Source organism: Ostrea edulis, chromosome 9 (genome assembly GCF_947568905.1).
Source record: "Ostrea edulis chromosome 9, xbOstEdul1.1, whole genome shotgun sequence".
Classification (NCBI taxonomy): domain Eukaryota; kingdom Metazoa; phylum Mollusca; class Bivalvia; order Ostreida; family Ostreidae; genus Ostrea; species Ostrea edulis.
In genome coordinates this window covers 5,965,196-6,087,091 of record NC_079172.1, presented here as the reverse complement: position 1 = coordinate 6,087,091, position 121,896 = coordinate 5,965,196, and the positions used below count along the sequence as shown (strand labels likewise).

General features: G+C 35.1%; 5 protein-coding genes across 23 annotated transcripts in view; 1 reads left to right on the top strand and 4 right to left on the bottom strand.

Moving 5' to 3' along the window:
• Positions 1 to 2,834: 2,834 nt before the first annotated feature.
• Positions 2,835 to 11,362, bottom strand: LOC125660165 (WD repeat-containing protein 53-like). Of its 3 annotated transcripts, XM_056148355.1 has the most exons (3): positions 11,111 to 11,148; positions 10,693 to 10,819; positions 2,835 to 4,036 (listed from the first exon to the last, which is right to left on the bottom strand). In XM_056148355.1, the coding sequence occupies exon 3, from the start codon at positions 4,034 to 4,036 to the stop codon at positions 2,984 to 2,986; it is 1,053 nt and encodes a 350-aa protein (XP_056004330.1). In that variant the 5' UTR covers positions 10,693 to 10,819; positions 11,111 to 11,148; the 3' UTR covers positions 2,835 to 2,983. The 3 variants fall into 3 exon arrangements, with proteins under 3 accessions (XP_056004330.1, XP_056004332.1, XP_056004331.1); XM_056148357.1 differs by lacking the exon at positions 10,693 to 10,819 and having other exon boundaries at positions 11,111 to 11,362; XM_056148356.1 differs by lacking the exons at positions 10,693 to 10,819; positions 11,111 to 11,148 and adding an exon at positions 5,891 to 7,825.
• Positions 11,352 to 50,789, top strand: LOC125657798 (leucine-rich repeat and calponin homology domain-containing protein 2-like). 13 transcript variants are annotated; one of them, XM_048888572.2, is made up of 20 exons: positions 11,361 to 11,599; positions 16,198 to 16,342; positions 18,143 to 18,272; positions 18,539 to 18,644; positions 19,057 to 19,193; positions 19,347 to 19,477; positions 19,952 to 20,081; positions 21,454 to 21,753; positions 26,665 to 26,825; positions 27,278 to 27,406; positions 29,128 to 29,592; positions 32,620 to 32,799; positions 33,512 to 33,556; positions 34,941 to 35,208; positions 37,016 to 37,108; positions 37,817 to 37,889; positions 38,070 to 38,188; positions 38,344 to 38,481; positions 39,838 to 39,915; positions 45,616 to 47,765. In XM_048888572.2, exons 1-20 carry the CDS (start codon positions 11,434 to 11,436, stop codon positions 45,790 to 45,792), a joined length of 3,171 nt encoding a protein of 1,056 aa, XP_048744529.2. In that variant the 5' UTR covers positions 11,361 to 11,433; the 3' UTR covers positions 45,793 to 47,765. The 13 variants fall into 13 exon arrangements, with proteins under 13 accessions (XP_056004322.1, XP_056004328.1, XP_048744529.2 ...); XM_056148344.1 differs by lacking the exon at positions 45,616 to 47,765 and adding an exon at positions 48,152 to 50,789 and having other exon boundaries at positions 11,367 to 11,599; XM_056148345.1 differs by lacking the exon at positions 45,616 to 47,765 and adding an exon at positions 40,186 to 40,517 and having other exon boundaries at positions 11,367 to 11,599.
• A 2,716-nt stretch (positions 50,790 to 53,505) lies between these two features.
• LOC125658829 (protein FAM53A-like) lies at positions 53,506 to 79,661 on the bottom strand. 2 transcript variants are annotated; one of them, XM_048890251.2, is made up of 5 exons: positions 79,569 to 79,661; positions 63,869 to 64,141; positions 61,486 to 61,546; positions 56,659 to 57,374; positions 53,506 to 56,251 (listed from the first exon to the last, which is right to left on the bottom strand). In XM_048890251.2, exons 2-5 carry the CDS (start codon positions 64,010 to 64,012, stop codon positions 55,973 to 55,975), a joined length of 1,200 nt encoding a protein of 399 aa, XP_048746208.2. In that variant the 5' UTR covers positions 64,013 to 64,141; positions 79,569 to 79,661; the 3' UTR covers positions 53,506 to 55,972. The 2 variants fall into 2 exon arrangements, with proteins under 2 accessions (XP_048746208.2, XP_048746210.2); XM_048890253.2 differs by lacking the exon at positions 79,569 to 79,661 and adding an exon at positions 69,332 to 69,488.
• A 17,077-nt stretch (positions 79,662 to 96,738) lies between these two features.
• LOC125658665 (nuclear protein AMMECR1-like) lies at positions 96,739 to 112,598 on the bottom strand. 2 transcript variants are annotated; one of them, XR_008798379.1, is made up of 6 exons: positions 112,357 to 112,598; positions 105,631 to 105,741; positions 103,764 to 103,878; positions 101,515 to 101,605; positions 99,487 to 100,722; positions 96,739 to 99,408 (listed from the first exon to the last, which is right to left on the bottom strand). XR_008798379.1 is itself a non-coding variant. In XM_048890001.2 (5 exons), the coding sequence occupies exons 1-5, from the start codon at positions 112,569 to 112,571 to the stop codon at positions 100,556 to 100,558; spliced, it is 699 nt and encodes a 232-aa protein (XP_048745958.1). In that variant the 5' UTR covers positions 112,572 to 112,598; the 3' UTR covers positions 96,739 to 100,555. The 2 variants fall into 2 exon arrangements, 1 of the variants encoding a protein (XP_048745958.1); XM_048890001.2 differs by having other exon boundaries at positions 96,739 to 100,722.
• Positions 112,599 to 116,658: 4,060 nt separating this feature from the next.
• The window catches only part of LOC125658897 (synaptobrevin homolog YKT6-like), a 15,734-nt gene continuing 10,496 nt past the window's right edge, over positions 116,659 to 121,896 (bottom strand). For all 3 annotated transcript variants that reach the window (XM_048890339.2, XM_056148340.1, XM_056148341.1), the window contains exons 3-8: positions 121,855 to 121,896; positions 120,917 to 121,017; positions 120,353 to 120,411; positions 119,960 to 120,071; positions 118,790 to 118,891; positions 116,659 to 118,506 (exon numbers count right to left, since the gene is read on the bottom strand). The exon at positions 121,855 to 121,896 is cut by the window's right edge and continues 41 nt beyond it. In XM_048890339.2, the coding sequence (XP_048746296.1) occupies positions 118,471 to 118,506; positions 118,790 to 118,891; positions 119,960 to 120,071; positions 120,353 to 120,411; positions 120,917 to 121,017; positions 121,855 to 121,896 (452 nt within the window). In that variant the 3' untranslated portion in view covers positions 116,659 to 118,470. The remainder of the gene's footprint in view (positions 118,507 to 118,789; positions 118,892 to 119,959; positions 120,072 to 120,352; positions 120,412 to 120,916; positions 121,018 to 121,854) is intronic.

Genomic DNA, 121,896 nt, shown 5'->3' with positions numbered 1-121,896 from the left:
AGTTTTGATAGCATTGACCTGTCCACAACTGCTATTTTCTCGTAATTCAATTGTTTTTAAAAAGACCCCTGGGCTACGTTCATGATTTAAAAAATATATATATCATATATTTGATAAGACAAGTAAAAAGCCCTACCTAACTCCCATATTATTTTTAGCAATGTTTTTTATTTTAATTTCGCCATGTTTACTTCGTTCGATAGACGCGTGGATTATAGGCCTAAGTAAAATATTCACATCAAGGCATAATTTTTTAAAAATATATAAATGAAGAACATGAGTAATCAATTGAATGACTGTAAATTATAAATAATGCAAATAAACAAAATGTTAACGTAATGCAGATACGTGTACATGCATGTCAGTATGCACGGTATGCAGTAGGCTATATCAATAAATTTCATTTGTCGTTTTCTTGTTGAACAGTTTTAATGTAAAGGAATACTATCTAATAAAACAAATTCGTCATTGATGTAAAAAAAAAAAATATCTACCCGTACCACACTGGTATCAAACGAAGTTAAATAATAACAGGTTTCTTCACAATAAGCTGATCGGCGAGAGATGCGATTGTCGCATATGACGTCACGGCATCACGTGACCCGCTATCTCATTAGCAGAGATTTCGAAATCAGGAAGTCGATTTGAGTCGATTGAAATGTTAAATTAAACTTGAAATTTTGCTTTAAAAACTGGGAGATCATTTTTAATATGTATTGTGATAAAAGTCACTTCAGTTTCTAAATAATTCACGAACGTGGGACATGTCCTTTAAAACTTCAATATGTAGGATAATTTTCTGCTAATATTCCTAAATATGCATCAAGATTTTAATTGGTTTCAGCAAACATAAAGACTACGCCTTTAAATCACAATAATTTTGGCACCACTCTGAAACCAAACCCCTAGAATCATGAAACTTACAATTTTGGTAAAGGTCACTACCTACTTCTAAATATCCGTTTTGTTTCAATCTAGTATCAATATAGCATTAATTAAGCAGATATCATTTACATACCGGTAAATATGTTTTGCATATATACACTTATTCTATCGATACCAATCGATGTATATATAACATGTATAAAATGTATTTGACGTGATGTGCATTTCATTTCATTTTGATATGCGGCTTTCTGTTTGTTACAGGGCATTTCAATTTATACTATTTATGGTGCAGTTAACTGTACAAGTTAATGGACTGACATGGATGAAATATAAACATGAACTTTTAAGAAGGATTTACGCTGTTGTTGTATTTCATCAATGCATCGCGAGTTACAGTAATTAAGGTGCGAAACAACATGTTTACATGCGGGAGAGGGACAAATATTCAACACTGTACATGTGAATATGCTCAGTAAGTTTCTCATATGCAGCTTTATCACTAGAATTCAACTGATCTGATACACAAATGATAATTAAGTTAAATGATAAGTATTCAACCTTGAAAGTACCCGGGCAGCAAACTGATGAAAGAAGAACTCAGCATCTTGAACGATATCGCAAATATCATGGATATGTCGAAGTGCAAAGTGATTCGGAAATCCCCACCACTTATTCTTAAAGTATTTAACCCTAAATATCCCGAATCCTCTGATATCTTGAAGTTTTTTCTCAGTCCTATCTCGAGATAATGAGGTTTGACTGTGTATGTTGTATAACACTATTTGTCTATTTTTAACTCTCCCTAGTGTCAGACCTCTGGGGTTGCAAAATGTACCATTTTGGTACATCCTTTTCTGCTTTAAACTGAAAAATCTACTTCAGTTAATGTAAATTTTCTATGATTTACATTGCATGGTAAAAAGAATTGCAGTAGAGCCTTGTCCCAGACTTCAAATCTTGTCCCCTTAGTGAAATGTCCCTACTTGGACTTGACGTTATAATGAATGATTCTTAAATGACCCTCACAGTATACATACAAAACATAAAATTTCTATCTCCTACACAGATAAATCAAACAATGGACTCACTGAGAAAGATGGACAGAGATGGACATACATACATGTTCTGAGACAGACGGATGTACTAAGATATACAGACTGAGACAGACAGATATACTGAGATATACTGACTGAGACAGACGGATGTTCTGAGATATACAGACTGAGACAGACAGATATACTGAGATATACTGACTGAGACAGACGGATGTTCTGAGATATACTGACTGAGACAGACGGATGTTCTGAGATATACTGACTGAGACAGACGGATGTACTGAGATATACTGACTGAGACAGATGGATGTTCTGAGATATACTGAGACAGACGGATGTACTGAGATATACTGACTGAGACAGACGGATGTACTGAGATATACTGAGAAAGATGGATGTACCGAAATATACTGAGACAGACGGATGTACTGAGATATACCGACTGAGACAGACGGATGTTCTGAGATATACTGACTGAGACAGACGGATGTACTGAGATATACTGAGAAAGATGGATGTACCGAGATATACTGACTGAGACAGACGGATGTACTGAGACAAACAGATGTACTGAGACAGATGGATGTACTAAGATATACTGACTGAGACAGACAGATGTACTGAAATATACTGAGGTAGACGGATGTTCTGAGATATACTGAGTGTCATGGACAGATGGTCTGAGATATAAACTGACAGACTGACAGATGTACTGAGATATACTGTGACAGACGGACAGAGACAAATGGACAAACACACATGTACTGAGACAGATGGACAGATGAAACAGAGGACGGACTGAGACAGACAAAGAGACAACAATGTAATCACACAAAGTAATCCTCAAGTATCGCTATTCCTCATAAGCAACACAAAAAAGAAGTAAATACATGTCGGTGAAAAATGTGACACATCATTTATTATTCTTACCACAATTAGAAAGGCATCTGCAAATCCATAGATCTACAGGTTTCAAACCAGGACATACATGCATTTTCCAAACTACAACACAAAAGTTCCCCAGTATATCTATAGATAAATTAATTCATATCTAAAACCTTCAATGTTAATTGGTTAGATTCATCGGCAACAATTATCTTCCATTGTTCTCTATAAAAAGGTTTCATCCAGTTGATTTTTCCAGTGTGCTGAATCTTATTAGTAAGACATGTGTCAGTCATTGTTTGGGTTTTTGTTTCCAGTGGATCTGGCATGCTATCGTCATCATTGGAAGTTCCATTGGTAACATGAGAATTTGTGGGTAAAGCCAGTTCTGGGTGATCATGTGATTTGGATAAGTCCCATAATGCAATGCAACAGTCATTTCCTCCTGAAACAAACTTATCTTCTGTCAAAAAATAAACTTGGGAAACACCCTGTGTATGAGTGTGAAGATTGAAGAGCTCTCTAAGGTGTTTCCTAGCACTGTCAAACACTGCTATCAGCCCATTCTCAAGTGCTGCCACCAAATACTTCCCATCGGGACTGGAAGCCACGTGGTGGACAAAGGGGGGACTGACCATGTATGAATCTGCTGTTTCGAATGGATTATTCATTTCATCCATGTCGAACATATTTAGGCACTTGTGGCGAGAAAAGTCCCAGTGAATCAACTTGGAATCTAAACCACCTGTAAAGAGTTCCCATGGTTTCTGAGGTCTAAAACAAACAGATGCACAGATATTTGTGTGCTTGTTTTTGAGTGTTTTGTATAGTTTCTTCTCGCTCAAATCAATAACTTTAATTTCTCCCATGTCATCACTGGCAGCCAAATATTTCTCTTTTTCATCCACCGCAATTTGATTGATTTCATCCGAATTGTAGGAGAAAGTATCCAGTGGAGCTGTAAAATCTACTCTGATGAATACCTTCACTTTATCATCGAACGAGGTGTAAATGACATCTTTCTTCACCTTTGAGATAAGCACTGAGGTGCAGGCGGATTCACTCTCTGTGTACTTGCTAATTAATTTTCCCTCTATGTTCCACTGGCACAATTCTCCATTTTCTCCACCCGAGACAACTACATCTTCCAAGACATCCACACATAATACTGAGCCAGAATGCTCTCCTTGAAACCCCCTACTCTCCATCTGCAAAACACAGTTAAAATAATATTACTACACATTTCGGGTAAATGCAAAATTGAGCATCTTTACTTTAAAGTATATGTAATAGTAATCAAGATAATCCTTCAACAGAATAGATCTATAATTTGTTTGATAGAGAGCTACTTAGGACAGGAAAAACAAAATGAAAAAGAACTCTGCAAGGCAGGACATTATCCTCTCGCAATGAGTGTCGATTTACAAGCTTTTTCTATGAAGTTCTGTAGTGACCTTGAACTTTGACCTTTTGATACCAAAATCAATAGGCCTCTTCTTCTCTTGATATAAGAAGTATAAATTCAATCAAGCAAAAAATGTGACCGGCAGAGTGTCTACCAGCTTCATGTTACATACACACTCACACACACACTCACTTACACACAAACTGTCTCGTTACTATATATTCTCTCACAGTGAATTACGAGTGTCTACCAGCTCTATGTTACATACACACCAACACACTCACACTCACTTACACACAAACTGTCTCGTTACTATATACTTTCTCACAGTGAATTACGAGTGTCTACCAGCTCTATGTTACATACACACCAACACACTCACACACACACTCACTTACACACAAACTGTCTCGTTACTATATATTCTCTCACAGTGAATTACGAGTGTCTACCAGCTCTATGTTACATACACACTCACACACTCACACACACACTCACTTACACACAAACTGTCTCGTTACTATATATTCTCTCACAGTGAATTACGAGTGTCTACCAGCTCTATGTTACATACACACTCACACACACACACTCACTTACACACAAACTGTCTCGTTACTATATATTCTCTCACAGTGAATTACGAGTGTCTACCAGCTCTATGTTACATACACACTCACACACACACACTCACTTACACACAAACTGTCTCGTTACTATATACTCTCTCGCAGTGAATTACGAGACTGAGGATTAATGGGTTACTATATACTCTCTCACAGTGAATTACGAGACTGAGGATTAATGGGTTACTATATACTCTCTCACAGTGAATTACAAGACTGAGGATTAATACGCGATTTTGAGTAACATATGATAATGTATATAAATATTCTTTTCCAAATGTGAATTAGATACAGTTTAAATTTGATGTTACACATGTATGTATTACAAAATAATTCAAGTTTTATATTCTTTTCCTTTCAATTTCTCGTATTGAATATTGAAACATGCCAAGCAGATACAATGAGCTCAGTTCCAGCAAACTGTGCTTATAACAGGATAAAATTTGAATTTTGTCTATCTAAGCTATATCATAAAATAATGATAATGAAATAGGTAATTTGCACATTTTCATCTACTGTTTGCACATTTGACCATAGATTGTGGTCCCAAACCCCTACCCTCGGGGGCCATGATTTGAATACACTGGAATCTACACTATGTCAGACAGGAAGTTTTAAAACTTTCTAGCCCATTGGTTCTTGAGAATTAAATAAAAATTGTTAAAAGTTTACGGACGAACGGACTGACGCCAAACAAAATGTGATCAGAAAAGCTCACTTAAAGCTTTCAACTCATGTGAGCTAAAAAGTTAAAAATGTTCAATTGTTAATGCATGATGACAAACACAGACCAATAGCAATAGGTTATCTGAGTGACTTAAGTGACCTAAAAATCTCCAAAAAAAATTCTAAAGTTGTTTCAAAATTACTTCATATAAAACTGACCTCTCACTCCAATCATCACACCAAACTTCATAAGTCATATCAACAAAATTCATGCAATAAATTGAAATCTTTACAAAATTGTTCCATGTTAGTACGGTGCAAATAAACAGATTTTCCAAAAACATAAATGACTGCAAAACACTCACTTGTGGTCCACTTCAATTCAGCAGTATTCATGTTTGTAATTAGACAAAAAAGTGGGATTCAAGATACATGTACTTAGACGATTTTTCATTTAAGTCCTCTAAAGACACAACTATACCTTTTGAATATCCAATTCTGGTAAGGAACAATTTATTTTGGATAATAGGCAACATCAAAATATACTAACATGCAAATATATTGAAATTGCAGTTAAAATTGGAGAAATGGCTCAGTATCAAGATTTATTTTCAATATGCAGAAATATTATAAATAACAGGCCATCTAAGGTGATCTCTAGTCAGCATCATATCTCTGTCCTAACATTTAAACATCAGCTTCTTGCATAGCTCATATAACTCGCACAACTGAGCATGTGGATATATCTGAGGATTGCCAATTGAAACAATATGGCTGTTAAATTGATTTTTTTTAAATTACAACATATAAATGTTGCACATATTCATAGAAAACAATACGATGAAGAACAAGAGTACTGCCAATGGTGCATAATACATCCGTGAAAAGCTAATATTAGGGTGTTTTTCTTACACCATGATTTGTAGAATTTGGCTTCAAGTAGTGTCAGCTAGCAATCATCAGGGTGTGACATACTTTCTTTGCATTGTAAAAACAGACAAATCATGTACTCTCTATGTAATATTTTCACTTGGCATAAGATGTACGTGTATCAAGTTTGATGGTGTTTGCCCCAAAGAACCAGTCTGCATCCTGCTACTACAACCTTATGACCATTGACCTTAAATATGTGTACAATATTTGACAGTACTAGCCCCAACAGTTCAGTTAGTATACTGCCTACAAGGTTTTCCTACTAAGAGATACTGTGACATTGACCTTTGACCTTGAAAAATAATAGACATCTTCCTCTCATTATGGTGATCAAATGTACAACTTGCAATATTTTGGAGCTTATGGTTCAGTTTGTATCCTGCCTACAAGATCTTCCTACTGTGATACTGCAACCTTGACCTTTGACCCCTAACCTTGAAAAACATTAAGCAGCTTCCTCTCATTATGGTGTTCAAATGTACCAAGTTGCAATATACTGGAGCTTACAGCTTGGTTTATATCCTACCTACAAGGTTTCCTACTAAATGATACTGTGACCTTGATCTTTGACCTCCAACCTTGAAAAACATTAGGCATCTTCCTCTTATCATGGTGATCAAATGCAACAAGAAGTACTGTGAGCAATGCTCACTAAGAATACCCCCCACTTACCCCAATCTCCCAAAGGGTGTTGTTAATAGGTATAAATTACCTCTTTCCTGAGTGTAAAAATATGGTATGCCTTTGTAGAAGGAAATGGAAGACATAGTCCGAACACAAATCCATGGTATAGACCTATAATTTTGACCTTGAGATCAAAGGTCAATGTCATTAAGAGGTCATGAATGTACATGACACATGGTCTCATGGTGATACACCCATGTCTTATGGTATGACTATGTAAAAACCCTACAATCAATTTTGACCTTGAGGTCAAAGTTCAAGGTCATATAGAGGTAATGAAGGTATCTGACACATCGTCTCATGGTGATACACTCACGTGTCAAATATGGTATGCCTATGTCAAAGAACAAAGAAGTTATGGCCCGACCACGAATCCATTGTACAAAACCTTTAATTTTGACCTTGAGGTCAAGGTCATATAGAGGTCATGGCACATCGTCTCATGATGATACACTCATGTGTCAAATATGGTATGCCTATGTCAAAGAACAAAGAAGCTATGGCCCGGACATGAATCCATTTGAAAAAAAAAAAACCTTTAATTTTGACCTTGAGGTCAAGGTCATGAAGGTACTCGACACATCATCTCATGGTGATCCACCTGTGTGCCAAATATGGTATGCCTATGTCAAAGAGCAAAGAAGTTATGGCCCGGACACGATTCTGCACAGACAGACCGACGGACAGACAGAGTGATTCCTATATTCTCCCCCCCCCCCCCCCCCCCCCCGACAAGGTTTTCCTACTAAGTAATACTACAACCTTGAATTTTCACTTCTGACCTTGAAAAATAATGGGCATCTGCCTCTCATCATGGTTATCAAATGTACCAAGTTGCAATATTTTGTAGCTTATGGTTTGGTTTGTACCCTGCCTACAAGATTTTCCTACTAAGTAATACTATGACCTTGAATTTGACTTCTGACCTTGAAAAACAATAGGCATCTTCCTCTCATCATGGTAATCAAATATACTGAGTTGTAATATCCTGGAGCTTATGGTTCCGTTTGTATCCTGCCCACAAGGGTTTCCTACTAGGTTTTTTTATTGATACTACGAACTTGACCTTTGATCTTGAAAAACAATAGGCATCTTCCTCTCATCATGGTGATCATATGTACCAAGTTGTAAAATCCTGGCACTTATGGTTCGGTCTGTATCCTGCCCACAAGGTCCAGACAGACAGATGGACGACACCATACCATAATGTCACGTCTTCAATAGGCGTATAAGAAATGCATAATTTCACAATTGTCATAGATCATTTCTGAATTCTGTTGGTTTCTTTTGCACCTCTTTCCCGACTTGTTTCTCCCCTCTAAAATGCTGTTTTACAGCAAACAACTTTGCAAGATGTTTTCTTTTCACTTACAAATGTATAAGTTCAACTTTCATTGTCACAATCCAAAACCAAACTTTTTAATTGACTCTGTGAATTTCTATCTCAGGTTTATCCACTGATCACTGTTAAAAAGTGCTTGAGAAAGAGAAAGTCAATCTCTGAATCTTGTTTGCCAGTATCCAAATTCTGAAAACTTCAACAAGAGAAGACTTTGCTTTGAAGTCTTCAGAAATGCTCAATGGACCTTCTGGAAAATCTTACTAGTTGTTTAATATTACTAATACATGTACATTATAATGTTACTAATACATTATTATAATAGTAATTTGTGGGGGGGGGGGGGGGGGGGGGGGGGGGGGGGGGGTCGGAATGATAAAAAGGTGTTTTGTTTGCAAATAAGAGATTTTAGAGTCCAAATTTTGCTCAGATTTGATGATACATGATATGGATATCTAATAATAAATGCCTAAAAGACTCAGATAGACATTCTGAATTTATGAAAATTAAAAAAAGGGTTTCTACGGCTAAAATCTTCAATAAACATGTGAATTAGAAAAAAGATATATCAGGCAAATATATCTTAAAAAGACATGGAATCTACAATGAAGATCTATCTTCAGTTTTGAAACCTAAAAATATAGGCTTCTTGTTTTTACTATGATCCTTTTACCTGACTTTAGGTTGACATATTTAAAGTTTTATGCAACATTTTTTTGTCACACTGACAGATCTACAGAAAACTGCTTCCGAGCTTAACGAGATATAGCTATGAACAAATACCCAAAGACTTCCCCTGGGATCCTGGTTAGAATAGGTCCTTAGTATCCCTTGCTTGTCATGGGAGGCGACTAAATGTCCTTCAGATGAGCCCAACAAAAGTCAAGGTCCAGTGACACACCAGGTGATCCCTACCTACCCAAAGGCCATAGACGCCAAAAATAGGCCTAAATTTTGCAGCCTTTTGTCGGCAATGGTGACGTCTCCATATGAGCAAAATATTTTCGAGAGGGACGTTAAACACTAAATAACCAACCAAACCATGTGATGAATTCTTAACTTTTGATCTTTTTATCATCCTTTGGGAATATTTAGGTCTCATCTTGGGAAAAACACTTGCTTTTCAGCATTGATCCTAAAATAATCCCTGATGTAGTTTGCTATACTTTACAGATCAATAAGAATCTAACAATCAGTACAAAACATATACAAATTGCAAACAATCAACATAAAGTAAATACATTACACAATGTTAATATTAGTCTATGGTAATTGCAGTGAGGGGACTCTAACACAGTTAAATCATACATTTTAAGTCCCCCACCCATTTATAGGAGGTTCCTACTAACCAGCTTAACCTCCTGCTATCAAAATCTGTTACCAAATTCCTCTCTTTGTTAATTTATCCAATTCAATTGAATTGTTTTTCTTTAGAGGGCACAGCACTCAGAGTTATAAGAAGGCACTGTTTTGTAAATGGAGACTATTGAGTCTCACAAAGATTATTTAGTAATTGTACCCTTGTTTACAAATCCAAATCATAGTGTTGGAAAATATCTTCTGAAGTTGAGTACTCAGTGATTTTTCCAACATTTTTCTAAAGGATCCTGTGGCTTTCAAATTGGGAAAACTTGTCAACATTTTGATCAAATTGGGAAAACTTAGACATTATTGTAAACATGCTAAATATATCATATCAAACAAGAAATCAAATGCAGATTGATGGCATTCTTCTTTAATTCTACATATTTAACTTTCTTTTCTTTAAGCTCTTAAAATTTTTGACTAAATTCTTTCTATATCATCTAAAACTGATGCGTCTTAGTCATGCCATAGATAAACTATTCACATTGAACTTATTTCTAAACAAATACGGCTTTCACCATTTTTTATTAATTATTGGGAAAAGTGCAAGTTAAATTGGGAAAAAATTGGTAATTTTTGGGAGGGGAAAGGGCCAATATTCGGACCTAAACTGGGTCTTAAAAAATCATTGGTACTTGATATAAATTCATATTTATAAAGTAATGACCGAAGTTTCACATATGCTTGTGTTTGTAGTCCAAATGTTTTTATTGAAACCATAACCCATATTGAATATTCAAAGTAAAATGATTAAACTCTGATCCAAGTATTCAAACTATACAGTCTTCTGCAAATTATGTGCCAACTTTGGAAAGACATACATGTATGAGTTAGACTTTTTCTTACCTAAATAGAAACTTAGATATCATCCAACCTGGCTGGGGAAAAAAAAGGGCGACGCTGTGGATTTTCCCCCACCTGGGCGAGAGCAAGCAAGTTTACATCTAGGATGACAAACCATATACGGAAATGCCTGAATGATGAACAAATAGGCCTACATGAATCCAATAACAAAAATCTAAAATGAAAGTGCTCTTATACCTGGGCAAAGGTTTACTGTCATCTGATCATGTTAGATACTAATGCACGTGCACATGATATCCCTATTGCATGATTATTCATTGTTTTAATAAAACACGGAATATGACACAAACATAAATACAGTACATTTATATTATTGAAAGCACAAAACATAAAATGTTGCGTGTTTGAGGTAAATATTTGCTAAATATATACCATATATTCGAGCTATTTAGATACTTGCCTTACTAGCGGGTAGAAGGAGCTACACAGTTTGTTCGTAAAATGCTCGATTTTGAAATGGGTAAACATTTATGAAATAATGAATGGACCATGGAGACAATAACATAGTTTTAGTCTAATATTATGACAATTTTTCACTTGTTGACCGTTAACTGTTTTGACATTTCCCTCGTAAGTTGAATTTTAATAAACTTTATCATCACGAATAAATAAAAAAACGACTTGGTCGCAGATCAATCGTCACCTCCTCTGCGCATGTGCAGATGATAACAGAAAAAATGGAAGAAAGCTGAGACTCATCATGGTATCAGTGTAGGAAGTATAATGGCAAATACTTTCAGTGGGGGATCAGTAGTAACAGTTTCTAGGCCTCTGGATCGAATATTTGATGATGCTCAACATACCGGCGAAGTTATCCTCTGTGGTCGTAAATTAAAGGAGTACCCGAAAATAGCAGGAAAATATGATCTTGTAGACACCGTCTCCATAGGCAAGTGTCAGTTTGATGCTGAACGTGATTCTGCTAAGTATTTAATGATTTTATGTTTTCCGTATTATAAGGACGTGCACGTTTCAGTATATCTTCTTGTTTGTAAATAGATATATTGAATGAAAATAGATCTCGCAGACTATATGCCAGACATGGATGTACATGTTGACATGGAATTTCAAAAGAGTGTCAAATAACAGTACACTTTTGTATATTCATTTGTTGTAAAGCTGCATTTGTGTTCTTGAAAATGTAGTTTTAACTTGACTACACCTGTATTTTAGTGGGGAGGGGGGGGGGGAGAGAGAGAGACAGGAAAATTCCAAATAAATAGAGCATGGAAAAAATTACGAAAGTTTGTAGCAGTTTAATCTAGTCTATCATTAGTTACTACCATGCATTGTGGATCACGCATTGGCCAAAAATACATAATACATGTATATCCTAATTTGCTGCTTAGAAAATACTGATTAGTTAAGTCAAAAACAATAAACATGTAATTTTCAGTGTAGATATGTTTGTAGCGTCAGCCATCTTATGTAAACATTAGAAGGGAAAGGTCTTTCTGAAAATTTTACAATCTAATTGTTCATGTTTGTATGTATATGATTTTAATTGTGATCTTTTAATTTCTCCATTGATATATAATATACTGTGCTTTCTAGACATTCCGTCCCATAATCAATCCGTCCCTTAGTCGATTCGTCCCATTACCGATCCGTCCCCTAGTTAATAAGTCCCCTAGTCGATCCAGCCCAGAAAAAAATATTTTTTCAAGTGCTATTTACAGTACTGAATTGATTTAATTCATCTGCGTATTTCATCTTCATGGTGTGTGTGCCGCTGATATCTTCTGTCATCAGGTAGTCATCATTTAATATGCTCTATGGTATTTATGGCTTGATTTCAGACTAATTAACCTTGATCACATGTAATGTATATTAATCTTCTTGAGACTGTTTATCATAACAAATATCTCTTCTTTTAAAAGCAAGAAAAACATACTTTACCAAAGCATTTAAGGTATATGTTCCTCCATATTGAAATAAGCTTTCAGTATTTCCCAAAAAGAAGAGATGTTTTGATATTTGACAGCTTTTTCTAAGATCATTATACACATAACAATATTCGATAAAGTGGGCTTAATTTTCAATACAAAGAATACCTTTTGTTTTTAGACAAAATTTACATACTCTGTCATTTCTTGGAATATTTCTATACCTGCCACATTCTATTTCCAAATCATGAGCAATTCTTTGAACTTCTGGAGTTTAAAAAAAAACCAAAAAACTTCTAATAGTTACATGTAGGTTACTGTAAGCTCGTAATGATGAAAGGTTGCACAACAATGCAGTTATAAAAACTTTTCACCACGGGCACTTCAAGTTAATGAAAATATATAGTATGTGCATGTATAAAAAATATACATCCACATACTATATATTTACATTAACTTCCAGTGCCCATGGTTTCCACTAAGGTGTTTTCACAATGATCAGTGGACATGGGACAGGCATTTACATTGATTGCTATACATAGTTCAATAACAATGTTTTTACAATAATTAATGTCAGAGCACACATTTTCATAACCATCTCACTTCAAACAACAATTATAAATCCCAGTTAAGGGTTGTATAAACAATTTTATTTACACGTCTAACTTCGGCAGTTATCTAATTTTGATAACTATTACTGCAATATATATGAAAAAACTTCCCTTTTTCTTAAGTAATAATCATTTATTGTACCTTTGATTAAAAAAAAATTGGAGGTGCCGGATCGACTAAGCAAAATGGGCCGAATAGACCATGGGACGGAACGACCTGCTAACATATACTGTGACTAGTGTCGCAAAATTGGTTCAAAGTTACTATCAATTACTGAATTGAATGGACAGCACAAAATCAATTACACAATCAATAGTTTCAATGAACTTCCCTTTATAGTTGCATTAAATAAAGTACATATGCACTATATAATATCCAGTCTGAGTAAATGATATCCTATTAAGGAATAAATAAAAATAACATGTCTTTATTTTTATATTTCATAAATTTATTGAAGAGTCAATGAACTTTGGAAAATGCAGAATTTTACACAGTAATCCAATTTCTGATGAATGTTTATCAACAGTTGAACATTAATTAATTTATACTCATTCCAACACTGATCCATTTTCATAAATATATATGAGTGAATGAACAAGTGCTTGTTTTATATTAATATTTCCAATTAGACTAAAAACTCTCTCACTGGGGACAGAAGAGAAAGGTATTCCAAAATACCTCCATTCTAAAATTGACAATTTATGGAAAATACTTTGACATTTTGTTCACTACTGCATCAAGCTCTAATTAAAATCTTTGTTAGCTCACCTGAGCTGAAAGCTCAAGTGAGCTTTTCTTATTGCCTGTTGTCCCTCGATCTCTTAGTCTGTAAACTTTTTACATAATTTCTTCTCCAGAACCACTGGGTCAATTTCAACCAAACTTGATAAAAAGCATTCTTGGGTGAAATACTTTCAAGTTTGTTCAAATGAAGGACCATGTCCTTTTCATTTCAAAGGGGAGATAAGCACAAAAATGCAAAAATAGGTTGGGGTCATTATAACATTTTCTCAAGAACCATAGGGTCAGAAGAGCTGAAATTTACATGAAAGCTTCCTTACATAGTGCAGATTCAAGTTTGTGAAAACCATTACCCCTGGGGGTAGGTTGGGGCCACAATTGGGAATAAAAATTTTATATGCGAATATATGATAGGTAAAATCTTCTCAAGAACCATAGGACCAGGAAATTACAATTTACATAAAAGCTTCCTGACATAGTGCAGATTCAAATCATGGCCCCTTGGGGAAGGATGGGGTTGCAATAGGGGATCAAAGTTTTACATACAAATATATTGGGGAATCTTCTTCTCAAGAACCACTTGGCCAGAAAAGTTTACATGAAAGCTGTCTGAGATAGTGCAGAGTCACGTTTGTTAAAATCATGGCCCCCAGGGGTAGGACGGGGCCACAATAGGGGATAAAAAATTTACATACAAAAATATATGAAAATCATTAAAAATCTTCTTGTGAAGAATCAATGGGCCAGGAAGGTTTCTTATTTACATGAAAGCTTCCTGACGTAGTGCAAATTCAAGTTAGTCAAAACCATGGCTGCAGGGTATAGGCTGGGGCCACAGTAGGGATCAAAGTTTTATATCTGAATATACTAGGAAAATCTTTAAATATTGGACAAGGTTCGTGATGTGGCCCATGGACCTCTTGTTTGATTCTCTTAGCCTCGAGATACATTGACATCTATCTCAATCACTATTTTTGGATACATTTTCATCTAATGAACGATATGTACATCATCGAATAATTCTTAAAAATCTTAACTATTATTTTTTTTCTTTCCCTTTGTTGTCCTCGGAAATTCAGTTTCATGAGGGTGATGGTTTTCCTTTTTTTAATATAAAAAATGAAATTGGAAGTTAGTATTTCCTAAATAAAATCAAGTTAAATGTATTGAATAGTGGGGAAGACTTTATTCGGAGATTGATTTCATGACCTCATACTTCCATTCATTCATATAAGACTTTTAAATGATAGTATTGATATGTAGATTACTTTTGCTAGGTGGGCTTTCGCCCATTTTTCTGAATCCCAAAAAGGTCCATACTTTTGACCAGGTTGCCCCAGGAAGTGGTTTAAAAAATCTGCATTCGATGTCTTCCCCGGTCATTATTATGTGAAATGGAGTTATATCCCTTGATGATATTATCTGTGAACTACATCATTTCTTAAATAGTCGGCTACAATCGATATCAAAAATTTATTATCAGTTACATTGTATGCTGCCTTCATCGAGGATTTGTCGATAGTCAGCAACTTTCCTAACAACGCTAACTGTGACATCTGTTAACCCTTATGATTTCTCACTATATCATATACAAAATCGTAGATAAGAATACACCAGATTGCCTGCCCCCCTCTCAGTTAAAAAAATTTAAAAAATCAGATGTTCACTTCCTTATGATTTTCATTTGATACATTAAGTTGCCTTCTCTCACAGTTACAGAGAACCACTTTCCCACTCATAATGGACTATGTGTTTGCCCACCAAAATCGGCATTTTTTGCTTGTTTCAGAATTAAGTGTGTTTTTGCAAGAATCTTGATCATGATGCAACTAAGTTGTTATTTTCAATTTGATCTAAGTGACCTAGAACCTTAGTGTGATATCATGTGCACAATATTTTGCTGTTATATTAAATGTTTGATTTTAAATTGCTATTTTTCACAGTTTTTCTTCTAAGAAACATCCACCAAAAGCTTGAACAACGTTTTATACCATCGATTGTTGTGTTTTTTTAGTACTCATATATGATAGTGAAAATTATTTTGTCTAAAGCTGCAATCTATTTTCTGAGAGAAAATTTTTCACCAAAAAATAGCATTTTAATTAAATTTGAGTAGGATTTAGAAATTGTGTCACTTTTTATGCTATTTATATGCCAGTTATGTTCGTTATCATAACCCTGGCATGCCTCCAATTTACTTTGATAAACAAGGGTACTGAGCATTAAGATGTTGTTTTGTTTGTTACAGATCTTTCCAAAAACAGATTTACTGAAATCCCACCAGAAATCTTTGAGTATCGCTCAGCAGAATTATTAAATTGTTACCACAATGCCATCAAGTTTGTACCCGAGGCATTGTTACAGTTACAGAATCTCACTCATCTTTGTCTCAGGTATGTTAAGATTCAATTAACTAGCATAAGATAATCATTCTCTTGAACCGGAAAAGTCAAACTTGCATGAAAGTGCCCTTAGATAATGAATATTTAGATTTGTTCAAACTACGTCCCCTAAAGTTAGGGCAGGGTAATGTAAGGGATTTTTAAAGTTTTACAGAGGAGTATGCAGGAAAATTCTTTTAAAATCTTTCACAGAACCGCAATGGTAACTAAAGCAATCCCACAGAATTTGTCCAAACCAGGATCTCAAGAGCCATTGTGGGGCCACAAATGGGAATTAAAGATTTGACATGTCGTGTAGATTTAAGTTTGTTAAAACCGTTATTATTGGGTGTAGAGACAGAGGTGCACTAAAGATTTATTATTTTGCAGGAGTGTACAGGAAAAATTCTTCAAATACTTTCCTCTCGAGAACCGCATGGGTACAATTTGTCAAAATGATAAGCTCTTTTATGGTGCTGAAACTAGGGGCTTGTCCATTGTGTTTAAATTATAGTGACAAAAGTTGTATATATTGATACTTTTTCCTATAGTTGTTTTTTAGAGTACTTGGGCTTGTACTAAGCCATAAAGCCCACACTGTACTACACTTCAACTCGATTGTGATTAGGGCTGGGACGATTCAGGGTTAGCTCGGTTCGGTTTCGATTCAGAACAGCACGGTTCGGTTATTTTCGATTCGGTTCATGTTAGGTCCAATTTATCTAATGACACCACAAAAATTAACAATTTTAATGAGTAGCATATTTGATTTGATTTTATTCAAGTTATATAACTATATGTTGTCATTCGTAAACATCATATCTATTCATAATGGCATTTTATAACTTTGATAGAAAAAAGAAAACACTGACAGTCTATCAAAATTTGTTATATTAATGTGCTGCATAAGTTTTGGATTATTAAACAAATCTATAGTAAATCTAAAATGTATATGATATTGTTTTCATTGATATGCAAAAATTCAACAATTCTATCAATTGATAGTCTTTGAAAATCTCTCCTTTATTGATTTACTTCTCTCATGTTAACTGTCAAATCTGTGTCATTACCTACGATGTTGATTTCACTCCACCACTGACAGAAATGCTATATGTCATGTAAAGATAAACTGCAATGACCTTACGGACCATATTCTGTTGGTATCTGAGTGGTGAAAATGCTAACTCTTAACACAGTAGTGATTTAAATCTCTGTTGCATAAAAAACCACGTTTTCAACATCACTCGGACACCATATTTGTTGTTTTGGTGTAAGTAAAATCTAAACCAAACCGAAATCCGAAATTTGTAATCGGTGAATCGAATGGTATGAATCGCGGTGCACTGAAATTTTCGGTGCACCGCACAGTCCTAATTGTGATGTCACATCTGCTTATATAACTTGATGATTGACACCCATATCTCTTTTCAAATGGGTGTAAACATTCTGTCTGCTTCTGAAAATGTAAACAAATGTGTGCTTCTAGAATTAGAAGTGCATAGATTTTGAAAAATATGTAATAAAAAGGTATTGACTAATTATTGCAAGCTTGGTCTACTTTACCATGCAACAATCTTGAGTGAGCATATTTCCCATATTTAGTCATTAACCTTTTAAAAATATTATATAGCTGATGTATCATATTAGAAGTTTTTTCATGCTTTAAAAATGAAGATCAGTAGTAATGGATACGAGATGGCATTGACTTGTCTCAATTTCTTGAATGTGCTTAGTTTAACACACAATTAAGTAAACAGTTAATTATTGCATGATACTTGTAATTTAATGAATTACAATCCCAATGTTTTGCAGTCGGAATCAGCTGACAGTCATACCCCCATTCATTAAATGTTTACAAGCTTTAGAAGTTTTCCTTGCCAGTCACAACAAATTAGTTTCCTTACCAGAGGAAATAGGGGAACTGAAAAGGCTAATGGAAATAGTGAGTATTGGTGAGGGAGGGTTTGTGTGTGTGAATAAGAGCAATTTCTTACAATAGGTAAATTGTTTTAAGTTACTTTAAAGAGTTTTTTAAGCATTGAATATTTCAAATAAGGAATTATATAATTTTACTGATAGCATAACATTTTCATCTTTTTTTTTTATTGCTAAATTGCTGGTTCCCTGTACCAGAATTTGAGTTTATGATTATTTACACGAGGATTAATCTTCTATGTGATATTTACATTAGAACTCTGACTTTTTCAGGATGTTAGCTGTAATGAAATATCTCACTTGCCATCACAGATAGGGGATCTAAAATCCATGCAGTCTCTAAACGTTCGACGGAATTTGATAATAGAGTTACCTGTAGGTGAGTGGGAAAAGGTTATATAATTCCTTCGGACAATGTTCGCACATGGCAGTGTTAGTGAAAAAGTCCAACTGTTTAAAAAAAGTTTGATGTTTGAAATCTCTTGGGGAACATCAAATTCACATGCATGTAGCTGCAATAACCGTTAATGCAGCAAAGATTTAAAAGTCACAGGTCACAGAGGACTTAGCAAAGTAGGATTTACAGAATGTTATGTCAAACTTCCAAACAATAGCTAAAGCCTTGATAGAGGTAATGTTACAGGTCTATGGATTTAATATGTGCCTCACTTAATTCCCATTAGGAAGTTTTTGCTCCCATTATGAGCAATAGTTGCATGTATTTTACTGCTTTATGTATACACAACGTCATTGTCAGACTGTATCTCATTTTATTCTTTTCTGTTCCCCAGAATTAAGTAAATTACATCTACGGAAGTTAGACTTCTCAGGCAACAAGATTTCAACTATACCTACAGCATTTCGTAAGATAGAGACATTAGAAGAGATTGTATTGGACCATAATCCTCTAACCATGCCCCCAGCTCGCGTAAGTATTACATCCTTGTAATTAACTTTGAAAACTTAAACAGGGTGTGATACTTCCTTTAAAAAGAAATTGACATTGGGTACATTTTTTATGAATGACTTTTTTCTATTTTTGAGGTATATGATTAATTAATGTTTCTTATTTTATTTACAGGTTTGTATCAAAGGTAAGCGGCACATGATGAAGTTTCTTCAGATGGAGGCAATCCGAGAAGAACAGAAGAGAGACAATGACGCAGAAATGAAGAAATTGGTTCGCAAATCCATGCCTCCTCAAAACTCAGTGTATGTGTTGATATGTTTGAACTGAATGTTACCTAAATAACAAATGAAGAGTTGATGTGTGAATGTGATGCCTAGTTTTAGTTCTGTAAATTCTTAAATATACACAAGGAATTTATCATCGTGCAATTTCGCGAGAAGCATCACTCGGCAATTAAAATTTCTCACTTTTATTTTTATATAGGTAAAATACACGTAACGACTTGGCCAACAGAGCACTCGCAAATTTATGTTATCGCAGTTTGACGTATACGAGTCATTTCAGATATTAAATACTCGCGTGAAATAAGAAATCTACATTATCTGTGTGAATGCGTAGGGAAGCAGTCATTGACTGTGAGAAATACAAATTTAATCTCCTGGACACAGGAGTATGATAAAGAAAATGGAATATCATAAATCATTGTTTATGATTGCTATAATGTGTGTAAAGCCGTATGATTTATGTGTCCTGGTTTTGTTTTTTTTCTGTGCTAGATCTGCTGAAGAATTTATGACAGATCCATTACAAGACAAATGGAAGAGACACACGGTACTAAGTAACGATTCAGGGTACAGCACAACAGACAGCTTGGAAAAGATTGCCTGGGCATCCAATGTATCAGAGGTGAGTTGTTGGTCAGTCTCTGTCATAACTGCACTGTCTTCGTGGGTTTTTTTTTTAATATTGTTATTGTGAATTAGAAAATCAACCAAACATACAAAGAAATATTGATAAATGGATACATTAATTTATTTCATTATTATTATTTTTTTATGTAACTCTATGTTGTTGATATTCTTTTAACTGACCACAAATGAGACAGTCTCATATGATAGAAATATGTCATGTTACATGATGTTAAACTGTAATTTTGTGGTCAGTAAAAAGTGGATGTATACATTCTAGATCTTTTTTGCTTTTTTCTGTATTGAGATGTAATGCATGGTTTGATATGCAGTTATCGCAAGATCTCTTATTAAAAAAAAATATTCATTCTTTCTGTGTAACCAGAAAAATATCCTTCGGCTAAATACACACTGTATACCCAGAAATACATGTAATCCAATCTCAGAATATAGACTTCTTCGTTTTGTGTTGTGCTGATTTATCCAAATGCTAATGCAATTATTTTATGCAGGAATAAAATCTCTAAAGAAATATTCGTCTTTTTCAGCATGAAATTCCTTGCCTTTTCAAAATGACAAATGTTAAGGGAGAGTTTTGCTTTCACATAGGTGTTCTTTGTACTCGTATTAATTAGTGAAATTATTTTAAAAACTGAATTTTGAAACTAAGTTAACTACTACATACTGTATCACCAGTCTAGACAACACACGTGTACCGTTAATAGTTCTGGTGAAGTTTTTGTTACATTTGAGCTATCAGGTTTACAAGATGGCTTCTCACTAACTGAGATATAACAACACTTCTTCTCTAGAAAATTTTCATGTCAATTAAGATACCTATTTGTTAAATAGTCTTTCAGAAGTTTTGTTCCTGTTTTGAAAAAAATCAGAATACCAAAGCGGTAATTGGTGCTTTAGCTGAACAGTTACGCGAAGATGGGGAGTATTGGAAAATGCATGAAAACTGAGGAATTAACAGTGCTTACAGTAATCGTTTTTACAGCTGATTTCTTTCATTGTGTGCTCTTCATGAAGTGTGCTGGCGTGACGCGTCGCACTTCATATCCTCGTGTATTTTCAAAATTGAAATTTATTTCTTACATTGCACTGTAAACTGTAAACCTATTCATGAGATGAAGCAAATGAATGCTGCTGTGATTTGAGGTATCTAGTGCCGTAGCACAGTAGATCTGGGTTATGGGGGGCTTACTTTAAAAGTGTGGGTTGGTTTGTTAATGAGGTTAGAAGGGAATCCTTATGATAATTTTAAGTGTTTTGAGAAGTAAATAACACTTGTCTTGCGATAGCTGCACACAAATCATTTTGATGTGCCTATTTAGATTTAACTGCATGTTTCTGGCCTTGTTTAGGCGTTAGGCCAACGGCAGCATGGCGATTCATCAGCATTTAAAGTTGTCATGGCTAATGGTCCAGAATTAGATCTGCCACGGCGAGCATTTGAATCTCGTCCTCCTCCAATAAACACAGCTTACAGTGGACCAATCAACAATCAGTTCTCACCTAAGACCCCCACCCCTGTGTATCCACCAACAGAATTCTCCTCGCCCCCAGGAGAAGTATCGCCTCCGTCACCTTTGACCCCAGTTACTCCCAGAATTCCAATTAGCAACAGTGACTCCTCAACATTTTCAGAGAATGAGTTTTCAAGGGTTAGTTTCTCAATTTAAAGTCAAATTTTGAGGGAAATTAAGTCCAGAGATATTAGTACGCAGTGAAGCAGGTGTTAACACCTCATGCACTGGTAAGTTTTACATGTTATTCATATTTTCTAGCATTCAGAGGTCACCTGGTTTAGGCTTTATTCTCCTTCAACTCATATACATGTATTCATCTGTTAGTTTTTCATCACAGTTTGCAAAATATCATTTAATCATGAATAATGATGTTCTTTGCAATTTCCAAACCAATGGCAAGAATTGGATACCTTTTGAATTTAAGTGTCGTTTTATGATAAACTGAGCCGTAGGCTCACGTCAGGAATTCTGATCCAAATTGTCCTCTATCATTTGTTTGTTTGTTTTATGTCCCTTTGAAAAAAATTTCAATCATATTTCGTGAAGTTCCACTATTTTAGAGCTATGCATGGTGCTGAGGGCAGTAGCAGTGAAAGTTCTGTCTGTTGTACCTCAGTTTTTAAGGGCTCGTCCAAAAAACCCATGGCTCTTGCTTTTAAATGCTGAGCATTTGGCAAAGGAGCTATCACTACCTGTTTTAAGTGAGGTTTTGTCTGGCATCTGTCTGTACGTAAACTTTAAATATTTTCAACCTCTTCTCCAGAACCACTTGGCCAATTCAATCGAACTTGTCACAAATTATCCTTAGGTAAAGGGGATTAGAGTTTGTTCAAATATAGGGCCATGCTCTTTTCGAAGTGGAGATAATCAAGAAAAGACAAAAATAGGTTGGGGTCATTTAAAGATCTCAAGAATCAATGGGCCAGAAAAGTTGAAATGTACATGAAAGCTTCTTGAAATAGTGTACATTCAACTTTGTTCAAATAATGGCCCCTTGGGGTAGGGGCACAACAGGAGATCAAAGTTTACATGGAAATCTTTAGGAAAAATCTTTAGAATTCTTCATGTCAACAACAGCAGGTCCATGATTATAGTCATACAAACATCTATAGGTAGTGCCGATTCAAATTTGTTCATATCATGAACCCCTCCCCCTTATATGAGGCCACAAAAGGGGATCAGTTTTATTTGGGAAATACAGGAAAGCATCTTATTCTTACAGCAGGGCCATGATCAGTCTATTGATATGCAAACATCTTCTGGTAGTGCAAATTCAAGTTTGTTCTATTCAGGGTCCTGGGGGTAGGGTGGGGCCACAATAGATCATAGTTTTATTAGGTCACCTGAATTCATTCAGGTGACCTATTGCTATCTGTTTTTGTCCGTCGTCGTGCGTCGTGTGTTAACATTTGAACATTTTCAGCTTCTTCTCTGAAACCCCTGAACCAATTTCAACCAATTTTGGCATATAGCATCTGTGGGTGAAGGGGGAAAAAAATGGTGAAATTCGTGGTCCCTGCCCCCCTGGGGCCTGAGGGGTGGGGCAAAAACCATCAAAATGAGTGTAATTTTAAAAAATCTTCTTCTTTACTCCTGGACATCAAGAAGCCAAACTGTGGGCATAATTATAATGAGCATTGAGCCCTCTACCAAAATTGTGAAATTCATGGCCCCTGGGGTAGGGGTTCTTGTGTTAGGGTGGGGCTCTATTGGTCATATAGTGAAAATGTAGAAATTCTTTGAAAATCTTCTCTGTCTCTGGGTATTAAGTAGACAAACTAATAGCATGGTAATGATGAGCAAGGATGCCTCTTTATACCCCCCGCAACAAGTTGTGGGGGGGGTATACTGGAATCGAGTTGTCCGTCCGTCTGTAGACGCAATGGTTTACGGGCTCTAAAGCATTATCCTTTCCACCTACCGTCACCATATCATATATATGGACTACCCATGGGATGAAGATGTTCCCTATCGATTTTGGGGTCAAAAGGTCAAAGGTCAAGCACACTGGACATCGAAGTAGCAGTATGGTTTCCGGGCTCTAAAGTGTTATCCTTTCCACCTACAGTCACCATATCATACATATGGACTACCCATAGGATGAAGATGTTCCCTATGGATTTTGGGGTCAAAAGGTCAAAGGTCACGCACACTGGACATTGAAGTAGCAATATGGTTTCCAAGCTCTAAAGAGTTATCCTTTCCACCTACAGTCACCATATCATACATATGGACTACCCATGGGATGAAGATGTTCCCTATCGACTTTGGGGTCAAAAGGTCAAAGGTCACGCACACTGGACATTGAAGTAGCAATATGGTTTCCAAGCTCTAAAGAGTTATCCTTTCCACCTACAGTCACCATATCATACATATGGACTACCCATGGGATGAAGATGTTCCCTATCGACTTTGGGGTCAAAAGGTCAAAGGTCATGCGCACTGGACATCGAAGTAGCAACACTCAGAAAAGAGGTAGTTTATACCTATTACCAACACCCTTTGGGAGATTGGGGTAAGCGGGGGGTATTCTTAGTTAGCATTGCTCACAGTACCTCTTGTTAAAAATTGTGAAATTCATGGCCCCTGGATCAGGGGTTCTGGTGCTAGGGTGGGGCTCTATAAGTCATATAGTGAAAATGCATTATTTCTTTGAAAATCTTCTTCTCTGTCCTTGGGTATTAAGTGGACAAACCAATAGCATGATTATGATGAACAAGGATGCCTCTTTCAAAATTGTGAAATTTATGGCCCCTGGGTCAGGGGTTCTGGTATTAGGGTGGGGCCCTATTGATCATATAGTGAAAATGCATTTTATTTCTTTGAAAATCTTCTCCTCTGCTGCTGGGTATTAAGTAGACAAACTAATAGTATGATAATGATGATCAAGGATGCTTCTTTCAAAACTGAAATTTATGGCCCCTGGGTCAGAGGTTCTGGTGCAAAGGCGGGGCTGACCACATAGCTATTCAATGTTTCTTCCATCCAAAAGTAAAATTCTTATATTTAAACACAAACCTAATTCAAACATTGGAAGGTTGTTACATGATACTCAGGTGACCTATAAGGCCCCTGGGCCTCTTGTATGGGGATATACAGAAAATTGAATAAAACATATCATTTTCAAAAGTAGCAGGGCCACATTAAATCATTCAAAAACAAATTTTCCTAAGTTGTGTGGTTGAAATCTTTTATGTCCCTGTAGCTAAAAGCGGCAACAGGGGGGGGAGGGGGGGGTATTGTGTATGTTATCTCTGTCCAAAACTTTTGAAAAGTGAGTGATATATGTTTCATATTTCATGTATGCATTTCTTGTGACAAGACCTTTCTTTTGGTACAAAGTTTTTGACCTTGTAATATTAGGTGGGGCTATCATATTTTTTCATAAAGATGACTTTATATTTCATTATCATATGATTCTTGACCTTGTGACCATGTTATGTCAAGACCCTTTGGGTTAAGTTGGGGCTACGATATGGGATCTAAATTTAAAAATTACAACAGCTGAACATCAGTAGGGTCAAGGTGACTCAGGTGAGCAATGTGGCCCGTGATCCTCTTGTTATGTCTTATGTTTGACTTGGCCAAGGCACAAGTTAGCTCAAACCCACAACCTCCTGATCACAAAGCAAACCCTCTGACCATTTAGCCACTACAACCAGTCCAATGTTCTATCATCAGTGTTGTAAACTACATCTTTCAACTTCATAGCCAATTTCAGCCAAACTTACTTCAATGTATTCTTGGATAAATGGGAATCGTATTGTCGTCGAATGAGGACCATATCCTCATGCAAGGGGAGATGATTTTGAAAAAGTGAAAATAGGATGTAGTGTTAAAAGAATCTTCTCAAGAACTGCTGAGACTTGAAAGCGAAAACATGATGAAAACTTTCATGTACATGTATAAATTTCAAGTTTATTTAACTATATATATACAAGAGGATTCATGAAGGTTTCAAAGTGTTTCATACAAAAGTACTGTCAAATAATCACACTGACAAAAGTTACACACAAAAAAATAAATATTGCTAAAAATAGCTTCAGAAATGCACAAATTTAGATAATTTTTCACTCAAGTATGTTTGCTTTTACATGCATTTAACATTCTGAATTTATTCTCTTGATTATGTGCTTGTGTATCTTACAATAAAGAGCACTACGGGTCAGAGTAATAATGTTTGGCACCTCAAACACATTAACACAATCCTTTGCCTTTTCACTGTCATGTATTAAAGTAGTTAAGTATTCATTTGTTGGAATTGATATGGTACAATGCTTTTAAAAGGAAATTCAAATTCTAATTTCTTCATTCAAGCCTTAAGGAGGAATAACACACCAGAGAAATTTAATGTGGATGAAAAGTGGAGGATATGAACAATAATAATTTGATTTTGAACACTTTCAAATTTACTTTATTTAGTCAAAAAATACAGTGTTACTAGAATGTAATCTGAAAAAATTTGAAACCCCTGCGTGACTCAAACCCGTGATCTACAGATAGCAGTCGATACGTTAACTGACTACCCAGCTAAGCAATCAAATTTATAAGGAATGTACAAATATTGGTGACATTTATATTTTCATTCATGCTTTGATAGAAAGTCAGCCATTATTAACAATGTAGTATACCTCCTTACCATTCAGACACTTCTTACCTTACATCATGTTCAAACTTCTGAATCACATATCTTGTTGTGTTTTTCTTTATGGCAATTTGTTTTATTGTTGCATGAATCTATAAACTACAAAGTCATTGTTTTGAATATGTGGTTGAATATTGGGAGGGGGGGGGGGGGGGGTTACCGCTAGTAAAGGTACTGCTGGAAAATGTTTTAGAAAATGAGCATTCATATTTTCAAACATGTACAAAGTAGAATCATGAGTATTTGGAAGTAACAGATGCATTTATGATTTATCTTCGTGCAATCAGGATAACATTTGTGAAGATACAACTGGTTAATGAAATGGTTTTACATTTGCAGTAATGCTACATATTTGAGATTTTTAGCTTTACTGTCAATTTCAAATCTGAATTGTATGATAGGAACTTAACCGACAGAAGGTGGAATACGAACGCAAGAAGAAAACGGCAGAACAGTTACGGATCCAACAGGAGGAAGAAGAGAAAGAACATAGGCGAAAAGCGGCCCAGAAAATTCAGGAGGAGCAGAAAGCTCTGCTGGAGAGACAATGGCAAGAATCCAGGTAAATGAAATAAAACAGAGATGTGGCAGTAAAAGAAGGTTTTGTACATTGTCTGGTACTCTGTCCTGTACAGGTACCAGTAAATGGAATTTTGGTGGGGGGTTTTATGCCCCCATGTTGACGATTGGAGGGCATATTGTTTTGCCTGTCTGTTTAAAACTTGCCTTGTTCATAACTTTTGAATGTTATAAAGTGTTGTGGCTCTAATATTCTATATGTGCATACCTTTTGGTACAAAGTTTTTGACTGAAGTTTGCCCTACTTTTAAGAAATGTTAACTTGGGCAATATCTCCTAAACTATTGTAGTGCTTTCATATTTCTCGTCGCAAGATCTCTCATTTGTATCTTTGTTGCCACCAGAGGCATAATGTTTCACAAACACATTTTTTTTTTTTTCCTGTTTCTGTTTTGAGAATAAAACAATGATGATAATTTCAATGTCATTATATAGGGCTAATGAAGCAGCAGAGGAAAGCCGAAGGGCAGAGCAAAGAGTGGAAGAACCAAAGGTGGAAGTGCCACGTACAGAACCAGAGCATAAAAAGGGGACAGAGGAAGCTAGACGTTCTGTAGAAAACAAGTATGTCACAGCCATGCATCAGCCTTGTACTCAGAAAATCTCATTTCTTTTGAAAAGTTTTGTTTGTATTTCGCTCTTTGAATTAATAATGAATTACACTTTTTCTTGCAAAAATTAATCATTGCTCATGAACTGTGCACATGCTTTTAATTATTAATTAAAAGATAACAGTCGTACGTACATAATTATGAAGTGCTGTATGATATTGTAAACAAAGAGAATTGTTATGCATGGTTTGTGTATATCGTGTTCTCATTCAGTTTTATTAATGCAATGGATGAATTTCCACTGTAGTACAAATATTAACAAATCTAAACAATTTCCCAAAATGCATCTTTCAAGCATACTGTGGTGTAAACTCTGTTTGAAATAAAAACACTGTAGGTAAACTAGGAAGGGGGGGGGGGGGGGGGGGGAGGGTAGGAACTGAATACATCTGAATAAGTTATCGTTGAAAACCTAGCCTTCTTGACTACTAATAACAACACTTCATCATTTTTACAATACATAGCTTTCCTCAATGCATCTTTAAAATTAAGATGATTTTCTAACAATTTCTTTGTCTTTTAAACCTTTAATTTAAAACTTCTCTTTTTTGCATGGAAATGGGACACTATAAATTCCATTGTGTGGAACCCAACTGAAAGCTTTTTAAAAATCACAGAAACTTCCTTGAAGATGTAAACAGCATGAAAAAAATTTAAGAATATAGGTGGGGTGGGGATCATACTCTATTCTCCGTAAACTACAAAATTTGTAATATGGAGAGGAGGTCAGCCAATTCTTCAAAGCACTTGTAAACATGCAGATATATCTGCTGTGGAGGTTTTCCCAGATAATGCTGAAATATAAATTGGGTTATGAGAACTATATGAGTATATGAAGAAAATTTGCTTAAGCCATATGACTTGATATGGGATGAGAAAATTTGCTTATGATATTTCTGAAATTGAGAAATTCTTGTGTCAGATGTTTGTTGGTTAATTGTGAAAAAAAATTTAAAAAATTTTACTCTTCAACTTTTAACATCTGCCCATTGTGATATATTTTCCAGATGGACTATTCGGAGATTCTTCAAGTCAACACAAAATTAAACCTTTTCATATCTGTTTCATACTTTTATATCAAATCACCTTCGCTGCTCATGTGTTCATTTCTTATCCATTGTATATTTCCATTAATCAAATCATCCTGTTAATGATCTTTGACTTGCATATATGCTTTGGCATGCAGAAAAAATTAATATGAATGAAAGGAAACCTACTACTAAATGCAAAATTTCCAATGCCTCATTAATCAACGAAAAAATCAAAGCCAAAATTATGCAATTTACAAAAGACTTTCCTCAAAAAATGCTTGCCTTCTCAAAAATAAAGCTGACCTTCTCTCTAATGGTTTAATGGGAAATCAGACCCCTTGAAAAAGAAACATTTTTTGTTTCTTAAAGCTGAGTGTACAGCATATAATAGAAACTTGGAGCCGTGGTCAGAGGCTAGTGATCCCAGTACAAGTCCCTATATTCCCTTATGTTAGAAATGGAGGCTATTGGTGATATTCAACACAGTTACTGCACCAATAGTGTGAATGATGTCCATGTAGATACCCTGACTATTGTAGGCCTTCTTACATATTGTAGGTAGAAGTTTGGTTCTGGTTCAGTGTTAATTTGATAGAATGTTAGAAAAATTTGTTATAGAAGAACACTAATGTTTTGTTTACAGTTACAAGGTTTATCCTGGCCGACACCCTGCAGATTTCAACACCCCCACCCCCTATGGTTATAGACCTCAGTATAACCATGGAAATGTGTCCCCTTACTCTCCCGTCTCTCCGGGATCCTCCCCTGGATATTCACATGGACAGATAATTCATTCTCCATGGGGGAATGAACGCCAAAGCCCTCAGGGGAATTCCCCACATGGGATATCCCCACAAGGGGTCTCGCCAAACAGGCCCACAAACATGTATGCCCCTCGTGCATGTGGAAACCCTCCAAGGACTCTGTCACTTGACTCTCAGCATTATTCTGGATATGTACAAGATGCTAGCATGGGAATTGGCAGTTCTTCCGTTCACTCCCCTCCTAATGTTTCCTCGCATTCCGCAAAGACGTCTCTGCCTCACTATGCTGCTCCCTTACAACGGAATAGCAGAAATGCGATGGATACCTATAGCATGAATTATAGGTACTGTATGAGACTATGGCACTTGTGTGATGTAGAAATACTGCACCTTTTAAAAACATTTTGTGCACGTCTGTATATCGATTTTAACTTCAGTATGGCTTCCTTTATGTTCCTTTACTGTGTATGCTGTAGCAAGTCTCTTTCACGTTTTTCTTTTTTTTTTTGCATTCTGTGATGAAACTCCTATCATGCATTTTTGAATGCTTGTTGTACATACACTTTTGAGTTTTTGTTTGAAATCGGTATATTACCACTTTGTGTTCAGCGTGACAAACGATGAGCCTGTTACAAGGACATTTGAAAAGGTATAAATGTTAACTTTTTAATGATGGAATTTTGATAAACCAAACAAATATACAGTTTGGAAAATGTTCTCATCAGATTTGTGGAAAGAAATATCATGGTTTCATCAATTTTCTTAATCATAAAATTTCATGGATTTGTATACCACAAAAACAATTAAAATTAGTGTTCAGCAAAAAATGATGAAAGCAGTTACATGGCATTGACAGATATGTGAAGGATTACCTTTATGATGTATGTGTGGAGATGCTGTGATTGGTGCTTTTGGTCGAGGGCTTAGAAACAATGAGCAGACAAGTGTAGATGTTTATATTTTTATTAGTAAGAGAATAGTAAATTATGTCTTATGATCAGATTGAAAGTGACTTGTCATGGTTATCAATTTTAAGGTCAAGGTCATGTTTAATTTACATTCTCTGTCTTATTGCTTGAGTACAAGTGGGATCTAGACCTGGTTAGTGGACAGACTGTTTTGGAAATGTGTTAAGGTCACAAGATTAAGATTACAAGAACAAGGCAAAAATTATTTCATTTAGTTTTACTAAAAAAAAAAAAAAGATAAATGTTTAAAATGCAGCAAGAAATCTTTTGAAAATTAATCACTTTGCGCTCAAAATCACACGGCCTCTCGCCTCTGGTCAGCGTGGGTTCGAATCCCGCTCGCCCCGGTAAGTGAGAAAGTTTCCCAGTTTACTTTTGGAAGGTCGGTGGTCTTTTCCCAGGTACATTCTATCTGGGTTCTCTCTTCCACCAATAAAAACTGGGTGCCACCAGATAACTGAAAAATTGTTGAGTGTGGCAGAAAACAGCAAAAACAAACAAACAAAAGGAATGAAATACAAGATTGGAAGTTGGAGGTCGACATTTGATATCCCCTAGTATTATTTATCTTACCAGAGAGTGAGATCCAAATTGTCTCTTAAGATTAATTCTATTCCATCATTTGAGAACAGCATATTTACAATTCGTGTATGGTTCATTATTCTTAGGTTATGTACAATTTAATTGAAGGACTAGGTTCACATTATGCATGAACTAGCCATGTTGAAATGGAATATCGGAACTATTATTTCGTTTCCAATTCTGTCGTTTTAATATATAGCATGTCCAACAAAATTTTGTTTTATGTGTTAACTTAGGCAACTTCTCAGTAAATAAGCACACTACATGTTTAAGATATAATGAGTTCAGACGCTTAAAGTCATTTTTGGAAGGGGGGGGGGCAAACACTGGAAAAAAGTTCTGTCATATTTGATTTGTCTGAAAATTCTTAGTTAAGTTACATATAGCAAGTATAGTCATTCTACCTAAAAGTCATGGAAAGGGGGGGGGGGATTCTTTAAAATATATAGTATCCAAGTTCAGTTCAACCTTGCATTTTTGCTACCATTTGCCATTACTATAAAAACTGACCAGCTAATAAATTGATGCTTGCATGTGAAAATGACAAGCTTTTTATGTGATAATAATCGGAAAAGTAAGACATGTGAAGAGAAGTTAGGGGACGGTTCTTTCTCTTCTCCTCCCCCTTCCCCCCCCCCCCCCCCCCCCCCCCCCCCCCCCCCCCCCGGGGCCACCATTTCTATGTGCTTGGAGATTGATGCATAAAACGTGATTATTTTTAAGTTACCTTCTGCTACCAAACATGAGAAATTTGATCTAATAACTTGAGTTTTTTGTACTAGGATATTCGCTTGCAACATTCTAAAAATAATCTTCAAATTGAGCAGGTTTTTTTGTATCAGAAATGCATTGTCTTTAACCATCACTAATTTATATGTATACAGGAGTTGCCCAGGTGAAGCATAATTTTCATGACTTCATTTCCTGAAGAGTTCCAAAAAACCTTTGTTCGAATACCCCATATTTGCAGTTCAAATAGTGCCAAATTTTAAGCATGTTTTTAAAAAAGTTCTTCAAAATAGTTCATTTATGGTAGGGGTGGTTGTGCATATTTGAAAAGTTCTTGACCTTTATGGGAAAATGATATATTTTGTCAGATATTGCAAAGTCTGAATCTGAACAAAGACCAGATTTGAAAAATAAATTATTTGTATTAAGTATGAATAATAGTATCAATAACAGTTTTATCAATGAACATGATTATGGATCAGAGTGCATGTAATTCTCTATACACAATTTTTTTTTTAAAGATAGATAAACTTACATTTTTGGTTATTTTGAATGAAAAAATGGCTACTATGATGAACTTTGTGTCATCATGATGTGTATACTATTGTGAAAATCACATTATAATCATAGATCTTTAATCATGATGCACTTTATTAGAACATGTATTTTGTATGCCAGAAAGTGAAAATCAATAACTTCTTTTTAGGTTACAGAGCCTAAATAAGAAATCCCATCACTTTCTACATTTGTTACATGTATCTTTTTTTTTATTAATTTGATTCTAATTTGAAGGGTTATGTCGCCATGAACTAAGTCACATTGCTTAAGGAATAACAAAACATGTATCCAGTTCTAAAATGAAATGGTGAGGGGGCAGATATAACCAGGTGGCTAGATTTCTCTGTGTGTGTATACAGATAACCTGGGTGATTGTTCATTGCAATAGTTGGACATTCTGTTTAGTAAGATGTATGTTTAGGATTACTTGGTGCTACTGTATTCGCTGTGTCCACTCAGTTGAACACATTCAATGCTGTGGATTCAGTTTGAACGCTACTTGTTAGAAATAACTAGGTGCCAATGTTGTTACAGAAAACCAAATCAAACCAGCAACAGCGTGAACAAAGACCAGCAGAAGCCAACAAATGTTCCGCTGCGACGACAGGGTTCAGAACCAAACCAGAACCCTCCGTCAAATCTTCCTACAGGCAAATCAGCAGGGGCTAAAACAGGGGCCGCTGGTGGCCCCAGCTCCACCTCGCGAATCAAAACGTAAATATTGTCTCTACAGTGCATTTTTTTCCTGCATCTTTTGGTGTATGGGTAGAGAACCCCCCAGCTTGTGTTAGAGGCTTTGCCAGGCCTTCCTCACACTTCTCATTAAAAAATACTGACTGCATGTTACCGAGTAATGAAATTACGAGGTTGTAGAAAATTGCTGTATTGAGCATTGCACGAAGATTAGACAGTCTATTTGGATGTTGCCATTCAATTAGAAAGTAGTTTGGTAGAACAAAAGATCGTTTCAATTGGTTGTTAATTCGTTATGTCAAAGAAAACTGTTGATTTAATGGCAAACACAGAGGAATATATATATGCTAGGAATTTTGCATCTTGATATTAAACAGATGACTAATGCAAAACTCATTAATATAATTAATATAATGTTCAGCTAATCACATTCAGTGCATGAATAAACACACCTTAATGTTCTCTATAGTCGTTGAAAGTTCGTGAAATTTTAGATCAGTTCTTATGTCTCGTGTCTATACTTGTGTTGATCCAAAGATTTTATAATCAAAAGAATTTGCCCTCAGTAATTACTATTTTCCTCTCATTATCTGTTGTTAATGAGAATTCCATGGAATCATATGTATATGTACCATTGAAGTTTTATTCTGCATGTCTGGGAGTGGTGTACTATTGAGGTAGAATGTGTTTGTTGTATTCATACTCTGTTGGTGATTTGATTGACATTTTCCAGACCTGCTACCAGAGGCATTCCCGTGTTGCAGCACAAACCGGGCAGGTAATATTGGACTGTTAGGGCCATATTATCCGACTGTATCATATACTCAGGGCGCTTTTTGTAATCATTACCATGCCAACTATATTCATCTATTTTTCACCTTTTCTAGTGTAGCCCTTGGATTTATTAAACGTTGGAGGAGGGGGGATATTTGGGGGGATTTTTTCTTGTTTTTTGTTTTGTTTAGTGTTCATACTCAAAAAGGAAGGAGGAGGATTATTGATATTGATATATTGGCTGTGTGCATATAATATTGTTAATAAGTGTGATGTAATAAACATGGTATCATAGGCTGCATAAGAGAAAAATACTTCATTTTCACATGCTAATGGACTGAAACCAATTGAAATAAGTGGCATGTGATCATGCAGGCATATATGTGTCATCAATAATTAATGAAGTTCACATGCAGAATATTGCATAATGGGGGTGACCTGGTTGTATTTTCAAATATCCTACATTATAAAGCTCATTTTCTGATTCATTCATTATCATCTGACTTGAAAACATAGGAGGGTCAAAACCAAAAGTGATTACATGTCAGAAAATATTGAAGTTGTTACTAGAAAAAAAAATTGAGATTTGTAATAAAGAACAGCTAGCTTCAATAAAACTTGACAGAGTTGACATTAAAGGTTTTGGAATCTTTTGAAAGCAGGTGGTTACAGCAAGTATTTCCGGTGAACCGTTCAACATAAGTAAGACATACTTACGTAAGCCGTGTGAGTGACCCAGAAAAAATGTCAGTGTACCGTGTAAACATTACACTTAGCTGTCCATTTATCGACATACCACTGAGGAATTTTTATTTACCAGTAATCAGTGTGTTTATTTCAGTGTATTTGTTATGTTGTGGTTTTTACTTTTTTAAATAATTTCAGTTTGGATTAAAATTGCCATTTTTCTCCTATTGATGATAAATGTTTAGTGATCAGAGATATATTGCACATTTCAACTCTTGCTGCATGAATCTATAATCCTCTGTAAAAAGGAACAGCTAGTCTTCTGTACTATATTCAAATGCTCTAAACATGGGAAAAAAATACTCATGTATTCCTAGCAATTAACAAGATAGTTAAACTGTGACACCAATAAACTACTGATGCATAAAACTGTGTTTGTATGTGTACTATGTGATGGTGGAGGAAGTGTTGATTATAGGAAGGGGGGAAAACCAAGTCATTTCTGTTATATCCAAGAACATCAGATTTAATGCTGCATCTTATGATATAATTTGAAATAAATACAGATGGTAAAGGAGACTGTTAAATATAACATTGATAACATCTCTCCACCCATAAAAAACATGTGGAAGTTTTAAAGAATTTTCAGAAGGTTAATGATTTGATATATCATCCTGTGTGACCATATCTCTGTTTTTCAGTGCTGTGAATGGAGGGAACAGCCCTGGGATTTCCCCGAGTCCCAGCCCGAGGTCTTCCCTAGGATCCACAGGTACAAACAGTCCCAATTCTTCAACATCTTCACTACACAAAGTCGGAGAAAAGAGTGGGACTGTCACGCGGAGAACCAAAACCTCAGTCAGTACTCCGTCATCAGGGAGGGCCCCAGCAGGTGGGGAGAGGAGCAATATGCCTCCCCCCACACCTGCCAGATCTACGTCTAACCGACCATCAACAGGTTCTGCACAAGTAAGTTCAAATTATGTTCAGTTCATTTCAGGTTTTGATTTAAATCAAATCAAGAATATTTTTCTGCTCCCTGAAAAATTTCCAGGGAGCATGTAATCACTATTGTGTCCGTCCAAACTCACATCTCTTAAACCTTTCATCAGAAATTGATAGGGTTAATCACAAATGTTCCTTAAAAACTTTTGGACCAAGGTCTATTAGGGTCATTTTGGAAAGGTCAAGGTCACTCAACCTATAGAAATTCAATTTCTTTTTCCTTATTTTAAGGTAGCTCATTACACCAAAATTTTATTTGATGGCTCATTAAAAGACATCTTATGACATATAGTTTCACCATTAAAAGAGTGATACAAGCTCGCAATTATTTTATATGGTGTTTTTTGTGATTTTTCCCGGAATTATAAAAAAGGCGTTTTATTTGCAAATAAGAGATTCTTGAGTCCAAATTTCGCTGTGATTTGGTGCATTTTGACCTTCTGAATGCAAGAATGAAAGCAATATTTTAGCCTTAAATCTGTGTTATAAGGTCACCTGAATCATTCAGGTGACCTATTCCTATCTGTTTTTGTCCGTCGTCGTGCGTTAACATTTGAACATTTTCAGCTTCTTCTCTGAAACCCCTGAACCAATTTCAACCAATTTTGGCATATAGCATCTGTGGGTAGAGGGGAACAAAAATTGTGAAATTCGTGGTCCCTGCCCCCCTGGGGCCTGAGGGGTGGGGCAAAAACCATCAAAATGAGTGTAATTTTAAAAAAATCTTCTTCTTTACTCCTGGACATCAAGAAGCCAAACTGTGGGCATAATTATAATGAGTGTTGAGCCCTCTACCAAAATTGTGAAATTCATGGCCCCTGGGGCAGGGGTTCTTGTGTTAGGGTGAGGCTCTATTGGTCATATAGTGAAAATGTAGAAATTCTTTGAAAATCTTCTTCTCTGTCTCTGGGTATTAAGTAGACAAACTAATAGCATGGTTATGATGAGCAAGGATGCCTCTTTCAAAATTGTGAAATTCATGGCCCCTGGGTCAGGGGTTCTGGTATTAGGGTGGGGCCCTATTGATCATATAGTGAAAATGCATTTTATTTCTTTGAAAATCTTCTCCTCTGCTGCTGGATATTAAGTAGACAAACTAATAGTATGATAATGATGATCAAGGATGCTTCTTTCAAAACTGAAATTTATGGCCCCTGGGTCAGGGGTTCTGGTGCAAAGGCGGGGCTGATTGATTATATAGTGAAAATGCAATATTTCTTTGAAAATCTTCTGTTTTTGTCCGTCGTCGTACGTCGGGCGTTAACATTTGAACATTTTCAGCTTCTTCTCTGAAACCCCTGAACCAATTTTAACCAATTTTGGCATATAGCATCTGTGGGTGGAGGGGAACAAAAATTGTGAAATTCGTGGTCCCTGCCCCTTAATTATGTATAGTCACAAATTTTAACGTTAGATGACACATTTTACCCCCAAAATGCTTGAAATGTGAAAGATATAATAAACTTAGATCGATATTCATTTCTTTTGAAAATTTCGTAAACAACAGCATACCGCAATCTTTGTTTACAAAACAAATAATAAACTCTCCAAAATGAGCTTCTGTGATGATGTATCACCTTAATTTTCATGTGAAATCTTTCAAACACATTAGACAGTAGATTTTGATCATTAAAAGTGAGAAACAAAATTTTGGGTAAAATCGTGAATCAGTCCATTTAAACCACAAAACCCTTTTTATTGTAACATTCTGAGAACATACAATGATATTAAAATGTATAGAAAGTAACTAATGTGACTTTTTGTACACCAGGAGGATAGCAAACAAAGTCGAGGTGGACGATCCACCCCAGGTGATGACAAGAGACAAGTGCAGAAAAACGCTGTCAACAGTTTGATAGCCAAGGTATGTAGTACTAAAGGGGATGGGGAGATTTCAGAAGACAAAGTTTACAGATAGCCAAGGTATGTAGTACTAAAGGGGAAGGGGAGATTTCAGAAGACAAAGTTAACAGATAGCCAAGGGATGTAGTACTAAAGGGGTAGGGGAGATTTCAGAAGACAAAGTTAACAGATAGCCAAGGGATGTAGTACTAAAGGGGAAGGGGAGATTTCAGAAGACAAAGTTTACAGATAGCCAAGGTATGTAGTACTAAAGGGGAAGGGGAGATTTCAGAAGACAAAGTTAACAGATAGCCAAGGGATGTAGTACTAAAGGGGAAGGGGAGATTTCAGAAGTCAAAGTTAACAGATAGCCAAGGGATGTAGTACTAAAGGGGAAGGGGAGATTTCAGAAGACAAAGTTAACAGATAGCCAAGGGATGTAGTACTAAAGGGGTAGGGGAGATTTCAGAAGACAAAGTTAACAGATAGCCAAGGGATGTAGTACTAAAGGGGAAGGGGAGATTTCAGAAGTCAAAGTTAACAGATAGCCAAGGGATGTACATGTAGTTTTAAAGGGGTAGGGGAGAGTTTCATAAGACATGTAGTCTTACAATGGGAGAGAAAGATATTTTTAGTTAACACTGATTACTTTCTAGAAAATAACCAGGATATAAAAACAAAGATGACACTTCTAATCGTCATCATCCTATTTGGTACTTTTTGTTAACAGCGAGAGGATAAGAAAACGCCTCCAAACCCCCCACTGAGAACCAGTTACGGAGCGGCATCTAGAAGATCTGCTGGTTTGTAGACACTTTATGATTCATGTCATAATTTAAACTTTGATCAGTCCCACATTAATAAAAACACTGTGAAAGAAATGTTGCAGCAGTTTGTTCTTCACATTTATATGATTGCTTTGACCTAATGATTTTAACTGACACGTGGTCAGATGATACACACGATTTTTTAAATTTTCTCAGGATCTGGAAGTGCAATGAGAGTAATTGATAGCTATAAGGAAACTGATACAAATTTTACTCTACGCCGACAAGAGGACCGTATGAAGGAGGAGGCTGAACAGTTGAATCGCCTCAGAATAGTGAGTTCTGTACCTTGATACTTTCCTTTAAAACACACACTGCATGTTTATTTAGCCTGTTTAAAAAACCTGGCCCATGGGCCTCTTGTATCCTGAACCATGAATATTTAAATCCACAAACATCTAGTGATTTTGATTTGTTTACTTTTCAATAGACAATAGAGAAGAGATTGAAGGTGACCTTGCCAGATAATTTACCCGAGTCTCTGAAGGACGGTGTGCTGCTATGTCAGTTCGCCAACAATATCCGACCTCGCTCGGTTCTCAGCATCCACGTCCCCTCTCCTGCTGTGGTAAAGATTTCTTTTAAATTTGTGTTTGCAGAGCATGGTAGACACATAAGGATCACATTGTCTGAGGTCTGTCCAGATTCACAATGCCGAGTCATACAGGGGATGCATGTTTCTTGGAATACACAAGTGACATGTGTTCACTGCAACACACCATTGACATGTGTTCATTGGAATACACCAGTGACATGTTCATTAGAACACAACAGATTACACATGTTCATTAGAACACAACAGATTACACATGTTCATTAGAACACAACAGGTTACACATGTTTATTAGAACACAACAGATTACACATGTTCATTAGAACACAACAGGTTACACATGTTCATTAGAACACAACAGGTTACACATGTTCATTAGAACACAACAGGTTACACATATTCATTAGAACACAACAGGTTACACATGTTCATTAGAACACAACAGGTTACACATGTTCATTAGAACACAACAGTGATTTTCATTAGAACACAACATGTTACACATGTTCATTAGAACACAACAGTGATGTTCATTAGAACACAACAGATTACACATGTTCATTAGAACACAACAGATTACACATGTTCATTAGAACACAACAGGTTACACATGTTCATTAGAACACAACAGATTACACATGTTCATTAGAACACAACAGGTTACACATGTTCATTAGAACACAACAGTGATGTTCATTAGAACACAACAGGTTACACATGTTCAGTAGAACACAACAGATTACACATGTTCAGTAGAACACAACAGGTTACACATGTTCATTAGAACACAACAGGTTACACATGTTCATTAGAACACAACAGTGATGTTCATTAGAACACAACAGTGATGTTCATTAGAACACAACAGGTTACACATGTTCATTAGAACACAACAGATTACACATGTTCATTAGAACACAACAGGTTACACATGTTTATTAGAACACAACAGTGATGTTCATTAGAACACAACAGGTTACACATGTTCATTAGAGTTAAAATACATGCTGGGTTATGGTAAAAGTTTTCAAACAGTTAAAATACAAGCTGGGTTATGGTAAAAGTTTTCAAACAGTTAAAATACATGCTGGGTTATGGTAAAAGTTTTCACACAGTTAAAATACATGCTGGAGTATTTGCAAATGCTAAAATTTTGTAAAGATTTACATTCAGAATTCAATTTATATCAATCTTTCATATTATTCTAAACCTACATGAACAATGTATTTGAAAATACTGACTTTTAGAAATATAAAAATGCAGTTTTAATGAAATAGTAATTTTGTACCATCGTTTTGTTTGTATTGGTATTTTAGGTGGTAATGTTAATATATTATGACATAATAATACATATACATATTATAATTTCAGCCAAAACTTACAATGGCGAAATGCCGCAAAAATGTTGAAAATTTCCTAGAAGCTTGTCGGAAGATTGGAGTTGGAAAGGTATGATTGATATGTTGCTGTATGAAGTAATTTATGTATCGGTTCTACTATACAGACTTTAGTTTACCATTTAACAGAGTGTATCAAGAAATCCATATTCATGATATTTTGTTACAAGTTAGCGCCACATTTACTGCATTTGATTCAAGTATTTGTTTTTTGTGCTTTCGGGTTATGTTTGTATTTAAAGTTTATTTATTATATGGAATTTTGATATAATTTAAGAATTTGCTCTGGTTTATTAGCAATGAATTTTTATCGTTGTTGTAGATTCAGCTATACTAGTTGATATGCAGTATTTACCAGTTCACTTGTATGACCATTTATTTGAAGTGTCATGTACTTCAAGACAAAGATGTCTGGTGATGAGATTATGTGCTGAATCTACATGTTTTGTGTAGTTTTCTGCTTCTATGGCAATTTGACTATTATTTAATTTCACTGCAATTTTGTATAAATGCTTGTCCTATAAAGCAATGTTAGTATCGTTGACATGGAAGTGAAGCTACAAAGAAAGGTGACCAGAATAAACTATTTACAACATAAGACTGCCAAATCTGAGAGAGAACTAAAGATCAACAGCAAGGGAGATCACTCTGAGCAATTTTGATTCTCAAGGCAAGGAAGTGGTTGGCTTAGTATGTTAATTCCCATATAGACTGTACTATAACCTTGTCACAGGTAGTTCTTGTATCACATGAAATAATGACATTTGATGCACCGCTTGTGTCAGGGGAACTTCACAGCTGTTGGTGCTTGGGTTTTATAGTTCTGGCTTAGATGTATCCACATTACAGTCTAGACTGTCAGGACTGCTGCCAAAATGTCACAATTAGCAGGGAGTCAAGAGAAATACACCAAAAAAAATTTGAATTATAATTCCCATGTACAAGTTCCTTTCATTCATACTGGATAGCGGGTTTTTTCCGCGGGTGATAAATTTGGCTTATTTTAGCGGTTGGGTAGCTTTCCGCTTAAATTTCACTCGCCAAATATGCACCCAAATACGACTTCAATATTTGCAATAGAGGTAAGTCTTCCTTGTCCGCCAAAATTTATTCCACTAAATTTATTTGCCTTTGAGCAAAAAAGTCGCCAAATTTTAAACCCGTGGGAAAAAAAACACTTTACAGTATTGAGTCATCCGAGTCTCTCGGGTTACTTTTTGCTGTTGGTCTTCGTCTGTCATGCATTAACAATTGAACATTTTTAACTTCTTGATAACTACCATTCCAATTCTTTCCAAATTTGATATGAAGCATCTTCAGGATAAGGGACACAAATTGTAAATTTCAGGACTCCTGCACCCCAGGGCGTCAGGCTGGGCAAAAACTGCTAAAGATTGAACGAGTTTTAAAAAAAAAATTCTTCTCTACAGTTGCAAATCTGTAAGGAAAACTAAATCCAATAATCATCTAGAGCAGGAAAGCTTTTGCTAAATTTGTAAATTTCAAGATCTGACTCCAGAGTGGAGCCAAACTTGGCTTATAATATTTATGTGAAACACTGAAATAACATTTTCTTTAATGATTTTTACGCTATATTGAAGCTTAATGAGTATTTTGAAGGAACAGGTAGCCATTACCATATTTGTAAATTTCATGATCCGGGGGGGTAGGGATTTTAGTTCTAGGGTTCTAGTGATTTAATGTAGGCATTAACAATTGAACATTATTAACTTCTACTTAATATCTACCCTTCCAATTCTTTTCTAATTTGGTATGGAACATCTTTTGGACAAAAGGGACTTAAATCATAGATTTCAGGGCTCCTGCACCCCCAGGGCCTTAGTTTTGGGGCAAAAATTGACTAAGTTTGGAAATCTTCTCCTCAACAACCACACATTTGTGAGAAAAATTATACGCATAGCATAGTCATGAATAGCAAGAAAGTTTCTACCAAAACTGTAAATTTTATGATCTCCACATTTAGGATACTGACTCCTGGGTGGGGCCAAACTTGGCAAATAGTGTTTATGTGTAGATTGTAATTAAAAGATTTATATTGCACCATATCAACATTAATTCTCTAAAGCGCTTTACAAAAATTTGGTGAAGAATTTGATACCAAATTGAAAATAAATAGATATTCAGAAAGAATAGGTATCCCTTTACCAAAATTGTAAATTTGATGATCCCAGGGGTAGGGATTTTGATACTAAGGTGGGGCCAAAATGGTCATAGTAAATGAATGTCTTTATCATTTGAAAGACTTCTTCTATAATTTTGCTGATTCTATCTAAAAACTTTAAAATTTGTATATAGGCAAAGTGGAAAGAGATGTACTAAAGTTGTGAATTTTGCAACCCTAAAGTTCTGACTCTAATGCAGGTCCATAATAGTCATATAGTGTTACTATAGGGCCAATTAAAATTAATTGATAGATTATCATCTCCACCCACCCCTCAAAAAAGGGTCCACTCCGATTTTTTTTCTTTTTGCAAAAATTACGATTTCAAACAAACTTGCTTCCCAGTGACATGAGTGAATGATTAAAGCCACAGAATGTTGGTTTAATATCTTCTACCAAGGATTCTTTGAATGTTGACTTGATTAACACTTTGTGTGATGCCATTTGTCATTAATTTTTTTTTCTTGGGAAATAAGAATTAAAAAATAAAATCCTCCCACCGGCCCCATATATTTTTGTGACTCCATATGATAATCTACTAATTTGAAAAGTTGAAATGGCCTAACATGTATTATGATATAATATGGTCAGTATGGGCATATTCAGGGAATTCCTTTTTAAGAACACAATCTTGTTTTCTACTGCTAATAAGTATTAAAATTCAGCTTAGATATGCAGAACAGGAAAAATATTTCAGAGACCCTAGGGCTAGTGATACACTGCACTTTTTACTATTGGTGAGCGCAGCGAGGTCTAAAGATTACACGTATAAAAGGAAAAAGTCAAAATTGGCAACCAAAAAAAAATCCCTTCATACTGAAAATTCTGTGAGCCAAAAGGGAGCCACCGTTTTATTCAACTATTGGCCGTCTCGGTTTTAATTTGTATGAAGCGACACAAGGAGTTCTGATTGATCAATTCACTGGCTGATTCAACAGTTATTCAAGTTTTATATTTGTTTGCCAAAAAATACAGGACTGTAACGTGTAATAAAACTCAGTTTGTTCAAAATCAATTGTATAAATATTTTAGCAAATCATCATGTAGAAAATAGGTAAGCGAGCTCACAAGTTTTTGTAAATGAAAATATAAGATATATATACACTTACTTTTTTACCTGTTTAAAATTACAACAAAGCTCGCTCCAGTGATTACAAATGTGAGTCACATGATTTACTTTTCATCAGCTGAAAAATGATGAGGATTACCCAAAGTGCTCTGGAAAAATGTCGAAAACCCCATTAAAAAAATTTATAAATTGTTCAGAAAATGCCACAAACATTTTTAATAACCAGACAAGTTTTCTCATACCTTCCTTTGTATTGTTGAGAATGATTACTGCTTGGTTTGAAAGAAGAAAACAAAAGCTAATTATGACATCATAATGCACTGTTTACTGAAAATATATTTTCCGCGTTGTATGTCTAAAGCCCTGTTGCAATATGTTAATATGATGGTATCAGAAGTATAAGGAAAAATGATAAACAGGAGTATAATATGATGACTTGAGAGTGTTTGTACAGTATCTAACTGCCCTGTCAACATATTACCCAGGTGACCAGTAAGGCCTGTGGGCCTCTTGTATATCTTGTACACATCATCATTTCAGGACACATCAAAGAACCGGAATGTCTCTAATAGTATTACTGGGGCAGAATGGAAAGTTCACTCACTAAACTTTATTAATTAAAACATTCCGGGTCAATGTATTTTCCATTTCACTTCATGAAGTAAATTAAATATGAAAAATTTCAAAGGCCTACAAAATTAGATGACTATTAACTAAGTACTTTTTAAATAAATTTTATGTATGTATTATTTAATAATTGCAAAGAACTAAATGTCAGGAATTAAAAGATAACACTTGTTAAATTCGATACAGACAATTTATGCCTCAGGCATTATCATTGATTGTAAGATGTGAGACAGCATGGGGATGTTTGATAGATAAACACATTCTGGCAGAGACATTGTGGGGTTTTTTGATAGATAAACACATTCTGGCAGAGACATTGTGGGGCTGTTTGATAGATAAACACATTCTGTCAGAGACATTGTGGGGCTTTTTGATAGATAAACACATTTTGTCAGAGACATTGTGGGGCTGTTTGATAGATAAACACATTCTGGCAGAGACATTGTTGGGTTGTTTGATAAACGCATTCTGTCAGATTTGTTTTGTTTTAATGGATCACTTTCCTGGTAACTAAGATTCTAAAACAGTCTGAATCAAAGGGCCGGGAGTCATTGTTTGTTGAAAAAGTCAGGGAGTTGCTACTTACAGCCACTTCATACCGCAGTAATGGTGGGTGGAATTATGTACAGTCATGTATGACAGAAATTCGCTGAATTCAGTGGGTCACTAAGGCAGTCTAGACTGTACTTAATGTCATCTGTAATCTGTAATCTGCATAGTCATTGTGAATGATAAATACCAGTCATTTTAAGGAAGTATGTTGAATGATGTTATCTACTAATATCAAATGTATGTACTAGATTTTCAATCTGTGGCTCAGAATGAGTAAATGGAAGTAACCAGTATTAATACTGTTTTTGTCCCCTTCTGACTACCATAAAACACATATTTCATGAGACTTCATTTCTGCAATCTCACCTTGTCAAATTTATCTGCAAGACACATTTTTCACAAAAACGTTTAATTTGTTCTTCACTGCGTAGACAATGATATTCATAACAGCTTTGATTTAGTGTTGAGACAAACGTAGTTCTTGCAAATAAAACGTGATTTACAGTACTAATTTGTATGCTATTGTACCACAAGATGTGATTTGTATGGTAACATTAAATGTACTTGGAGATATCTAAGCTTAATATAATTCAGGACATGAACAACTACAGGTATTTTATATCTAGCTAGCAAGTAATAGAAAAATGAGGATAGGACAAATTGCTAGTAGTAGTAGCACACCATTTGTTTTAAGAGATAATGGTAGGGGCAGGGATTTACTGAAAATGATGTTGGGGTGCAGGCATGTTAAATGAAATCATTCAAATTCTACTCTGAAAGCTTTTCAGTGCTTTCACTTTTGTTTAAGTACTGGACACCTGATAATAAGGATATCATTTTTAACTAATGCTGAATTGTATGCATTAAGAATGTTGTGTTTGTGGTGGGGAGGTTGAATTAACAGGTGGTTTGAAGAACATACCAGACTTATGTTATTTGATGTAAACATTTGATTTGTTTTGCCTGAGAGATAAGACTAAGTGTTGCACAGTATTTATTTTTTCAGAGCATGCATTCATTCATGAGTTTATTTTCAAAGAGCATGATTGATTCTTGTCCAAAGTAGTCATGTATATCTTACAGTATCTAATCATATAACAAAAATATATATACGTATATATGTAGACATTTATTAAATGGAATTGTTAATTATTGTTTAATTAAAGATTTAATATGATTTGTAAATTTTGCTATTTTTTCATTCATTGATTGAATTTTAATGCAAGTGTTTTATGAGAATTTCAAAGTTGCTGATTTTTTAAGTGAAATGACATCCATCCACTTATTCAGAGAAATGACTGCTTGTTCTGTAACTCTTACAGGAATTCCTTTGTGCATGTGATGATATAACAGAAGCACTTAGACCAGCCCGTGTATCGCTCACTGTGCAACACTTAGATCTGTGTCCACGACTAACCCCACAAGACTTTGCTGTGGCAAAACTTTGTATTCTGCTCTTTATGACTACTCTTTTGGCTGTGATTTTGGGATATCTGTGATGTGTAGTATTTAATCATAGTGCCAATAATATTTCACTGATTTCTGTGTATCTAAGTCAAAAAAAATTCTGCCCCAGGTATACAAACAAATTTGCCTCATTTTCAATTTGCTCAAGGTTGATTTTTTTGGGGGTTTTTTGGGGTTGTTTTTTTTTTTTTTGCTGCTGCTTACATTTGGGAGTAAAATTAAATTTGGCCAGTTTTAGATTCACCTGTATTGTTTACTGGTGAAATGGGCAAAAATAAAATAACAAAAATGTCTTTATACACTGTATCTTTTGAAATCCAATTGTAGCTAGGGATAGAATTATTATAAGCAGGGGGTCGGGGGGCAGCACCCACCCCCACCCCCTGAAGCTGAGCACATTTTTCAATCATGGTGGCAAGTATTTTTCCTTCTGGTTATAGTTTTGATACCTCAACAATTTCGTACATATAAGAGCAAGTTCGGAACGCTTCAGGAAATGTTCCGGTACAAACACAAAGCTATTTAATATGAAAAAAATAACTATTCAAAAATTATTGCAAAAATTATTTGTAAGCAGTGCTTAATGTAGCTTCGCCACTGGGATGAAAAATGGGGTGGATCCTAAGGAGTGGGTTCACTACATATGTGTTTTACACATGCATGCCATTGTCTAATGTGATCTACATGTAGTCTTTCTAATTGTGATATCTGTAGCTTTAATGTTCATGACTGTTTGCATGTAAATCTGACGTTCTGTCATTAATCATGTTGATTATTTTACATGGGAGTCTAATTTTCATGGACATAGTCTGAAACAGACAAAACAGTGTGATGACAAAAAAACAAACAAGAATATTCAACTACCAGAATATAACATTTCAAACCGTGGAAGTTTGACTCTGTGAAGACAAGTCATTAAGTGTATGTTATGTGTTTTGTGATCATGGAAGTTTGACTCTGTGAAGACAAGTCATTAAGTGTATGTTATGTGTTTTGTGATCATGGAAGTTTGACTCTGTGAAGACAAGTCATTAAGTGTATGTTATGTGTTTTGTGATCATGGAAGTTTGACTCTGTGAAGACAAGTCATTAAGTGTATGTTATGTGTTTTGTGATCATGGAAGAGGTACAAACCTGGAAGATAGGGTTATGTTCTGTTTTTTATTCATGAGGAGAAAAGGTACAAACCTGAGAGAAACCTCCAAAAAAATTAATTCAAAGTTGTGTAATAAACTATGCCGATAGAGATTTTTTTAGGAGCATGTTTGTTGAAGTGTAATGTTGTTTGCTATGAACATTGAGATGATGCGAGACTTATTACAAGCTTTGGTGAAGCATTTGTACCAGTTGAAATTGCACTACTGCAAGCATGAAATAGGAGTTTACATTTTTGTTATAGCAATATCTTTGACATTCCAAATGCAAGTGAGAGAGTATTCACACCAATTTTAAATATTGCCATGCAAGTTACTGCTGATCTAGAATTACCACATAAGTTGTCAATACCGTTCAAGCAGAATTTTTAGTGGGGATTTAATTTTGGCATTATTGGCGCAAGTGATGAGATAGCAAAAATTGAATATTCTATATCGGAGGTAGTAGTAATCTTTCTGGAAATTTTAAAGTTGCTAAGATTAGCTTTCGCTAAATATATATACCAATTTTAAGGGGAAAATCGCTAAATTTTTGTCTCGCTTAAAATTCTACTTACACGGTAATACACTTGCTAAGAATATATACAGTATGATATACACGAACAGTACAAGAATGTGATGATGTAAATAATACCAATTTAATATATATTTTTTTCATTATTGATTTGTATTGTATGTTAAGTATACTAGCAGGCAAAAGATGACGTGTCTGAAGATATTTGTGTGTACAGGTTGTGTAGTTGTTAAAACAGACTGGAAAACTGATAGCAATATGTATTGTGCAATGTAATGCATTTCAAAGAAGAAAATGTTGTTTTATTTTATGTTGAAATAAATGGAAAATATATTCATTCATTGATTCACTGAGAATGTTTTGCTAACTTGTAACAGAATAGAGAAGAAGTTAGTTATATATTTTTCTAAGACATTTTGATTAACAATACATGATACATTTTTCAATTTAAAATTCTTGTCTGGAATAAAAAAAAATTCCAAGGTATCATATTTTATAAAATTTTCAATAGCCTTGTGTTAACGTTTCTAAAATTGAATGCCCTAGAACGGGTCAAAGAGACCAGAAAAATTAGCTATGAAGAATGCTTAGTTAATACTTTACACTGTGAAAAAGTACATCTTCATAGAGAGCAAAAAAAAAGGGACGGAAAGGGTATACATAGAAATATTTCACCATGGAACATCATTCTGAACTTGACTGTATTCTTTTCTGTTTTGTCAGGAGCAGATCTGTAGTTCACAGGACATTCTGGATGAGAGTGGAATTATACGTGTGTCTATAACAATTGCAGCCTTAGTAGCAGTATCAGCAAATCCCAAATCATCAGCTGTGTAGCAGAAATCCCAAATAATCCCAGGATCCCAAAACTTACTAGTTAATTACGCAAGTCTCGCCATTACCATTCAGTTGTCAGCGCCAGTATTATCGGTGAGATCAAGGATTCCCAAATTTGGGATCTCAAGTCCTAAAGTAGATGTACATTGTACACACAGGATTGGAGAGAGAGAGACAAGTCCTAATCCTGAGTTGGGAGTGCATTTCAATGATAATTCTACACTTATCTTCAGAGGAACATCAAAGTCATATCGAGGATTTCTCGTTGAATCAAGTACCTATATCAATGTATGAAGTCCACACATTACTGGGATATAATCAGTCAGGTGTTTGTGTCTCTCCTTTTATCCAGTACATATATAACCAGGGTCACAGACTGTGATAATACTCAAGTTCACTGTATAAATGTGGTATAAATATTGTACTTAAGAAATAAGTAGTAGCTGTAGGAGGCCTCAGCCTGGGTGTGGAGCTGTGTTAAGGGGTACCACATGTACGCTGTATAGAATTGTTACTGGAGACTTTTCACACCCCTTGTACCCATGTAGTGTCATTGGAAGTAATTTCCAACATGCTATGGTTCGTATGAAATGATTGGTCTCTGTAAAACATGTTACATATAATGTAACAGCAGATCAAAATATGCATGAACCAATACTAAATTGGATGGGTTTTTTGGTTTTTTTTATACATGTCACAAATTTTATCATTCTTTTAATTTTGAAATCGCCATCACAATTTAGAATTAATTTGCTGGGTTTGTTCCAAAGACATCAGATCAAAATCAACCTGCCAAAGAAATTCAACAAGTTGGTTAAAATAGTAGTGGAATAAGGAAAAGTGATGAACAAAGAAACTCTTGGGAGTGTACCTCAATGGTACTGTTTTGAAAATTGTTTTTGCAGATTTTTCCTTGATTGTATTTTCCATATGTAGTATATCTTCAACATATTGTAAAATGTAATGATGAATAGTGCTACTAATTTAGCTTCGGACACATGTGCTAGATGAAATATCTCCGACATGCTTGTTTGCAAAAAATAAAAATTTCAGTTTTTGCAATTACAGAATCCTTGTTCTGATGGTGCCATATTGTAATCAAGAAGTGATGCCTACCCCTAGCTTTTGCCTTACACATCTCTGGTCCCAGTCTGTAGTCACATATCTATGAAATGTTTGCCTTATACGCTGTATCTCGTTACTAGGTTTCAGTTATCAGAAGATGGACATGAAGGAATTCTTATTGAGTACCTCTAATTCTGCTCAATGATTATGTCTCATTAACGTTAAGCAGCAGAATCTCTCCTATAATTTCTGACTGCTTGTTCTGTTTGAAATATACGCCATGGTCTTTACTGGCTAAGGTAAATATGTGTATCAGATTTAAAGATTTTATCATCAGCATTCTGTGTCATTTTTTACTTTTACACATGTACAGTACAAACTGCCAATTCAAAACAATTGTTTTGTTTTATCGTTTTATGTGCAATAATTTTTGTTATGTGATAATGATCATGATAGGCAAATTATTAATTGTTCATGTCTAATGCATGTTAAATTATACAGCAAGGAGCTGGGACTCAACACTGTACACAGCCTTGCATTCATTTGGAGTTATTTTCAGTTTCTGTTCAAAAACCATTTTCATCTCCATTCTATATATATAGTGAGGTGATCACCATGGTTTTAATTTTGCAGTTTGTGTTTAAACTGAAAAAAGTGAAAATTAAATTCCAGTAAAAATAAGGCTGTGTACAGTGAGATGTTTCCGTGTGAAATACTTTATTTTGACACCAAAATCTTTGCATTCTAATGGATTACCACAAAATTTTGTGCTATTACAGGTACAATATACTTGCTAGTCTTCAAAATCTTCACTGTTTGATTTGTCCATTGCCACTAACAACTATGCAGTGTCTTTTGTATACGCTTGTAAATATCCACAATGAGATTATGACTGTTGACCTTCGATTAAGACCATTTTGTCTACACATTTCTACATCATTGTTTTCAATTGTATCGGAGACAGGGATCCAAGATTAGGATTTTTTTTTTTTTGGAAGAAATAATTGCCAATTGAGTGTACAAACCAATTAACGTTGGATACTCAAAAGAAATGCTTTCGTTGAATATATAGACTTTCAGTTATTTTAATATCATTAGGTTTGAATCTTTAAAATGTATTTATAACATAAGTTCTTTTTTTATACATGTATATTTAAAACTGTTCAAAGCAAATTTTAATTCAAATCAAACAGATTGTGTTATATTATTTATTTGTAACTCTTCAGAATACCTGTGTTCTGCTTTGCCGCAAATCATTCACTCAGACTATCCGATATCAGCTTTTGTATATAAATTACATGTAGCAGAATATATAAACAACAGAAGTTTAAATCGTTGTGGTTTTGCAACCATTAATTTGCTTTTCACTGTTATGTATGTATGCAAGGTAATTTAAAGATGCATAGACCTAGGTCAAGAAAAGAAGAGTTTTAAGATAAATAAAATACTAATTAGAATATGCTGTTGTGTGGTTTTGAAATTCTGAGTGATGTTAAAATGTGCAAGTGGTATCAAACCTGTATTATAATAGTGTCATTTGCTGTCCTATCTTGAATGTGGAATTTTATGGACAGGTTTGGCACTCGTAGAAAAGTAAAGGACTTGTTTAATTTAAACTTGTCTATTTTACGATGATTAACAAACAGGTTCTACAATTTAAATGAATGCTGCTTGTCGGCTTGGGATATTTGCATGAAGGGGTCATTGATGTGGGAGGAGAGCAGAGTACTCTGAGGACACCCACACGTGTAAATGGGCAACCTCATTACCGTCTGACATACCAGGACCCAGTTAACATTAATAGTTAACTTCCTGTTAACTCTTACATTTACATAGTATTAACTAGACATTAGCTGTCAGTTAAATTTAACTCGTCTTCATGCAATGGAGCCCTGAGGATTAAACGTCGCTATATCCGTTATATGTAATGAATGGTTAACTTTTGAGATTAGTTTGTGGGATGTGCAAAGCTCCTTGCTGATTATTGCTACAAATGTTTAGTAAATCTAAAGTTGGATGAATTCAACAATTTAGAGACTGTTCCTGTACTAAATGGTCAAATGGCCTGTTTTATGGGGCATTCTTTTAATTAACCATGTGTAAATGTAATTGAAAGTGGAGGACAATAGGTGGGTTGTTTTTAGTTCCATAGCGGCGGGGTGGAAGGGGACTTTAGGTTTGCACTCTGTCAGTCCAGCAAATCGGTTTTCTGAACATTTTAACTCGCAAGCTGAAAGCTAAAGTGAGCTTTTCTGATCACTTTTTGTCCGTATGTCCACAAACTTTTAACATTTTTTACTTCTTCTTCCACAACCATGGGGCTAATTTCAGCGAAACTTGTCACAAAGCATGCTTTGGTAAAGAGGATTCAAGTTTGTTCAAATTAACTGCCACGCCCTTTCTGAAGTGGAGATAGAAATTTTTGACATCTTTTTAAAATCTTCTAAAGAACCACTGTGCCAATTTCAATCAAATTTGGCACAAATCATCCTTGGGTGAAGGGGATTCAAATTTGTTCAAATGAAGGGCCATACTCCTCCAAAGGGGAGATGGTCAAGAAAAGGCAAACATTGGGTAGGGTAATTTAAAAATCTTAGAACCACTCGTATTGATACATGTACACGACAGATGAAAATGCCCTCCAGGGGATAAAGATCCTGGGTTGATGTCTTCAAGTATGAAGACATTCAAGGTGGGAGGAATGTAGCTAGCGAACCTGTCTGACAGCTACATTTGTAAAAATTGGTGCTAATAGTATACAAAATGATAAATTATGACCCTATGAGATTGCACCGACACAAGGATCAGTGGGAAATGTACCAAAGCAACACTAAATCATCTAGATGCTCATACTTGACACAATGGTTTCAGCTGGATTAAATCAACATGGGTGAGGAAAAGACTAAATTTGTGCCAGAGACGCTTATACTCGACTTAAACCGTTCTCGTGACCCTCACCTACAAGGTGCCATGATAAGAACAGGTTCACAGGGAGAAAAAGTTTAAAATGTATAAAGGGATATATTTTACATACTTAAGGTAGTTCCACCCTTATGTGATGTCATTGACTTTTGCAGAATCTTTATTTTACATGATAAAAATAGGGGGTTTTTTTCAGGGGAAATTTATTAAATGGGTATGATAGAAAATTTGGTAAACTTTCAAATATTTTTGTTTTATTTTGGAATTTGTATGCACTTCATAAATTTATCATCAACTGTTTACAAGTAAACATGAAAATGATCTTTTGACCTTTAGAATTATGCCCAAAATATGATGCCTGGTTTACAGGATTTAAATCCTTCTATGAGTGTGCCAATATTTATCCTAATACTTTGGTCAATATCAAGTAAATTGACCTAAAAAGGTCAGTATGACAAAACTAGAGGGTTCCAAGGTGCTCGTTTTGTCTGTTATTGTAAATGTGCAACTCCACTTCGACAGCCAGATGGGAGGATTTTTGCAAAGCCTTAAATTTCGGAGGATATTCCTGACATCCCAGTATACATAATAAAAAGCCAATAACATTAACATAATATACTGCTCCTCCCCCTCCTCAACATGCATGTTTCATTTTTTAAGTATACAGGGCACCAACTGCACCACTTCACACCTGCATACTTCATGAAGTGTGTTAGCACTTCATGAAACGTATGCCTGCATGAAGCATTGCTTTTCATACCCTCATGTACTTTAAAAAGTGAAATTTGTTCTTATCTTTACAGTCTAGTTTTATTTCTGTTGGAAAATTCCCAGCCATTAAAATCCAAATTTATCAAAATTCATATGCACATTGTTCATATTCATGAGGAAATGGCTATCATTACAATTTGTAGAGATATCAAAGGCAAAAACACTGGAAATGTATAAACATTATATATATATAATATCCTTGATGTCATTCTTCAGAGTAAAAAAGTTTTATTTTAGCATATTTAAAATTTAAAGCAATTGGAGCTAATGCACTACTTTGTGCTATTATATTTAATATATCATCTAAATATCATAATGGATCAATAGATTGATTTTGGCACTCTTTCTTCACTGCCAAAGGTGCAAAATCAAAACTCCAGCTTAAACACACCCAGATACATTGGCTTTCACTTCTGGGAGGAACGTACCTGCCAAAGACAACAGTTTATGTCACTGTCTCCAATACAAGACACAAAACCAGATTGAAACAATTTTCATTTATTAACCACAGATTTTTAACAATGCCATGATCTTTCTCTCTCGCATTAATTACAACACAGTTACACACTTTATAAGCATCTGTATAGTCGCCTGGCTAGTGGACTACAGCTCTGTTCTCTGTACATAGTATGTAAATGTATAGTCCCTGGCTAGTGGACTTCAGCTTTGTTCTCTGTACATAGTATGTAAATGTATAGTCCCTGCCTAGTGGACTACAGCTTTCTCTGTACATAGTATGTAAATGTATAGTCCCTGGCTAATGGACTACAGCTTTGTTCTCTGTACATAGTATGTAAATGTATAGTCCCTGGCTAATGGACTACAGCTTTGTTCTCTGTACATAGTATGTAAATGAGCCCTATACAATCTCCAATCTTCATCTCATTTGCAAAATTTGACACAATTATATGAATATTATTTTTTTTATAAATCAATCGCTCGCTCTCGATTTTGTATGCTTTCCATATTGATCCTAACTGGTTCATTAAATTACATCTATTTATTCAAATAAAGTGTTAAGACTCAATCATCGCTCGCAGCGTATTACATAATGTTTGTTTAATATTGATATAATTATTTGCTTTGTCATCGATTAGGCACTTTTCATGGGTTCTATTTCAAACACTCTGACCACTTTCTACAAAGTTAAAGTGGGAATACTTTTGGCAGTAAATCTGCATTGGAGTTTGTTTATTTCAGACAACAGAGATAGGCTCTTTAAATTTGATACCAGTAATAAAACTGTTGATATGAAGTCAATTATCTGCCATTTGTTCATCAGATATTATGATATGCCATTACATAGAGAGAAGTTGAGTTTTTGACAAATACAATGGGTGCATTCACAGTTCTACTGTTGCTATCCGGTGGTATTAGTATCTACCACTGGTACCTAAGTTTTACCATAAGCTTTGGTAATTAGTATCCTCTTGCATACTGGCAACTGAGCAAGGCATGGTGGGACTCTTATTCATAACTGCCACTGATAAAGATCAAAATAAAAACTCCAAAAAAAGATAAGATGTCAAATAAATCTATCTGACCACCAAATTGACCTTCACACTGTATTAACACAGTGCCTAGTTGTTTTCCCTAAAATTTAAAATGGCTTTTTTAATAATTTTATAATTAATAGTTACTAGTTGCCAAAGGTAGCTTTCTTGAGCTTTGGTTAACATTTTCAAAGCTTTGGAACCATTGACAACCCATGGTAAAATCAGCATGTCTAGAATGTGGGATGTTTCTGAATGCACCCAAATGTTCAATGAAGGTGTAAAAAATGATAGTCTGACACTTGATGCATGAATCCTTAGAAATACTTGGTGAAAACTTCCATGAAAATTTTGAACATATTTCACTATTTAAATGCATTTGGGAGATATATCAATTAAATTAGCTTCTTGATTGTGAAGAGAAGATATAGCCTCTAACTATGGAGCCATAACACTAAGACATGCTTATTTCTGATCTAAGACTGAGTCTCACAAAAGGAAAGTAGTAAAACAAGAGACTGGGATCAAAAGTAAGCTCAGTTCTATGCCCCCCCCCCCCCCCCCCATCCCCCCCCCCCTAGGACCTGCTGATTTTCAATAAAGTTAGTAAACTTCAACAAAACTAGAAAATACCACTTCACACAACTATCTTAGCGGTTGTGTTGCTTGTCAAATTGCACAGATTTTCAAAAATCAAAATGGATTTCAACACTTGCATCTTATAGATGGTACTAAAAATGGACATTGAATGCCATGATATAGTAAAAAATAAACAAATATATGTAAATATAAAAGACTGAGACATATCATACAATCATATTTGTGGGGTTTGCTTCTATAAGTCACACATCTATATAATAAAAAAATAAAAAAAATAAAAAAATAAAAAGTTTTGTCCAATGAATTGCATTTCATTGTAGTTTCAAAAATTCAGAATAAATCCACAGACATCAAGACCCCACAAAATACAATTTTGATTAAAATCAGTTATTGGTCAGAGACAACGTTCCATTTGATACCAGAATGTTTGGTCAGAGATGTAATTCTTTGATGAAATATATGGATAATTTGTGACTGGAATGTGGTTGCCATTTATATGAAATTTTTTATACATGCATCTCCTATATGTTGGTGAAAATTATTTGTAAATGCAACATATTTGATGCCATTGAGGTATATATACACATAAAAATCTTTTTACACTAATATCAATCCAAAGCTATTTGAACACTTACTGTATTTTACATTTTTTTTTAAAATGTCAACTATGTGTATAAAGATGCACTTCTAAGTCAATCTATATTTAATCATAACCACCTGGACGGAAATTATTTTGTAATGAAGAAGAAAAAGATATGTAACTTACGTTCTCTTTTTGTTCCATTGAAAAAAAACCAACATATTTCAAGTTTCAGATTAAAGTTCTATAGATAAATTTTGTCAAGACAAACAAAAGTTAATTTGTCTCAATTTGTTCTAAATCTAAGTCCTCCTGGAGAGGAAAGATTTCCTCCACCTCATCACCCAATAGCTTGACAGGTCCATCTTCAAAGTCAGTGGGGTCAAAATCTAAAAACTCTGCACTGCCTCTCCTTCCCTGCTCCATCTCTGTGATTGGACTTGTGCTGGACTCCATGGCTCGACTCAGAGGAACATCTTTATCCAGAGGAGAACTAGCTATTGGCATGAGACTCATCACAGACTCAAATTCTTCATGGAAACGTGATACCCGCTTCTGCAAACACAGAATAATGAATGAAAATCTATCAAATCTAATTTGATGTTACAATGCATCTATTATGCATACTAGTTTAAGAAAACCTTAATCAGGGATGTGACTGAATTCCTCAAAAATCAGAGGAAAACTGGTCAAAACGGAGGAAAACACCTCACCCTACCTGGAAAAATATCATTTTCTGCCACTTTAGATCAAATCCAGAGTGTTTCATTTTTTCAAAAAATGAGCAAATCAGAGGATTTCCTCTGAAAAGAGGAAAAATCACACCCCTGCTTAATCTTAGTAAATCATATGAATAAACCTTAATGCAAGTAGATCATATGAATATTAAGCCATTTTTTTTTATCATTTGAGCATTCCATTCCAAATTCTACAGCATAAGAAACATGTGTTAAACATTGTACCTCCGTCATTTTTAAGAAATTCAGAGCTGGTCTCTGGTCATGATCTCTTCGTCGTTTGATTCCATACTTTCTGTCATGCAGCACAGATGGTTGTGACCGACACCGAGGAATCCTGTGTCGGTGCGGAGATGACTGAGCTGAACCAATAAACATAGGAACACTGGGTGTTGAACCTGCTGAAGAGCTAGATGAGATTTGGTCCTCATATGAAAGACTACGGTTATCAAATGCATGAAGTTTTTGGTAAGATGAAATGTCATGACGACCTGAACAAGTGGAAGCAGATGAAGGGCGGGGCACTGGTGATTCAGGTGGGGTAAAAATATCTGAGGGTATGTGTAATCCTTGACCTCCTGGCTCATAACGGAAATTTGTGGGAGCTATACTACTAAAATTTGAAGTCTGTTGTGTGGGGTCAACAGTCTCTGAAGGATTTAAGTAACACGGGTTTATGGTCCGTTGTCTGTCATTAGATATCACAGCTATAGGCCTCCAAACATGGGTTTCCTGTGGCTGCCATATTTTAGGAGACATCTTGTCCGCCGGCACTGACAATGAACGGCAGTGCCTCTTTGAGGGTGGGTCAACCTGGCAATTGGAGTTCTTGTCACACACTGACTGCTCCCTGAGGTTATCGGGGTAAACTCCCAAAGGAAAGCCACTTACAACATTGTTGCTCTCATCTGGCTTCAGCTGCACTGTAAACACTTTTTTGTCTGAAAGAAAAATTTTCAGATGTGTTTATTTCAAACTATGAAATATCATTATAATTTTTTGTTTCCATATATCAAAAAGAAACAAAATTTGAAACTGCATTTACACTTCAGGTTTAAAGGCAACTTGTCCTTCCATATGTATCAAAACAGTGAATGTAAAGGAATAAACATACATGAGGAATGGTTATGATGCATAGAATTTTCAAACATGTGTCTGAGCATTTTTAGTTCACTTGCCTAACATGCATGTCTGTGTGGCATAAACTTTTTCACATTTTCATCTTCTCAAGAAAAGTAGTATCAATTTAACAAAACTTGCCAAAAAGCATATACTTATAGGTAATGGGGATTAAAATTTGTTACAAGGGTAAATTCAGGGTACTAAAAGAAAAGACCTATAGAGGAGAAAAATTTTCCTGAAAAAAGTCACATTGTTGTACTTAAGGTAACTTTCATTGAGGAATGTAAAAATAGGCAAATTCTTTAAAAAAAAAAAAAAAAAAGTAAGGTACAACATGCCAAATCATGTAAAGACATAGTGTAGATTCAAAAAGAGTTTGTAGGAAATTTCCTTGAAAATAACAAGGGTTCAAGATTTCAAATCAGATGCAAAATACCATACAGTGGTGATTCCAGTGTGTTAACAGCATAACCCATGGGGCCATAATTAATATTTTATCTGCCTAGAGAATACAATAGCTAAGGTTACATGTAACCTCTGGATTTTTCCTGTTATAGGTATAAACAGAGATCAGTGATTCTTTTTACAAAATGTGCATGACTTTGGAGACCTGGCAATGTGCATGACTTTGGATCTGGCATTGTATGCCAGTATTATAATGGTTTCTACTTAAGCCATGATCTCTCACTCACTTACATAAAAGATAATTGTGATCATTAAATGCAGTGGGCTTTTTCTCTCCCATCATTTACAACTTGAGATTAGGTTTGGAACATACGTAATGTACACAAGTATTATTACCATATTTAACGCTTACAAATTCGAGATTCTATTCAAGGACAAGAACAGCCCATTTTACTTCATTTTCTGTCTCTTCCTAGTGTTTACCCTGGTTTTATCTCATTTACTAATTTGATAATCACAGCGGCAATTGTTATACGAAATAAGTGTCAGGAAAAGTCAATTGTGTGTATTCTATCTTGTGTCAATGTATTGTTAAAGGGGCAAGGACACAAGTTTAGTGGAAAAAATTACTTGGATATTAATTGGTAATATGGTAGTATTTGATGTGTGTAAAACATAGCAACAAACCTACACTTCAAAAACTGACACAAAGAAGTATTTAAAACATTTAAACTTTACGTTTTTAAAACAAGCCCTGTTTATGTTTACATGACTCAGCTATCAACAGGCCACCAAATTTGACGACTTTTACAGTTCTTGCTATTTTGTACTAGCTCCTTTAACTGACTTAGCAATAATCTATGTCAAAATGTTACATGGTATTCGCATAAATTTTAAAAATCTTGGGTGTTCTCACCTTTCTACGTGGTTTACAAGCGTTTCTGTACACTCCTGTATTAAATGCACGTGCATTGATCGTCATACTCTAGATACATTAACACCATGTTTACAAACATGATTTAGGGAGTCAGATTGGATGTAAATACATATTGTATCCTGTGTAAAAATATTTTTAATCCATTTATTAACAAAAGATCTTTTATTTCTATAACAAAAAACTGTCCATTTCAATTGATCAGAAACATGTCCATGCCCCTTTAAATGGGACAATTCTGGAGAATGTGCAAATACTTAGAGATAACAGAGTTGGAACTGTATGTATATGCAAAGAAAAAATATCACTAACTGGTCTGTGAAAACTTCTTCAATCAAAATCCAGTGGATTTGAAATTTATTTCCAATACACCAAAATATTTTGATACTGTCACATTTAAATTTTACTTTCAACAGTTCCACCCTAAAATCCTCAGCAAGTGCTAATACATTACATTCCACTATTCCGCTTTTTATAATTAATCTTTTTTTTTTTTGGCATCTGTTAAAATCAGTTTGTTTCATACAAAAAGTCTCAACAAAATAGAAAGCCAATTTACTTAATGTTTACTTTATATGTAACTAGGAAGAATTTTTTTAACACACTAAAACTGATGTCTCCCCTTGCATTTTCCATAGTTTTTAAAAAAACATTTTTAGGGATCATCATTAAAGTGGAAAATTAAGACTTATCGTACATAACATTCACCTATATATATTATGAATATGTGTTTCAAACAAGGAACAGTGTTGTAAACATATGATAATAAATCAAACATATCAAATATCAAAGGCCTACGTCAGGAGACAACAAAGTTATAGTCCGGACCCAAAAAAATGCCAAAAAACTGTATCATTTCACCTTTACACAAAAGTTCAAGGTCAAAGGTCAGCAAAAATGGCACGCAACACACTGTTTTATCATGGTATACCCATATACCAAATATCAAGTCTCTGTCAAAAAGACAAAAGTTATGGTCTGGACAACAAAAATCCCCCCAAAAATTCTATTATTTGACCTTTACATATGAGGTTGTCAAAAATGGCACACAACACTCTGTCTTATCATTGTATACCCAATAACAAATATCAAAGGCCTAGCGCAAAAATTCTATTTGACCTTTACATAAAAGGTCAAGGTCAAAGGTCATCAACAATGGTATGTGACACACTGTCTTATCATGATATACCCACATACCAAATGACTGTCAAAAGTCAAAAATGTTATGACCTAGCTGGACAAACATTGTATGAGAAGAGAAAATAAGAAGAATTCACACTAAAAAATGTGTCCCCCTTCTTGAAAGGGGGACATAATTTTATTATATGTTCAAATAAGGGAATGGACACCTTTTCAAAAAAAATGTCAGCGTCTTTTCAGATTCTGTGGTCGAATCAAAACTATAAATAATACTGGAAACTCCCTTTTTTCAGTATTGTGATACCGCCACATTTATCTAATTTTACAAGAAAATGTGTCAATGATTATTTTTTTTCACAATCAATAAACTATTTTTATGTTCTAAATACTTGAAAATATGAAGTACTCAAGCTTATCTCAATGTTAAACTACAGTGCTTTGTGCTCATGCACTACCATAACTGCTTTTTATCATCATACCTGTATATATATATCTTAACGGTACCATCAATGCTTATCAATACAGTATTTAAAAATTCAAAAGAACTATTGGTGGATAAATTCAAGAATTTTTTTAACATTCCAAAAAATCACGCCTCAGCTATTTCCTCATTCGCTAAGGTTTAAGAACTTAAATCACTGTGACATAACAATGTACATACGGCTAAAACATGACTGCCTGCTACAAGACATCTAACATCATTTAGTATAGGCTTTGATGTCATAGCGATGACAGACACTATTATGACATCAAGAATCACATGATCAATGTCCTGCTTATTCTTAACTTTCACATTTACTACAAGGGAAATGAACTCCACAGCCATACTTTGCCTCCTACGTTTCCCGGTATAACCCACGATGTTTAGCCGGAGAACACATTTGGTTTCATGTTTGATGGCCACACTAACATAACTTAGTACACAAACATCACTTGCAGAATTTTTTCCCGACTGTGTAGACCAGTCGAACTTTGATAAAAATAATGCATGTCTCATGACTTGATGTAGATCATGTATGCTGAACAAAAAAGAATAAAAGCATTGAATTTCGAGACGACATACACATGTGGCCTAAACTACCAAACTGGTGGTGGATGAAGTGAAATTTTCAATGTGACCTATTTGTACTTCAAGCGCCTGTTTATAAATATGTATTATGTAACACCTGAATGTGATAATATTACATCAAATTCAGTTTAAAATTGGGCCTAAAGTGAAAAACTTATCCATTTTAAATCATAATCACAATACTCTGTAATATCACTTTTATGATATAACATCCTTGATAAGAGTATGTAGATTTAAATTGTGTGATATACTATAAGTTACAGTGACATGATACAATCTAGGAAAAGCATGCTGCAGACAAGTATAGATGTACGAGATGGTCCTTGACACGTGAAATGATATATGGCCTTAATTATTAACTGATACAATGATCTTGCATTACCTGCCCCTGCCAATTTAGCTTCGGCATTACGACTTAATTTGAAACCATCTCCTGGACGGATCTGCAAAAAATCAAGCAAAAAGAACTTCAGAAAATGGCATTATATCGGAATTACCTTCTCTCAAATAATTGACAATTTGCCACTAGCACTGTTGGCAATTTTGCCCAATTTATAAAGTCAACATTTGTTATGAGGATCCCTGTATAAAAAAGCCCTTCTTAGAACAACCATTCTATCACCTGACATTCAAATTGAAAGGTATATGACACATATCCTGTCTACTTATTTGGAAATAATTACAAGATTTGAACACAGACAGTGCGCCAAGTTTTTAATATTTTCTTTTACCTACCTAAGTTGATTCAATCACATGGAACACCGATTTTCTTTTTTCAGGTGAAAGATTCAAGGCCAAAATTTATTGACAGAAAGAGCAGTTTATATGAAAACTTTATTGAAAAATCAATATCTTCCACTATTAATGCCATAGGTTTCAGAACATACATATATTTGGAGATGTTAAATAGAGTGAATATAGAATCAGATGGTATTAAGAGGTGCTAGGTAAATTTGTGTCCCTTCAATATTTATGACCAAAATTGTGGGATGCCAGTTTAACCCCTCCCTTCTTCTACTTTATGATTCATAAAACATCTACGTTCATTTAGTCTTTCCACAAGTTTTTAAATCTAGCAGTTTATAATGTAACATATTTATCACTTAATTTCTTTTCCATTCTTTCTTTTTTCATAAGGAAATATTTGCTATAATCAACTTTTATCAATAATAATTTTTCCACACCATCTAAATTTCTGAGTAGAAGTGTGATGACATTTACACAATGTAACACGATAACACTGCTTCCTCTGTAACTTAAAATCTTCTGATTTATACACTGCAGCCAGTGATGATCCAAAACTAAAACGGTAACATGACGCGAACGCGAAAAATGTTTTATAAATGCCTACTGTTCTGTATCCTTAAATCAGTGTTCAAACAGCTGAAAAATAGATATCATGTCTTTGTGTACTTCACTGCCTTGCTGGTTAGCTGTGACAGCCAATCTGTAGTTTGTGGTTGAATCTCACAAGCATTTTGAACACCATACCCCCCCCCCCCCCCACCCCCAAATGATTTCGGTTGAATCTGCAATTTTCACTGAAACATAGTAAAATCTTTAAAAGTTTTGAATTTCAAAATATTACAGAACATATCGTCCACTTTCCATCCTGAACAGATTTGTCTGTTGTGGTGTATCCACTAAAACTTGTTTGTTTCTTGTTTTTACATTCCATTGGGGAAAGTTTCACTCAAGTAGAGGGTGTCATTAGCTGTATGTGAAGTGCCACAAAATTTTGATCTATGCATAACACTCCTGGCAGTAGCAGCGAGGGTTCTTTGTTGTACCAATGCCAGTGACATGGGACCTCCGTTTTTTAAGGTCATATCCGAAAGAGTTGTGGCTTTCACTTGGAAAGCCAGGAGCTTGGCAAATGAACAGTGCTACCTATATTATATATTATACATTTAACGTTTGACAAAAGTCCTGACTGATGGACAACATATTAAATACCCCCAGAAATGCAGCATAAATCACACTTTGAGAGGAATTCATCCCAAAATTACAGGAAAGCTTCACTGACACAGATATTCATAAATACAGTATTTAACACAAAATAAAACATCATTGCAAATCGAGATAGCTAGGGTATTGTGTTCACAGTATTGTTAAACACCTAACCATGGTCTTGTCAGTGTTTGTATTCTTTAAAGACTGTCCTAAAGGTGTTTTTTTTTTTAATTCAATTTAAAGGCTTCTCAATATTACAATAATATGGATAGATCTCTTTATTTAACTAAACATTTGAGATCATAGACCTTCTTTATACGGGTCACAAATAGAGATATAAAGCACCTCTTGGTTCAGTTGGTACATGCAATGCACATACTAAACATACATTTCAAAATGTTCATGAAGGGTGTCATTCAGGCTTGATAAGTAATAAATCTTGAAAAAATGACTCACAATCCAAAACCATGTAAAAATAAAAATCAAATCAAATAGTAACATAATATTTTATACACTACCATGTACTGTGAAATTTTCTTGTGGATTTCATTATCCGCTCCTATTCTTTGCAGAAATTTAAAATGGGTCTCATATTGATTTATTTCATAGCTCTAATATATGAAAGAGTGAAGTTGTTATTTCAATGTGTCAGGACATCAAAAACAAAAGACTGAAATTCCCCTGTATGAAACAAGAGTTTGCATGTAAATACTTAATAGTATAATGACCACTTTATATGACACATCCTCCTACTGATGGATGTTTAAAATAAATTAAATAGGTATCTAAATTTTCAGACTTATGGTACTTACAAACTTAATTTGAGATGCATTCTGACTGGTAGAGGATTCCTCCAGTGATTGGTCATGAAATTTCTTCGCCAAAATATCCATGGCCAGGACAGTGCCGCCCTCCACCGGCTGAGGGAACAATTCTCGTGCCACAAAAGATGACATTGCTCCCAGAAAAATAATCACTCGTTATCACAGAGATGCTTAGGTACAAACCGAGTCATTGTGTCAGGACATGTAACCTTTAAGAGCTACTTTAGTCCTCCATAATTCATAGTTTTTCCACAATCACACCTGAAATAATAAAGCAGTCATATTCAATAATACAGTGGTTCACGCGGATAATTGTTCCATGGGTCTATGTTAGAAACAGCCCCGACTCCAGCACAAAAATATTTTCCGGCCTCAGCAACTAAGAGAAGGATGAGAAAAATCAATGTGCCCTGACTGTTTTATTGCCAAGATCAGATTACACGCTTTTTCTCTGTGCAATCATGAAAGAGTAGATTACACACTCAAAAGTCAAATGAGTTTGTCTAACTGCGACATGGTACCTGAAATACTGTAAAAATGAGTGAGTCCACAAAATTTCTCCCCTAATCTAACATACTTCATTGATTTCCATGTGTTCAATCAACATTTATGGCCTCCAGCCAAGTATGCACAAAAAATCAACGACAAAAATTCCATATAACATTAAATCTAGCTGAAGTGTTCTGTCATTTCGGTATTGACTTCAATTAGACAATTACCAATCAAAAGCTAGGAGCACAGAAACACACCACATATATATCACATCTATTCACTTTACCAAATGGCCTGTACCACACACCTCAGTTCAATGCCTTTCCATGTAAACCAGGTATTCTAAAGTACTACAAACAAACAGTTGTAGAACCTTTTTACTACTCGATAATTTCTCAGCACGAGTAATTCCCGCGGGGCAATGTGCCAAGCTTTAAAAATCATTAGATACAGGTGTGGTGACAAAAAGACGACATTTGTCCTGCTACACACGATGTACACTCGTGGAACTAATTCCGATGTATACTCGTGGAACTAATTCCGTCATTTACTGCAATACACAAGGTCACATGATATGTTTGTACAGACCACGCAAAGCACTTTATATAGATTAAAGAATTACAAACTTCTTACACTACAAAGATTAAATAAATTAAACTATTATCGGAATCATACAATTACAAGTTCTTTACTTACACTACATGATTTATGTGTTAGCGTTTTTACAATGCGGAATTCAAATTTTCTATGCCTTTTAATAATTTTTCTTGGACAAATTAGTATACAAACATTGGATTTGTACATGTTTAAACCATTATCTTACAGTGTAAACAATCAAGACAGCCCCGAGGGTATATTGACATATTTAAGAACACAGAATACTTGTCAAAATAACACTTAATTCTGAGTACCATACAGGTAGGGGCTCTGTTTCTACAGGGTTTTAACTTATTACATCATTAGGTGGCCCACCATCAAAAACAAGAAAGATTTAATAAGTTATTTCATTTGTAAATCAAAACTCTACCAAAGAAAAAGGATCAAATCAGTTTCTACACAACAAACAACATCAATTTCATTGTACTCATGAATAAGACCCAAACTCCTTCATTATCAATTGAAGGGGGTGACTAAAACGGTTGTTAAGATTTAAGCTATATTTACTCATCCTATTTGACAATGACAGGAGGAGGGCAGTTGCAATGCTTTCAAATATGAATATTTTAAGGATTTTGTAAATATGGTTTAAAGATTGGCAAATATACAATGTATTAGCATTTCAAATGATAGCCACAAAGCACTTCACATGATAAGGTACTGGGAAATCATTTTTTCTTCCAAGGACTCTGTACATCCATCATGTCCATGCAGAAAAACAATTCCAGTAATCGGATGCATTGTACAGCGCATGGAAATTGACCGTTCACTGATGAATACGATAATAAATTGCTGATTCAAATTTAAGAAGGTATGTTACACCAGAGAAATTTGATATGGATGAAAAGGGGAGGATATGTACAACAATATTTTGAAATCATAAACTTTCAAATTTACTTTATTTAGTAAAAAAAAATAAATGCAGATTTAGTAGAAAGCAATCAGAAAAAAATTTAAAACCCCTGCTGGACTCGAACCCATGATCTACAGTTCAGTAGTCGATGTGCTAACCTACTGAGCTACTCGGCTAGTTCATGAGTTTTGAAATGAATTTGCAAATATTGCTGATATTTATATTTTCATTCGTGTTTTAAAAGGAAGTTACCTATTATGATGAAGTAGAGTACCTCCTTAACTCCATAACATTTTCCATACATTTTCTTCCTATCAGTGACTATTTGTCACCAAAATTAATGCTAATTAGATACAGGCTAATTAATATTTCATGTCTGTCAGATATTATTTTGTTTATTTTGCCTGCTTTTATCCCTTTTTGCTATAATATTTTCAACAACTTTAATTTTTTAAGTTCATTCACAAGTTCATAAAAAAATTACAAAAATAACTAATATGTTCTTACTTTTGTGTTGTCCAAGTAAACAAATACTTGGAAACTTGCAGTGCAAATCCAGATTCCTTTCTTCTGATAAGCTACTTGATACATATCAATAAAATCAATATTCTTTGCCATTTAATCAATACTGAAATTCTCCTCAATAACTTGAAGACCATTCTGTAATTCATTTTGACAGTGACTCCCCTGAATTCATTTTGACAGTGACTCCCCCGAATTCATTTTGACAGTGCCTCCCCTAATTCATTTTAACAGCACCTCCCCTGAATTCATTTTAACAGCACTTCCCCTGAATTCATGTTGACAGAGACTCCATTGAATTCATTTTGACAGTGCCTCCCCTGAATTCAATTTGACAGCGACTCCCCTGAATTCATTTTGACAGTGACTCCCCATAATTCATTTTGACAGTGACTCCCTATAATTCATTTTGACAGTGACTCCCCTGAATTCATTTTGAAAGTGACTCCCCTGAATTCCTTTAGACAGTGACTCCCCTTGAATTCATTTTGACAGTGACTCCCCTGAATTCATTTTGACAGCGACTCCCCTGAATTCATTTTGACAGCGACTACCTTGAATTCATTTTGACAGTGACTCCCCTGAATTCATTTTGACAGCGACTCCCCTGAATTCATTTTGACAGCAACTTCCCTGAATTCATTTTGACAGTGCCTCCCCTGAATTCAATTTGACAGCGACTCCCCTGAATTCATTTTGACAGTGACTCCCCTGAATTTATTTTGACAGTGCCTCCCCTGAACTCATTTTGACAGCGCTTCCCCTGAATTCATTTTGACAGCGCTTCCCCCGAATTCATTTTGACAGTGACTCCCCTGAATTCATTTTGACAGTGACTCCCCTGAATTCATTTGACAGCACCTCCCCTGAATTCATTTTGACAGTGACTCCCCTGAATTCATTTTGACAGCGCCTCCCCTGAATTCATTTTGACAGCGCCTCCCCTGAATTCATTTTGACAGCACCTCCCCTGAATTCATTTTGACAGTGACTCCCCTGAATTCATTTTGACAGTGACTCCCCTGAATTCATTTTGACAGCGCCTCCCCTGAATTCATTTTGACAGCGACTCCCCTGAATTCATTTTGACAGCGACTCCCCTGAATTCACTAAATTAACACGTTTTACACTGTTCTACTGTATAGTTGTTACATCAAATGGGTCTAACAAGTTTGAGAGCAATTCGAGCCATTAAAAGAAACAAGAGCCCATAGGCCACATCGCTCACCTGAGTTACCTTGACCCATATCTGAAGACTTTCCATATATATCTGCATGTAAAACCTTAGTCTGTATTGTGGCCCCAACCTACTCATGGAGGCCATGATTTTACAAACTTAAATCTGCACTATGTCAGGAAGCTTTCATGTAAATCTCAGCTCTTCTGGCTCATTGGTTCTTGAGAAGATGATTTTTAAAGATTTTCTCTATTTATTCTCATGTAAAACTTTGATCTCCTATTGTGGCCCCAACCTACCCCTGGGGGCCATGATTTGAACAAACTTGAATCTGCACTATGTCTGGAAACTTTCATGAAAATTTCAGCTCCTCTGGCCCAGTGGTTCTTGAGAAGATTTTTAAATGACCCCACCCTATTTTTGTGATTATCTCCCCTTTGAAGGAGGCATGGCCCTTTATTTGAACAAATTTGAAAGCCCTTTACCCAAGGATGCTTTTGGCCAAGTTTGGTTATAATTGGCCCAGTGGTTCTCGAGAAGAAGATGAAAATGTGAAAATTTTACGACGACAGACAAATTTTGATCAGAAAAGCTCACTTGAGCCTTCGGCTCAGGTGAGCTAAAATCATGTGCAGCCCTGGATCCTCCACTGCATACCTGGGATTTGTAGTGGCCTCCAGCACCCATATCAGTAAATGAATTGCATATTTACATTCCAAATGTCCACAATAACTATTTCTTTATGTAGATAAGACAACATTTCAGAATACAGAATGTTATCTGATAGTATAATCCAAATTCAACCCTGCAGTGTGCTTAGCCCAGTTAAAACTCTACAAATTGAGTCAGGCATGTTGAAGTCATGAATACTATTCAGCATCAATGAACATTTCCTAAATTTTTTGGATAAAATTGTCAGTTTTTAGGGCTGCCAAGGAACCAGACCTGTACATCATAACTTGGGCATATTTGAAAAACAAACATGTACCTGTCTATATTTGAAATACATGTACCAGAGCATTTTTGAAATTCATGTACCAGAGCATTTTTGAAATTCATGTACCAGAGCATTTTTTTAAAATATATGTACAAGACCACGTGTCAGCACATATTTTAACCAAAATAAACATTGTTTCAAGGAAGTTTATAAGCATAGAGAAAGATGTGCTCAATCATTCAGTGAATATTTAACTAAAAGCACATGATAACCTGCCAGTAGAACAATAGGAATTTTTCAGTAAATTATTAATCTAAAAGTTTTCTCAAAAACATCTCATTTCTTGTAAACCATCACAAACTTTATATAAAAGGGTCAGAATCTACACATTTCATAGTCATTATACAGTGAAGCTCAATTCATAAATAAACCTCAAGAAAATCGGGTTGTATAGTCCTGTATAAAAACGACGGAATCAGCTGTAAGTGATCATTATATACTACCAGCTCCAATAGCTACTGCCCAGTTTAGTACACTTTTACTGAGAGTATCAGAGATGACACAATACTCTAAAGATCCACAAATCCACTCTGAGTCTATACAGGCAATGATAAAATGTTTATATTTTTATTCATTACTACACCTACTTTTCCTCCCCTCAGGCTCTAGTCTATAGACTGCGAATGACTAAAAGCAATCAAATGACACGTACATTGATACACAAATCATATCTAACATCCCTGCTTTTTTTTGATAACTTCAGTATGTTATTTTGTCTCTACCTTTCCTACATGCGATCACCCACTCACTTACTTGGAACAGCCAGAGAGGGGGGTCACAAATGTCCTACAGAACAGGTCTCACTATTGAGTCATCACCATTATTTCCCAAAAGAGCTGCTTCCAGCACTAATGTAATAATATTTCCAACCTGTACGGGAAATAGACCTCGCCAATATTTGCACTGCAGGAAGACAAGAGCTGGATGGGGTCCAAGTCGTGAACAATGGCAGTCCACATATACACAATTAGAGGCCTAACCTCTTATTAAAGGTCATTTATTTCCAATCTTTCACAATAGCACCAGCTCCAAAGATATTTAAATATGTCAAAACCAAACTGCCTTCGTAATTAAATATGTCAACTGAAGTTTGTACACAAGAAAGCCATATCAAATAAACAATTTGTGAAGAGTGAATGCTTTTTATATATTTCCACTACACGTAGCAGAGCTATCTATACTCTTTTGACATTCACTCCACTCACTTGTACGCATATATAATCGCCTTTTAAAACAGTATGCATTGAATTGTGTCTGCGTAGTAATTAGTTTCCATTCAAAACTAAACTTGCAATTTAATCCGGCTTTGCATGTACACAATAACATATTCTGATTACCTATGGAAAAAAAATCTCTCCATTTCAGACATCAATTTTCTGCTTCTGTTCTACGAGCAAGTTATGACAGTACATTGTATTCAAACATTATACAGGTATCATAGCATGATTATCAGATCGGAAAATTTTACAGAGAAAATTGAAGGGAAATGTAGACGACCATTGATTTTGCACAGTCCAGTACCGGCATTTTAAAGTTGGCAGTGTGACTGACCAATAACTTAAGATACCAGAAATACAGGTACACAGCCTGATATACCTCATAATTACACACACTAAACTGTCAGTACACAGCCTGATATACCTCATAATTACACACACTAAACTGTCAGTACACAGCCTGATATAACTCATAATTACACACACTAAACTGTCAGTACACAGCCTGATATACCTCATAATTACACACACTAAACTGTCAGTACACAGTCTGATATACCTCATAATTACACACTAAACTGTCAGTACACAGCCCGATATACCTCATAATTACACACACTAAACTGTCAGTACAAAGCCTGATATACCTCATAATTACACACACTAAACTGTCAGTACCCAGCCTGATATACCTCATAATTACACACACTAAACTGTCAGTACCCAGCCAGATATACCTCATAATTACACACACTAAACTGTCAGTACCCAGCCAGATATACCTCATAATTACACACACTAAACTGTCAGTACCCAGTCTGATATACCTCATAATTACACACACTAAACTGTCAGTACCCAGCCAGATATACCTCATAATTACACACACTAAACTGTCAGTACACAGCCCGATATACCTCATAATTACACACACTAAACTGTCAGTACACAGTCTGATATACCTCATAATTACACACACTAAACTGTCAGTACACAGCCTGATATACCTTATAATTACACACACTAAACTGTCAGTACCCAGCCAGATATACCTCATAATTACACACACTAAACTGTCAGTACACAGCCAGATATAACTCATAATTACACACACTAAACTGTCAGTACCCAGCCAGATATAACTCATAATTACACACACTAAACTGTCAGTACACAGCCTGATATACCTCATAATTACACACACTAAACTGTCAGTACACAGCCTGATATACCTCATAATTACACACACTAAACTGGTAATACACAGCCCGATATACCTCATAATTACACACACTAAACTGTCAGTACACAGCCAGATATACCTCATAATTACACACACTAAACTGTCAGTACACAGTCTGATATACCTCATAATTACACACACTAAACTGTCAGTACACAGCCCGATATACCTCATAATTACACACACTAAACTGTCAGTACACAGTCTGATATACCTCATAATTACACACACTAAACTGTCAGTACACAGCCTGATATACCTCATAATTACACACACTAAACTGTCAGTACACAGCCAGATATACCTCATAATTACACACACTAAACTGTCAGTACACAGCCAGATATAACTCATAATTACACACACTAAACTGTCAGTACCCAGCCAGATATAACTCATAATTACACACACTAAACTGTCAGTACCCAGCCTGATATACCTCATAATTACACACACTAAACTGTCAGTACACAGCCAGATATACCTCATAATTACACACACTAAACTGTCAGTACACAGTCTGATATACCTCATAATTACACACACTAAACTGTCAGTACACAGTCTGATATACCTCATAATTACACACACTAAACTGTCAGTACACAGTCAGATATACCTCATAATTACACACACTAAACTGTCAGTACACAGCCAGATATACCTCATAATTACACAAACTAAACGGTCTTGTTGGCTTGTAAATTATGTGAAAATCGTCGCATAACATGCATTATTATGCATTCTAATATCATGAGTGCTTTCAGAATGTGTTGTATCACTTACAAAGTACAAGTATTGAGTAATTACACATATTTTTTTATACTTCTGTCCAATGTAAATCGAAATACCATTACATAAAAAAAGATTAATATCTCAAAGATTCAAATACTCTTCTCTAATCAGCCAGAGTTGTGGTCCCATACTTTGTTTAAGTTTTGTAATTTGCCAGCATCATCTGCTCATTTTCTGGTATTGATCGATGAGGTTACAATGATCACTGTATCACTGTAGAAATCTGTTAAAAAACTGGCATACACAATCTGTTCTATCTTATCCTGGTGCTACAACTAAACACAATCTGTTCTATCTTATCCAGGTGTACAACTATACACAATCTGTTCTATCTTATCCTGGTGTACAACTATACACAATCTGTTCTATCTTATCCTGGTTCTACAACTATACATAATCTGTTCTATCTTATCCTGGTGCTACAACTAAACACAATCTGTTCTATCTTATCCAGGTGTACAACTATACACAATCTGTTCTATCTTATCCAGGTGTACAACTATACATAATCTGTGTTATCTTATCCTGGTGCTACAACTATACACAATCTGTTCTATCTTATCCTGGTGTACAGCTATACACAATCTGTTCTATATTATCCTGGTGCTATAACTATACACAATCTGTGTTATCTTATCCTGGTGTACAACTATACACAATCTGTTCTCTCTTATCCTGGTGCTACAACTATACATAATCTGTGTTATCTTATCCTGGTGCTACAACTATACACAATCTGTTCTATTTTATCCTGGTGCTACAACTATACACAATCTGTGTTATCTTATCCTGGTGCTACAACTATACACAATCTGTTCTATCTTATCCTGGTGCTACAACTATACACAATCTGTGCTATATAATCCTGGTGCTACAACTAAATACAATCTGTTCTCTCTTATCCTGGTGCTACAACTATATATAATCTGTTCTATCTTATCCTGGTGCTACAACTATACACAATCTGTTCTATCTTATCCTGGTGTACAACTATACACAATCTGTTCTATCTTATCCTGGTGCTACAACTATACACAATCTGTGCTATATAATCCTGGTGCTACAACTATACACAATCTGTTCTATCTTATCCTGGTGCTACAACTATACATAATCTGTTCTATCTTATCCTGGTGCTACAACTATACACAATCTGTGCTATATAATCCTGGTGCTACAACTAAATACAATCTGTTCTATCTTATCCTGGTGCTACAACTATACACAATCTGTTCTATCTTATCCTGAATGCTACAACTATACATAATCTGTTCTATCTTATCCTGGTGCTACAACTATACAAAATCTGTTCTATCTTATCCTGGTGTACAACTATACACAATCTGTGTTATCTTAATCTGGTGCTACAACTATACACAATCTGTTTTATCTTATCCTGGTGCCACAACTATACACAATCTGTGCTATATTATCCTGGTGCTACAACTATACACAATCTGTTCTATCTTATCCTGGTGCTACAACTATACACAATCTGTTCTATCTTATCCTGAATGCTACAACTATACATAATCTGTTCTATCTTATCCTGGTGCTACAACTATACACAATCTGTTCTATCTTATCCTGGTGCTACAACTATACACAATCTGTGCTATCTTATCCTGGTGCTACAACTATACACAATCTGTTCTATCTTATCCTGAATGCTACAACTATACATAATCTGTTCTATCTTATCCTGGTGCTACAACTATACAAAATCTGTTCTATCTTATCCTGGTGTACAACTATACACAATCTGTGTTATCTTAATCTGGTGCTACAACTATACACAATCTGTGTTATCTTAATCTGGTGCTACAACTATACACAATCTGGTTTATCTAAATTTTATCCTGGTGCTACAGTTCTGCAACTACAGCTAGGAGTCCTTGACATACAGTGTTTCATTTCTGATTGTTATGTAAATGTTTCTATGAGAGAGTGTGACTGTTAAAAGTGTGTATACACCTGTAGCATTTGAAGGTACTAAAAATGTTTTTATATACAATCCTCAACATAAAGGTACTAAAAATGTTTTTATATACAATCCTCAACATAAAGGTACTAAAAATGTTTTTATATACAATCCTCAACATAAAGGTACTAAAAATGTTTTTATATACAATCCTCAACATAAAGGTACTAAAAATGTTTTTATATACAATCCTCAACATAAAGGTACTAAAAATGTTTTTATATACAATCCTCAACATAAAGGTACTAAAAATGTTTTTAGATATAATCCTCAACATAAAGGTACTAAAAATGTTTTTATATACAATCCTCAACATAGAGGTACTAAAAATGTTTTTATATACAATCCTCAACATAAAACGTAGGAAGCAGTAATGCTTAACAATGAAAATTTAACCCCCTGATCAGCAAATATTTTCAATGGCCTTGTATTTAGTTGAACTAATCCCCATGAATCACTAGCAGTGGGAAGGCTCTCCGACAGGTTTTTCCAATGTTTGAACCCTTTCAATTATTCTACCCTGCCAATGCACATGTGTGACAATCAAACACATTATCAACTGCTAAACTGTAACTCTCTCAGGAAAATATGGGGATAAACATTTTTTTTTCTGACACTACAATTCTGCAACTTACACATTATGTACAGATGTATAAATTAAGACGCGTACTGATATGATTATATAATAGTCATCTTCTGATGTAAATCTTAGAAAGAATATTTCAAAAGCATTTAAACAACAAACTGTTGATAAAAATAGTCTCTAGCAAGACTAGCAATGAACAATTACTGTTTAAGCATCAGTTACACATCTATTCAACTTCCTAGCCCTCCAGATAAATATAGACCTACTTGATTTTACTCAGGCATTTGCTTTCAGTTTATTATAAGCTGATTGATCAACCATTATCCATAAACATATGTCCATGACAGTTGGAACAAGAGTAGCATGTAAACCGGATTTAACATTTAAGCAGATCATAAAACAAGATAGTGCAGAAATTATATATATATATATATATATAATTTAAAACAATAAAATCCAAAATGGTCATATAATAATCAACGATCAGTTCCTGCTAGTACTTTCACCTTACGGCTCTTCAGGCAGTATGTCTTGAATGTTCATAGTTACATAGTAATGTGCGTATATATATATATTTATTCATATATAAAATTTGTAAAAAAAAATTTAAAAAAAGAAACCCCAATTCAGTATTGGATACAGTAAATATATTATGACAATGTGTTATGATGCTACCATTGTAATTTATAATGACATCACAAAAGACAATTACGTCAGAATATGTTGACATTACTTAGCAATTTTGTATTTCATTTCATATTTGTCTGAAGAGGCATTAAAGTTGAAAGTATTTGTTGTGAAATGTTATTCTAGTTTTCTATTTCTTGATTTATATTATTGGAGATCGATATGTGTATTAAAATTATGACATTTTTATCATACTACTATTTTGTAGATTTGTTTACATTTATTTCTGGATTACATATACACTGTGTACAACACTCAACATATCAGATTTGAATAGAGGACATTAGAGGTATGAGGTCAAATAATGATATAGAAATATAGAAATATACAAAGCACTAAATTGACAAACAACACAAACAATACGAAATTGTCAAATTTTCAGGACATATTGTCCCCTCTTCAAGATGACAGAATATTTACATAGAGCGCTCTTGATTTGTACACCTTTCCATAATCAAGAGCAAAGGTGTAAACTTTTTAATGTACACCTTCTACACCATGTTCAAGACATGTGTTGATAAATGCACTCAAAAATTCAATATGGCTGACATATGGCGAGACGGAAAATTTGCAGATGTTTTTTCCCGTATTTTGTTAGTTGTAAAATATATAAGAGAATAATTCTAGTGTACTTTATGTAGTCATTTACAAGATTTTAAAATGTATTTTAAAGAATAAATGAAAACGATTGATATTTCATACAATCATCAAAAAACAAGTTCGGTGCCAAAAAACAAATATTTTGGAGTATGACCTGGTATTTCTCTATATGTTTAGGTAGAGCAGTTTTTTTATTAAACTGTTCAAATTAAAATTTTGTCATTTTAACAAGCTTTTATGTATTTTTCTCATGCTATTCAACGAAAATGTGCAATTTTCTGATGATGATATACACTTTTGTTTTTGTATGTCTGAAATCTTTAAAAATTGGGAAACATATATATTTTCTTCGGTTATTGATTAAATTAACCTATATTAAGTAGAAATCAATAAAACTTTTCTACTTTGAACCATTAATTTTGGTACGTCCCGTGAGGGCGTAGCTACCTTAAAATCGTTAATTCTCCAATGTGGATCTCCTCAGCTGCTTAACATCCATTTTGAATAAAACTACACTACACTACACCAAACTGCAATTGATTATAAGGTGTAAACCGACTACACCCGGTGAACAACGGTGTAGGCAAATCAAGCACGCCCATTTAAATGAAAATTATACATACACTAAAATATCTGTATCTTGGATATAAATTATCTTGAACACCCCGCTTATATCAAAGTTGATCACTGGTCCTTGCTGTTTTCCCTATATAAATGATCTATAAAGAACTCCCGATATCTCGAACACAGTAATCTCGAATACCCCATTATGTCGAAATATCTTAAAGGTCCTTGGGGCCCTGATTTCGCCTTGTTTGTCTTGATATGCAGTCAATTTTCCAGTCTGCTAAACATACCTGGTCTCATTAATTCACACATTCTCTTAATATGTTTCTATATGTTTATTTGATGCACAACATTTGCACTATGAATAATAATCAAATTGTTGTCTTCTGTTATCTTTTATCCCAGTAATAAATTAATTAAAACATTTCCATTTCTTTCTTTTTCCGAAAAACATTCCATTGCATATAGTTTGTATCTAAAATAAAATATCTGCACAGATCTCCTGCTTACGATATTGACCCAAGCTTGAATGAGATGTAGCTATTGCATTGTAGTTAAAGAACCTATCACATAAGAAACAAAAAATAAAAAAGTAAAAAGATAAAATCACGGCAAAAATGTGCAATATTCAACGATGTTTTAAGTATTGTTCAATATACTGTGTGTTCTTCTTCCTACATTGGCAATCGCTTAAAACTTTGTTTCACGCCAGAGGTTGAAGTCTTGTCTTTACTGTGTTGAGACATGTTTAATAATGAAAATTTTTGTGCCTCTTTTTTTATGCAACTGTCATCATAATTGTTTAATTTAGTTCACTGTGTTTCTCCATTTGATAAAGCATAAATTATTCAATACATTATCGTTTTAATGATTATCAATTTCAAGGGCACTTAACATCTTTGCATTTATAATTATTCTATCAAACTGTTATTCATTAAAACACTATCCATGATATCGTGTGGGAGTATGAATAATTAGCAGTGAATTAACCCATTTTATGTTCGAAGACTGCACTAAATACCCAAGCTGTCATACCAATTACCATGGCACGGAAACCATGCATATGGTGGGGGTTACTTTATAGCAATTGCCAGTTAGAACTGATGTGAATAGCCAAAGGCAAGAACGTGTGAAGTAATGGGACTAGGTATGTCTAATAGACCGGAAAATTGATTGCATTTCGATACAAACAATGTGAAATTAGAGCTTGGGATCATAAAGGCACTTCAACATCAGTGGGATATTCGAGATTAACATGTTCGAGATATCAGGAGTTTTATAAATCATTTACATAGGGACTACGGCCAGGACCGGTGATTGACTTCGACATAAGCAGGATATTCAAGATAACCCATATTCAAGATTAATATTTAATTTTTACTGTATTTAACCTTAAAGACCATGATGTCCCATGTCACGATAGGTGTTTGCACAATAAAAAAAGCCTTATTGCTATATGACCATAAGTGCCAGATGCTATAGGTCAAATTTTGTGGCACTTACCCAGCGATTCATTTTGATGTGTATCCTGCGTGAATTACGAATTAGATTTGTTTAGTTAATCCTGCGTAAATTACGCATTTCATTTTGGTGTGTATCCTGTGTGAATTACGCATCAGATTTGTTCAGTTACTGAGGATGCGTGATTTCAATAAGTGTCTATCCCAACAGATACATAAAATAAATGTGTAGTATTTTCAATTTCTTTCCAGTAATTAGAATGAAATCCGAGCTCCAAAAAAACTAGACACTCAATATGTTCCGAATGACAAGAATTATAATAGCGAGCGAAACCTCGCTCCAATCATTACACAATTGATTCACGCGATTTGCTCTTCATCAGCTGAAAAATGATGGGGACTACCCATAATGTTTCCGGAAAAATGTCGCCGTCACTGCGGTATACTTCACTGTAGATAAATCAAATAAATAGTTTGGAAAGTATCACAAATGATTTTAAATTCCAGACAAGCTTCGTACATTTTGTTGTGGATTTGAAAGAAAATAATCGCAGCTAATGATGACATCACAATGCAATGTTTACATCAACCACGTTATATTTCCCGCGTTAAATGAATTGCCACAAGTTGTATTGTAATATGTAATGGGTCTTCGTTCGACACAACGGTCACACCGTAAACATATTAAGTTGTAGTCTTATTAGTGAACACGCTTTAAATTAACCAGTGAACACCATAATATATGACAGTACTTACCCTTCACACAATACCACCTAAAAAATAATAAAACTTTTACCTAATCAGGGAAAGCCAACAACTTACTAACATTGACAGTAACGGTACGAACCAAGGGAAAAAAAACAAACATCAAGATCGATCAAAAGGTTAAGAAAATTTGAAAGGTTAGAGAGTTTCAACAGAAATCACTATTGAACAGTTTATTCCTGTCTACGACTGGAAAAGATCGGCAGAAATGGAAAACTATTCATGTACTGCAGAATCTAACATAAACCAAGCTAAGAAGCAGGCGTTTTGTTGACACCCAAAGGAAACTTATGCATGTCAACATGTGCACTTAGGACAAAAGGAATTTTAGTTGAAAAAGCATTAGGGGTGCGGAAATCCGATGTATTCTTTAAAGGGGGATGACAAAATTAAGTTTGTTCCTAAGCTTGTTTCGTTTTTACCAGTGATTTTCAGACTGTTAGTTTGAAAGAATAAAATCTGAACTCATTGATTTTGACTTGGGACTCATTATTACAATCAAAAGGGGTCTAACAGACCCATTATAACCATTTTGATCACTGCTTACCTGAGGTTGGTGATGTTTCTACATGAGTGAAAATTTTAAAATGCTCAGATGAGACGTAAAACAACTACAAATCACAGGTGCTTGGGTCATAATATATGAATATGCATCTAAATTTACATATGTATAAGGTTAGATGTGTATTCATATATTATGACCCAAGCACCTGTGCTTGGGTCTGTGCACAAGCAAAAAACCATTTTGACAAGTGTTGTACAGTTAATGAGTTATCTTGTGAACTCATCTGAAAGTGTCATACTATAAATCATGTAAGCCGGATTACATAGCTTTTTGTCAACACTTCGTACCTGAAGCCAAATAATTTTACCAACAAATACAGAACAGCGTGTCAACCTGTCAATATTTCTTACGGTCACTTCCATCCATGTACACAAAAAATCTAGAAACCTAGCCCGACTCTTTATATTGTAATTAGGCCTAGTACACAAGTATTTTTGGGCTTTGTTATTTTGACATAAGACAATGCCGATAATTGTATATATTATATCACTTGGGCTCTGTAAATGCACCATTCGAACACCTACCCTGGTTCACTCGTCAACCCTTCTTCGCCACCGAGTTCATTTTCTTTTTTTGCTAAAAAGTGACGTAACATCCGGTCACAGCACAGATGGCATGGTAGAAAACGTGGTGTCGACTCTGTAGGCCTATATAATGTAGGCAGGTTTAATTTTTAATATATTCGATCAGTGCATACTATCTATTCAAGATATATTACTGGATTCAGGTACTCTTCACACAATTGCTCTGAAAAAATATAGTTCCATACATGATCAGCAGATACAGGATTACAACAAATGTATAGAATATCGACGTGTGTGTAATACGTGGGAGAAAACAAAATTAAAGTCAAATGTTTTTAAGAAAAATCACTTTTCCCCTAGAAATGTATATAAGAAGTGTTCATATTCCTACGCTAGCTGCCTCCTCAGTCTTTTCACGAAATATAGGTCATTCTTCGATTGAAAATTTTTTCACGATTGATTATACTATTGCATTAATTATATTACTTTGATGAATATTGTTCGTTAATTATCATACAATTTCTTCTGAGAGAGAATGTTAATCATTAATTTATGTGGGGTTTTCCCGTTGTTTAATGACGGAATGCGTATACAACACTCAACACCTGGATTCGGACCACAATTAAAAGGTGAAGATCACCAATCTGAAGATATTTGCAATGTATTCAGTGTGACATAATTATACATGTCTATTTATTTTTTTAAGGGTTTCTTTGCTGTTAAGGTTATACCATGCACAAAATTTGGAGAAAGTGTAGATTACATCAATCCTTCTTGTTTTTGCCATTCTAAAGTTCACATTAATTTGTTACATGGTAAAAAAAAATTTCATGTCTTTACTTTGAATTTCCATACAGATATAAAAGGAAAAATTTGGGAAGAATGATGAAATAAGACTGGTTTGATAGGGATATTTTGTGATAAATATGATCATTTTTAGCAAAAATTAAGCCTGCACAAAGTATGTGCCCCAATAAGTTGTATTAATAGGTATACGCATTCTCATGTAGTATTTTTAAAGCTATACTTTTCTGCTGTATTTTAATAAATTTGCTAATCCCCAACTTCCTTGATTTCCTTCTTTATCATTCGACAAAAAAGCATAAATATCTTTGTACCGTACTTGTGCCATCTATCCATTTTTTCATATGTCTTGCAAGCACCGGTGTGTGCACTGTTTGCTAGTGACAAAAGACTGGTAACGGTATTTGCTACGGACATGAAGGACTATACACCAGTTTCATAACAAGTGCAGTCTTTTCTTAGAGATCAGCTGAGCATAGTGAAAATTCAAGTAAATTAAAAGTCGAATATCTTGGATATGGGGTAACCCATGTCTATTCTTGTTTACTTATAACCCGTGGGTTTTGTTCCAGTAGTGACTAATGACTCTGGTGACTCAAGATAAAATGCAAAGTATTACTTAAGTTTTACTGCGGTATTGCATTTTTTTTAATAATATATTTTGATTAGGCCGATATGTTGTATTTGAGGGGATCCAGAAATTTCCCCCCAGAGACTCATGCTTTTTTTTTTTTAAGGAACCAATTTAAAAAATTAGTATATTTTACAACTGGAAGTTCATGCAAATAGGCAATATTAAATATATTTTTTCTACCTAGCCCATGGGCTGTGGGATTGGACGCCCCACCACCCCACCACCCCTACATGTGTGTCTCAAATAGCCTGCACAAATGGAATTAAGATATTTGGATTAAATGAAAACAGGAAAATCTGTATTGTATTGAAATTTGCACAATAAGATAATAAAACTCTCTATGTCTATTCGATAGCAATGATTACCTTGAAAAATTATCAAATAAATCCTAGCAATAACATATTTTAATTCAACACAATGATTATATATTTCAGCATTCGCATGATAGTAAATAAATTCATACATGTTTGACTCCCCCCCCCCCTTTTTCGCTGTTATAATATTTTGAAATCCATTCACAAGCCTAGAATTAATCACGTTGATTACGATTATTCGACGTTAGTTTTTTTCATTGACACATGTACAATAATTAATTTCTCTATCACAGTATAATCAACAAAGTTGATAGTCCATTACCCAACACAGCCTATCTTTCAGTAAATTGACAAATGCGAGAGTCCAACTGTCTGTACTTCATTTCAGGCCACACAATTCCTCCTTCTAAAATCTGTATTTTGATTTCTGATTTTAGCAGGTGATTTGGGGGGGGGGGGGGGGGGGGGGGGGGGGGGGGGGCTTCATTTGCAGATTGTACTTTGCGGAAACATGTAGACGCTGTGATATAGATGTTGGCACATTCTGTTAAACTTGTGAATCTTGTGGTGCCATCCCTTCACAGTATTTGTAGTTCTTGGTTCAACATTGCTACTTTAGTTTCAATCTCTTAGTAACCTTCCGACCAGGTCGTGTATATCTCTGTTACGTAGTCCTTGAAATGGGAGTAATTTCATTTACGTCCAGAGCCCGAATCCTGTAGTATTCTATTCTAGATGTTCTGGCACAAGTTGGAGTACGGAAGCTCTTCTCACAAGTCGGTGAATGACTTTAATTAATTCCACAACTTTGAACTTTCCTCCATATGCAATGAGTGTAATGAAGGGGGAAAAACTCTTTGATGGAAGTCTGGAAGAAACTTCTTTACTGAATTCCAGACAGCATCCAGTGTTATGGGGGCAAGCACATGCTGTCTCGTTCCGTTAGTGTCTTTAGGAAAGGAGAAGGAGTGGTTGTGGGTTGTTTCTGTTTAGCAAAGTAACAAGGATTACACCAGGGGGAAACATTCCATTTACAGCAACATGGATAATGTATTGTCAAGTGAAAGAGATGTGCAGGGATAGAATATTCCATCACTGAATACCATTTCTGCAGCAGACAGTTTGTCATCGGCAGCAAACACAAGGATACGATTCCCCTGATCCTTGGTGTTATCACAGATCATTCGTAATATATCGTTTATAATCTAACACCAGTGGCGGATTTAGGGTGGGGGACGCAGCCGTCGCACCCCCCCCCCCTCCCTAAAATTTTCAAATTTAAGGTAAATTGTGGTATCTTGTTTAAGAAAATGTACTAAGCGATAAAAGAAGCAATAATTTCTTCCACTCCCGGAGAAATAAATGATAAAATCTTTTGATTTCTTGAATTACTTATTGGGAGAACTTAATATTTTCCAAAATCCCTTAAAATTTGCGTCATTTCATTAATTTCACCTTATCAGAAATGATAGATAATAAGTACAAATGACTAAATATGATACATTTCAAACCCTACAAAATCTGTAAAAATCCAGGAGTTTCGGGGGGGGGGGGGGGGGGGGGGGCTTCGCCGGCCTCATAGAATGCCCCCCCCCCCCCCCCGTAACCGCAACTCCTGGATCCACCCCTGAACACCCCCAACAAAAAAAATAAATCACAAAAAGCAAACTAATTCTTAAAAAAACATAGTAATATGATACATTTTAAAAAGTTGCTACATCGTTATATATATATATAGAGAGAGAGAGAGAGAGAGAGAGAGAGAGAGAGAGAGAGAGAGAGAGAGAGAGAGATACATTCTTTACGACGAACCCTAATTACTTCTTCAGGCCTGTATCTTTAGCAAAGAATTTTAAAATATGGCGCAATTTAAGGCTCCTCTATATATTTTAGACAATTAGAATAATATATCCTTAAAACCTATAAAGCCATTTCTGGTATTTTTATCATAGGGTGTCAGCCTTCACGAAGCTGGCACTGCACAGAGAATAAAACCGGAATAAATCCGCATCCTTTGAAGCTTTGTTTTCAATACAGCCTTCCCTATAGAAATTAAAAGGGCTATATTTTCTTTCATTGGAGGGCTACAAATCACTATCAACAGGTCCGTGGGAAGCACTAGGGAGGGGGGGGGGGCACCACCAAAAAGAATTCATTGAATAGGAAATGAGAAAACGATTTTTAACGAACAGATAATTAATACTGTTTGCAAGGTTTTAAGGTACTTCATAGACGGATCCAGGAATTTGTGAAGGGGGAATGGGGTCTAGCACTTGATCTTTTAGCTACTTTTCACCATCTCCACCCCACCCATTTACACCTTTTGCTTGTGTACATAACATCTTAGGGAGATCTTGGGACAGTTTAGATATGAAAATGCTTTGTCAATGCATTACTTGTTTCCCAAGATTTAGATAGCCATTGTTATTCTGATTTTAAATAATAATTTTTAAAAAAAACCTGCGGTGAATGGTGCAAATTCTGAGCATTTCCTAGCACTTCTCACTTTTAGATTGTCTACTTCTTAAACAAAACTTTTATGTTACATACACTTTTTAAGAATTCTTAAGTGATACTATCGTAAACATATATCAGTGTTTCGTCTTACTTATCGTAGAATTTAATTATATACTGGCCATAGTGTTGATAAATTTGAATGATGTAATTACATGCAAGTATCCACATTTTATATCATTTCGACTCAAAGTCTTGTTAAAATTGAATAGCTTTATAAAAAAGTTGGTCCGCAAAACAGAGGGAAGGTCCGGACCCCCTTTAACCCCCTGGACCCCCCCCCCCCCCTCTAGATCCATCCTTGTACTTGTACGTGAATTTTTAGTTCTTTCCGAAAAATCCTCATCTTTGACACGGGGTTGAGACCAACAAACGATCTTTTTGTTTTGTTTTGGTTTTTGGTTTGGGTTTTTTTTGTTGGTTTTTTGTTTGTTTGTTTGTTTTGTTTTTTGTTTTTTTGTTTTTGTTTTGTTTTGTTTTGTTTTGTTGCTTTTTTTTTGGGGGGGGGTGTATTATTATTATTATTATCTATCGGATTTTCTGGTAATTTTCAGTATTTTGTATTTGTGCGTTTTTGCCTTTTTTATATTCCTAATGCATTTCTGTGGTTGTTGTTGTGTTTTTTGTGCGTGTTTATTTTTTTGGGGGGGGGGGGGGGGGGGGAGTTCCAGTCATTACACATTAGTACTAAGTGAACTTTCCAAAAATCGGTAATCTGTATTCACTTTCACGTACGAATTCTGGATTCAATACATTTGTCTCATTTAAATTATGAACATGTAATAAAATCAAATTGTTGGTAGTGTTTGGTGCATTGTTGATCTAAGTAGTTTTCAAGGCGCTGAATGAGATCTCACTGGTGGCGTTAGTTGCGGGAAGTATCAGAATTAGTTTAAGAATATTGATAATCTCGTCAGACAGACTTGTCTAAGAAAATCAGCCACACTTGAAGATGTGACGATGTGTCTTCTGGCAAAGCAGTCTTCAACATTACAATATTAGGGCAGTGAAGGACCTTTGGCTTCGAATCTGTCCATATCATAGAGGGTCGTGTCGAAATTAAATTCTTCCTTATTTGTCTGACCTTTGCAAGAATTGAGAACAAGATTTTCAAGATTAGCATATGCTTTGAGACCTAATTGGTCAAATCAAGGTTTTATACCAGCTAAAAGCAGATCTAATGCCTCGTGAAAATCTCTCCTATACATATCCACAAACGATGAAAAGTCCCATCATCAAGTTTACGAGGAAATCTGCGTTGTCTAGGAAGAACAAAATCGTCAATGTTCCCTTGTTTGCCTTTTTAACGACTTCCTCGTAAAACTGAGTGAAAACTGTCTCATATCGGAGACTTTGCAAAACACATTTGTCGTTAATGCCATTTTTTGACCATCGTTCGTCGAGACATCTGGAGACTGAAGAGTCCTTGTCAAATTATCACTAAAATGTTTTTAAAAAAATCATTCAGTAAACACCCAATGAAGGAATCGATAACCTGCACAATGTAAGTCGCCAATCCCCTAACTGTGTCTCGTTACTATTCCACGACTATTACATATTGGAGACATCCTTCCCAAAATCTCTTAGAAGTTCACAATTTGACAAAATGCTAAAAAATGTGGCTTTTATTGTCCGTCTTATTCACGCTGACGTTTCCTCTGGACTGTTGTCATTTTTCACTTGAAGATCATCTCTCTTAGTGGGGATTTTTTTAATCATCTTTGTTACATCTTTGGCAATGTCCAGGTATCCCTAAGAGGATGTAAAGGGCTCTCGGTTCCAGTGCGTTTTGAGTTGTAACACCTGTCGTTGAACCAGCTACAGGGGCAGCCATGTCTCAACACTGGTCTCGTGCTTTGCTAGTACATATATGTACATATCAAACCACAAGAGGGCGTCTTTAATTTCTAGGATTGTTGAATTGGTCTCAAGGTCAGTAAGACAACACATCCCTGATAAATGTTCATGAGCAGTCAAATTTTGATCTACCTGTCGAATGCATAAACAAGTTGCTCTTTGCTGGAGACACTCCGTGTTTCATCTGCCATTAATGAAAAGAATTTCAGACGATTTGATGGAGACAACAGTTTGTCACAAAACCTGCAACCCCATCAACTGTATCGGGAGCAACAGATTTTTTTTTCGTTGTAGACTAGAAACTACTAAACATTAAAAATGGAAAAACAAAATTTGAAAATTTTTCATCTCAAATCGTGTCTATGCCCCTTTGATTGTAAACTCCCTTTCCATTGCCAGTTTATGGCAATTACTTTTCTCATGTGCAGCGAGTTTTGTGGTTGCCCTTTTTCAGTTTCTAAACCCACTAGCTATAGAGGATTTTACTTTTTAGGTTACCTGAGTAAGCTAGGTGAGCTATTGCATTTGGTTGTCGTCTATCGTTGTGCGTTAACAATTGAACGTTTTTTAACTTCTTGATAACCACCATTCCAATTCTTTTCAAATTTGGTATGAAACATCTTTGGGACAAGGGGAACATAAATTGTAAAATTCAAAACTCCTGCACCCCTAGGAGCGGGACAAAAACTACTCAGAATTGACCAATTTTCAAAAATCTTCTACTCTACAACCGCACATTTATAAGAAAAGCTAAATGCATAGTGATGTAGAGCAGGAAGGTATCTACCAAAATTGTAAATTTCATAATTCCTGGGGTATGGGTTCTGACCCAAGGGTGGGACCAAACTTAGTATATAGTGTTTATGTGTAAAACATTTAAATACGCAGTGCTGTCGATACTAAATTGAAACTAAATGGATATTTAGAAGGAGTAGGTAGGCCTTTGCCAAAACTGTAAACTCCATGATCCTAGGGGGTAAGGGTGGTGTCAAAATTATAATAATGATTAGAAGGACTTCTTTAAGTTTGCTAATACTGTATAAAATCTAAGTGCATATTTAGGAATAGCAGAAAAGGATGTACAAAAAATGGTGAATTTCACAACCCAGGGTTTTGACTCTAGAATGGGTCCAAATTAGTCATAACTTTTAATGTTAATGCACCTATCATATTGTTTAAAGCCTTTCATTAGTGTATGCACTTTTGAGGGCATGCGTTTTAAGAACATATCTTGTTTTATACTGTTGCTGGATATTAGAATTTAGCTTAGATATTCAGAACACTGATATTTTTTTCTAAATTACATAGCCCTTGGGAATAGTGATACCTTTAATTAGTACTCAGGTGACCGATAAGGCCTGTGGGCCTCTTCTTAAATTGATCATTAATATTGTGGGCCTCTTGGTTGTGACAACTGAGTGTTTTGCTCTGAAATGATTTTAGGCGACGGCAACAGAACACATCTGTTCTCTATATAACGTAACCAAGACCACCAATCCACCCAGAAGGCATTGAAACATCTCATCTTTTCCCAAACCTTTTCGCTGGAAAGGTACCATTCCGTGGCTGATGAGGGGTACTAGCAATCTTGGTGGATGTTGTTTTTCATTGAGCCTTTTGACTTGATATTTCTGAGGTATCGTTTTCTTCTGATGAAGCATCAACAGAGGAGACGAGTTTAACGTGTGTCTGCTTCTTTGTCTGTCCCCCAAATAGATTCAATATATTCCTCACTTGCTTTAGACTCTCGGGATGGAGATGGACTATCTTGTGATTCTTTTGGTTCAGATGACCAGCGAGAGTCCTCACAGGAAGACCTCGATTGCTTTGAAAGAGATCTCAGTGTTGAAAATGGTTTCCAACTATCTAATTTTGTTACATCTGTCCGAGTCCACATGATGTGGATATTTTTTTTATTTTGCCCAGTATCAACACGATTAAAGCTGATTATGTTCTTGTCTGTTTACAGGATTTTGCACCTCCGGAAAAATGAATAGGATTGGTTTCTGGTAAACATTAGAGACAACAAAAATGTGCAAAAGGCTTGAATAACTGCCCTGGACTATTTCTATTGTTTCCTTTTGTAATGAAGCAATCAAATCGCCGGTAATTAAACATTTGTTGACAGGACACTCTGAAATACATATAATGAATAAAAGTTAACTTGTTGACATGGTCATTAAGGTACATTCATTCGTGCGTGGCGGTTAGATGGGTTCCGTCGCCGTTGGCCAGATAGCTCAGCTGGTAGAGCACCTGTCTAGAGATTCAGGGGGTTCGAATCCCTGTCTGGTCCGTTGCATTTTCCCCCTTCCGGTTACATTTTGTGCCTCTCACCACCTCTGAACTTGCAGGTGAAAGTCCTATCAGGGACAAAATAGTATCTGGATTGTGTCTTCGAGGGAGGAATGTAACAGTCAAATGTGTTCGATAGCTGGCGGCCAGATAGCTTAGTTCGCGGGGCACCTGACAAGAGATTCAGGGGGCTCGGGTTCGAATCCCGGTCTGGTCCGCTGCATTTTCTCCCTTCCGGTTACATTTCGTGCCTCTCACCACCTCTGGACTTGCAGGTGAAAGTCCTATCAGGGACAAAATAGTATCTGGATTGTGTCTTCGAGGGAGGAATGTAACAGTCAAATGTGTTCGATAGCTGGCGGCCAGATAGCTTAGTTCGCGGGGCACCTGACAAGAGATTCAGGGGGCTCGGGTTCGAATCCCGGTCTGGTCCGCTGCATTTTCTCCCTTCCGGTTACATTTCGTGCCTCTCACCACCTCTGGACTTGCAGGTGAAAGTCCTATCAGGGACAAAATAGTATCTGGATTGTGTCTTCGAGGGAGGAATGTAACAGTCAAATGTGTTCGATAGCTGGCGGCCAGATAGCTTAGTTCGCGGGGCACCTGACAAGAGATTCAGGGGGCTCGAGTTCGAATCCCGGTCTGGTCCGCTGCATTTTCTCTCTTCCAATTGCACGTGTAACACTTCAGGTTTAAAATAAGCTCATTTCCTGAAAATTCCCTTCATGTTCAAACAAAAAAGGAAAAATCCTGAACAAGCAAATCCCATCACCATACACTGTATTTGAATCGGGACAAGTTTAGAAGGACCATCATTTGGATAGAGCTCTGAGGATACCGGTAGGCCTACATCTGTTCCATAATTCAGTCGAATTTCAGGTATAGTTGTTGTAAGGCGATATTTCTGAAAACTGCCATTTGAGTCTTACAAGAAAATCTAGTGCTCCCCAGTCCTTTCTTCTTGCATTCCTTACTTCTTCGTGCACTTTTTCGAAAAATGATTTTTTTTATCGTCCGTCTCGGCATACCGAACTCGGCGTATGGTAGATCATACGTTCACTGTGGCTTTGGACAGGAATGAAACAGGTCGAGACTGCCTTTGAGTTTACAAGCTTTTAAGCCTTCCGTCAAATAATGCAGTGAATGAATGAAATAGCAGTAGATCCAGTACCATGTAATAAGTTGTTATACTCCACTGGATCTACGTCACGGAGTGTAATATATGACACTGCTAGATCCACTGGATCTACGTCACGGAGTGTAATATGGCACTGCTAGATCCACTGGATCTACGTCACGGAGTGTAATATGGCACTGCTAGATCCTACGATACACAAAGTCGTGTTTTCCTTTACTGCAATAAATACTTTGAAGATAAAAACATCAACAATTATATTGGCGTTGCAAAGTGGGGTTTTTTCGGGTTCGAATTCCGGTCTTGCCCGTTGCATTTTCTCCCTTCCCGTTAAAGTAGCTTTGTTTTGAATGCTGAAATCACGTTCCTATCACGCATAAATCCGAATAAATCTTTGATTTTGCAAATATGAGGGTGGAATTACTTTAAATGTTCAGAGAGCATTACCATTCCCATCTACTAGTATTTACACCTTAATTAAAGGAACCCGAAGTCTGTAGACTTACATGTGCATTGGTACAGGGGTTTCAACAGTCTCGATTGAAGTCAGCATTTCGTAAAAATATGGTCGTTATAACGATCTAGTTTGCCAATACAACCTTTCATTGGGTCAAATGCTGTCTGACGTGTTTCATGCCGTTCTTGGCACGCTGATTTTGACTACAGATAACTCCGTTTACCTGATCAGGATATAGGGATCACGACGGGTGTGACTGGTCGACAGGGGATGCTTACTACCTGATCCCACCTCTAGTGTATCTGCTCAACTCTCTACTTTGTATTGCTTATAGGAGTTATGAGATTGATCACTGTTCATTATCTTCACCTTTCATGCATCTCTTAATTATACAGCTACGAATTTGCATTTAATATAATCAACACTAGAATATTAGATCCCCTCGCATACTCGCTGCAAATACGTGAGCGGATCAAAGACTCTAATCCTAATTAGATCGACGAATTGTTAATTCATTGAATCATAGGACGTGTACAAATTTCGATTTCCTAGATGTTATCATTATGGTTTGGATTATCAAAGAGACAGCTGTCTGGCTGCTTATACAATACCCTCACAATACAGTGATGCAATCTAAGATGGACCATTTCTGCCATCAATTAATTCTGTCGACTTGTCAGATAATCATGTCGATTTTTCAGTTAATTCTGTCGACTTGTCAGATAATGTTGTCAAATAAACAGTTTTTAAAAATTAACCGTAAAAATGTTTTCACGCTCAAAATATGTCATCCACTTAACTTAACAACATAATGATCTAACAAGTCCACATAATGATATGATAAGGTGACATAAAGATCTAACAAGTCGACATAATTATCTGACAAGTCAACATAATTATCTGACAAGTCGACATAATTATCTGACAAGTCGAAATAATGATCTAACAAGCCTAATTGATACAACCCCAACCAAGATCATTATGTCAACTTTTGTCGACTTGTCAGATAATTATGTCGACTTGTCAGATTCTGATGTTGACTTGTCGTATTTCAAAACGGAAAGTACATGCAGATATCAGTAAAGGGGATTAGCAAATCAAAATTAATATCTGGAAATGACAAGTCGACATAGTCATATGACAAGTGAACATAATTAACTGACAAGTCAACATAATCATCTGATAAGTCAACATAACTAACTGACAAGTCTATATAATCATCTGACAAGTCAACATGATTAACTGACAAGTCTATATAATCATCTGACAAGTCAACATAATTAACAGGCGGTCGACATTATCATCTGATAAGTCAACATAATTAACAGGCGGTCGACATTATCATCTGATAAGTCAACATAATTAACTGACAAGTCTATATAATCATCTGACAAGTCAACATAATTAACTGGCGGTCGATATAATCACCTGACAAGTCAATATAATTAACTGACGGTCGACATAATCAAGTGATGGTAGAAATATGCCACCATAACAACCATTATCTAATGGGAGAAAATCTTTCAATTACAGGCTCAGACTAGACTTCGGGGCTTTTATAGAGTCATCTAGCTTTCATTTACATCCACGATAACAAATTCCAGTTAGTTTCTGTTCTTCACGGATGTACATTATGTATTACGAAATTCGTCTGAACTGATCAGTATCAATGAAACGAATATTATAAAGTCTGACAGCACAGTTAGTGTCGCTGTATGTAACGTCTGACAGCACAGTTAGTGCCGTGTAATGTCTGACAGCACAGTTAGTGCCGTGTAATGTCTGACAGCACAGTTAGTGCCGTGTAATGTCTGACAGCACAGTTAGTGCCGTGTAATGTCTGACAGCTCAGTTAGTGTCTCTGTATGTAATGTATGACAGCACAGTTAGTGCCGTGTAACGTCTGACAGCACAGTTAGTGCCGTGTAACGTCTGACAGCACAGTTAGTGCCGTGTAACGTCTGACAGCACAGTTAGTGCCGTGTAATGTCTGACAGCACAGTTAGTGCCGCTGTATGTAACGTCTGACAGCACAGTTAGTGCCGTGTAATGTCTGACAGCACAGTTAGTGCCGTGTAACGTCTGACAGCACAGTTAGTGCCGTGTAATGTCTGACAGCACAGTTAGTGTCGTGTTATGTCTGACAGCTCAGTTAGTGCCGCTGTATGTAATGTCTGACAGCACAGTTAGTGTCGTGTAATGTCTGACAGCACAATTAGTGCCGTGTAATGTCTGACAGCACAGTTAGTGCCGTGTAACGTCTGACAGCACAGTTAGTGCCGTGTAATGTCTGACAGCACAGTTAGTGCCGTGTAATGTCTGACAGCACAGTTAGTGCCGTGTAACGTCTGACAGCACAGTTAGTGCCGTGTAATGTCTGACAGCACAGTTAGTGCCGTGTAATGTCTGACAGCACAGTTAGTGCCGTGTAACGTCTGACAGCACAGTTAGTGCCGTGTAACGTTTGATAGCACAGTTAGTGCCGCTGTATGTAATGTCTGACAGCACAGTTAGTGCCGTGTAACGTCTGACAGCACAGTTAGTGCCGTGTAACGTCTGACAGCACAGTTAGTGCCGCTGTATGTAATGTCTGACAGCACAGTTAGTGCCGTGTAACGTCTGACAGCACAGTTAGTGCCGTGTAATGTCTGACAACACAGTTAGTGCCGTGTAACGTCTGACAGCACAGTTAGTGCCGTGTAATGTCTGACAGCACAGTTAGTGCCGTGTAACGTCCTACAGCACAGTTAATGCCGCTGTATGTAATGACTGACAGCACAGTTAGTGCCGTGTAACGTCCTACAGCACAGTTAATGCCGCTGTATGTAACGTCTGACAGCACAGTTAGTGCCGTGTAACGTCTGACAGCACAGTTAGTGCCGTGTAACGTCCTACAGCACAGTTAGTGCCGTGTAACGTCCTACAGCACAGTTAGTGCCGTCTAACGTCCTACAGCACAGTTAGTGCCGTGTAACGTCTGACAGCACAGTTAGTGCCGTGTAACGTCTGACAGCACAGTTAGTGCCGTGTAATGTCTGACAGCACAGTTAGTGCCGTCTAACGTCCTACAGCACAGTTAGTGCCGTGTAACGTCTGACAGCACAGTTAGTGCCGTGTAACGTCTGACAGCACAGTTAGTGCCGTGTAATGTCTGACAGCACAGTTAGTGCCGTCTAACGTCCTACAGCACAGTTAGTGCCGTGTAACGTCTGACAGCTCAGTTAGTGCCGCTGGATGTACACGAGCCCATCATGGAAATTAACTCCCCACGACATACCCACGAACAAAACACGCAGTCTATCAAGTATCGCCCATATCAATAGTTTCTAACACTTTAACACTAGAACATGTACGCATTGATCCCTTTGAATTTTAGACTTCTGGCCTTTATCAGGGGTTGTTTTATGTGTATTCCTTTATCGTGCCGATCATGGAAGTTAGGACACACACACGCGCGCGCGCATTCACATCAAACATTAATTCATTAGAAGAGAGCAGTGATTCAATTAAAGATAATTATTGTCATCTTCAGATGAATCCTGACATTAACATCCTCTAATTCATAGTTAGGTAATCTCTACTCTCAAGTGAATGATCGAAATCAATGGTTCAAAGTAGAAAAATGTATTGATTTCCACTTCATATCGATTGATTTGATAATAACTAAAGGAAATATATATTTTGCCAACTTTTTGAAGATGTCAGACACACCAAAAACAAAAGTTAACATAAAATCATAAATTAAAAAATCGTATTATAGATAAATACCAGCATAGGAGTTATAGCATTTGGAAACCTTTTTGTAGTGTAGATTATTTATAGAAAATAGAAGTTGCTATCCTTTAAAAAATGGACTGCAATACACGGACCACAGACGCGTGTTTCTAACAGAAACTTATTCTATTTTAAAATAAAAACGTGTTTAAAAACAGATTTTATGAAATCTTGAAACATGCGAATATTTTATTATCAGTCTATTATAAACATATATATATATAGCAGGGGTGGATCCAGGAATTGCGGTTACGGGGGGCGCCACTTTGTGAGGCAGGGGGTCGGCGCCTTGAAGCCCCCAGTGGGTACAGGGCAGGGGCGAAGCCCCAGGAAGCTCCTGGATTTTACAGATTTTATAGGGCTTGAAATATGTCTCCTATTTAAGCCATTTGTACTATTTTCTATCAATTTTGATAAGGTGAAATTAGTAAAATGACGCAAATTTTAAGGGGTTTTGGGAGGGAAAAAGTTCTCCCAATAAAGTAATTCAAGAAATCAAAAGATTTTGTCTTTTATTTCTCCGGGAGTGGCAGAAATTATTGCTTCTTTTATCGTTTAGTACATTTTTCTAAACAAAATACCACGATTTACCTTAAATTTGAAAATGTTAGGGGGGGGGGGGCGACGGCTGCCCCCCCCCCCCCCCTTAAATCCGCCACTGTATAGGCCTTTGGAATGGATATGAAATATTTGTAGTTTTGACCTTTAACCTCAGTATTAAGAGTCGACCATTCAACAGAACACACAATCTGCATATGCATGTTCTAAATAATAACTTTCATACACGTACCAATCTAATTAAAATCAGACCTTCTTTAACCGTTACACTGGAACGGTTAAAGAAGGTCTGATTTTAATTAGATTGATACACGTACTAACCCAGTGATACAAATCAGGCAACAGAATACTTTAATCCAATGGCAGATCTAGAGAGGAGTCTGTTACGGTTGAATATTATTTTAGGTAATTTTTGCCATTTTGTGGTCTTCAACTCTCCTCCTCCTTCTTGAGCAGAAAAGGCACAAACTTGGGCCGCAATTTCTCGTCCGGCTTAGAATTGTTTGAAAAGGTCAGTGCAACTTCACAAATGATGTCCATTTTAAGATATGAACATCAACCTTTGTTGGACGTTGCAGAGGTGAATATATTGTCATGTATCAATGTAAAAATGAATCCAAAACACTTGTCACTTTTTAAGAACACTAAAAACTGTTTTCATAAACCATACAGTGCATAATTTTTTTTTTAATTCTCTTGTTTATGAAATAGTGCTGATTCCGATAAACGTACATGTGCATGCGCAAGCTGACTTTTCTCCCCATCTGTACTAGAAATCAATCTGGTCGTAATCATAGAGATCGCAACATTAAGTCCCATGAGCAGTGGAATCGGAACATTGCTCGGATTTTCTCGACTTGACGGAAAAGGCTGATCAATTGGCCCCGGTAAAGACGTACAATTGTGCATGCGCAAGCTGACCCCCCCCCCCCCCCCATGCCTCCGGTTAAAACTCGCTTGTATATGCAATAAACCTTCTCAGTATCAAATTGTTTACAATTTTTTTATTATACCCAATGAATAAAATTCCTCTAAAAGATATATTTCTATCCTGCACAAATGTTTAATTAAAGATTTTACAAAAACCTATGATATCACAAGATAATGGAGCTACCTTAAGTCATATAATGGCTATAAAGCTAGGTAAATTAAGTGGCGTCCACCAGATAAATTTTAAAAATGGCAAGTCACCAGTTTAAATTAAGTGGGGCACCTACCACATATATATATAGGCAGGCGGAAGATATTAAATAGCAGCCACCAGATAAGTGGCAACCAAGGTGGCCACCAGTTAAATAAGTGGCAGTTGTTGGATATTACATGACGGGTGTCAGATACTTTGTGGCAGCCACCAGTTACATTAATTCTCTTCCATGACACCTGCAGACTTCCGTAGATTCACATTTAATACACTGTACTTGAAACAGGTATTAACCTCAGAATTTTCTTTCTGAAAGGAACAAAGATAAACCGGTTCTCAAAGGAACAAAACACATCTTTAACCTCTGTCTGGGGTGTGATGGGATGTCTCGTTATTTAACCTCTGTCAGGGGTGTGATGGGATGTTGAGTTATTTAACCTCTGTCAGGGGTGGGATGGGATGTCTCGTTATTTAACCTCTGTCAGGGGTGGGATGGGATGTCTCGTTATTTAACCACTGTCAGGGGTGGGATGGGGTGTTGGGTTATCTTTTTAGTTCTGTTTGTATCTTTGTATGCAGGATATTATGCAAAAAGCAATGCCTGAATTCCATAAAATATTCACAAAAGATTATAAGTCTCATGCATGACGAGCAACCAGTAAATAAAATTCCTTTGAAAAAAATTTAACTGGTAGAGATGGGGTAGGTTTTTGTTAGTTTAAGGTAGCTCCATCCTCATGTGACTTATCAATATTAATGGTTAAAAGTGGAAAAACTTTATCAATTTCCACTCAATATTGTTTAATTTAATTAATAACCAAAGAAAATGTATATGTTGCCATCTTTTTAAAGATGTCAGACATACAAAAACAGAAGTATACATCAACATCAGAAAATCACACATTTTCGTTAAACAGAATAATAATAAAAATAGGTAAAAACTTGTTGAAATGACCAAATTTAAAGATCAACAGTTTTAAAAAACTGCTAATTCATAAATATGTATAGATTAATTGTAGATATTAGGGTAACCAATGTATAATAGACACCCAGTAGAGGAAATTCCAGCATAGGAGTTATTGCCCTTGTCAATATTTTTTAAATCATAAACAATTGATTATCTATGGAAAATATTAACTTTTTCAGTATTAATAGTTTACCAGATTTTTTATTATATCCAGTGAATAAAATTGCCCAGAAAGATATATTTCTAACAGGCACAAAGTTTAAATTATTAAGATTTTTGCAAAAACCTATGACATCACATGAGGATCAATCAACCTCATGCAACAATTTGGTCTCTGAATTGAAATTTCATGAAAATTTATTAAGGATTCTAGAAAGTCGGATGATTGTCAGCATTGAATTGCTAGGGCAATATATTTATATTGGGCTGAATAAAATTTGAACATTTTCATTGCTAACCTGGACCAGGTGTACATTATGATACGTATCCAGGTGTCTTAGCATGATAACAAAGAATAGAATTGTATCAACACACTTGTCTAGAATGTCTGAAAGATTAAAGAAGACACTGGTGCCAAACTACTGGACTAGCTAGTTTGTCCTTATGTCCAATGGTTGTGTCTGTGAAAGACACACAGCACCATAAAATGTGTTTCCTTTCAAACTGTAAATTTTTCCTATGGGCGATTTAGTATCTTATATCAAAACCCAACACAACAAATTTGTATTATTGAATTTACTGAATGATGACTACACGGTACAATATACATATAATCGATAATACAATTAAAAAATATAAAATCATGAGCTTCGGATATGCTTACCTTAGACTTGTAATGCATATCACCGCCTTAAATATCATTTATAATAATATATGACGTACCCATATTTTTTAAATATGTGCAACAGGTTGGATGGAATCATTTCATGTTGAAATTCTCTCTTTTCTCTGTTCAGTGTGATGTGTAATTACACACACGTTACTTGCATTTATACAATTTTGTCAAAGGGATCACATGACTAAGCTCATATGAAAGAAGGAATAAAATTACACACATGAACACACCAAGGTTAAAAACTATACAAGCTGACTTAATCATATAATTGATAATGCATAAAAAAAATTGTATTGCTTTGCCAAATACCTGTACTTGTTTATTGGTTTGCTACTATTATAGCTTGAGTCCTTTCTTATTAATTATGACTGAAATACTGAATTGAAAGAAAAAGAGCTCCATGTCAGAAGTTTGGTTTCATTTGTGGAAGGTCTTAAAGTGTTCAATCAAAACCTCAGAGAAGCAGTCAACAACAAAAAAATCACTCACACAAGCCATTACTGCACTAAGTGAGGAGGAGTTTGTGAATGCATATGTTTGAAATCTTGCATGTAGATTAAATTTCCTAAAGATTAAAAAAAAAATGGAGATGCAAGATACTTCAATTAAAAAAAGTTAAAATACTAGTTTCTACCATGGAGAGCTTCATCAAATAAGATGTGTTATTCTAAGAGTTGTTTACACAGGAAAAAACTCATTAAAAAAACACACAGTGATCCCTTTACAGACATATTCTGTGTCCTTACTATCACAACATTAATTCTAGTGTAATAATCAAAATTTGATGAGTTACAATAAAAACATGAAATCTTGACATAAAAAATTTGATCCCTGAGGTGTAATGGTAGGCCACACCCATTTTCATCAAAATAGCTATTCTGGGTCAAGGTTACATAGAGGCACCTCATCAGTGTAAACACTGACGTGCTGATTTAAAATTAAGAATGCAACTCCAATTTCAAGTGCAAGAAGAATAGTCTGTCCAAAACATAGATTATTCAAAGAATGCATTTCATCTATCCAGTGCTTCTAAAAAAAAAAAATTCTGTAACCACTGTTTCAAATTTTCATTGTTTTCTTCAACATATTTTTTCAGTTGTTAATGAACAAATAAAAATGTAACATTTCAGTTGTAAATTAAAGAAGGAACCTGACGCAGATGGCTAATTGAGTAGTTATACTTTTGATCATATGCCTTATGTGATGTCTATGACATTTGACACAACCAACTGATGGTAATGTTTTGTACACGGGGAAGTTTTTCATCCTTTCATTATTTGCCATTTTATATAATGCTTTGAATTTGATTTTAAAATGAAAGGTACAAGTCACAGGCTTGAATGTCACATGACCATCAAAGCAACAGCAGACAGATTTAAAATGGACAGATATTTCCCATTACTAGTAGTTTCATTAATTATCAGTTTCACACTAATTAAAAAATACACCCATATCTAAAACATATTGACATAGTCACATCCAGCAAACATATTCATATTTTAGACACTATTATCATAAAGGTATCTTCAAAAATAATTTTTTAAAATGTCCTAACTAAAACAAAACTGAGATTCAAAACTGTAAAAAAGTAAAATCAGAATAACAAACTGCAATTAATCGTTAATATTTCCGGCAATTAATCGTTAATATTTCAGAATTTTACTTCAACAAAACACTGTACCTAGGAGTACAGATGAAAAAATTCACAACAACTCACTAACAGGTTCTTTATTTTTTTTTTTTTTTAAAGGAATATCTAAAAATCAACACAACAAAATATTATACCTTTCAGAACTGATGATAATTTTCCTGCACAATAAATCAAATCTCCGTAACATTTGGTATTGTCCTATAAATTATTTTGAAACAGAAATTTTGTCACTCATGTTACATGCTAGTAGTATTTCAAATATATTCCTCATCCATTTTTTATCCTATACATAATGAAAAGGAGCAATACCCTACAATTTATAGTTTCTATGGTAATCTATAGTATCCCCACTCCACAATGACGGGATGCAGGTAGGCCTTTGAGCAGAACATAAATTCCCCTTCATTTTCTAAATTTCACTATTAAAAATTGTTACCCTGTTTTAATTTAACCTTGCAAACAATTTATAAGCACAGATTGCAATGCAAAATACAAAATTGGGGCTTCATTATTCAGACATGGTACTGCACATGCTTAATTCGTATTGCTTTTGAGACACACTCTGATTAAAAATTGAAAACTAACCATATACTATGAAATTCTGGTATATAGAGCTGAAAATTATTTGGAATTCAAAATGCATGAATTCATCGGTCACAGATTAGAGACATGAGCTTGATGTCAGGATACATTGGTAATTTCACTTAATTGTGTGATACAAATGAACTTGTACACTGCGTATACTTACATGAAAAAATTCATTCTGGCATATTGAACAACAAACTATTGCCACCACACATAAGTTTCCCCACTGTATATTACATGTGCTTAGTTTTTTTTTTTATTGACTGGTAGCAATCCTGTTACACAGATAGGTTTGTGAACTTAAAGAGGTGTAGCACACCTGCTTAGTTTTTTTTTTATTGACTGGTAGCAATCCTGTTACACAGATAGGTTTGTGAACTTACGAGGTGTAGCACACCTATCAAAATTGCCATGAATGAAATTTACAGGATTATGTGTGATGAAGTTGTGGTGTAAATTCTGCCTCCTCTAGCATAGTTATCAAATATCAGTGTAAACCCAAGAGTACAAAAAAACCCCCAAAAAACCTACACCACTGCACAATTCCAGGATCCCCAAATCCTCATACTAATATCTTTATCCACATAGTGAACCAAACAGGTGATGAATTTCAAAGGAAAAAGGGACATATTTCTGATTTTGTTTTTGCATCTATGTTGTGCTTTTATTTTAAAAAAAAATGTGAAGTGCATTATTCCTCCCTAAATCTCATACACATCAAATCACACTAATCTCTCTAGTTATTTCATCTTTTCAAAGCAAGAGAGTGTACAAGTGGAACACAGATAAATGTATATTGTCCAAACACAATACTAACAAGGATTCAGGACTATTGACTAGAGGGTATCCAAGGAGTTAAAAATATTCAGAGCAACAATCATTCTATTTGTACCTGAAAAGGACTTTGCAAATCATGTTTAAAATACATTTTTCTCAATTCTATATATATAAAAAAAGAGTATAGGATACCCATCTACCCATCAATATTATCAAGCATGCAGTCAAAGGTGAGTGTAATTTTCCTTTCCTGGGATTACAAACAAATGATTTACAAATATGAATCTTACTACAAATTAGATAAAAGTGTTATAGACAATTCTGTACCTTTTAGGCAATCGATGCATAAACTTGCTATTATCTACAATAAAATATTTTCATGTGACAGTCTGAAAAATACAGAGAATGTACTCCAACAACATATTGTGTGAGACTCTAATTCACCTTGGGATTGGTCTTTCTGTACTACGAGATGAAATACACTGCAAACTCTGATAAAATCCAATTCCTAACACGGGAAATACAGATAGTACTCATAAAATTCTATTCATTTGACTTAAAACTCTCGTACCAGAAACTTTGAACTTTTGTTCTAGACATGCTGACATGTATGCTTCTGACAATGTGGACTGCACTCCTTTTATTCTGATGAAGATGTGGTGCTGCCAGAATCCTACAATTCACCAGCATCATGCATGACCATTCTGCTTATTGGCCACATAGTCGTTATATCCTAGTGTTAATTTTTCACTACGGTAACGAGTCAGTTTTAGAGACCGCCTCACGTCATGATCAATTGGTCCCTTAAATCCACCTTTCCTCAGTAGAGAATCTATAGTCTGCAGAATGTCCCATCCTGAAAACGTACATATCACAGTAAACCATGGGCACTCATTAAGATAAACAGACAATTCAACTTTGAATGCCTTCATCGAAGGACAAAATTTGACACATACAAGATATAATTTTATGTCAGCCATAAATATCATATTAAGTGATAAGATGTCATTGCTATAACTTCATTGAATGTGCAATGCAGTTGATATGCAATGAGATCTGTTATAAGGCCCCTAAAAGTGAACTGCAAATCTACACATCTTGAATACAAGTTATTGGTTCATATCAACCACAAATATAAATACAGTTGAACTTTGCCATCTTGAACATTGATATCTCGAATACCATGGGTATATCAAAGTGAGTTGGAAGTCTCAACTACATTTTCTTTATGTATTTCAACTTCAACATCTCAGATTCTCTGATATCTTGAAGTTTATTCTTGGCCCCATCAAGTTCAAGATAACATGCTTTGACTGTAAAGTCATAAGATATCATTTCTCTTAACTTCATAGGGATGTGAAATGCAGTTGGTACACAAATCTATTTTAATGCCCCATGGACATCATAGGATTTGATCACATGACTAAAGTGCATATCACTTCCTAATGAATTATAAAAAAGAGATCTTATGACTTGAATAAACACAATTAATTATAAACTACTTTATAATGATACTTAAAAATACCAATGTAAAGCATTGTTGTCATTCTGAACATATTCCCTGTGAAACCTGTGAGAAGCAGTTAACACTAACAAGTGACCAGCTACCTATGACGTAAATTATATGTATTAACAGTATTCATTATACCCTGTTCTATGGCAACCTCAGGCAGATAAGTAGCTGTTTTTCTGTGGCCTTTCTCATTCAGGAATTCTATTCTGATGCCATGGACACCCACCTGCAATGGCAAAACAATTAGGTACAACAACAAGAAGTTATTTGCAAGGCAAACTGGTGTACAAGGTTCTTTGAAAATAGCTATGTTAAGTTGTAATTTATTTCATTCTACCTGTTGAATATTGGTCTATTGGGACTGAACATTTGGAATGCTGGTCTTATTGGGATTGAGCATTTCAAGTGTTGGTCTCATCAGTATAGAATATTTTAAGCGAACATTTGAGTAGTTGGTCTCACTGAGATTGAACAATTGGAATATTGGTCTTATTGGGATTCAATATTTAGGGTGTTGGTCTTATTAGAATTGAATATTTAAAGTGTTACTCTTATTAGGATTGAACATTGGGTGTTGATCTCATTGGGACTGAATATTTCGGTGCTGGTTCTAGATATTTATTGGCATTAAATATTTGGAGAGTTGATCTTAATACAACTGAACACTTGCAGTGTTGGTCTTAACTGGGATTGAACACTTGGAATTGAACATATTAAGAAGTTTTGGTTTTAATAAATTGAACATATGAAGGTTTGGACTTATTGAGATTCAACAAATGGAGTGTTGGTCTTATTCCAAAGAAATACTTTGAAATATTCATCAAATCACTCTCAATACATTTGTTTCGACATCTTGTAGTTAAAACTGAAAGGGAAACCCCCACATCAAAGTCACACAAAATTCTGACATAAAGTTTCTTAACTTTAATATCTTCCAATATGTCTGGTGTATGTTCTGAGTAAACAACTCCCATCTAACTCTACAGTCTGAATAACCCTGTTGCACAAAAATTAGCTGACAGTTATCTTCCAGTTAATGCTACATAAATGTAAGAGTTAATGGCAAATTAACTGTTGTATATATAACTAACATTTGTGCAACTTGGTTCAGGTTCCAGTTGTACCATTCTTGCATAATTGAGCCTCGGTGAACAGTCGTCCCCTACTAAGACTCTGTATCAGCCCCTTATAATTCTAGGGATGGTGAGGAAAATCACATGATACAATTAATCAACCTGCAATCTTCATTGCTCAAATTTGCAACCTAATCAAAGTTGTTCTATCAAAAACAAATATTCCATAAATATTACATACCACACCTAGACAGAGCACAAAAATTAACGAAGTTCAGTCTACCATAAAACTAAAACTTATAACAATTATGGTTAGAATAAGTCAACTGAGATGCAAGTGAAACTTTCACTGTATTTACTAATCAGATATTAAAGTTGCAGCAAAGTGGAGAAAAGTCCATACAACTACATTTGGCACAAAGTACCATAAATCTTATAAAAATCAGTCAACTGTGACGAAACTTGGACTTGGTCTGTAAACATACGTTAGCCAACCACACACCAAATTTCAGCTTTCTAAATTAAAGCATAGTGGAAAAAAGTCAGGAAAAGCAAGTTGTGACAGACAGACCTACAGAAAACTAAGAGTCCTCTTTGGCTTTGTGGGTAGGACACTAATAACAATATACAGATGTATCTGGACCTCTTAGTTTACTACATTACTTAGATATATGGTGAAAATGTATTGTTTTAAGGATTTGAAGAAGCAACATTTCACCTGGAAAATTTTTATGTGAATATTGTGGTATTTATCAGTGAATTGGACTATGCCAAAATTACTCATGCTTCCAATGTCTTTATACCCCCTATAACACAGACAAACTAGATATTTATTCCTTAAGAAATCCTGTAATTTGGCTAGCTAAATCTAAATAAAGGTTTATATCCTATGTTGAAAAGTCACAGTGTACATTATGTAGAGTATGAAACATAAAAAGTTTATCAATGACCAAACACTTTGGTAAATGTAAATATTCAGTGTTCCTGTAAATGTAAATGTTCAGTGTTCCTGTAAATGTAAATGTTCAGTGTTCCTGTAAATGTAAATATTCAGTGTTCCTGTAAATGTAAATATTCAGTGTTCCTATAAATGTAAATATTCAGAGTTCCTGTAAATGTAAATATTCAGTGTTCCTGTAAATGTAAATATTCAGTGTTCCTGTAAATGTAAATATTCAGTGTTCCTGTAAATGTAAATATTCAGAGTTGGGAACAAAGAAACACAAGGATTACTACAGACAAAACAATGGTATAAAATGTAAATGACAAATATTCAGTGTCACCCACTCATTGTAGAAATCTCATACAGACCTCCCAGTCCATGTAATCTCGAGCGTCCTCAAAGTTGGTCAGGATGGAGACGGCCACGTGGAGTTTAGTGAATTCTTCCTTGGTGATGGGACTGAAACGGCTATCTTTGATAGCACTGAAATGTGGAAAAGCAAACACTGGAATTACAGTTTCTATTTCCTAGATGCCCCCCCCCCCCCCCCCCCCCCCCATTAACATCGTTTCATCACTCCTGCACATTTGTTCATTTTTAGATTTATGAACACCTGTCAAGAGACGACTCTGATCCATTGTTTTTAATTTTTCAACATTCAAACTTTTCCCTTGCATTTCATTTCATCAGATCATCAAGAACACATCCTGCCATGTGTCTATTACATGTAAAAATCTCTTTCAATAGACATATTAAACATCAGTGAAAGGAAAAACAATAAAAAAAATACAAAACCCCTGCAAGTATATAAATAATGGACTGCAAGTATATAAATAATGGACTGCAAGTATATAAATAATGAACTGCAAGTATATATATAATGGGAGAAACATGTTCTATGACATATGCTTGTTAGTAACTGGCTTTCAAAACCCTGTGCCTCTTAGGAATTCGAGTTTAATAAAAAAAAAACAGTTACTAACTACCACTGGTTTGGAGCCTATAAATATATTTCCAATGTTTATGCCTTTGATTTTTCTACAAGTTATAATGATAGCCATTTCCTCATGAATGCACTGCAGTTGTAAACAATGAATACAGTAGGCATAGTACGTTTATTTAATGGCTAGGAATACCAACTGAAGTGAAAGTAGAATGTAAATAAAATCAGTATATGCACCCAGGGGTGCATGAGCCGAGTTGCATGGGATACATTGTAAAGCCAGGAATGACGTGGTATATTTATAATTGTAAAGAACTAATTTCAGTTTTAAACTTTTCGAGTTACTGTCCAGAAACCATATTTGTATGAAGTTTTCAATCTATATTCGGTCACTGTGACCTTGACCTTTGTTCTCCAAAATCAATAGGGGCCTTGCTTTGCTGGTATCCAACAATATATCCAAGTTTCATTTGATTCAAATTAAAATTTTTCGAGTTATCCTCCGGAAACCAAAATCCTTTTGGAATTTTAAATCTATTTTCAGTCACTGTGACCTATTTTCTCCAAAGTCAATAGGGGTCTTCCTAACCTGGTACATAACAATATCTTCAAGTATCATTTGATTCGGATTTAAACTTTCTGAGTTATCATCCGGAAACCAAATATTTCTGAAATTTTCATTTTATATTCGGTGACTTTGACCTTGCCCTTTGACCTTTTCTCTCCAAAATCAATAGGGGTCTTCCTTACCTGGTACCCAACAATATATCAAAGTTTCATTTGATTTGGATATAAACTTTCGGAGTTATCATCCGGAAACCAAATTTTCCTGAAATTTTCATTCTATTTTCGGTCACTGTGACCTTGACCTTTGATAATTTTTCTCCAAAATCAATAGGGGTCTTCCTTACCTGGTACCCAACAATATATCAAAGTTTCATTTGATTAGATTGTAAAGTTTTCGAGTTATCATCCGGAAACCAATTGTTGACGCCCGCCCGCCCGCATCACCAAACCAATAGCCGAGTTGAACTTCGTTGCAACTCGGCTAATAATAAGAAATAAACATTAGTTTTGAAAATACATGATGGTATGAAAGGCAACGGTTCAAAGAGACATATTTTTCATGAAGTGTGTTAACTGATGTGATTTTCAAAAATGACATTTATTTCTTAAATATATATTTATATATACCTATAAATGCCCTTTCCATGTATAACCTTTGTGAATTCACACAAACTGTTCAAAGTATTGAATTGTGTCAAATCAACCATGAAAAATATTTATAGTACCTAGTAACTGCATATTCCCTGAGGCCACTGTGAAGGTTGGTGGAGGTGAAAGTTCCAATGCAACCACGCAGACGACGGCTATGGCCAATCTTCCAGGTCACAAACAGGGGACTGTCAACAGGAAGCACATATACAATACAGCAATAAAGCCATTTATAAAAAACAAACAAGAAACATTGGTGCAAGCACCAAATTAATGGGATGTGTAAGTAGAAAAGGTGTTCCACTCAATTCCTTTGTATAAAAGCGCACAAAAATTACAATGTGAAGGGAGTTAAAATTTTGAGGAATTTTGATCAAAGCCGGAGATGAACAAACTAAGTGAAAAGAATAGTTGATTATATGAAGTAACTACTTCTTGCTAGCTCAATAATGCAGCTAGTCTTATATAAGATTTTAACTTAATTCGCAATACCAAAGTCAACACCAGGCTATACACCGCTCACGCTTGTCCTATCGATCAATACGAAAATGCATTTATTCGATCAATTGATATACATTTACTTTGCCTCGACTAAATATCAGGATCAAGATACATTTGTATCTTTAGCATATCATCAATTCTTCATTATTGATTTTAATCAATATTTTGGACTACCAAAACACAATTAGATATGCAGAAATTATATGTGCAACCAATGCATGTACATTACATTAGCGGATCTAGAAGGGGGGTGGGGGGTGGGGTGCGGAGGTTGTAACACATACACACCCCTTTGATTTTGGTTAAGTTGGGTAAATGTGTTTGTGTGAGAGATCAAAGCGTGGTATCTATATTTTTCTGAAAATATTATTACTGCATTGATTGTAGGATAAGAATCTAAATTCAAATAGTTAGGGGAAGGTGTGTGTGTGTGTTAAAACTCCCATTAGTTTATGTCATCCGACATCAATTTTCATACACTGATTATCATTATTTTCAACATTCATCAAATTTAGTTTTAAAGGGGAGGAGATTGACATCATTGTTGATGAAAACTGTGAATTTAATTTTTTGTCAGACATTGAACTTTTAATCTCTGTATCCATTAGCAATCAATGTTGTCAATTCGTTTGTTATTTTAATTTCTTTGAAAGAGTGTTTTTATTTGGTACCTAACCTATAAAATCCCATGCAGACGATAAAAAAGTTCAAAATACATATCATGATATCAACAACTTAAACCTCTTCAACCCCTCCCCCATCCCCTTTGAAAAATTTCTAAATGCAACCACCCCCTTCCCCAACCCTACAATTTCACGAAATGTGCATTTTAAAAAGCATTTCAAAAAGAGCTGTCCCATGGGGATCCAGGTTAGAATATATCCTCAGTACCCCAATGCCTGTCGTAAGAGGCAACTATAATTGGGGCGGTCCTTCAGATGAGACCGAAAACCGAAGCCCCATGTCACAGTAGGTGTGGCACGATAAAGATCCCTCCCTGCTCAAAGACTGTAAGCGCCAAGCATAGGCCTAAATTTTGCAACTCTTCAAGGGTAATCGCGATGTTTCCATATGAGTGAAAAATTCTCGAAAGGGACGTTAAACAATCAATCAATCAGTAGTTCTCCACAAAATAATAATTCCATTATAGATATTTAACAACCTGATAAAACTCAGCATGATAAAGACTTAGGCACCGTAAGTGTTTCTATATCCTCCTATCTTATGTGAAGTTTAGGACTGTGCAAAAATATGTAGCCCAAACATATCTGTAAACAAGATGTGTTTGTGAAACACAAATGCCCCCGATAATGGCCAATTCCGAAGATGGCCAAGGTCACAAGGGCAAATATCTTGGTACCAGTAGAAAGATCTTGTCAAAAGAAATGCTCATGTACAATATGAAAGCTCTAATATTTACCATTTAGAAGTTATGACCAATGTAAAAAAAAAATTAAAGTAGGTCAAAGGTCACAATACCATTAAACACACTTTTCTAAACTCTTCCTTTATCGAAGTACATGTTCACCTCTTTCATTTATAAGGTTAGTTTCTTGACAAATTTTCACGATACTCGATGAAATAATGCTCCAGTTTGACATGTTACATGTGATGTCTGTGTCCAGGCTAAGCGACAATCTCTACCCAGAGTTGTAGACTTTCTTGCTCCCACATACACATATGTATATGTGCGTGTAAGTTACAATAACTCTGGGTAGAGATTGGCCAAGCGAATCCCGTGTTGGATGACCTAACATCGCTTGTCAAACAGAAAGGTGATTTTCTTGTTTTCTATTTATAGAATGTATCGCTATGCGAAAGGTCCTTAATGATTTTCTTGACATTTAACATACCACGGTCATAAAAAAGAAGAAGATATAAACCTTTGTCAAAAACAAAATAATCAATAAAAGACATATTGTTTTATTAGAACATTTCAGCGGTAACTGACATCTGTCCTGCAGACACACATGTGACTTCTCAATTCTTATTTCATACAAGTATAGCTTTTTAACAAACATATGATATGCTTTAACTTGTTCAAGTATTTATACCCACATCATCAAACTTTTCTAAAACGGTAAATCTGATATAAAATCAAGTTTTAAAAAAACAGTGCCTATTAGAAACTACTGTACAATAATTTTTCTAGTATGACCTTGAAGTAGACATGATACTCGTATCAAAAATAGAAAGCATTGTTTCTTCTGAAGTAGACATGATATTTGTATCAAAAATAGAAAGCATTGTTTCTTCGCAACCTCAAGAAAACAGTGAAAAGCCGATGTTCAGCGTGTTTAATTTTTCTCAAAGCAAGAAACAAAAACTACTAAATAGCTGAAAATTGTCCAAATTTTATCAAAAAGAATTTTAAAGCTGTATGGTCTGAATTACAATATTTTTATCCATCTCATAAAAACGCTATTAAATCATCGCACGTATGTAGTTATGAGGCTGTATGACATATCATACATTATTTCACCTGTTTTAACCCAAATTATTTGATTTTAAATCGATGTTTACAAATAACCGTGTCACTCTGCCATTTCAAGTGACAGTCATGTGACCAGTTCAAACTTTCAGATCATCGGTGGTCTTATCTGTGTAAAGCTGTGTATTTTGTTACAACAGTACCGTGCCATAAGTTTAATAGAAATAAAAATATCAAATACCTCTTAGTAATTCATTGTTTTACGCTCTTTCAGCCTTAAAACTAGACAGTTGCGTATGAGTTAATACATCATGTTGGGATTCCCCTGATGCACGTGGGTCTATTTATAGACGTCTTTTGTGGGATGATTTATATATGTACCACCCTATTTTTACTTTCTAAATAATATTCTCACTGTTTTCTTTTACATGCAGATGTTTTCAAGCATGTAATTAAGGGAAAGTTAATAACTTTATAAAGTAATTAATCTGCTTTAAAGTAATAATGTACAAAAATAATACATGAGCATCGGGTCATAAAGCTTTAATGTTATTTGTTGAATTATAGAAACGCTTAAGATAGTTTTTGTGAATAAAATTAAAATGTCAGTTTCATTATATTGCAATTTTTCTTCTTTCTATTCTTCATTTTCTCTCTCTTTTTAAGATTGAAAATCCTGTAAAATTGTTAAGTCGTACGTAAATTAGATAGTCACGAAATTATCTTCCTTGCATTGAACAGAATTTCAACAAATGAAATAAATTTTCTACCAATCATAAAGGAGAGAAAGTGCATTGTCCGAAGACTGTAAAATACTTCAACTATATGACATTGTCTTCCAAGGAAGACGGTAATAATGGGCTGGCTCATAAAAAAGAAGAAGATGTAACAGCACCATACAAATAGCCATTACAAACCTGACAAGTGAACATCCAATTACACCATTCCACAAAAAATCTAAGTACTGACTTGACTAAATTGCAAGGATTAAAAAACTTTTATTCATATTCAACAAAATCTAATTTTGGTGGAAGCTTAAAGCTAGTTATATAGTTCTGTGTATGCACAATATGTAAATTATATTAAGTTTAACCAGATCACTTTCCCTAGCTTTGTTAATGTACAATGACAAAACAGCTATTTTCTATATCTTAAAGGGACTGATTCACGATTTCCCCCCAAATTTTCTTTTTCACTTTTAATGATCAAAATCTACTGTCTAATTGTGTTTAAAAGAGTTCACATAAAAATTAAGGTTATACATTATCAAAGAAGCTCACTTTAGAGAGTTTATTGTTTGTTTGGTAAACAAAGATTGCGGTATGTTATTGTTTATGAAATTTTCAAAAGAAATGGATATCGATCTAAGTTTATTATATCTTTCAGATTTCGAGAATGTTTGGGGCAAATGTGTCATCTAAAAGTTTAAATTTGTGACTATACAAAATTAAGATGCCTTATATTACAAAATCAATATTTTACTTGTTTGTTTGTATACATAAAAAGACTCGAGTCTTTGTTTACATAACAAAGATTTAAGGCTAAGATATTGCTTTAATTCTTGCATTCAGAAGGTCAACATTTTGGCTGTCAATATTAAATGAGTTATGATTTTAATGTTTACCATCAAAAATGAAAAATATTTTTATCAAAAATCGTGAACCAGTCCCTTTAATCATTTGTTATAAACACTTACCAATAAAATAATAGAAATCATATCAATGCCATAATACAATGATTTGCTTTTAACTGCACTTTAAAGATCACCCAGAATTCAGAGGTTTCTTCAGGTCAGACTAAGACTTTTAAATGTATATTTACATAATGTGATTTTGAATGACAGCAAAGGTGTTGTTCTTATTTCATTTTAGATCATTCAAAATATCTTAGAAGGCTCCATCTTAATAGCACTAACTTTTTCAATTTCTGATGATTAATCATTATTCTTATGGTAACCCTTTCTACTGAGCAAACAATGTTTATAAACTGCTGAAGTAAAAAATTTTTTTACACCTGTTGCAATTTGGCACTTACTTGTAAAATAGTATCTTTGCTAGTCTACATGTTTTGCCTAGTTCTTCTTTCTTGTTTATCCAATAGTTATACTGAAACCTCTAATGAATCTTAATTTGCACCCTAGTTTATCTCACTCACTCTCTCTCTCTTTTTTTTTTAAACCCTTTTCCTTGCAGAATCAATCAAAATTTTGAGACTACCCACTGTATGTTTCTCTCAATGAACACCATACTAGTACTATGTCTACATTCTGCACACATGCATGTGTCTGAATACTAGGGGTGAATCAATATATCAATTTATCGACATGTACCGGTATACGCCTGTCCAGCGATATACGATACAGTGTTTTGATGATACGATATAATGTCGGGGTTAAAAATAGCCCTTTTAATAGTCGGGATCAAAGTTCATAATTTAAAAATGGCTTCTAACAGAAACACGACCTCAGACTTTAATTCCCACTTTTTCATTGTGACATTGGAGATTCCTGACTTCAATCCCCGCTTTTTCATTGTGACATCGGCGTTTCCTCAGACTTTAATCCCTGTTTTTACATTGTGACACATTGGAGATTTCTCAGACTTTAATCCCCGCATTAACATTGTGAAATTGGAGTTTCCTCAGACATTAATTGTCATTGTTTGTTTTGTTATGAAATAAAAGATATTAAACCACTTCATTTTGTTTTAAATTTTGATATTTTACTTCAGAAAATGCTTAACTTACCTTGTATATCCAATATATCGGATATCGCATCAGAAAATATTGTATCGTATCGGAAAATCTTGAGCAATACACACCCCTACTGAATAACAAGCAGGAGACTGGTCAATATTTTTTGTACATAGCGCAAATCTTTAAAAATTAATTTTACTGATTAAACAAGAATTTTTAACTTTTAAAAAGGATTATTCTGCAAAGGTCATACAATCAACTATGCAAAAAGATTTGAGAAAGTTGTGGTAAAATTGTCATTTTATGATTTTTGTACAAAATGAACTGAAATGCCTCTAAATATACATGATATAGAGACCTGCTAAATCTTTGGACTAAAAATTGGAATGATCAAAACTTATATAAATCATATTTGATTGATTTGTATTTGATTAACATGCATTGGAAGGCAATGGGCATGGAGCACTTAACAGAGCAGCAAATTACTCTGTCTGCTCTTGCTGCAAGAAGCACATTGCTTTTTCACCAGTCTGATTAAAATCAAACCTCTCACTTTGCTCAATCGCTGCATGGGAGAAATCAAACCTCTCGCTTCGCTCGATATATGGGCAATCGCTGCATTGGAGCAGCGATTGTCTGTATATCAAGCGAAGTGAGAGGTTTGATTTTAATCAGACTGCTTTTTAACTTACTTATTTTTTTTTTTTTAATTCATATGTGGGGAAATATGTTTCAAAATATTTGTTGTATGGTAAAAATCTAGATGAATAGAGACATCAGATTTTGTGGAAAATCCATTTCTTGGGAAAGGGGGGGGGGGGGGGGGGTTCAAACAGTTGCCATAAGTAAACACAATGTTATGTTCTAAAATATGTCCTAACAGTTTTATTGTGCAATTGTTAAAGGTCTTCAAATGATAGTTCCTTTTATACTCATTACAGGACACATTAAGTCAGTACCACTGACCCTATCAGCTGGCCATTGTTTCCATAACAATGACTCATTCCTTTGTTTACGTTCACTTTCATTTATATAACCTTTAATTTCCTGTATCTAATCAACTTTAAAATACACATACCCATGATCCTTTTCTCAAGTGATATAACTATTGACAAATAAACATGATAAAAGGATTTAAAAGATTAAAAAAATGATTGATAACTTCAAAATTACTTACAAGGCTTCATTTGTGAAAGACGGGGTTTTAGGTGGTTCATAACTATAAAGATGGCTGTGAAGAACATCAAAACAAAAAATACACATATCTATACATGCTACGGAATAACCGTTCTTATAACCATTCGGATGAACTGAGGATCCATTGCAACATATAGATGCGGGCATTGAATTGTTTAGTTTTTGTTTTTTCACTCCACAACAGCTGGTCGCCATATTGGAACTTCAAAATCTCGATGACTCGCGAGATTTTCTTATTTCTACGCGCGGATCCACGTAGGCCAGTAGTTTGTCGACTGTTGAAGTCCATGTTTGGAAAATAAATTTAAATCATATATGATATGATTGACTATATTCTATGTCATTGGTTACAATCAAACGGTAACTTTTCACTGTTTCCCCCCAGATGTATTCGTGATTTTTTTTTATTAGCAGTGTAACCGCAGATACATGTAACTACACATGACATTTACATTCATACCCTCTTTGATCCACTGACCTTTTTAATTTGTAAAACAAAACTAGCAAGAAATATTTCTGTAAATGCATGGATTTTATGCCTGTTTTTCTGTTAGAGTTTGTTTGCACACGACGACGCAGAGGTCTATGGGTAGTATATGATGTTTACTAATATTAATTAAGTTAGCGCAGGGACCTTGGTAAGCGCAGGGACGACGAAACCAAAACTTGACGATGCAGTTAGCTTTGTGAAACATATATATAGAACATGACTTTACCCCCAAGCCTCTTTCAGGCGCGCAAGACTTTGTTCAAGTAAAGGCAATGCCTCATTCGTTTGGCCTCCGCTTATTTACACCTCTATTAACACTTGATCCAATAAGAAATACACAGAACCGGATGTCGGCTTCAAAATGTAGAGATATTTTGATCTCAATCACAATTTCGCTTCATTACCCACGCCTCCAGGAAATATGTCTCGCATTCCTTTTAAATCAATGACCAAAAAATCAAACACACACAGGGATTTATTTTCATTTTACAATCCGCTAATGCCACTAAAATGGAATTAACTACTATAGATATACAAATACAAAGATAAGTAATCAATACAATTTGCAAGCTATGTGTATATTGTATTCCACTACGAAATCATGACAAGTAGATTTAAACATCTTTTGCGCTTTGGTCTGCTTTTTCTGCGCTTTCACGATAATATGGAGCGCCAAATTAACATAAACTCAAATAATTGAAGATATCTTCAATTATTTGAAGATATCATCAATTCAATTATTGCTCTCTTTAATTGAATTAATGCGCGCATTAAATCAATTATTGCTCTCATCAAATGAATTAATGCGCGCTTCAATTCAATTATTGCTCTCATCAATTGAATTAATGCGCGCATCAATTGAATTAATGAGAGCAATAATTGATTTAATGCGCGCATTAATTCAATTATTGCCCTCTTCAATTCAATATGATGAGAGCATCAATTGAATTAATGAGAGCAATAATAGATTTGATGCGTGCATTAATTCAATTATTGCTCTCTTCAATTCAATTGATGAGAGCAACAATTTCGTAGAAATATTGCTCGCAATAATTGATTTAGAGCTCGGTATAAATAATTTGATGATCTCTTTAATTCAATTGAAGATATCTTTAATTATTTACAATGCTTTTGTATAAGGAATTAATGCGCGCATCAATTCTTTTAAAGAGAGCAACAATTCAATTAAAGAGATCATAAATTCAATTGTGGATATGTTAAATTGAAGATATCTTTGATTATTTAGTTGCTCTCTCTAGAAGAATTATTGCTCTCTTCAAATGAATTAAAGATATCATTAATTCAATTGAAGAGAGCAATAATTGAATTAATGCGCACATTAAATCCATTATTGCTCTCATCAAATGAATTAATGCGCGCATCAATTCAATTATTGCTCTCATCAATTGATTTAATGCACACATTATATCAATTATTGCTCTCTTTAATTGAATTGTAGCGCGCATCAATTCAATTGTTGATATCATGAATTCATTTGAAGAGATCATTAATTCAATTAAAGCGCGCATCAATTCAGCAGAAAGAATTAATGCTATCATCAATTCATTTAATTCGCGCAATAATTCAAAATTGAAGATATCATTAATTATTTGAAGAGATATTTAATTAAATTGTTGCGCGCATCAAATGAATTGATGCTATCTTCAAATAATTGAAGATATCTTCAATTATTTGAGTTTATGTTAATTTGGCGCTCGATACGTCACTCACTACATTACTTGCAGGCAAGTGCTCATCGCCATCAACGACAGGTAGGTTGTCCCTGCCATCCTGTGTTTCATCTTCCTTTGGCACCTCGCATTTCTCGCCTCTTAATATTTGGGACATATTTTTTGCATTCGATCGATTATAATGAACATATATAACATTGCTCTTGCATGAAATTGTGTATAGAAAACCCGAACACTTTTTCTCATTCAGAAAGGGGCCCCTCCAAAATGACGCCAATATAGGTGAAATTTTAAGGTAGACCAGCCAACTTGGAACACATCATGCATGCAGCTGTCTTCATGTTCAGTAGCTTTGAGAGGTGGACGATGTACGTGGAGACACGACAAGGTTCTATCTAGTCTCTCGGATATGCTGGAACAGAGGAGGCCTGAAATTGTTAACTTTATCAGAGCTGGAGAGTCTGACGGAGGAGTGGAAGGAAGTGAACTGGTTGGTAGCGTCAGTGATTCGCATTATCGGTCATAAGCAGTTCCCATAGGAAATACAGTGTAGCAGCCACCAACCATATACCAGGCCTGGATCTCGCGAAAAGAACTGAAGTCGAAATCTTGACTTAAGTCTGGGACTTTGCTCAAATAAAAAGAATTTTTCGAGAAATTCAAGCCGCGTATTGTAATTTGGTTTCCTTCTATACGCAGGTTATTTGCTGTAACTGACAGTGCCGTGGGAGAACAGAATTAATAGAAGAAGCCTACAAGTGGAAACTAAAAGTACTAGGATTTGTTGCAGACTAGCAACGGTGAGGCTGGAGAGTGTAGTGCCTTCCAGTGGGGATGGGATGCCAAGGATTTATTGGGCAATCCATGTTGAGGGTTTTACGGGTAGTCGATGTAAATGGTTTAGAGATGGCGACTCCTTGGCGTCAGGGCAGGGAAGCAGAATATTGCATCCATGTGGGTATGGAGGAAGCTTAAAGAAAAGTGGAAAGAGCAACACTGGTGATATTTTGTGTAAGGACACTCTTGTAATCATAACTATAGCGTGTTGCGGCAGAGATATATAAATAAAGGTCGGAGAGCAGAGGGTTTCTGGGCTGGGACCTGATCACCCCAGTCGGCAGGAGGTTGTAGTGGTCAGCGATGTAACAAACTGCGAAGGAAGACCCACCTGATAACGCGACCATGATGCGTCTATACCACGTGACCACCATGTATATTGGTAATAAATAAAAAGTAATTGAATGATATTTGTTTTTCAGAATTTTAATCAATAAATTTCAAAACACTAAATAGCGACATATCCTACGAATGAAAGTTTGTAAACTGAAATGTTAAACACCAGACAACACATTCCAATCACATAAGCCTGGCTGGCCTTCAAATTCAAGCTAGAACGACCGCAAGCGCACTAATGGAAAGGTATTGAAAATCTTTGACACAGTAATATTGAATCATGATTGTTGGAACATTTCAGGCATTATTCTACATACTGAAATGTTATGTGCCTTCATGGAAGTTCTTGTTTTATAACTACACCGTCAGTCTATCAGACACAATGAATCAAGCTTAGAATCAATACTATTTTCTGGCCTGGGTAGCAAAATCTTCAATATGATATATATATATTATCATTTCTTTATCAGTTACACAAGGCGTGAGAATGTCAGTGCATATCTTAAAGCCTCTTGTTTACTTGATACAATGCACCATTAGTCTCACTCAGAATGTGACTTCACATCAATGATTTGTCCCTGTTGTTTTTCATTTGAGAATTTTCCCTATGTAGAAACATCAACGTCTATGTGAAGTACCTAATTTTGACCCATCTGATTTAAACAATATTTATTCACACAATAGGTGATAAGATTTAGCAGTAGACACAGCCTATTTTAGCCCTTTCCCTGGCCTCTATCTTGGGTAGCAAGGTTATTTGATAATATGCCATTTTGACCTATGCATGACGTGGCACCAGAATGAGAACTGAACATCAATGAAAACAATCTGCATCACTCTCTCTACTTTATCCTACCATTTTATACATGTACCATCATCATCAGCAAATCATAATAAACTTCAACTATTAATTTAAAACTAGTACATGTTCCATACTCATAGTTTATTACTCTCATTCATTAATATACAAAGTGATATTTAAATAATCATAACAAGTATGAATTTAAAATACAATGACAAGTTTCAGTTTTAATGAGTGTAATCTTATACATAGATAAACATTACAAATGATTGTTCTTGAATGCAAGAAATCTATCAACAGTAATCACCATCCTGGTGTGTAGGCACCAATCATTACTTCTGTCAGTGTACAAAAAATGTCAAGAGACAGTTCACAGCTTTACTGCATACAAATCAATAAGCATCCACCCTTTCCTTATTTAAGGTCTTAAAGCACACAACCATACTAGTGCACAGGAGCACAAAAATTTACAAAAGAGGATCATCTGGATAAGATAGGTACCCTGTAATTGTTGGCAAAACACAACACAAAACTCCAGATTGCTTTGGAATGTATCATCTAACTGGAGATGAAAATTATTTTGAGGTTTATTGGTGGTAAGAGAATATGCAGATCTTATTAGACGCGAAAAGTGTTCCATGGTTGATTTTCAAATTATAGAAAACCTCAACTACAACACAAATGAGCAGCCTACAATTATTTAAGACTGTACAACAGACCCAGTGACTTAACTGATGTCACAGTGATTTAATATGATAATCTCATTATTTCTGGCAAAACCTACCATCTAAAAACACATTCAACATAAATAACTACTCCTAGTTAACATTCCTTTTTGAAAGATAAATTAGGGAACTATTAGGTATTTCTTTTTTGAAATTTTGAATGAATAGCTTCAAGAAATGGCATATCGTATGCAATCTAAATATTACAAAAATCTGGTATATATCCAATACAAAAATATATCGTGACATAACAGCACCTTTTAGATGAACTAAATCTGTCAAGAATTGCAACGTGAAAAGCAGAAAATAGAAAAGTTTAGAGATTGAAAATAAATATATGCACTTGTTTTAAAATCACAGAAATAACTCCATGATTTTTAATATAGGTGAATATGTTAAAAGTATATCATATGTACATTGAATTGTAATCCATGACGAAAACAAATTGTGTACAATGGGTTCATGATGAGTAAAAACAAAGTATACTTCATAACAATCTCTTGGTAGAGATTGGATTCCCTTGGAAAAACACAGGGTAGATTTGTCATTGTTGAATCAATGTTCACATTCAATGGTGCATCAAATTCATAATTTGACTCCCCACACGAGACTTTCTTTAGTAAGCTCAATGAATAGTGTAAACTGTGAGAGATGAATGATTTTTACACAATATCATAAGAATTTAAAATACATATATAATAATTTATTAGGATTAATATGGGAATGCCCGTCCTATTTCACAGAAATTTTGCAATGAATCACTTTTTGCTCACATCACAATATACAATCTGACGTTACACGGTACATCTTCTTTTTCATAAATATATCACCATTTAATAACACTCAGACACAACACATGTAAAACGTGTTACAATAGTCAAACTTCATGTATAAACATCTATATGTTTAACAAACATACCATCAACTTTATACAGAAAACTGTCCAAAATTTTGACAAGATTGCAAATGAATTCCTTGATAGGCAAAAATAAAAATTATCTTTATGCAAGGTGACAATACTGTATTGCATACATACACCTACAAACTGCTGATTTTCTCGTAATAACAATGTTTTATTTACACTCAGATGTAGAAGTGAGTTCCCTTAGAATGGTTGAAGGAACTCTTTGTTCTGTTGTATTAGCAATGGTCCAACTAGAATAAAATAAACTTCCTGTCTCTACTGACTAGTGTTGTAGTTCTAGTATATGCCTCATAAAATTACACAACAAGAGTTGGTTTTCCTTGCCTGAAATGATGAAAACATACAAAATTAATGTGTCTCCCATATCTAACAGTCTCAAAATGTATATAATGTCAGTAGAATTCAAATCTGACATCTTTTACAAAATGTATCCATTTCTACTGATATTTTCACACTTCTTGCAAGTTCTACAAATTCGTCTGTGAATAAAAAAAAAATAACCGGTGATTCTGGTAATTAAATAACCAATTAAATATTTTTCATTGCTAATTGATGTATGTCCTACATGAACAACAAACACTTAGTGATACAGTGGATATGTACTTACTGTTTTGTAGAAAGCTTTGGACTGCATGCTGAGTCCTTCCGACTTGTCCACCAAGTCATTGAGCTTCTCTTCTCTCTCTAGGATCTTCTCTATTGTATCATACTGCAAAGGAGAACGAGAATGACCCTCTAAGTACCTCAGCACTGCGAATTGTGCCCCCTTTATCGAGTATGTAACTGTATATCAGGTCATTTTAGCATTGAAAATATCTGATGGATTCATCTGCAGAAATATTGTTTGTAAGGCCAGCATTAAAAATATTTTTGTTTGATGTACTCCGACCCACATTTTTCAAGGTGGGTCGGTAGGTAGGTGATTTTGTTTGTTTGTTTTTTAATGTCATGAAATTTTTTAATATTTAGTTTTAAAGTAAGGAGAATTTTCTATTTTTCAAGGGAACCAAAAAAAAAAAAAAAAAAAAAAAAAAATGAAATTTAAAATTGCTGAAAAAAATGATCGGGTAGGAGCAAATTTGACGGGTCGGTCGGAGTACATCAAACAAATCCATTTTTATTTTTGGCCTAACAATTGGTGCGCTATACTTTGGTGGATTTTTCCTTATGGTTTAATAATTACCTAGGAATGAAAATGTTGGCACTCTTTTTATTGGTGAATTTTGTTTGTCTGTCAATAAAGCTGACATTTCTAGTGCACTCAGTCTGACTAAAGCCAGCCCCTACTGTTTCATTGATCCAGTGATGTAGTAGGAGTTGTCCTTAGTCAGACTGCACTAACATTAATAGATATATGTACAGTAAAAGAGGGCTGTAGCACACCTTCAGGACCTGCACAGCACAGTTCATTATAACCGATAAATGTTTTTGTTATTCTCCTCACATCACTTACCAGTAAGTGTGAGTTCATTATTAGTGTGTTCATTATAAGCATGTTTTACTGTACATGTATCTATAATATTTTGTTTCGTAACACTTATCTAAAGAGTTACTCCTATACAATTCATCAGATTGATGGTGTTGAAAATTAAAAGAATTTTACATTGTATATGTGTTTATGTAAAATTTGTAAACATGTGCATGAAATATTTATTAGAAACTTGATAATTGTGAAACCCTTTGATGTTCTGAAGAACCATTGTATAAAATTGACCAGAGTAAATCGTACATTACAACTTCTATTAAGTGTGATGCTATAGTCCTGTACATAACTTACCAATATAATTTTTGTTTCGTCTAGTTCACTCTGAATTTTGGTCATTGCATCTGCTTGCTTTGGATCCTGGTACTTCTGTAAGTAGTCTGCTAATTCTGCAAACTGTATTGTACTGAAAATACATCAGATAACTGAATAAATTCATTCATGTATATACTAGATATACTTTTGTCGGTGAGGTCATAATTCTGCAGATATATATTTTCAGGTTAATCCATAGAGGTCGTAAATTCAGGTATTCGTATCTGATGAAAACAATTATATTCGTGTCTATATATCAAACATGGATTGATTTCACTTTTAAAATGGAATCTCTTGACTATGAAGTTTTGAATTAAATCTGTGTTACTAACATAGTACTCTGGACATACTAAATACCTAAAATTAGCTTACCTTTTATTGGCTGTTGGCCACTGTGATTTGGAAACCTTAGTAGAAAAATCTTCCAGAACCTATCAATAACAGATTGTAGCATTATTACAAACAACAAGTCACATGTTGTATTATTACAAACAATAAGTCACATGTTGTATTATTACAAACAATAAGTCACATGTTGTATTATTACAAACAATAAGTCACATGTTGAATGAAAGCTTTTTGTGAATTCACATAATTGAACTGCTTCTGAATAAAAACTTCGAACATTTTAAATTTGTTTCTTCTTTTGATATCCTTAGATAGTATTTTTAAGTGTGTTTCAACACCAATATCAAGTTATACAAATGTTAAATCACTTTCATGACCTCATATGCAGACACATCAAAATAGTATAATTGTGTCGGAATATCATTTTGTAAATATTATTTCTACACTCTGCAACATTACACAAGTATAAATTTTGTATTTCATTGATTTTGAATTTTCGGGATACACAAAATCCATGAAATTGCCACCCCCTCCTTTTCATGAACAAGGGTATCCATCTCATTTATTCAAGAGCCTGCAATCACCTACCTTATTGATAAGAGTGTGGGCCACTCTTTGTGGGTATTCATAGTCTCCTATCACTAATCCAGTTAGACTATCGCTTCTTACATACACATGACAAATGTACTCTGTAAGCATACAGAAATATTCAAAATTTTTTACATGTAAATTACCAAGTAATTTCTTTATCAAAATAATTCCTCACATGTCTAAATGTGTAGTCCAAAAACAAGGGCCAACAGCAAGTTTTACAGGCACACAACTTTATAAGTTTCCCCCACTAAGTTATCTAGACCAGTGGGGATGTTTATTCCGCTGTGAAGCATAATGCCTCATAGATTGGGCATAGGCCTCTGGAATAAAAAGACGACTAGATGATCAGAAGACTTGTGAGATTGAAGATATACATGTACTTGAACTATGGTATACATATATCTTAAATCTGTGTTTCATATCATTTTATTACTAGTACAAGCATTGGTCATCCAACAATAATTGATAACCATGCAGTCAGACTAACAATGCCATGCAAACATCATGAAGCTGATGTAGTAGATCCCTTTCTTACTGTGAGTAAATGTGACAAATCGTGTTCCTATCTTATACCCTTGACCCAGTAACTAAGGATAAATATGACAAATCTTGTTCCTTAACCAATGCCCTTGACCCAGTAACTACTGGTAAGGGTAAATGTGACAAACCTTGTTCCTTAACTAATGCCCTTGACCCAGTAACTAAGGGTAAATGTGACAAATCTTGTTCCATAACTAACGTCCTTGACCCAGTAACTAAGGGTAAATGTGACAAATCTTGTTCCATAACTAACGTCCTTGACCCAGTAACTAAGGGTAAATGTGACAAACCTAGTTCCTTAACTAGTGACCCAGTAACTAAGGGTAAATGTGACAAATCTTGTTCCTTAACTAACATCCTTGACCCAGTAACTAAGGGTAAATGTGACAAACCTTGTTCCTTAACAGATGCCCTTGATCCAGTAACGGTTCTCT

Bases quoted from the DNA above. Each gene is read 5' to 3' on its own strand.
- LOC125660165 (XM_056148357.1), bottom strand. From the start codon at position 4,036: ATGGAGAGTAGGGGGTTTCAAGGAGAGCATTCTGGCTCAGTATTATGT.
- LOC125657798 (XM_048888572.2), top strand. From the start codon at position 11,434: ATGGCAAATACTTTCAGTGGGGGATCAGTAGTAACAGTTTCTAGGCCT. The intron at 33,557-34,940 runs GTAATATTGGAC...TCTGTTTTTCAG, and splicing joins TTGCAGCACAAACCGGGCAG to TGCTGTGAATGGAGGGAACA. The intron at 39,916-45,615 runs GTATGATTGATA...TAACTCTTACAG, and splicing joins GGAAGATTGGAGTTGGAAAG to GAATTCCTTTGTGCATGTGA.
- LOC125658829 (XM_048890251.2), bottom strand. From the start codon at position 64,012: ATGTCATCTTTTGTGGCACGAGAATTGTTCCCTCAGCCGGTGGAGGGC. The intron at 61,547-63,868 runs GTAAGTACCATA...GATTTTTTGCAG, and splicing joins ATGCATCTCAAATTAAGTTT to ATCCGTCCAGGAGATGGTTT. The intron at 57,375-61,485 runs GTAATGCAAGAT...TTTTTCTTTCAG, and splicing joins AGCTAAATTGGCAGGGGCAG to ACAAAAAAGTGTTTACAGTG.
- LOC125658665 (XM_048890001.2), bottom strand. From the start codon at position 112,571: ATGGCGACCAGCTGTTGTGGAGTGAAAAAACAAAAACTAAACAATTCA. The intron at 103,879-105,630 runs GTACTATAAATA...TCCACATTTCAG, and splicing joins AGGGAATATGCAGTTACTAG to TGCTATCAAAGATAGCCGTT. The intron at 101,606-103,763 runs GTCTGTATGAGA...TTGCCATTGCAG, and splicing joins GAGATTACATGGACTGGGAG to GTGGGTGTCCATGGCATCAG.